Here is a 144,179-nt window from a genome sequence, read left to right as displayed (position 1 = left end):
CCTCGAAGACATTCTGGCAAACCATCCGACTCCTCAGGAGGCAGAAGCAGCTCTCCACCAGCACTGTTTATGGTGCGGGTGGGGAGCTGTTGACCCTGACTGGGGATGTTGTCGGGCGGTGGAAGGAATACTTTGAGGATCTCCTCAATCCCATCATCACGTCTTCCGAAGAGGAAGCAGAGACTGGAGACTCAGAGGAGGACTCGTCCATTACCCAGGCCAAAGTCAACGAGGTGGTTAGAAACCTCCTCGGTGGCAAGGCTCCTGGGATGGACGAAATCCGTCCTGAGTACCTTAAGTCTCTGGATGTTGTGGGACTGTCTTGGCTGACACGCCTCTGCAACATCGCATGGCAATCAGGGACAGTGCCTCTTCATTGGCAGACTGAGGTGGTGGTCCCTCTGTTTAAGAAGGGGGACCGGAGGGTGTGTTCCAACTATAGGGGGATCACACTCCTCAGCCTCCCCGGTAAGGTCTATTCCAGAGTACTGGAGAGGAGAATTCGACCGATGGTTGAACCTCGGATTCAGGAGGAGCAGTGTGGTTTTCGTCCTGGTCGCGGCACATTGGACCAGCTCTACACGCTCCATCGGGTGCTCGAGGGTTCATGGGAGTTCTCCCAACCAGTCCACATGTGTTCTGTGGATCCGGAGCAGGCATTCGACCGTGTCCCTCGGGGCACCCTGTGGGGGGTGCTCCGGGAGTACGGGGTCCGGGGTCCTTTACTAAGGGCTATCCGGTCCCTGTACGACCGCAGCAGGAGCTTGGTTCGCATTGCCGGTAGTAAGTCAAACCTGTTTCCAGTGCATGTTGGCCTCCGCCAGGGCTGCCCTTTGTCACCGATTCTGTTCATTATTTTTATGGACATAATTTCTAGGCGCAGCCAGGGTGTAGAGGGGGTCTTGTTTTGGAACCACAGAATCTTGTCTCTGCTGTTTGCGGACGATGTGGTTCTGTTGGCTTCGTCAAATCAGGACCTTCAGCGTGCACTGGAGTGGTTTGCAGCTGAGTGTGAAGCGTCTGGGATGAAAATCAGCACCTCCAATTCCGAGGCCATGGTTCTCGACTGGAAAAAGGTGCTTTGCCCTCTTCAGGTCGGTGGAGTGTCCTTGCCTCAAGTGGAGGAGTTTAAGTATCTTGGGGTCTGTTGTATGTGCCACTGTAAAAAAAATTCTGTTGTTTTTACGGAATATTTCTGGCAGCAGTGGTTACCAGGGGAATTCTGTAAAAATTACAGTGAATATGTAAATAGTTGTACATAAAATATGTACATTTTAAAGTTTAAACCTGTAAAAAAAATTTAAAACTGTAATTTTTATGGTCCTTGCCTGTTGAATTAGCAAGGCCGTGCTGCCGCAAAACGGTCACCTTATGTTTAAATATCCTCAAAATGTAGTTTACACATCCTCAAAATGTAGTTTAAACAGACACATCACCTTCTTTTGTCAAACCCTTAATTTACAGTATTTTACTGTATTTGTGAAAATTCTTATCTGTAAAGTCTAAAACAACAGTAAAATTCAAATGAACAGGAAAAAAAAAACATTTTAAGTGTCGTGGTAATTTTAACTGTATTGTACAGTTTTGGTATTATGATTTTTCTGTGTTTAAACTGTACAGTCATTTGTAAATTCTATAATGTATATGATTTTAACATATTTGTACTGTTAGATTCACAGTTCAGTTTCATTCCACGTTTTATGTTTTTATTATCAAATCAAATCAGTTTTATTTATATAGCGCCAAATCACAACAACATTTGCCCCAAGGCGCTTTATATTGCAAGGCAAAAGCCATACAATAATCACAGAAAAACCCCAACGGTCAAAACGACCCTCTATGAGCAAGCAGTTGGCGACAGTGGGAAGGAAAAACTCCCTTTTAACAGGAAGAAACCTCCAGCAGAACCAGGCTCAAGGAGGGGCAGTCTTCTGCTGGGACTGGTTGGGGCTGAGGGGAGAGAATCAGGAAAAAGACATGCTGTGGAAGACAGCAGAGATCAATCACTAATGATTAAATGCAGAGTGGTGCATACAGAGCAAAAAGAGAAAGAAACAATCAGTGCATCATGGGAACCCCCCAGCAGTCTAAATCTATACCAGCATAACTAAGGGATGGTTCAGAGTCACCTGATCCAGCCCTAACTATAAGCTTTAGCAAAAAGGAAACTTTTAAGCCTAATCTTAAAAGTAGAGAGGGTGTCTGTCTCCCTGATCCGAATTGGGAGCTGGTTCCACAGGAGAGGAGCCTGAAAGCTGAAGACTCTGCCTCCCATTCTACTCTTAAAAACCCTAGGAACTACAAGTAAGCTTGCAGTCTGAGAGCGAAGCGCTCTATTGGGGTGATATGGTACTAAGAGGTCCCTAAGATAAGATGGGACCTGATTATTCAAAACCTTATAAGTAAGAAGAAGAATTTTAAATTCTATTCTAGAATTAACAGGAAGCCAATGAAGAGAGGCCAATATGGGTGAAATATGCTCTCTCCTTCTAGTCCCCGTCAGTACTCTAGCTGCAGCATTTTGAATTAACTGAAGGCTTTTCAGGGAACTTTTAGGACAACCTGATAATAATGAATTATAATAGTCCAGCCTAGAGGAAATAAATGCATGAATTAGTTTTCAGCATCACTCTGAGACAAGACCTTTCTAATTTTAGAGATATTGTGCAAATGTAAAAAAGCAGTCCTACATATTTGCTTAATATGCGCATTGAAGGACATATCCTGATCAAAAATGACTCCAAGATTTCTCACAGTATTACTAGAGGTCAGGGTAATGCCATCCAGAGTAAGGATCTGGTTAGACACTGTGTTTCTAAGATTTGTGGGGCCAAGTACAATAACTTCAGTTTTATCTGAGTTTAAAAGCAGGAAATTAGAGGTCATCCATGTCTTTATGTCTGTAAGACAATCCTGCAGTTTAACTAATTGGTGTGTGTCCTCTGGCTTCATGGATAGATAAAGCTGGGTATCATCTGTGTAACAATGAAAATTTAAGCAATGCTTTCTAATAATACTGCCTAAGGGAAGCACGTATAAAGTGAATAAAAGTTTGCTGTAACAAATTATTGCTGTCAATTAAACACTACTCCATTGTTTTTCTTTTCACAGGTTTTTTTATGTTGTGATTTTACAGGATTTCCCTGTTAATTTCACAGACAGTGGTCGTTAGCATTAAAAAAGAAAAAAAAAGAAAAGATGGCACCTCACATAGTTGCCTACAGTCTGCTACTGCAGACAACAGGAATTTTTCTACCGGTGATGTGAACTCAGCATTACATTTACTTTGACTTCTGCAGACAGTATGAACCTGATTTTTTTTTTTTTTTAAGTACGCTTCAGTGACCTTGACCTTTTCAACCCCAAATCAATAAGATTCTTGAGGTCAAGCATTTACCAAGTTTGGTGATAATCATGTCAGTACAAGTGAAGTAATCTTTCTTTAAAAATGAGATATTGCCTGACTGACTGACTGACTGACTTACTGACTGACTCATTGACAAAGTGACTCCCAGGACATGGTGACATCAAGCGCACTGACTGCACCTTTGAGGAAAAACTGACATTATTAATGTGCAGCCATGCATGTTCACAAGTGTTACACCTCAATAACGTACACTTTTGGTATCGCTATCTCCCCCCAAGATAGGCAACATTATTTGCCCATGTAACGCGTATATAGTAGGGATGTGGAGATTAATCAATACGAATCATTATCTAGATACAAACGTGCATGATGCAAGTGTATCGATTCATTCAGTTTGCATCGATTGAATTGCCCTCTGAAATCACGATGCATCACGATGGCATCATTTTTTTTTCCGAGGCACATTGTATGCACCATCACTGACGGAAGCCTGAAACCACATTTCTACCGCAACAGATCTATTTCAAAATGGAGAGCCGCGAGAACAGCAGCAAGCAGTTGGAAGACGTTTTTGACACACCTAAAATAGATGCAGGTTGTTTGGAAAGAATCCCGTGGCCACCGCTGCGCCACTCGGTGGCCATACTAAAATACGAAATGGAGCGAAATGGGGTGAAATGGGGACTGCTAATCACGAAGTGGGGGTAAAATGTAACAAAATGGAGCAGAGTGAACCAGACTGACTCCAAATAATTACTTTTATTTAACTGTTTGGCTTTTGTTTTTTTGTGAGATGCGCTCAGTACATGTAGGGGCAGGTGTGCCATCTGGCGTTCAAGAGATGAAACTTCAGTCAATGGGTTAGTCTGCTCCATTTCGTTATGTTTTACCCCCATTTCGTTATCAGTCCCCATTCATCCCATTTTGCTAAAAAAATTAATAAAAATACTTAATTGAATCATACTTGGAGTCAGTCTGCTCCATTTCGCTATGTTTAACCCCCTTTTCGTTATTATCAGTCCCCATTTCGCTCCATTTTGCTTAAAAATAATTAAATAAAAGTAATTAATTGAATCATATTTAATCATATTTGGAGTCATTCTGGGTCAGTCTGCTCCATTTCGTTACATTTTACCCAGGGGCGTAGCACCAAATTCTGGGCCCTAGGTACTAGCCATATTGAAGACCCCCCCCCCCCCCCCACACACACACACACTGTTATGTTCTTTTTATTAACTCAAACACCAAATTTCTAATGCGTAGTCAAACCAGGTCTAAATCATGTATACCTTAGATCATAATTGTTTAATCTTTTTTTTTTTTTTTTTTACTTACATGTGAGTTTTGCCCTTATTTCTTTAAGTGAGTTATTATTAAAAGGTCTTTATCACACAACATCAACGTTTGACCTTGTAACAAAGTTATGTTATATTCTCGTCTCGTCTCGTCAAAAACATACCTGGAGTAGTGCTTTGTTTTATTTTGCACATACATACATCACTGACACACCACAAACAGATTTCCATCAGGTTTAGATGCCTACAGCAACTATCTCAACCACTGACAACATATTACAGCAAGAGTCCACGAAAGTATTTTAAAGGCCTGACGAAAGTGTAATATGTTATATTTAATAAGATATTTTCATGAAAAAAAGACATAATAATAATGATAATGCATAATAATAATAATAATAATGCAATTTACTGCATTTTATTTTTTTCTTGTGTAAAAACACAGATTTGGTTTGACCAAAACAAATTGTCATTAAACTTAATAAAACAGAGATGAAGTGGAGGTTTAAGAGTCACTAGGTGTTCACAGGAAACAGTTATTTCTGTATTTATTTATGTTCATTGTTAGTTGGTTTAAATTTTCTGTTTTGTTTTATCAGATTATTTTTGTCCGTTTCTCTAAAACTGTATTGTGGCATTATTAGTTATTATTACTATTATTGTTGTTGTTTCTATTATTATTATTGATATATAAATACAAATAAATGAATAAAATTACAATTTGTAATACATTTGACACTTTTATGACAACAAACGCTGAGCCATGAATTATTATACAGAAAACAAATGTGCTGACAGCTGCAACAGCTTAATGCTAACTTCAACATTGAAAACGCCATAGACTTGCTAACGCGTTAGCATCGGCCCCGTTTTTAAGTTATAAAATACATCTATGAACTGTTTCAGAAGACCATAACAGGTCAGATTAACATAAAACGGCAAATGTTGCTCACAGACATATGCTCTTTGGGGTTTTAGTGGGGAAACATTAAGATTAAGCGAAATAAAACACTGAATCAACAAAGCACCATATCGAAGCAGTGATTCACGAATCACTGCTTCGATTGGTTCAAGGTTCAAAGCAAAGCCGCGCTGTAGAAACTGTTGATTTATATGGAAGAAACGAAACATTTGCGGTAAAACTAAGTTATCTAACAACTAATTGGTGACTAAATTAGTTATTTTAATAATCGATTAAATCGATTAGTTGTTTCAGCTCTACTAAACACCTCTTTCTGTGAGATCTGTGAGGGGGAGTGTCGCTTGTGCGCCTGGACTAAACCATTGTACATCTGTGCAGGGGTGGGAAGGGCCCTCAGAGATCTTTCAATATTATTGTTAGAGCAGAATTATGTTTTGCAACATTTATACATTTATTCTAATTATATTCTTTTACAACATGAATTGTATGGACATTAATAACATGCAACACAAAAATGTATTTAATGCCAGTTTTTTTGTGGGCCCCCCCATGCTCTGGGCCCTGGGTACATATTACCCTTTACCCCCCCAGTTGGACGCCCCTGATTTTACCCCCATTTCATTATTATTAGGCTCTATTTCGCTCCATTTCATATTTTAGTATAGCCACCACTTGGCAAGACTGATACGAAAGTATCTCATATTACTTTTGCCAAGGCAGTACTCTGTCAATGAGTAACTCACTTTAAGTCACTCATTGAGAGTGACGTTGTTTTACTGCTTACTGTACTGTTTCAGTTCAGACAGTGTGATCAAACAGGTTCCACATATGAGGGAACTGATTCTTGTTGAATCTTGGAAATTTGCTGCTTATAAGGAGTAAAACAAATCCTCTGTCTCTATTAGAAGAAGAAGAAGAAGAAGAAGAAGAAGAATACCATAGTATCATACTGAATTGCAGTGTCTTATTTTCGGTTTAAATTTTTGATATAATTTCTTTGCATCATGTTGAATCGTATCACACCAAATCACATCGTATTGCATTGTCAGGAATTGAATCACCATCAAATACATATCAAATCACATCGAATCGGGAACAGGGGTGAATCGTATCGCATCGTATCGTCGGTATTGTCATGTATCAAAAGATGTATCGTCTTGCTGGTAGTATATCGAGATGCGTATCGAATCGTCATCAGTGATGAGATTCACATCCCTAGTATGTCGTATAAGTGATATGAAAGCATCTGTTCAACAGCATAGGAGTAAACACTCATGGTAAAAAAAAAAAAAACACCATGCTGCTGCAATGCTTCACATCAGGGAACTTTGGTAGCTACTGTCTGCCATGTAACCTGTTCATGCACCACATGTCCTTTCAATTGCATCTACATTCTCAATGCCACAGCACTATGCACTTGGTGTACTATAGGTTCAAGGGATGGACAGGTGTCACTATGATTGGTTGATATTACGTTCAGACTACAACATACCTGTGCCTAATAAACACATGCAAAAGAAATGCCTTCGCAGCATGGCATGGGATAGATTTACTGTGGCCAAGAATGGCCATTTATGTGAAAACACCAATGAAAATGTCTAACTTGAGAGACAACAAGATGTAGGAGTTCTTGTCAGTATACATCCATGCTGATGTTATCTATCATGTTCAACGAGCAGCAAGAATGATTTCCATAGTGTACATTTTGCGTTATGTCCTGCCTCCTGCATGCTCTATCCTTGGGCATCACCCTTCAACTAAAACAAATGGAATATTTTCAGTGTTTTCTCCTGCTGTGTGCTACATGTGTGTAATGACAAATCTACAAAGACCTGATACTCCTAAAGTTGTCTTCCCATGAGAAAAGAGCTTGGTCTTCTTTTTTCTATGCATCTTATACAACCCCAATTCCAATGAAGCTGGGATATTGTGTAAAATGTAAATAAAAACAGAATACAATGATTTGCCAATCCTCTTCAACCTCTATTCAGTTGAATACACCACAAAGTCAAGATATTTAATGTTCAAACTGATAAACTTTATTGTTTTTGTGCTATTATTTGCTCATTTTGAAATGGATGCCTGCAACACGTTTCAAAAAAGCTGGGACAGTGGTATGTTTACCACTGTGTTACATCACCTTTCCTTCTAACAACGCTCAATAAGCGTTTGGGAACTGAGGACAGTAATTGTTGAAGCTTTGTAGATGGAATTCTTTCCCATTCTTGCTTGATGTACGACTTCAGTTGTTCAACAGTCCAGGATCTCCGTTGTCGTATTTTGCGCTTCATAATGCGCCACATATTTTCAATGGGTGACAGGTCTGGACTGCAGGCAGGCCAGTCTAGTACCCGCACATTTTTGCTACAAAGCCACGCTGTTGTAACATGTGCAGAATGTGGCTAGGCATTGTCTTGCTGAAATAAACAGGGACATCCCTGAAAAAGACATTGCTGGGATGGCAGCATGTGTTGCTCCAAAACCTGGATGTACCTTTCAGCATTGATGGTGCCATCACAGATGTGTAGATTGCCCATGCCATGGGCACCAACACACCCCCATACCATCACAGATGCTGGCTTTTTAACTTTGCGCTGGTAACAATCTGGATGGTCTTTTCCCTCTTTTGTCTGGAGGGCATGACGTCCATGATTTCCAAAAACAATTTGAAATGTGGACGCATCAAACCACAGCATACCTTTCCACTTTGCATCTGTCCATTTAAGGTGGCGGTGTTTTTGGATGTTGTTGATGTATCGCTTTCGCTTTGCATGGTAGAGTTTTAACTTGCACTTGTAGATGGAGCGACGAACTGTGTTAACTGACAGTGGTTTTGTGAAGTGTTACTGAGCTCATGCGGTAAGATCCTTTACAATATGATGTCGGTTTTTAAAGCAGTGCCGCCTGAGGGATCAAAGGTCATGGGCATTCAATGTTGGTTTTCAGCCTTGCCACTTACATGTAGAAAGTTCTCCAGATTCTCTGAATCTTCTGATTATATTATGGACTGTAGATGATGGAATCCCTAAATTCCTCGCAATTGAACATTGAGAAACATTGTTCTTAAACTGTTGGACTATTTTTTCATGCAGTTGTTCACAAAGTGGTGATCCTCGCCCCATCTTTGCTTTTATACCCAATCATGACACTCTCTTGTTTCCAATTAGGTGTTCTTTGAGCATTCCCAGTCTTTTGTTGCCCCGTCCCAACTTTTTTGAAACGTGTTGTAGGTATCCATTTCAAAATGAGCAAATATTTGCACAAAAACAACAAAGTCTATCAGTTTGAACAGTTTGTCTTTATGGCGCATTCAATTGAATATAGGTTGAAGTGGATTTGCAAATCATTGTATTCTGTTTTTATTTACATTTTACACAACATCCCAACTTCATTAGAATTGGGGTTGTATGTGTGTCACAGAGCAAACAAGAGTCCAGATGTATGTCACAAAGGTCTAAAATGAACAGTTTCAGGCTTAAATTTTGCTTACTTGGGAATTTCTACATGCACAATCATAAAAGTGTGAGTCTTTCAGGAGACTAAGCCCTGTACAGATGATGACACCCATACGGCTGTTGTTAAAGACCTAGATAACATAGTGTGAAGCAGAGGTGGAAAACTCCCGCTTCAGAAAGTAAAAGTCCAATCACATATTTGTGCCATCTTCCTAATAAACCAGCTGATTGTAATTAGTTCAGCTCTTCAGGCAGGTGGATGAGCTAATTATTGAGATCACCTGTTTTAGGTGCACAGGTTGAAGCCATACATGGTAGAGTTTTCCACCTCTGGTGTGAAGCATAGATGAGCCTATGCAAATCCATCGCAGGTTACTTCCTCAGCCAAGGCTTGTACCCATTTACATTTAGGTGAACTACGACAATGCAGATGAAATCTGTTGTCCAAGGAAATAGATGGCATGAGGCACAGACCAAGAATCAAACGATGCAGGTCTACATATTGGTAGAAGACTTTGATGATGTTTAACAGCAATCGCCAACCATATTTATTTAGCTGTAAAAGGGAGAAAAAGACCATTTTTTCACAATATAACCCCTTTAGAGGACATTTCTGGCAATGGGTCAGATCGGGTCCAGTGCCATGTGTTGCTGCAGCCATCCTTTGGCTTCTCCCTTGTTTTCACTCATGATTGCAACAACAGTTCTGAGGCAGGATCTATTGTTTTATTTGTTGATTTTGCACAAGTTTTAAGCTGGATCCATTTTCAGGCACAATGCCACATTACCTGGACAATGGGTCTTAAACCAGGAACCTTCCACACTGGAACCGAGCGCACTTAATTGCTTGACTGAAATGCCTTGGATTATGAATGGTAACCACCCAGTCATACAACAGGTCCAACCTCACCTCTTAAACGTAGTCACCTATCTGATGCAAACAGGTGACAAGTGGCCATCCCCTTGTCCTTTTCTAGTTGATGTGGTTCCTCAGCACTGAAACACCTGCGTGGTGACCCATGCCCACAGGAATACGCCACATTGCCACACGCTGTAGCTGACATTCTCTCACAATGCAAATGATACTTCTCTTGTGAGTCTTAGGATATTCTTTGTTTTGACACAGTAGTTCCCAGGGATTCTCTGTGGAGCCCTTGTACCAACGGCATCCAGTGTTGGCCTTAGGTCACTGGTTAGCACCCAAGTCTCAAAACCGTACAGTAAGACAGGAAGCACCTGGACCTTAGAAACTTGGACTTTCTCCTGCAAAGGTATTGGCATTCTCAAACACCTGTGCCCACGATCCTAATGACACCATGATCTCTTTGTGGTGTCTGTTTGTATTAGGGATGTACCGATCGACAATTTTTCACTTCGGATCCGATCCCGATACCTGAATTTGGATATCTGCCGATACCAATACTTTTCCGATCCAATTTCAGAGCTCTCTTTGCTTTAATATTATTATTATTATTATCATTATTGCTGATTTTATGAGGATTTTCTTAAAAGGGAGACCTGAAAGTTGAGCTACAATTTGCCAGAAGGTGTATCTAAGATGAAAGCCTAAATTTGATGTTTTGGTGAAAGAATTAAGTACTTTTATTTTTTATAGACTTTTATAGCCTTATTTTTATAGACTTAAAGAGAAAAGACAACACTCTCTCCCTGCCTGTCTCTCCCTCTCTGTCTGTCTCTCACTCGCTTTCTCTCTCTTGCTTTCGTTCTCCCTCTTGTCTCTCTCGCTTTCCCTCTCCCTCCATCCCTCGCTTTTTCCCTCTCGCTGGTTTGGTGCTGTGCAAACTTCGAACTTTTGTGAGACACGAAGCCTTTCAACTGCAAAAAAAAAAAAAAAAAAAGTATCATCATTGACGTTCGCACAGGATTTTGATGGAGACTTTTTCCCTTTCAGCAGACAGAATTTCTGTTTAGTTTTTCCTCCTCGGCTGCACGCTGAGCTGCTTTTCATAGCGTTTTACAGCCTCGGGACAGTGAAGCAGCTAACGTTTTAGCACACATTTACAACAACAATTCAGTTAATTTTTCGGAAAATCCGTGCTCAACGAACAGACAATTTGAAGCCGAGAGCTGGGCAGAAAGTTTCAGCTAACTGCAGCTAGAACACTGCAGAAGAGAGCTCTCTCAAACAGCCCGGCTTCAGAAACCTGCCCTCAATCAGCTTTTCAAATATGGCAATAGCATCCATTGATTCTGCAAGATCACAACATAATTTGCTAATTCAGTCAGTAAATCTTTCCTCACCAACAAAGGCACCCAAGCCACTGTTCTTCTTAACTCTACCAAACACCCAGTCCATTCAAGCATTGAACCAAGTTTGGGCCAGAACATATCTGACAAAAGACAGAATTAACTAGAAAAAGTCAGAGACTCCACTCCGCTGCACACTCACAGTACCTGTGTATAGGCCACTACGATACTTGGAAGCTTCTGGGGGATTCCAGAAAAATTCAGGACACCCCAGGAGGCAACCTGGTCTACCAAATCAAATACATGAAAAATCAGCATAGGTTGCAAAGAAGCACTGATACTGCATTCAGTGAGTACTTTTCAAGCTTGGATGTGGTGGATAGTTGACTTAGCAGACTGCTCCAGTCATGGACTGGCAAGTAACTGGAGCTGAGTTTTGTTTAGAATAAGCCTTGTAACCTATTCTTGAAGTAAATGTAAATTTAATAACATAACACATTAATTATCGAACATGCAGGTTACTTTCTAGTTCTTTATTGGCATATTTATGTGTCCAACTCAGAATTCAACATGGTTCACACATTTCTTTTTAAATTTTTATTTAATTTTTGAAAAGGATGTGCAGCTTTGTCAATATTTGTATTGATACATTACTAGCAGTGTATCCGGGCAGTGCCTGGGTGTGAGATTTCATAGACATTTGTGACTGCTTCTCCTCTGACAGTCCGAGTTTGGACTTGATAGGTCCCTGGATTTGATTGTGTATCAGTTTGAGAATAATTTAATAAAATACTGAATTCACATGTTTACGTAGATGATGGGCCCTACTTTTGCATGGTGCAAATACCCCCTGATTAGATTAAGTAGAACTTTATTAATCTACTGGGAAGAGTCCCTCAGGGAAATTGAGGTTCCAGCAGCATTGTACAGTAGAAGACATGGTAAGAAGCACACAGAGAATCAAAAGTGAAAGTAAAAAATAAAGTTTGCAAAAATAAATATAAAAGCAGACATACTGATCAATACTGGTTTATTGGCTACTACTGTTCCTCTCCTTCCCCTCCTCTGTCTTCCTGTTACTCCTCCTCCCCCCGAGTGAGGAGTTGTACAGTCTGATGGCCTGAGGGACAAAGGAGTTTTTCAGTCTGTTGGTCCTGCACTTGGGAAGGAGCAGTCTGTGGCTGAAGAGGCTCCTCTGGTTGCTGATGACGGTGTGCAGAGGGTGACTGGCATCATCCATAATGTCCAGCAGTTTGTCCAGTGTTTTCTTCTCTGATGGTGATTTAAGGAATTAATGCACATAATCATGGTATCCCATGTCTTCTGGACAGCATAAACACATTATGCATAGGTTTAGGTCATTCTATTGTGGATTTAATACAGCAAGTTATTCTTTATAAGGCTGTGTTATTTATTTCTCCCCAAGTGTAATTTACAGGTGTTTAAAATCAATTTTAAAATGTTTGATTCACTGTGCCCCGAACACTATTTCACGGGGCACAGTGAATCAACTTAGAATATAATGAAAAAAAACATGATTATAAAGATTTCTTCAAAATTATTAAATATATGCTGATGCATATACAAACTATAATCCAGCAAACCGGCTATGTAATGTGTGAGTGTCTTATGTAGTGATATAAGTCCTTTAGAAAACTATTATAAATACAGCTGTCATAATTTCTGTTCAAATGTGAAAATGTGAGAACAGTTGTTTATATACACAAATTATAGAAATAATTCATGGAAAAATAAATGTATACGGTTCAACAAGTAATATTTGTCATCCACTTGACACTGGGGCTTAGTAAATCACTTTCTAGACTGATTCACTGTGCCCCGATTCACTGTGCATGTGACACATATGAGCCATGTTATCAAATAGCTGATAGTGTGGAGAAGACATAACACATGCTCATCAGTTGGACGGGGTAGTCTTCTAACTAATAACAATTTTTTTTAGGCCACCTTTCCTCTGTTGTGAGAAATAAATACAAAGACACTGACATCCACAAAATTTACTTTTAATAGAAAAAACTGACTTGCCACTTAGTTTTATCCTTAATGTATCCAAAAACAAAATGCTAATTTATAAAGGAGGATTTCTTTATGCATAAAAATATGGCATAAGTGCTGCAAATATGTGTGTAGTTTTGCAGATATAGCGACTGATTCACTGTGCCTCTTGATTCACTGTGCGCTGAATTCACCCAATTGCCACCAGGGGGCAATCATATCATGCAAAAGTACACATCTTCTACGTATGTTTATAAATTCAATGTTTTTATTAAATTGTTCCCAACTAATGTGCATAATAAAGGTATTCCGGATGGTTAAACAAATGTTATGATGCCCCATTTGTTGGACTGTGATGGAACGATGTGAAAGTTTTTTACAGACAAAATTCATTTGACTGTCTTCTCTGTTTTGCCACGTTTCTGTGTGGTGGCCCTGAGTTTGTCCGGTAAAACACTTATCAGTCACTGGAGTTTGAGTGGTGTTACAACACCTTATAGCTCCACTTAGACTGTCGGCGCTGAGATTCCTATTCGAAAAATTTATCTGGCTTTTGGTGAAAATTTTACGGGCTTCACAGAGAATAAGGACTGTTATTACAGCTTTAAGGACCCCTTTAAGGACGCTCGGTGTGCTGCGCTCAGAGCTGCGACGACGCGGCACAAGCCACTGGACCATTTCTAAACGGATGGCTCTGTGGATACGAGACCATCGTGTGCCCTTTCTCTGGTTATCACAAGAGCTGGACATCAGCCATTTTCCGGCAGATTTCACTTTTAACAAGAGATTTTGTCATGGAAAGCTGCGCGGAGGCTTCGCACATCACGACCGATTCGCTTTGGAAGCGAGACAAAGGAACACCTCCGTTTTGGCGTGTCAGAGGACAAGTTTGGACATGTCCAGCTCTCCACAGTTTCACTGATACTTACTGGACTGGTAAGCAATGAAAGCCGACATAGACATGTCCAAACTTGTCTTTCTGAGATGTGGTCACATCTCAGAAAGAAATAGCTGATATGTATTTATAAGACCCTTATGAATGCAATAAAGTAAATCTGCAAGCCCAAATTTGTAATTCAGTGGAGAAATCTTTGTTTAAAAATGACAACTTTGCAACTAAAAATTGGCCCTCCACGAAAACTGTTTGTACATCCGGGCCAAATTTTAGCTGTAAATTTGTCATTTTTTAAACGAAGATTTCTCCATTGAATGACAGATCTGGGCTTGTAGATTTACTTTACTACATTCAGAAGGATCTTATGTGTAAATATAAGTCATTTTTTGGTCCAAAGATCTGACTACATTTATTTCATTGCAGGTCTACTTTAAAGAAAATCCTTGTTTGTGTCACTCCACAGTAACATACAGACATTAGTCCACTGTGTATACAACCCCTGGCAAAAAAATATAGAATCACCGGCCTCGGAGGATGTTCATTCAGTTGTTTAATTTTGTAGAAAAAAAGCAGATCACAGACATGACACAAAACTAAAGTCATTTCAAATGGCAACTTTCTGGCTTTAAGAAACACTATAAGAAATCAGGGAAAAAAATTGTGGCAGTCAGTAACGGTTACTTTTTTAGACCAAGCAGAGGGAAAAAAATATGGAATCACTCAATTCTGAGGAAAAAATTATGGAATCAGGAAAAACAAAAGAAGACTCCAACACATCACTAGTATTTTGTTGCACCACTTCTGGCTTTTATAACAGCTTGCAGTCTCTGAGGCATGAACTTAATGAGTGACAAACAGTACTCTTCATCAATCTGGCTCCAACTTTCTCTGATTGCTGTTGCCAGATCACTTTTGCAGGTTGGAGCCTTGTCATGGACCATTTTCTTCAACTTCCACCAAAGATTTTCAATTGGATTAAGATCCGGACTATTTGCAGGTCATGACATTGACCCTATGTGTCTTTTTACAAGGAATGTTTTCACAGTTTTTGCTCTATGGCAAGATGCATTATCATCTTGAAAAATGATTTCATCATCCCCAAACATCCTTTCAATTGATGGGATAAGAAAAGAGTCCAAAATATCAACGTAAACTTGTGCATTTATTGATGATGTAATGACAGCCATCTCCCCAGTGCCTTTACCTGACATGCAGCCCCATATCATCAATGACTGTGGAAATTTACATGTTCTCTTCAGGCAGTCATCTTTAGAAATCTCATTGGAATGGCACCAAACAAAGGTTCCAGCATCATCACCTTGCCCAATGCAGATTTGAGATTCATCACTGAATATGACTTTCATCCAGTCATCCACAGTCCACGATTGCTTTTCCTTAGCTCACTGTAACCTTGTTTTTTTCTAAGTGTTAATGATGGCTTTCGTTTAGCTTTTCTGTATGTAAATCCCATTTCCTTTAGGCAGTTTCTTACAGTTCGGTCACAGACGTTGACTCCAGTTTCCTCCCATTCGTTCCTTATTTGTTTTGTTGTGCATTTTCGATTTTTGAGACATATTGCTTTACGTTTTCTGTCTTGACGCTTTGATGTCTTCCTTGGTCTACCAGTATGTTTGCCTTTAACAACCTTCCCATGTTGTTTGTATTTGGTCCAGAGTTTAGACACAGCTGACTGTGAACAACCAACATCTTTTGCAACATTGCGTGATGATTTACCCTCTTTTAAGAGTTTGATAATCCTCTCCTTTGTTTCAACTGACATCTCTCGTGTTGGAGCCATGATTCATGTCAGTCCACTTGGTGCAACAGCTCTCCAAGGTGTGATCACTCCTTTTTAGATGCAGACTAACGAGCAGATCTGATTTGATGCAGGCGTTAGTTTTGGAGATGAAAATTTACAGGGTCATTCCATAATTTATTCCTCAGAATTGAGTGAGTCCATATTTTTTTCCCTCTGCTTGGTCTAAAAAAGTAACCGTTACTGACTGCCACAATTATTTTTCCTGATTTCTTATAGTGTTTCTTAAAGCCAGAAAGTTGACATTTGAAATGACTTTAGTTTTGTGTCATGTTTGTGATCTGCTTTTTTTCTACAAAATTAACTGAATGAACATCCTCCGAGGCCCGTGATTCCATAATTTTTACCAGGGGTTGTAGATTCTCCCAGCACAGTCTGTTATGGCTGACCAAGGAGTAATTGGACCGAAAATGCAGAGAGCAGTGACAGGTTACATAGGAAGTGACAAGATTTATTTCACAGTGAGCCAAATGAATGTACAAAGGAACAGATAAATGTGCTTGAAGGATGATTCCCAGAAGGAGGTGCTGAGGAACCATGGCACTGAAAGACTAGGACACTCGTGGAATACAGCCAGCTGCAGATTGCAAGGACCCAGAGGACCAAAGAGTTCAAAATGACACAAGGAGCCTAAGACCAAAACATTACCACTCGATGTGATGGAAGATTCTGGTGATGAAGGTCTGCCCTACTCAGTCTTAAGTAGTGACCCAGCAAATGAGCCCCAGTTGTGTCACTTCAGCAGCTGGCTAATATTAGGCACTCCAGGGAGAAAAGGAACACAATGGACCAAACTGCAGCCCAGACCACAACAGTGTCCTCTGGAGAACCCACAGGCGATCCACCAGGCTTGTACAGGTGAGCCCGATGGAAGTCCCAGACAAAAGCAGGGTTCAAAATGAGGGACTGGGAGACCTAGGTACACTCCTCAGTCTCATAACCCTCCCAGTCTGCCAGATTACTGCAGCCCCCATTGCCATTGATGGACATCAAGAAGGCACCGGACAGTAAAGGCTGGATGTCCATCCACCAGCTGGGCGGGAGGCGGGACATAGGCTGGAGCGCACAAAGAGCTTGACGAAACAGGACGTAAATAATACAGATGTAAAATAGGGTGGATGCAGAGTGTTCTAGGCAGGCGTAGCTTCACAGCAACAGGGTTCACAATCCAATCCAAAACAAATGGACCCAAGAAGTGGGGAGCTAGCTTGCTTTGCTCTGCCTTCAGTGGATTATCCTTCAATGACAGCCAACCCTCCTGCCGAGACAATGTTCAGGGGCCAGGGTATGATGTTGGTCTGTGTTGTGTGGGCCGCTGAAGAGGAGGTACTGCTGGCCCACCACCACCAGAGGGTGCCCTGTCTGGAGTGCAGGCTCCAGGCACCAGAGGGCGCTGCCGCCTCACAGGAGCAACCGGGGTGACAGCTGTCACTTATCGCCTACGACAGCTGTCACCAATCATCTGATCAGCAGTGGTATATCAGCAAGACGACATCTCCACCTCTTTGCCGAGATATCGCTCTACCGAGGAGGTAACGTACTCAGCCGACTTTGTTGTCTTCCTGACAGGAATACCTGTTGCTTTGTGTGTTGGATAGCAGATATTTTGTTTCCTTTTTTCCGACGAGAGGTGGAGGTGGTTCTCCACCATACGTGTTGCTGGGTGCAGACGCACCCACATCTAACTGTTTTTGTTCCTCGCCAGCAGTACCAGATCCGACAAGCGGAGGCAGTGGCCACCTGGGAGTTCGGGACTTGGCGGCTCCAGTATTCCCGGGGTTCGGTGGCGGAGGAAATCGTGTGGTTCCGGTTCTGCTTTGGACAGACGTCTCTTATCTTCGAGCCTGCCCACGCGACACATTTTTGTGAATTGACTTCATTGACTATTATTGTAATCTGCTGTGTTTGTTGTGCTTATTCACAACAGTAAAGTGTTGTTATTTGACTTCCTCCATTGTCCGTTCATTTGCGCCCCCTGTTGTGAGTCCGTGTTCCTACACTTTCCCAACAGGTCTGTATAGAATCATGCGTGATCCCTGGAAGTCAGCAACGAGCAGTACTCCACACTGCGGCATCAACAAAAAGGTGCCAGGACTGATGGGACAGCCAATTCCTCCTCCTGGGCTGTGAACAGTAGTTGCTGGTAGCCTAGCAAACACTCAAAGGGGGTAAGGCCAGTTGCTGCACTCACCTGGGAATCGGGAGCATATTCTATTCAGAACAGATGGTCACTCCAGAAGGCCAGATGATTGGCCATGATGCACAACAGAGTGGACTTCTGCCTGTCCATTAGACTGTGGATGGAACTCATTAATAAGCTGACCATGGCCCCCAGAGCATTACAAAAAGCCTTCCAAACCTGAGATGTAAATTGGGGCCCTCGGTCAGACACTATATCCAGTGGAATGCCATGCATACAGAAAACATGGTGGACCAGGAGGTTTGTGTTCTCCAGGGCCCTACAGGGGGACAAAGTGTGCTGCCTTACAGAAACAGTTGGTCACCATCATAATAGTGTTGTGGCCATTAAACACAGGGAGTCCAGTTACAAAGTCTACACAAACATGACCAGGGACGATGAGGCATGGCAAGAGAACAGAGGAAGCCCCTTGAAGGCTGATGCAAGGCTTTCTTCCTGGTGCGAAACGGAGCAGGCCAGGACATATGCCCTGCAGTCTGCAGCCAGTGAAGGCCACCAGAAATGCTTGCGGGCTGTGGCAGTGGTCTGATGAATACATGGTTGACAAGAAAGGCATGACAGAACTGAAGAACTGGGGAAACAACAGACGGGGAACAAATAACCAGCCTGGTGGACCCTCACCTGGGTCAGGACAAGTCTTCTGCGCCTTCTTGATTTGATTGTCATTGTCCCAGGTGAGATGTCACAAAACGACAGAAGGAGGGAGAATGGTATCAGAGCAAGTTTTTTCATTTATCCACAGTGAACGGTCTGTATAAGGAGTTTGGCTTTGTGTTTTTGGACCCAGGCCAGGAGGTGATGGTGAAGTTGAACATTGTTAAGAACAGAGCCCACCTGCTTTGGCATGGATTTAAGCATTTAGTTTTTCTCAATCAAGTAGGCCAGGTTTTTATGGTCAATCAAGATTATGAATGGGACAGAGCTGCCCTCCACCCAGTGCCACCACTTCTCCAGCGCTTCCTTCACAGCAGACAGTTCTCTATTGCCTACATCGTAATTGGCCTCAATGGGAGACAGACGTCAGGAAAAGAACACAAAAGGTTGGTGCCTGTTATTGGCAGCAAACTAGGAGGGGACGGCCCCTATACCACTGTCAGAGGCATTGACCTCCACAATAAACTGGTGACTCGTGTCAGGTTGAAGCAGAATAGGAGCTGAAGTGAATAACTGCTTGAGTCTGACAAATGCTTGATCAGCTGCTGGAGACCAAGAAAAACATGCCTTAGTGGATGTGAGTGCATAGGCTTGTTGGCAGGTGGTGCCACCTCAACTGGGAGTGCCCCTCCAGTGGAGTGAGAACATACCCCTACCGGCGGTGATGGTGGTGAAGAAGGAAGATGAGAGGTGATGGCAGTCTTGTGCTTGTCCCTCTGATCTTTTTCTCGCTGCTGCTCCCTCAGCTGGTCATCCAATCTGATACAAAGCATAATCAGCACATCCAAAGAGCCCCGGTTCATCCCTTGGCACCAACTGATCCTTAAGGTTATCAGCCAGCCTGTTGGTAAATGCACCCTGCAATGCCAGTATCCCAGCCAGCCTCTGCAGCCAGGATACAAAACTCCACAAAGTACTCTGCAACACTACAGGTTCCCTGGCAGATTTGAAACAAATGTTTCAAGGTCACATGTCCTCGCATAGGATGATCAAAAACCTTGCTAAATTTAGTGACTTAAGGCCCTGTCACACCTTGACCATTTAGCCAGCGTATACCGACAGCCCCGTTTCAACCCAGTGGTTCTGGTTGGTACTGCACCATGTGGTGCGTGTCAGAAACAGAGTAATAACACATTATTTTATTTTTTTTATTTTAATTTTTTATCTTGGTGGACCATTTTCATTGTGTACAGAATACTAATGAGTGGACAGGTTGTGGGAAACACTGCTGTGAATGAATGGAGTGCTGTGTCTATTTTAACTTTTAAAGCGCTGGCTGCGTTCTGATCAGCGGAGCTCAAAGCACCGAGCGGCAGCTTTCAGCTCCGCTGATCAGACCTGATCAGGTCATCACAGACCTGAATAATGAAATGCTGTGATGATTTAAACTTTTAAAGCGCCAATCGACTGCGATCAGGTGTGATCTGAATGAAGTGCTGTGTGATGTGTCAGTGATCCCCGACAGCCACGGCGCTTTAAATGTTTAAACAGCGCATTAATCAGGCGTGATCACCCAGATCGATTGATCAGGTCATCTGATAATCACACCACAGTGATGGCGCTATAAAAGTTTAAATCATTACAGCACTTCTGTGTGATCAGTGCACAGCACCGGTTGAGAAACGCACCTGCAGCAGGAAAAACCACTGTGGGACTTGCTTTACAACACTACGTTTCCAGCCACGAATGAAAGGATTTTCCGAGGTCATTTTAAAAAAACAGGAGCTTTATGCGGATTCATGTTTGTCTGTGATGGTGAATTGGACTGAAGTGAACAGGTTAGGATACTCCATGTGTGAATGAAACAGTCGTTCTGCATACGGACCGCAGCTTTCAGCCCATCAGTGGCCAGCATTAATGGACAGATTTAGGCTTATGAGTAAATTCCAAGAAATGTCTGCCAACAATCATATAACTTACCTACAAATTATGTCCCGCATATGTGGGACGTGTGAGTCACACGCTGGCATTCGTTGAAAATTTTCAGAATGCTCAAAATGTTTTGAGGAGGTCAGCTTTAATACAGTTGGCATATGCTGGCTAAGTCGCCACACTGTGACAGGGCCTTAAAGCATCATAATTATTCAACAGGGGGACTGACTCTCCCACAGAGCAGACACTCAGATCAGCCCCTTGCCTCTTAGGAGATTTAAAACGGTTTCTATTTTATCTCTGTCTGTGACCAGTGATGCCGGTACTTAGTATGCGTTAGGATGCGTTACTTAGTAACGCATTACTCTAACCACTTTTTTTAGTAACGAGTTGGTCCGCAGTGTTGCCACAGTTACTTTGAAAAAGTAATCCAATTACTGAGTACTGATTACTCCTTGAAAAAGTAACTTAGTTACTTTACTGATTACTCAATTGTAAAAGTAAGTTAGATTACTAGTTACTTTTTTAGTTACTTTTCCCAGCTGCCGACAACAACCCTCTGCCACCTCAACATGACAATGATACCTGTTTTGCCAAAACTCACTTTATAGTCACCCTTTCTTGACTTCAATGAAAATAAATACTTGTTTTATGAAAAGTAAAATAAAGACCTCTCTCTTGACCTCATATTTAACTGTTGACAGCACTGTAACAGTAAAACTTGCAATTTCGAACCTACATTGTTTATAAATGTAACTATTAAATTCTAACATTTTTCTAACATTTAAATTCTCTCTAAACATTTTACTTGTCGAAATTATTATTATTTTAAGCAATATTAGTAGTTGTAAAAAAACGGCTTAAAAACTGGACCTTTAATCTAGGGGTGTTGTGAGGGGGGCACATCCTTGCCCCACGCCCCCATTCCATCTGGATTCGCCCCTGCTTTGGCGTTTGCGCACAAAGAATGGATAACATTTATTTATGCAGAAAACATGACCAAATTTACAGGTAAGAAAGTTTTATTGCATTTTCACACCATGTGGTCCTCAGAAAGAGAGTTTAGGTGCATTTGAGTGGAAAATAGTGTTAGTTGTTGACACGTCGCGGAGGATCAGCTGTTTTTAACGACCAGATACGGAGCGAACTGAACTGGTAGCCTGTTGAGTGGTGTAGGACATGGTTGGGATGAAGGTAAAAGAGCACTACTACTAAGTTGTTCAGATAACATTGTCTATTGGTTGTATAACCTAGCTACTTGAATGGCAAGGTGTTGGTTATTTTCACGGAGTGTCTGAATCAATTATAGTGCAGTGGATAACTGAAAAAAATGCTTCAAATGGTGATGCAAGCACCAAATTTGGCACACGTACTCCTTAGACACTCTTTTAAAAATGCCGAGTGGCCACATGAACTTTCAACAGGCAGCCATGCAGGGGTCAAAATTAAAAGATGGTCCAATCATATTGAAAGGTATTCCATATTATTTGTCTGATCATAAAGATTCCAAAAAGCTATAGTTTGGACTATCTGTGAATGAATGTTCTGGAGTTATGGGGTAAAAACAGCAAGAATAGTGACAAAGGTCAATTTCAATTTGTACAGGGGTCAAAGGTTAAAGTTGCTCCACGTTTGGTAAAAAGTGATGTGACTTATTAGTTGAGTGAATATGGTTTTAAAAAGGAATAGTTTGCATCATGTATCATGCTTAGTTATCATGTTACAGGGTAGCATGTCACAGAATCCAATGGATGCTGACATTGTTTAACCTTTACTTTGCAAACCAAGCACTCAACACAGTCAAAACTATTCCATTTATTAATCCCATTATCTTAACCAATAATTTGCACCACGTTTTACCAAAATTGGAGCAACATTAACGTTTGACCCCTGTATAAACTGGAATTGGCCTTTCTCAGTGTTTTTGCTGTTTTTACCCCATAGCTCCATAACATTCATTCACAGATAGTCCAAACTATAGCTTTTTGGGAATCTTTATGATCAAACAAATAATATTGAATACCTTTCAATATAATTGGAGCATGACCCCTGTGTAATTCTTCAATTGACCCCTACTTGGCCACCTATTGAAAGATCATGTGGCCACGCTGCATTTTTAAAAGAGTAATGTCTAAGGAGTACAGTATGTGTGCCAAATTTGGTGCTTGCATCACCATTTGAAGCATTTTCTCAGTTAATATTCACTTATCTGCTGCACTAATTAATCATGATTACTGAGAAGATTCCCTTATGCCGAGAGGGCCTCCCAAAGCTGGTCTGCTCTTGTTGAGTCCATGGCTGGCCAGAATCTTCTGTTATGGTTGACCAAGGAACTGACAGATTGGACCCAAAATGCAGAGAGCAATGACAGATTACATAGGAAGCGACAAGATTTATTTGCACAGTGAACCAGATGAATGTACAAGGGAACAGATATGTGTATGAAGGATGATGCCCAGAAGGAGGCGCTGAGGAACCACAGCACTGGAGGACTAGGACACGAGGGGGTGGAATACAGCCAGCTGCCGACTGCAAGGAACCAGAGGACCAAAATAAGGCAGTGAAATGGTGGAGACACAAAAATCTACAAAAGTAGTGATAATGATAATATCCTGCAGGTAGTATCCAGAGGAGAGGAAAAAATTCAGTCTGCAAGACATCCACAAGGTTTTGAGAGGAACAAACAAAAGACCACTTATTATCCCTAATTCAACAAAAATGGTTAAACCAGGAGGTATAGTAATTAACAGAAAACACAAAGAGTTCAAAATGACACAAGGAGATCAACATTTCTCAAGAAAGCATGGAGCATAAGACCAAAACATTACCACTCAATGTGATGGAAGATTCTGGTGACAAAGGTCTGCCCTACTCAGTCTTAAGTAGAGACTCAGCAAACGAGCCCCAGGTGTGTCTCTTCAGCCGTTGGGTGACATCAGGCACTCCAGGCAGGAAACAGGGAAAACTGGAAAGGAACACAGTGGACCGAACTGCAGCCCAGACCACAACACAGGCACAGAATCCAATAACGTCTTCAGAGTTCTCTGGGTGCCTTGGTGGCTTCCCTCACGAGTCTCCTTCTTGCACACTCTCTGAGAACTCGCTACTCTAGAAAGATTTACCATACAGTGCCATGCTATTTGTATTTCTTAATGATTGATATTCATGGACTTGGAAATGTTCTTGAATGTATTTCCTGACTTATCTCAAAGAAAACTGGTTATAAAAGTGATGGATTACGTGAAATTTATTGATTGTTTCTGAAAATAGAGGGTCCACATACAAATAGGTGAAACTGCTAAATGAGTTATTTTATGTTAAACCTTTAGAATTAAAGCCAAAAGCCTGCATGACAAGCATATGTTGGTTGCTTGGTGGTGTAGAGCTACAATTACAAGGGCGCTGTCCAAACAGTTATGGACCTGACTGTCACTTGATTTGTAAAGCACTCTCAAAAACTGCTGTAAGACACTTCACAATAAAGTAAAAGTCAACAAAAGACATGCATTATAGAATAAATAAATGTGGAACTTAAATTTAAAATCATTGAAATTCTTAAAAGGAGAAAGCACTCAGAGTCCCTCATTTTCTAGGACATTTATCCACCTGCTCACCAAATGTCATCAACAGCCTCTCATGACTTTGAGTTTGTAAGTCCCTTGGGCTGCTGCCTTGTTTGCACTTGGGGTCGTCACAGGAAATCCAAGGTGGATCTGCATGTTGAATTGGCACAAATTTTACGCTGGATGTCCTTCCTGACACAACTCCACATAACATGGAGAAATGTGTCAGGGGTGGGGTTTGAACCGGGAACCTTCCGCACTGAAACCAAGCGCACTGACCACTTAAATGTTGCTATTTGCCAAATTCTTCTCTTTTCAGTTCGAGAACATATTCCGGTTCACCTCTAAAATTGAATCATTTGTTTCCTGGAACACTATCTCTTCACCATATTTCATTGAAATGCATTCTTTTTTTTTCTTAGTTATCCTGCTAACAGTAAACCAAACAGACAAAATCAGGAGAAAACATCAACTCGTTGGCAGATGTGATCATAAATAGGTATAAAAAATTCTATGTATTTAGAATCCTTTCTTTTTAATTCTTGAAATTCATCTTGATCACAATGTAGAGTATTATTTTCACAATGAAAAGGAAGAGATGCTTTTGGCTGCTTGGGTTCACCAATGTTGTGGCATTTTCTCAGTGGCCAGGAAGATGGACTCTTGGTCAGTTCCTGGGATGGTGGACTTGGAGATGACTGAAAAAGCCCAGGCTTGATTCATACGGTGTATGGCAGATGCTGTGAGAAGCTTCTGCCACTCAGGATCTTGCCCATTCTCTCTTTGCTGATGTCGTAGACTTGTGGTTGTGCAGTGCAGTACAGAAAATCTGCATTCAGCTTCGAGATGTCTGTGGGTTTGTTTAACATGGGAATGTTGTTTGATGTTGATGAGCACATGACTCTTGACAGTTCCTCATCGTGGTCCGTTGGCTGGGAAATCCCAGACAAACAGGGTTCTAGGACCTGCTGCAACCTTTATCCACCTTTACAGCTGTTGGGTCACAAGCACCCCCTTCACCTGATCTGCCATTGAGGCCTTCTTGTTTTGTCAGAGCACCTTTAGTCATCTTGTGTTCATAGTCCCCACTGTATTTTGCCCCAAAAGGCAATCCCCTACTTAATCCGTGACCCAAGCGTCACAATGCTTACATATGAGGGCTTGGATTTTGACACCTCGGAGTCACCACAGCACATTTGTATTTGGCACAACTTTTACACAAGATGCCCTTCTTGCCCCAACTCTAGTTCATCACAGAGGAACCTGCTCACAGCCTTTCCCATTCTCCCAGCCAAGTACTAATCAGGATTTACTCTGCTTCACTTCTGATTGCTGATGGGATCAGGTGTGCCTAGTGTTACATGGCTGTAAGATGAAAGAGCTGAGTGGTTAACAACGATTTGCTGTTCTAAAACTAAATATGGAATTTGTCCAGGGGTACAAGGCTGTTATGTTCCTTTTACTAAGTAGTGACTTCTGGCCACTCTACCATACAGGCCTGATTGGTGGATTGCTGCAGAGATGGTTGTCCTTCTGGAAGGTTCTCCTCTCTCCACAAAGGAATGCTGGAGCTCTGAGACAGTGACCATCACGTTCCGGGTCACCTCCCCGACTAAGGCCCTTCTCGTTTGACCACTCAGTTTAGACGGGCAGCAAGCTCTAGAAAGAGTCCTGGTGGATCTGAACTTCTTCCATTTATGGATGATGGAGGCCATTGTGCTCATTGGGACCTTCAAAGAAATGTTTCTGTATCCTTCACCAGATTTGTGCCTCAAGATAATCCTGTCTTAGAGGTCTACAGACAATTCCTTTGACTTCATGCTTGGTTTGTACTCTGACATGCACTGTCAACTGTGGGGCTTTATATGTAGACAAGTGTGTGCCTTTCCAAATCATGTCCAATCAACTGAATTTACTCCACGTTGACTCCACTTAACCCGTAGAAACATCTCAAGGATGATCCGTGGAAACAGGATGCACCTGAGCTCAATTTTGAGCTTCGTGGCAAAGGCTGTGAATACTTACGTACATGTTATTCCTTAGTTTTTCATTACCTCCACCAACAAAGTTGGATGTTTTCACCTCTGTTTGTTTGTTTGTTTGTGTCTGTTTGTGAACAGCCTGGAGCCCACAATTTTTCATATATCTTTAAGAATTTTTTTAAATTGAAGATTCATATCATAATAGGCAAGAACCAATTGAATTTTCAAGGTCATAGATCAAAGGTCAAAGTCAGAAAAAGATCTTGGAAAATTATGAAAAACCTTATCTTTACCTTTGAATAAATTTTCAAAAATTCATAACTCTGTCAAAAAAGATAAAATTTCTTTCATAATTCTTATGTAGGATGGTATCCTTTATCGACGTAAAAAGCTTTATCTGATCCAGATTACAGATTTTGTGGCCTTCTAAATTTAATTTTGAAAACCCCATTTAATGAATATTTACATTATATCTTAATCAAACGTGCCACAACCACTCTGATATTTGAAAGTGAGGTGAAGACACTCACTATTGCAGATTGTGGACATTTGAATTTAATATTGAAAAACCCATTTTGTGTACATTTTGCATTATGTCTCAACTAAAAGTGCCTCAGTCACTCTCATTTTTCTGTTATGGATTTACCTACACCACCAAAATTGAGTGGAGGTTCCAATTTTATGCCTGTCAATTATCAGTCGGAAACCAAGTGCCAAAAAGCAATGACAAATTGTGCATAGCAGAGATAACCAATAGTCTGTGAAAATGATCTGAAAATTAATTCAGAAACTGAAAAATTTGAAAAAATAAACAAACAAACAAAAAAACACAGCAACAACCTGACAACACCACAAAGCTTTGATTCAAGTGCATGAATTAAATACTATACTAAATATTTTTTTCCACTAAAAAATGTTCTGGAATTGTAAACTAGTTTTGGAAAAGGTTTGCACTCTACGAGCGTGGTGCTCTAGTTTTTAATAAATTTGGAAAAATATCAAAAATTTGTTTTCACACTGTCATTATGGGGTATTGTGAGGAAAAAAAAGTCATCCATTTTGGAATTAGACTGTAACATAATGTGGTAATGTGGTAGAAGTGAAGAGCTATGAATACCTTCCGGACGCACTGTATCCAAATGTTTGGACACGTGTCTTTGTGACTTTGTGGTGCAATGTGCTGCGGCAAAGTCTCAAATAAAAAGTCAAGTCAGTTACTGATTACTGTGTCGTCATCCATATCAGATGTTTGACAAATTTATGAGCTTGAAAGAATTAACAGATTTAATACGATATATGAACTCCAGTGCTGGCTTTCCTTTTACACTGCATGTGACAACCTGACATGCAAAGGTAACAACACGCTGTGTTCTTTTGGTTTGTGGATATAGCAAATACTCACATTAACACATGTATGAATTGTATTTTCTTAAAAAAATGTACATGTACAAACTCGAAGAAGATAGTTCTAAAAAAATACAGTAGTTTGGACACATGAGGACAATTCAAGAAACTATCTGGGACTGTGATTGGCAGGAGGTGTATGTTTGTGTCGTGTCATGCTGGACAGATGTTAATCCATTTTCATGCTGATTGTGTCTTCTTAAACTGTCAGGAGAGAATTCACTCACACCAAGTACAACTACAAAATTATGCACGATCTGCCAGTGTAAAAAAACACAAGTTGAATATTAAATAACTTAACTTTTAGGTATGTATTCATATTGTGATCACAAAAACATTTTGATTATATTATTTCCATTCACCTGGACACAAAACATGCCAGATTTCTGTTAAATTACATTTTAAACTAATGCAGTAGCAGGGAATCTCACGGGAATTACTAACCACTTGTGACAAACACTTAAATATCTGCGGTTAAAAAACCAAAACAGATCAGTGTCCATTTGACTTTCACAGAGTGTGGCTCTGAGCGTGGATCAGATCTCAGTGGCGATGACGTCATCGTATGTTTGTAACCCTGAATTGTAGGCGCTGTCCACGCCCAGCGTTGTCCGGCTCTCCAGTTCAGCACTCAGCTCCTTCACGATCCGCTGCAGGTCCTGATTCTTTTTGTGCATCTGCAGGTACCTGATCTGAAGCTGCTTCTGGTACTTGATCACTCGATCTTTCTCCTTATTCCATGTCTGTCTCTCCTGCTCAAAGCTGTCAGCCAGCCTCTTCTGAGCGTCTTTCTCATCCCCGAGCTGTCTCTTCAGCTGCTCCACTTCCCTCTGGAGGGTTTCTGCGGACACAGATCCCCCGCGAAGCCCATCTTGGCTGTGCGATGGGGAACCCGCGTCTTGGGTTCGATGTTCTGACAACTGATTTTGGGAATGGGCCTCCAGCTGCAAACTGTGTCTGCCCTTTTGCTCTGCGGCTGAAGCCAGGTCCTGCTTCATTCCCTTAATGTCCTTCTCAAGTTCACCCACTTTCTCTCGCAGCAAGTCAGCCTCATTCTTTTTCCGCTGGAGTTCATTTTGGCACACCTGCAATAAGATATTAAATATATTCAGACTTGAGGGAGCGAACATGACAAGAAGACTATTTCCACTGGTACCTAAGGCCTAAATCTTTTAATGGAACTGTACATCTGAATGTCACATTAAATTGCAACATGCAGAAGTGTGAACATTTTTCTTTTCTCATATTTCAACGCTAATATTTTTTTATTGAACTTTCACTGGCTTAAATATGAAAGTCACCCACATACTGTGGCAGCAAAACCCCAAAAGATTCATGATGTGGACGCCTTGGGAGATGTTACAAAAAACTAACCTCAACCTCTGCTGTGCGAGAGTGGAGCTTCTCCTCATGGTCTTTTTTTTGTTCTTCAAGCATCTCCACCTTTGCTGTGATGTCCTTCAGTGACGTCCTGAGGCTGACAATCTCATTTAGCTTGTGGGTAACATCGGCCTGGCAGTCTCTCAGCTGTTGCTTCAGCAGGGAGATCTCCCCAATCTTCTGACACATCTATATTCAAATGGAGACAGCTGTTAATCAGCTGTAAGCCTAATCAACTGGTCCCACAAAGTCAGTTTTTACACCCGCATGCAGGCGTGGTGCATGTTGAAATGTTTTTGATCTTGTGTGCATTATATTGTAGTTTTCATGAGAGTTGGACCAAACTTGGTGGAACGATTGAGAGTCAACCATGAACACACTGATTTGATTTTGAGAAAGAAAAATTAGCTAAAAGTCAAGGTTACACACAAATGTCAAACATTTGGCCAAATTCATATTGGTGCATCTAAAAAAAATTAGAATATCGTGAAAAAGTTCTGTTTTTTTTTTTGTTTTGTTTTTTGTTAAGTGTTTCAGAAAATGAAAAGTTTTATATATTATAAACTCATTACATCTAAACTACTATGTTTCAAGCATTCTCTATTTTAATTTTGATAATTATGGCCTACAGCTTCAAAATATTTATGAATACGAAATATTTTGATGAAATCAAAAAAACTTAGTTTCCTATTTTTTAAGTTGTAGACCATAATTATAAAAATTAAAATTCAAAATGCTTTAAAAATTTTAGTTCATATCTAAAAGACATTTTGCAGCCAATGTGGGTTACACATGTTGCAATGGCTGTACGCTGTCCAAGGATGCAGTGGTTAAAATTTGGACAGAATTGATCAAGTATTAAGGCCACAGAGAACCATATACAGTGCATCTGGAACGTATTTACAGCGCTTCACTTTTCCCACATTTTGTTATGTTACAGCCTTATTCCAAAATTTTCCCCCAAAATTCTACGCATAACACCCCATAATGACAACATGAAGAAAGTTGTTTTTTTTTGGAAAATTTTGCAAATTTATATATATATATATATATATATATATATATATATATATATATATATATATATATATATATAAAACTAAACGAAGAAATCACATGTACATAAGTATTCTCAGCCTGTGCTTAGTACTTTAATGATCCACATTTGGCAGCAATTACAGCCTCAAGTCTTCTTGAATATGATGTCACAAGCTCACCGCACCTATTTTTGGGCTGTTTTGTCCAGTCCTCTTTGCAGCACCTCTCAAGCTCCATCAGGTTGGATGGGGAGTGTCGGTACACAGACATTTTCAGATCTCTCCAGAGATGTTCAATCGGATTCAGGTCTGGGCTTTGGCTGGATCACTCAAGGACATTCACTGAGTTGTCCTGAAGTCACTCCTTTGATATCTTGGGTGTGTCCTTAGGGTCATTGTCCTGCCGAAAGATGAACTGTTGTCCCAGTCTGAGGTCAAGAGTGCTCTGGAGCAGGTTTTCATCCAGGATGTCTCTGTACATTGCTGCCTTCATCATTCCCTCAATCCTGACTAATTATCCCAGTTCCTGCTATTGAAAAACATCCCCACAGCACAATTCTGCCGCCACCATGCTTCACTGTAGGGATGGTGCCTGGTTTCCTCCAAACATGATGCCTGACATTCACACCAAAGAGTTTAATCTTTGTCTCATCACACCAGAGAATTTTGTTTCTCATGGTCTGAGAGTCCTTCAGGTGACTTTTGGCAAACTTCAGGTGGGCTGCCATGTGCCTTTTACTAAGGAATGGCTTCCGTCTGGTCACTCTACCATACAGCCTTGATTGGTGGATTGCTGCAGAGATGGTTGTCCTTCTGGAAGGTTCTCCTCTCTCCACAGAGGAATGCTGGAGGTCTGACAGAGTGACCATAGGGTTCTTGGTCACCTCCCTGACTAAGGCCCTTCTCCCCTGATTGCCCAGTTTAGATTGGTGGCCAACTCTAATAAGAGTCCTGGTGGATCCGAACTTCTTGCATTTACAGATGATGGCGGCCACTGTGCTCATTGGGACCTTCAAAACAGCAGAAATGCTTCTGTATGCTTCCTCAGATTTGTGCCTCAAGACAATTCCATCTCTAATCAATTAAATTTACCCCAGGTGAACACAGATTAAGCTGAAGAAAAATCTCAAGATGGTCAGTGGAAACATGATGCACCTGAGCTCAATTTTGAGCTTCATGGCAAAGGCTGTGAATATTTACGTACACGTGATTTCTTTCTCTTTTCTAAAAAAAGTTTTACTAAAATTTGCAAAAACAAAAAACTTTTTTTCACATTGTCATTACGGGGTATTGTGTGTAAAGCTTTGAGGAAAAAAAATGAATTCATTTCATCCATTTTGGAATAGGGCTGTAACATAACAAAATGTGGAAAAAGTGAAGTGCTGTAAATACTTTCCGGATGCACTGTATTATGGTCTCACGGAATCACAAATCGCTTGCCAATTTTCAAGATACGGGTGTTGCTCTCTCTTAGTGCCCCTTCTCTGTTTCAGTGAATATCACTGCAGAGATACTGTGAGTGTATGCCTCAACAAATGCAACACTTTTACCACATACAGAGACACTGCTAATGACTGAGTCCACAAAGTCATTGAACACCCGGACCTTGGTTTAGATCCAGCGTATTCACAAATCTCGACACTGTAGTCAGAAATAGCCAGAAAAAAGACAAATAAATTGCATAAAATTACACCATTTATAAATGGATTGCAAAGACCCAATTACATTACATGAAGAAAAAAAAAACACTTTCTGGCAAAGAATAACACTGTTTTTTCATCATTATGATTTCCAGCATTTCAGTAATGGCAGCTTTGCCAGAGAAATAGCATCTGTTCCTTTGTAGGACATTTAAAATGGTTTGTTAAATCATTACATCGCAGTGGTTAAAAAATAAATTATTGTGTCAGGTTTTAATCCAGCCTTTTAAATACACATGTATCTAACAAAGCAATTGCACCTATTTTTTAAAAATATATGATTTATTTGTTGATTGTAACACAGAAACAAACATGCATATGTAACTCCTCACACTAAAACATGAACATATTAAATGAGATGGAAGAGAATGGCGAAGAACATCATTTAGGTGCTGGCAAAAATAACAGTAGGTGGTAGAGTAAAACAAAACAATAATAACAATAACAATAATAAAAATTTTAAATAATTCAAAATGGTCAAAACAGTAATGTGCAATATTTACATTGTTGTTTGAGTGTGCTACAGACGGAGGGTGGAGGACTCTTCCGATACATCAAAGTGGGTTAGAGACGGAGGGTGGAGGACTCTTCCGATACATCAAAGTGGGTTAGAGACGGAGGGTGGAGGACTCTTCCGATACATCAAAGTGGGTTAGAGACGGAGGGTGGAGGACTCTTCCGATACATCAAAGTGGGTTAGAGACGGAGGGTGGAGGACTCTTCCGATACATCAAAGTGGGTTAGAGACAGAGGGTGGAGGACTCTTCCGATACATCAAAGTGAGTTTGAGATGGAGGGTGGAGGACTCTTCCGATACATCAAAGTGGGTTAGAGACAGAGGGTGGAGGACTCTTCCGATACATCAAAGTGAGTTTGAGATGGAGGGTGGAGGACTCTTCCAGTACATCAAAATGAGTTAGAGACGGAGGGTGGAGGACTCTTCCGATACATCAAGGTGGGTTAGAGACGGAGGGTGGAGGACTCTTCCGATACATCAAAGTGGGTTAGAGATGGAGGGTGGAGGACTCTTCCAGTACATCAAAATGAGTTAGAGACGGAGGGTGGAGGACTCTTCCGATACATCAAGGTGGGTTAGAGACGGAGGGTGGAGGACTCTTCCGATACATCAAAGTGGGTTAGAGATGGAGGGTGGAGGACTCTTCCAGTACATCAAAATGAGTTAGAGAGGGAGGGTGGAGGACTCTTCCGATACATCAAGGTGGGTTAGAGACGGAGGGTGGAGGACTCTTCCGATACATCAAAGTGGGTTAGAGATGGAGGGTGGAGGACTCTTCCGATACATCAAAGTGGGTTAGAGACGGAGGGTGGAGGACTCTTCCGATACATCAAGGTGGGTTAGAGACGGAGGGTGGAGGACTCTTCCGATACATCAAAGTGGGTTAGAGATGGAGGGTGGAGGACTCTTCCGATACATCAAAGTGGGTTAGAGACAGAGGGTGGAGGACTCTTCCGATACATCAAAGTGAGTTTGAGATGGAGGGTGGAGGACTCTTCCAGTACATCAAAATGAGTTAGAGACGGAGGGTGGAGGACTCTTCCGATACATCAAGGTGGGTTAGAGACGGAGGGTGGAGGACTCTTCCGATACATCAAAGTGGGTTAGAGATGGAGGGTGGAGGACTCTTCCAGTACATCAAAATGAGTTAGAGACGGAGGGTGGAGGACTCTTCCGATACATCAAGGTGGGTTAGAGACGGAGGGTGGAGGACTCTTCCGATACATCAAAGTGGGTTAGAGATGGAGGGTGGAGGACTCTTCCAGTACATCAAAATGAGTTAGAGAGGGAGGGTGGAGGACTCTTCCGATACATCAAGGTGGGTTAGAGACGGAGGGTGGAGGACTCTTCCGATACATCAAAGTGGGTTAGAGATGGAGGGTGGAGGACTCTTCCGATACATCAAAGTGGGTTAGAGACGGAGGGTGGAGGACTCTTCCGATACATCAAGGTGGGTTAGAGACGGAGGGTGGAGGACTCTTCCGATACATCAAAGTGGGTTAGAGATGGAGGGTGGAGGACTCTTCCGATACATCAAAGTGGGTTAGAGACAGAGGGTGGAGGACTCTTCCGATACATCAAAGTGAGTTTGAGATGGAGGGTGGAGGACTCTTCCAGTACATCAAAATGAGTTAGAGACGGAGGGTGGAGGACTCTTCCAGTATATCAAAGTGGGTTAGAGACGGAGGGTGGAGGACTCTTCCGATACATCAAAGTGAGTTTGAGATGGAGGGTGGAGGACTCTTCCAGTACATCAAAGTGGGTTAGAGACAGAGGGTGGAGGACTCTTCCGATACATCAAAGTGAGTTAGAGACGGAGGGTGGAGGACTCTTCCAGTACATCAAAGTGGGTTAGAGACGGAGGGTGGAGGACTCTTCCAGTACATCAAAGTGGGTTAGAGACGGAGGGTGGAGGACTCTTCCAGTACATCAAAGTGGGTTAGAGACGGAGGGTGGAGGACTCTTCCAGTACATCAAAGTGGGTTAGAGACGGAGGGTGGAGGACTCTTCCAGTACATCAAAGTGGGTTAGAGACGGAGGGTGGAGGACTCGTCCGATACATCAAAGTGAGTTTGAGATGGAGGGTGGAGGACTCGTCCGATACATCAAAGTGAGTTAGAGACGGAGGGTGGAGGACTCTTCCAGTACATCAAAGTGGGTTAGAGACAGAGGGTGGAGGACTCGTCCGATACATCAAAGTGAGTTTGAGATGGAGGGTGGAGGACTCGTCCGATACATCAAAGTGAGTTTGAGATGGAGGGTGGAGGACTCGTCCGATACATCAAAGTGAGTTTGAGATGGAGGGTGGAGGACTCTTCTAATACACCAAAGTAATACACCTTGCTGACAGTGTGAGGGATGCCAAATGATCACCAAAATGATGAAAAACCAATGGGAAGGACACCAAATGGTGCAACTAAGGGTGAAGATTGGATGTCAGTCAAAGACAGATTTCCAAAACAAAGAAAGGGCAGGACATTCATTATAGTTTGAATTGATGCTGGAATAAATGCTTGTTTGCTTTTTGACTAGTGTACTCTGTGAACCACCCGACACAGCAAGACCCCATGTTGAGCACATATGGATGAGTTGTGGACCTGCCCCAAGACTGACTCTCAGATCACAGGTCAAATTTCCATACCAAGCTCCTCAGACCAAGTCTTCAGTGGTAAAACTGAAAGAGGATAGTCTGTCACTGCAGCATTGATGGACATAAGCTCACTCATGAAAATTTAATTTGTTTCCTGAGATTTTTCCAAATTGCACCTAATTTGAAAAACAAAACAAACAAAAACAGCCCAAAACAAATTAATAACTGAAAATACTGATGATCAAGGCTTTTACATCAGTTGGTTTTCCATAAAGCTGAATGTGTGTTCATATGTTCATCACTCTATAAAACACTCATCATTACCATGACAAGCCAAGAATCCCTCTCTTGTGGTGCATTAAGAACATCTGTTTAAAATAACCATTGAGGGAAAAATACACAATCTTCCACATAACATAATTTTCTCTCCAATGGATTACTGTGTATTCTTGATGGTGAGGTGTCATGTGTTCCGATGATCCTGAGAGTGATGCTCCAATAATGTCACCAGTGGCAGTAAGTGCAAGGGTGAGGCTCCAGAGTAACACTGGGTCATCATCATCATCAAGTTCTCAGCAAGTTTTATATGATTACTAACCATGATACTAAACTGTACTACCCCAGATCAGTGTTTTACCCCAATCGTGTTTTTTTTTTTTTTTGCATTTTCAATACAGACCCAATTATTGCTGATTGGGGGTTGTAGATTTGTTGTGATTGGCCAATGCTCAGATCATCATCAAGATTATATTGCATTGACACCAATATTTCAATCCCTAACAAATATAGTGTCTCACCTCCCACTGGGTTTCTTCCAGTGTTGGAGCCAGCTGTGTGGTTTCCTGTTCATATGACATCAGTCTCAACTCAACAAGATCGTTTTCCTGGGTCAGCTTGAAGACATCCCCAACAAGTTTGTCCTTCTCCGCCTGACAAAAATTTCTCAGTTACCCAGTTCATGCAAGTGTGCAAGAATTTACATTAACATGTAGCTGTTAATAGATTATTATATACCAGAAGCACAGGATGTAAAAGGACCAGAACCTTAGGATAATGATGAATGGGATTCACCTGGAGCTGGCTGATCTGAAATTGGAGTGCTTGCTGATTTCTTGCAGCCATTTGAGAAACTTGACTTAGCTTGGTGGAATATTGTTGCGTCAACCTTTTCATCTCCTCAGTGCAATACCTTTGCTTCTCCTCAAAGAGCTGGCAAGTGCCTGCTTCCTTCTTCTCAAAACGGACCTGTTAGAAGGTGTAGGAATCTCAATCAGTTTGACCAACATTTAAGGGGGTCGTATTGTATGAGTGAAGCTGGGGCTACGAAGATGCACAAGTGGAGGTTGCTCTTGCATAACATGTACACCTGTTCTCTCGTATAAAATCCATAGACTGAGCAACTCAAATTTCATGCTCAACCAGTAGCAGGAACCAGAACCAAATCTTGTTTGTAGATCTTTGCTCATACAGATGAATTGCAACTCAGGATACTGTATGGCATCCAGGCAACCTTAAGTGCTGTTGTACAGTATAACAAAAACAGCCTGACAGATCTGAGTGACCTCACATGGCTATTTCTTGCCTTATTCACCAGGTAGTATCAGGTTAGCATGGTGTGCTGCTGAATATGTGGAATTCCTTGGAATAAAGCGCAAACTCACAAATATCACAATTCGTTGTGATATTGGAGCACGGGTTGGCTAATGTTGTTTTCATCTTCCAGTCTGCAAGTTTTCATGCTTTAAAATGATGTGAAATGTGCACCAGAAGGGAGAATTTTATGATCAAGGCCCGAAATCATGGTCCCACCTGGTAAAGTCAAATCAACACAATTTGAATTTGAGCAAACGATTGATCTAAATTACTGAACACACTGGTCTGCGTATTACTACTATTAACTCCTGAACCAAAGTTTCATTTAAATCTAGGCCATGCCCATTTATATTGCATGTTTTCTTCAGCAAATCTCAATAGCTCTGGCCAGTACAAGGAAAAGAAATTTGTGTATTCCAAAAATGCACAGACTTTTTGGCATACCATCTACTCAACTGTCAACAGCACGTCTTTTCAGCTGTACATTGAAAAGCAATGACTGGTTTAATTTCCCACTGCAGTCAAGCTTAAATCACAACAAAATAACAGTAGAGGTCAATCTTTACATTAAACTATGACAAACTCAGACAGATTACAAATGAAGCCCAGGTACATTATTTTATGGTAAAAGGTAGATAAAAACAGATTTGGACCAACATGGCCCCTTTAATCTACTCTGAAAGCATCTTTTTCTGTTGTTGCAGTACCTGCAGCTCCTGGAGTTCAGTCTCTCTTTCCATCAGCCTCTGTTCCAGACGTTCAATGAATGACTCATCTGTCGTAATTGGGGCCCGAATCCCACCTGTTGTTTCAGACAGAAGGATTGAATCATCAGCAGAAAGTAGTGCGCCAGTGTCTCCATTAACCTCCGTTGCCAATTCCTCATTGTTCACACTGGCTCGATGGTTGGAGTCAGGCTTGTTTCCGTTGACCCATAGGGGGAAATTGGGTTGTAGCCACTTGCTGAGGCTGTTTGCTTGAGCTGAGCTGCCATCGCTGTGAGTGACAGGACCTGTGGAAGCACTTAGGCTGCCACTGGTGCTGTGGGTGGGCAAGCTAGACATGGAGTTGCGTCCTGAGTCAGAGAGAGTCCCTGAAAGGGAATAAAAAAATAAAACAACCCAGATCACGTTAGTTCTTCAAATTTGTCACTCAGCTCAGTACAATGCATCCGGAAAGTATTCACAGTGTTTCACTTTTTCCACATTTTGCTATGTTACAGCCTTATTCCAAAATGGATGAAATTAATTTTTTCCCCTCAAAATTTGGCACACAATACCCCATAATGACAATGTGATTTTTTTGTATTTTTGCAAAATATTGTTATTATTATTATTATTATTATTATTATTATTATTATTGTTATACTAAGGAATCACATGTATTCACAGCTTTTCCTATGAAAATCAAAATTGAGCTCAGGTGCATCCTGTTTCCACTGATCAACTTTGAGATGTTTCTACAGCTTAACTGGAGTCCGCCGGGGGTAAATTGAATTGACTGGACATGATTTGGAAAGGCACACACCTGTCTACATATAAGGTCCCACAGTTGACAGTACATGTTAGAGCACAAAACAAGCATGAGGTCAACAAGTCAGTTCTTTGGTGTGAATGGCAGGCGTTATGTCTGGTGGAAATCAGGGGCGATCCCTACACTGAAGCATGTTGGTGGCAGCATCATGCTGTGTGGATGTTTTTCAGTGGCAGGAACTGGGAGACTAGTCAGGATTGAGGGAAAGATGAATGCAGCAATGTACAGAGACATCCTGGATGAAAACCTGCTCCAGAGCGCTCTCGACTTCAGACTGGGGTGACGGTTCATCTGTCATCAGGACAATGACCCTAAGCACACAGCCAAGATATCAAAGGAGTAGCTTCAGGACAACTCTGTGAATTTCCTGAAGTGACCCAGCCAGACACCAGACCTGAATCCAATTGAACATCTCTGGAGAGATCTGAAAATAGCTGTGCACCAACGCTCCCCATCCAACCTGATTGAGCTTGAGAGGTGATGCAAAGAAGAATGGACAAAACTGCCCAAAGATAGGTGCACCAAGCTTGTGGCATCATATTCAAGAAGACCTGAGGCTGTAATTGCTGCCAAAGATGCATCAACAAAGTATTGAGCAAAGGGTGTGAATACTTATGTACACGTGATTTCTTAGTTTTTATTTTTAATACATTTGAAAAAAAATAAAATTCATGTTGTCATTATGGGGTTTTGTGAGTTGAATTTTGAAGGAAAAATTAATTTATTTCATTTTAAAATGCGGCTATAACATAACAAAATGTGCAAAAAGTGAAGCGCTATGAATACTTTCCGGATGCACTGTATATCCATTTAATGAAACCATTGAAACACCTGAAAACATGTCTTGCTTGTGTCTAATGTCTGGGTTCTTGGCTTTCTCCAGAGGACTGAGGATCAGGTCCAGGCTGTTGTGGCCTGTCTCTGCGGTTGACGGACTCCTGGGAATCACAGGCTTGAAAGCAATGGAACGGACCAATGACTTGTCAGCAGCGCTCTAGGAAAGTGAAATGACATTCAGTCAGGGGTGTACTTCCCAAACAGTATTTTTAGCGGCTCCTCTTAGCTGACGGCTCAACTATAAGCAAGTCCCCTTGTACTGTCACAGAAGAGTACAAAGAGCCAAAGTAAAGTTCTTAGAAAATCATGATGACTGGCGTTCACAGAGATAAATATTTCCACGTGTTGGAAGTCAAAATGAAAAGGATAGATCACACCCATCCCCATCCCCGCCACCCCCCTGCATGTCTCCAATCACGTCTTTTCATATTAGAAATAGAACCGGTGAAGCGTGCCGAATTGCTCTACTACAAGCTGGCAGTATTAAAATCCACACAGCAGTAGTTGCAAGTAAAATTCACTCGACTGTCATAAAAGAGAAATCTCATTTAAAAGATGAACTTATACTCCACATGCCCCATCTGCGCTGTCCGAGAGCGTCACAAGCGACGTTTTGACTCCCCTCCTTTGTGTCCTCCTGTCCTCTGAATCCCGCATCTCTCTCTCCCCCATGTGCTGTCTGAGGGAAGATGAATAGCCCTTCTCTGTGATATTAATAATATGAACTACTGCTGAAGTGTATAAGGAGTAAAGCTTGTGAGCTCAGCATTCCTTCTCGCTGACTTCATGACTGGGATATGGGATTCTGTCCTGTTTTTACCTCCTCTTTCTATCCTCAAACTCTCGCTGGCCTTTGAACTTTCTCTCTCCGTCTTTTCTCTCCTGTTCTCCGCTCGGTCTCTCTTTTAAAGCCGCTTCCTCTTTCTCTCTGTTCCCTGAGGAATAAACACCTATTGAAGGAGAATCCGAGTTTGACTTTGTATTCTTGGCACAGAAATGAATTCTCTGTGAAGATCAAGGCATTCGTAGGTTATTAATCTGGGAGGAGGTGATTAATAAGCCTGAAAGGTTTTGACGCAGGTTATGGCTGCTGTCTTTAAACTACCTGCTGTGCACGTTTTATTTTTATAATTCACTGTGAGCTTTTCAAAGTCTGATGCAGGTATCCAGTGCGACTATTATTTTTTTTTTTTTGTGGATAACAACGGGAACTGTTCAGTGAGTGAAGTTTAATTTAAGAATAACAGGACATCAAACAAAAGTTTCCAATATTTGTATCTTTTTATGTGCCAGTGAGGTTTTGCCTTAGTTTCTATGTTGGACAGGACAACACTCCAGGTTACAAATGGAATTTTATTGAAGGTTTTTTTTTTTTTGTAAATTATTACAACCCCAATTCCAGTGAAGTTGGGGCGTTATGTAAAATGTAAATAAAAACAGAATACAATGATTTGCAAATCCTCTTCAACCTATATTCAACTGAATACACCACAAAGACAAGAAATTTAATGTTCAAACTGATAAACTTTATTGTTTTTCTGCAAATATTTGCTCATTTTGAAATGGATACCTGCAACACGTTTCAAAAAATGAATGAACAACACTCAATAAGCGTTTGGGAACTGAGGACACTCATGATTGGGTATAAAAGGAGCATCCCCAACAGAATCAGTCGTTCACAAGCAAAGATGGGGCGAGGATCACCACTTTGTGAACAACTGCATGAAAAAATAGTCCAACAGTTTAAAAACAATGTTTCTCAACATTCAATTGCAAGGAATTTAGGGATTCCATTATCTACAATCGATAATATAATCAGAAGATTCAGAGAATCTGGAGAACTTTCTATACGTAAGCAGCAAGGCCGAAAACCAACATTGAATGCCCATGATCTTTGATCCATCAGGCAGCACTGCATTAAAAACCAACATCATTGTGTAAAGGATCTTACCACGTGGGCTCAGGAACACTTCAGAAAACCACTGTCACACTGAAAAAAGAGAATGTTTGAACCAACTTAAAAAAGTGTTACAATTTGTAAAAACCTGAATGAATTAAGTTATTTGAACTTAGGTTTGTAAGTTAGAGTTGATTTAACTTTCAAATTTAAGTTCAAACAACTTAATTCATTCAGGTTTTTTACAAATTGTAACACTTTTTTAAGTTGGTTCAAACATTCTCTTTTTTCAGTGCAGTTACAGTGAGGAAAATAAGTATTTTAACACCCTGCAATTTTGCAAGTTCTCCCACTTAGAAATCATGGAGGGGTCTGAAATTTTCATCTTAGGTGCATGTCCACTGTGAGAGACACAATCTAAAAAAAAATAAATCTGGAAATCACAATGTACTACATCACTACATATACAAGTGCAAGTTAAAACTCTACCATGCAAAGTGAAAGCCATACATCAACAACATCCAGAAACGCCACCAACTTCTCTTTGAAATGGACAGACGCAAAGTGGAAAAGTGTGCTGTGGTCTGATGAGTCCACATTTCAAATTGTTTTTGGAAATCATGGACGTCATGTCCTCCGGACAAAAGAGGAAAAAGACCATCCAGATTGTTACCAACTCAAAGTTCAAAAGCCAGCATCTGTGATGGTATGGGGGTGTGTTAGTGCCCATGGCATGGGCAACTTACACATCTGTGATGGCACCATCAATGCTGAAAGGTACATCCAGGTTTTGGAGCAACACATGCTGCCATCCAAGCAACGTCTTTTTCAGGGACATCCCTGCTTATTTCAGCAAGACAATGTCAAGCCACATTCTGCACATGTTACAACAGCGTGGCTTCGTAGTAAAAGAGTGCGGGTACTAGACTGACCTGTCTGCAGTCCAGACCTGTCACCCATTGAAAATGTGTGGCACATTATGAAGCGCAAAATACAACAAAGGAGACCCTGGACTGTTGAACAACTGAAGTCGTAAATCAAGCAAGAATGGGAAAGAATTCCACCTACAAAGCTTCAACAATTAGTGTCCTCAGTTCCCAAACGCTTATTGAGTGTTGTTAGAAGGAAAGGTGATGTAACATTAAATATCTTGTCTTTGTGGTGTATTCAGTTGAATATAGGTTGAAGAGGATTTGCAAATCATTGTATTCTGTTTTTATTTACATTTTACACAATGTCCCAACTTCATTGGAATTGGGGTTGATGTTGGATATGTCGCGGACATGAATAAGCAAAGCTCGTCAGCATCTCACCATGTCTTTTAGGTCCTTCAGACTTTATTTTGAGTAAATGCTTCAGCAGAGCATGAGCATGGCAAAAACCTTTCAGCTTCTGACCCCCTGCCTTTTTAAGCATTTTTCTTTATTTGCCTCTCACATGCCTGGAAAAGCTCCTCACCATCTAACCATGTCATTTAGGTCCTTCAGACTTTTTTCAGTAAAATGGTTCTTGGGAGCATGAGCATGATTAAAACCTTTCAGGTTCTGGGGGCTCCACACCCCCAGACCCCCCACCTTTTTAAGCATTTTCCTTTTTTTGCCTTTCAGCTTCTGGAGGGGCTCTGTCCCCCATACTCCCCACCTTTTTAAGCATTTTTCTTTTTTTTGCTTTTCAGCTGACCCCCTCATTACAGTTCTCTTAACCCCCTGCCACGTTAAGCATTTTTTAATGTAGATGTAAATTAATATTCAAAGTTTTCAGCTAGTTGACACTAGGGCTGTACAATATGGTCAAATGATCATATCTCAATATTGTCATATATATTGTCATGTAAATATCACTTAGATACATGCTGTTCATATTCTTGAGCCACTTAGGTGGGTAGGGAGAGTTCCCATGGGATAAAAAAGCTTTTCAACCTGCCATCCCTGGTTCTCAAGGCCAGGTACCGAAGTGGATCTACTCTGTCTCTCTCTTTTTAAGATATTAGGTGTACCTTAGTAAACACTAGTAGAGTTCCACCTTAGATTTGGAATGTATAATAGAAGATTCAAAATTCAAATTCAAATTCAAATTTTGAATTTATAATAGAAGATATACCTTACTGAATTGTCATATCAATATGATATACGATATGACTATGATTTGACACAAAGTGCAGCAACAGTGAAAATTAAACATTCTTAAACAAAACAGTAATAATACCACACTCATTTTGCACTCATCATAAGGTTAGGATATTGTGCCCTCCAAAAGTATTGGAACACTTGGAATTTCACACATTTTAATTTGTTTATGCCATTTTAAATACAAGAAAACAAAAATAAAGAATAAAAATGTCTAAAAATATCTTCCTAAAACTGAAACTGAAAGCAAATCTCTAAAACTTGATAAAACCTGTAACCAGGAAGTGTTTGACATTTGAACATTTCCTGTTTTACTATGGACTTGAATTGTGGCACTTCCTGTTTTGGACGTCCTGTACCATGAGTGAGCTTCGCGCCGCTTCACTCATATTATTGTATATACTATTTTATTTATTTATTTTTTATAGGGGACCATAACTTAGGTTAAATGATTAACACTGCCATGGCAAAAATGTTATGATGTGATGAAAAGTGATTTAATATAGTAGTTTGTGATACCGTTATAAAGTAGAGTATATTTTTGTGACGGTATCACGAAACTGGGGGTGACACAGGCTGGAGTTGGAGTTATGGTCGGCCCAGTCTCATGCTTTTTTTTCATGCTTTTCATGTTTTTTGAATTTTACTATTTCTAACCCTACCCCTTCTGCTAACCCTAACCCCCACAGAGCCCCCCCCCCCCCCCCCCGCCGTGTCCTCCCGCATTTCGTACTCCCATCACAAAACAAACTTGTGCTCCCGTTACAAAAAGCACAGTATCATGAACCATAGATTAATTTGCTTTTTGTGATACCATCACGAAATGGCATGAGATTGGGTTGGTTATGGTTAGGGTTAAAAATAGTAACTGAAAGATGACCACATCATGAAAATGTGATGGTCACTAACTCGATTACTAACTCCATCATGGACACTTGTTGATTTTTGGACTGCCTTCCTGTTCCTGGAACCTGTGTTCTTGCCCACGGTTAACCCAGCTCTCGGTTTCCACCCGGACAATGTTTGTGAAGTGTAGGGGAGGTGATGGTCTCGTGGTTAAGGTGTTGGGTTTGAGTCGAGAAGATCATGGGTTCAAATCCCCGCCTGACTGGAAAATCACTAAGGGCCCTTGGGCAAGGCCTTTAATCCCCTATTGCTCCCGGTGTGTAGTGAGCGCCTTGTATGGCAGCACCCTGAATGTGAATGTGAGGCATAATTGTAAAGCGCTCTGATGCCAATGGAAAAGCGCTATATACAGTAAATGCAGTCCATTTACCATTTGTGAACAGTCTGCTTTTCATGTATTCCTTCAACTTCCTTTTTGTGACAACTGCAAATAAAGACTATTTTCTTTTTAAATCAGTTTGACTCTCTGCTCAGGGCTCTTTGATGTTACAATAAGAAGCTGTGTGTGGAGTAGGTATGTCTGAGTTTGTGATTGTCCTGGATCTAGATTAAGATCCAGGCTTTGAATGACTTCCTGGACTTGGCCATCAGAAGTTTATCTGTATGTGGTGGAATCTGAAGTTCTTGGGAGATTTACCTACCATGCTGGAAATATTCAAGTCTTTGGATCATCAGTCTTTGAGATTGGGACATGCCTGGGAAGATCTGATGGAGTAATGGGGTCAATGTACAGAGGTATTTGGTGATGCTGAAATCTTTGCAGGTGAATGAGGTCCACCTGTTTTGGGTTCTGATGCTTCCTGTCTTACTTTATGGTTGTGAGGTTTGGATGCTAACCAGTTATTTAAGGAGATTACTGGATGTCTTTGGTATTCTGTGTCTTCAGAAGAAATGTCTGTCAAACAAACAGCTATTTGGGGAAACGTAGATGAGAAGTACCACTTGCAGTGTGAGGGAACATTTTCTTCATGTGGTGAGTTTCTCTGGGCATAATCCTCCACACCGGTATGTCAGTGTTGAGGACTGCAGCAAATGGAAAAGGGCAAGGGAATGCCCATGTTTCACCTGGTTGTGGCAAATAGATGGCTACTTTTGCAAGACATGGATTGGCCAGGTTAAAGTCAAAGTCAAAGTGTCTTTATTTGTCTCCCTAAGGAGAAATTTGCCTTGGACAGAGTCTGCTACACAACAACACATCCAGGTGTTTGTCTGGGTGTTTGGTGTCCAGGAATCAAGGTGGTTCTGTAGTGTCATGGATGTGGTGAAGCTCTGTGCCAGTCCATACTCCCAGATGTGACCTGACTTGTTGCTGAAATACAGCAAGGGGTCATTTTGCCAAGGTAAAAATGGATAAAACATGTTTGTTGTAATGCTCATTTGGATCAAACAGAACCTTGAGGTCCCAGAATAATTTAAACCCAAAATCTGCTGTCAAGCATCTGTTTACTGACATCTGAGTCATGGTTAGGTTTTGGTTGCTTTTCTGTTGTTACCATAATAATGCTGCAATCTCTGACAAAATGTTCTTTTGCAACGTGCTGCAAGTTGTATGTCACACATGATTTTCGAGCCATATTAGACAGTACAAGCAGAAACTTTAATAAAGCTTCCATTGAAATACTCAGACGGGAGGAGATGCAAAATGGCAAGCACATTCAGGGGTGTGATTCTTCAGATAAATCCAGAAATACGGCTTTTCCAACCTGACAATGAGGCTCTCGTGAATGATGCAAATCTGTGTTTTTTTTTGGGGGGGGGGGGGTGAAATGCACACGGTCTGCGAGTCATAACCACAAAATTAGGAGCAAAAATCAGAAAAACGAGTGACGCACATCACCCTAGTGGGAGGAGCTTTTTTTCAGGGACTATCCAGAGTGCGGCCGGACGGAGCCAGGCCGCCCACAGACCCGGTCAGTGAGAATCAGCAGTCGGTCGGTGTGATCCGACACACACACACACACACACATGGTGTAAGCAAACACACGCAATCCAATCCAAAATTCCTCTCTTTGGGATATTTACACACACCCAGTTTGAGCAACGGAGCTTCTGCAAAATTAATCTGAGGTGAGTGAGTAATTGAAATTTACTCATGATGTTAGTACACCACCGTTTTTACCCAGAATGACTCCAAATATGAGCAAATAAAGTACTTTTATTTATTTTTTCGTGGTTTGTTTTGGCAATTTGTAAATGTGGAAATGCACTCCTCCTCAAAACATGTCCCTGTGAATAAATCAAAGGCACCATCTTCTTCTTCTTCTATGGTGTTTAACGGCAGCCGGCATCCTTATTGTTGCATTGCTGCCACCTTCAGCATCAGTACATTATAACGGTACTAAATCCTGAGTCCTGTGTCTTTCAAGTACTTAAAAAGGCTGACACTTCCCCCTCCCACTTTACCCTATCTCTAAAATACTTCCGACAGCAACTTCTTTCAGGCCTGTTCTTCTAAATTCTGAGAAAAGGTTTTGCCATTCTCTGGAATACTTATTACAATACACATGCTGCGCTGTCTCCGGCTGTGGACATTCCAAACATAGTCCATCGTAATGCTTTCCTAGGAGGAAGACAGTACTGTTCAAGAAAGTATGACCAATTCTCAGTCAAGCAATAGTCACTTCATCCTTTCTTTTCTACCCATTTCTTCTACAATTATTTACTGAAGCTGTCACTCTACTAGCTATTGAAAATAAATGCCAGCCCTTAGTCGCCTGCTCTCAGCATTTTTGCCATTGTAAGTTAATTTCTCTCCTGACAATACACTTACCCTCTGCTTTGGAAAGATTGATGCTGATGTCTGTCTTTTCATTTGTCACAGCTTTTTTGGTCAACCTATCCACCTTCTCATTTGTTGAGATACCTACAGTTGTGCTCAAAAGTTTACATACCCTGGCAGAATTTCTGCTTTTTTGGCTGTTTTTAAGAGAATATGAATGACAACACAAAACTTTTTTTTTCACTCATGTTTAGTGGTTGGGTGAAGCCATTTATTACCAAACAACTGTGTTTCCTCTTTTTAAATAAAAATGACAAGAGAACTACCCAAATGTCCCTGATCCAAAGTTTACATACCCCTGTTCTTAATACCGTGTATTGCCCCCTTTAACATCACCGACAGCTGGGAGTCTTTTGTGGTGGTTGTGGATGAGGCTCTCTGATGGTAAAGCTGCCACTGAATATGTCTTGGACTTTATTTACATTAATTACAAAGAAATACAAACAATATGGCACTCTATGGTAAATCTGCATGAAGTAGACAGTTCTCAAAAACTGAGTGACTGTGCCAGAAGGAGAAGAGTGAGGAAAACCACCAAGACACCCAGACAACCCAGGAGAAGTTATGGGCTTACGTGGCTGTAATTGGAGAAATTGTGCACAGTGCAAGCTTTGCATTTTGCATCACTACTCTTAGCTTCATAGTGGAGTAGAGCAGAGAAGGATTTTCTTTCACCAAAACAGATCAGATCAAGACTTGCATCTCAGATGTACGTTCTGGCAATTTGTAGCGAAACTTTCAGGTCTTCTTTTTAAGAAAATCCTCCTCTATTCCACTTCATCATGAAGATGGATAACTGGTGATACAAAATGCAAAGCTTGCACTGCATGTGCATAATTCCTCCAATCACAGCCACGTAAACCCATAACTTCTTCTGGGTTGTCTGGGTGTCTTGGTGGCTTTCCTCACTCTTCTCCTTCTTGCACAGTCACTCAGTTTTTGAGAACTGTCAGCTCCATGCAGATTTACCATAGAGTGCCATACTGTTTGTATTTCTTTGTAATTAATGTAAATAAAGTCCGAAACATATTCAGTGGCAGCTTTACCATCAGAGAGCCTCATCCACAACCACCACAAAAGACTCCAAGCTGTCAGTGATGTTAAAGGGGCAATACACAGTATTAACAACAGGGGTATGTAAACTTTGGATCAGGGTCATTTGGGTAGTTCTCTTGTCATTTTGATTTAAAAAGAGGAAACACAGTTGTTTGACAATAAATGGCTTCACCCAACCACTAACCAAGAGTGAATAAAAGTTTTTGTGTTGTCATTCATGTTCTCTTAAAAATGGCCAAAAAAACAAAAATTCTGCCAGGGTATGTAAACTTTTGAGCACAACTGTATATGTGCTGGAACCCACATCATTGTTATCTTAGCGCCTTTCCTTGCCACATCTCTAATCATCAAACGAATGTCATAAACGAGATCTTGCTGACTCCTGGATGAATCTGTCCGAATACTGTTGATAGTTGACACAGAGTCAATTCAATGTGCACTGTTTGCACTGTATTTCATTAAATGTATTTAAGTAATATCTATGTGTGTGTGTGTGTCTGTGTGTGTGTGTCTCGGGGGGGGGGGGGTTACCACATCATGGTAGGTGCACCACATATTTTCCTGCTTTTTTGCCAATCACACCTATGACTTTTTTTTTTTTGGGTGAGGATGATTTAATCATGCCGTTAATTAATGTGTATAAAGATCATGAAAAACTGTACAAATTACTCACTCTTGCATTGACATTCCCTGCCAGGGGCAGCAGTTTGGGTTGTTGTTGTCTATCTAGTTCCTCATTTCTGCTCCCTTGTTCAACTTGGTCATCCATTGGTCCTCCTCTGTGGTACACTGTCCTTGGTTTTTGGCTCACCTTGTGGAGAACAAATGAAAAATTATACCTCATTATTGGACTTTTCCCAATGTACTTATTTTGAAGAATAGCATGTTAACGTGATAGCATGTTTACTCACCTTGATGTAAAAGAAATCTTCACTTCGTCCCGACCGGGAGTGGGAGAGGCCTTTTGCGGGATGAGTGGAGGTCCTTTGAGTAAAGCCACACTTCAGTAATCCATCAAGGCTACAACCACCTGTCTTTCTGTGGTGGTTTGCTTCCTTCTTTAACGTAACTACAGACGCCTTGCAGTGTTTACTGTTGAGATTGTTGCAGCTAATGAGACTGCTGACACTACCCATGGTCCTGCAGGCATAGGTGAGGACCAGGTGGGGCTGAAGTCCACGTGGTGAAGTTACATAGATGTGAAGATAAGTAGGTACTCATCACCCTCCCACAGAACTGTCAACGGCTTCATCTGCACAATAAAAAAACAAAAAACACATAAAATACAGAGGATGCAGTGTGGTGTCGGTGTTAATGGTTAAACCTACTTGTGAACTGAAGGTCATCTCATTATTTCTTTGAAGGCAGTGTGTCGGTTTGTTATACAGTTTAGTTTTATTGGGGCCTCTCCAGCTGAGACAGTGTTGCACTGTTAAAGCAGGTGTGTTCACATTTGTGAAGCAAACAGAATGAGAAAAGTCCATCTTGGCAAACTGCCTGCTTTGGGGTTTGTGGATTTATGGCCCAGCCGTTGAATTTGACAAATAAGCCTTTGGGTGCCCTTCCCCTAAACAAACTGGCAATTAGGCCACTTACTGCGTACTCAACACTTGGCTTCCACTGTCATCTGAATAACACATCATTTTGTTTTTTTCCGCAAAGGACAGACCACAACACAAGATTTTATGTTTTATACTAAATGGCAAGGGCTTCGAACCATTTTTTTTGTCGATTCCTTGTGTACAGATTCTGCATATTAATGTTTTTCTGTTTTGGGTTCTACCAAAATTACTGTTCCAGAACCAGATACAACTAAAAGAAGTACAAGATAGTAACATTCCACGTAAGACTGTTTGGCACGTGTCTTAGAAAACTTTCTGCTGTTATAGAAGAAGAAGTCCTTTGTAAGACATGAGACCCATGGGTGCCAGTGCTTATCTCTACATCTCCCCATGGAGAGGACATACAGTGAGGAAAATAAGTATTTCAACACCCTGCGATTTTGCAAGTTCTCCCACTTAGAAATCATGGAGGGGTCTGAAATTTTCATCTTAGGTGCATGTCCACTGTGAGAGACATAATCTAAAAAAAAAAAAAAAAAAAATCCGGAAATCACAATGTATGATTTTTTTAATAATTTATTTGTATGTTACTGCTGCAAATAAGTATTTGAACACCTGTGAAAATCAATGTTAATATTTGGTACAGTAGAATTTGTTTTCAATTACAGAGGTCAAACGTTTCCTGTAGTTTTTCACCAGGTTTTCACACACTGCAGCAGGGATTTTGGTCCACTCCTCCATACAGATCTTCTCCAAATCTTTCAGGTTTGGAGTTTCTGCTCCTTCCAAAGATTTTCTATTGAGTTCAGGTCTGGAGACTGGCCAAGCCACTCCAGGACCTTGAAATGCTTCTTACGGAGCCCCTCCTTAGTTGCCCTGGCTGTGTGTTTGGGGTCATTGTCATGCTGGAAGACCCAGCCATGATCCATCTTCAATGCTCTTACTGAGGGAAGGAGGTTGTTTGCACCGTATTGTAGGGAGGATGGATGGGGTCACGTATTGCGAGATTTTGGCAGTCGTCCTGTCCCCTTTGCAGAAGAGCACCCCCAGAGTATGATGTTTCCACCCCCATGCTTCATGGTTGGGATGGTTTTCTTGGGGTTGTTCTCATCCTCTAAACATGGTAAGTGGAGCTGATTCCAAAAAGCTCTATTCTGGTCTCATCTGACCACATGACCTTCTCCCATACCTCCTCTGGATCATCCAGATGGTCACTGGTGAACTTCAAATGGGCCTGGACATGTGCTGGCTTGAGCAGGGGGACCTTGCTGCCCTGCAGAATTTTAAACCATGACAGCATCATGTGTTACTAATGTAATCTTTGACTGTGGTCCCAGCTCTCTTCAGGTCATTGACCAGGTCCTCGTGTGTAGTTCTGAGCTTTCTCAGAATCATCCTACCCCACAAAGTGAGATCTTGCATGGAATCCCAGACCGAGGGAGATTGACAGTCATCTTGTGTTTCTTCCACTTTCTAATAAATAATCATAACAGTTGTTGTCTTCTACCAAGCTGCTTGCCCGTTGTCCTGTAGTCCATCCCAGCCTTGTGCAGGTCTACAGTTTTGTCCCTGGTGTCCTTAGACAGCTCTTTGGTCTTGGCTATGGTGGACAGGTTGGAGTGTGATTGATTGAGTGTGTGAACAGGTGTCTTTTATACAGGTAACAAGTTCAAACAGGTGCAATTAATACAGGTAAAGAGTGCAGAATAAGAGGGCTTCTTAAAGAAAAATTAACAGGTCTATGTGAGCCAGAATTCTTGCTGGTTGGCAGGTGTTCAAATACTTATTTGCAGCAGTAACATACAAATAAATTATTAAAAAATCATACATTGTGATTTCCAGATTTTTTTTGTCTCTCACAGTGGACATGCACCTAAGATGAAAATTTCAGACCCCTCCATGATTTCTAAGTGGGAGAACTTGTTGTGAAAGTGTAGTGACACGGACCCACAACAGGGGGCGCAAATGAACGGTCAATAGATGAGACAAAAAGTAACAATTTAATGTTGTGAAGGTGCACAATGAATATACAAACAATCTCAAAATCTGATGACAGTCAATCCACAAAGGTGACGTGTGGGCAGGCTCGAGGATAGAAGAGCCGGAACCACACGATTTCCGCCGCCACCGAACCTGGTGAATACTGGAGCCGCCAAGTCCCGAATTGCCAGATGATCACCGTCCCCGACTGTCGGATCTGGTACTGCTGGCGAAGAACAAAGACAGTCAAGTGTAGGTGTGTGTACACCCCGTAACAACAACGGTGGGAATGCCACCTCCACCTCTAACACACACTCGTGCAGCGTCTGTTTAACCACTTATCTGACGAGACGAAGGACGAAACAGTCGTGACCCACGCCGGTCCTCTGGTTGACAGCTGCAACACAATAGCTCTGGAAATCACTGAATGCTGGCAGAGAATATTACCTCCATAGAAGTACGATATCTCGGCGATGAGGTGGAGATGACGTCTGGGTTTTATGAAGTGAGATGATGAAGAATGAGTGACAGCTGTCCGGAATTAATGAGTGACAGCTGTCACTCCCGGCTGTGTCTGTGGCGTCAGCGCCCTCTCGTGCCTGAAGCCCACACTTCAGGCAGGGCGCCCTCTGGTGGTGGGCCAGCAGTACCTCCTCTTCTGGCGGCCCACACAACAGAACTTGCAAAATCGCAGGGTGTTCAAATACTTATTTTCCTCACTGTAGTTTGATGCAGGTTACTTACACAGCCAAGGCCAGTACCCATTTACAGCTGGGTGGACTGAGACAATGCTGATGACGTATAGTCTCCAAGGACAAAGACATGTAGCATGACCAGAAATCAAACCTGGGTCCACGTATTTGTAGACCATGCGCCTTATCCCACTGAACTAGTTGCCTGGCGTAGCTATTACACTATTTAGCACTGTTGACTCACAGCAAGAAGGTCATGGGTTTCATTCCCACCTGTGGACTTTCTATGTGGGTTTGCATATTCTCCCCGCGTTTGCGTGGGTTTCCTCTGGGTGCTCCGGTTTCCTCCCACTTTTTAAAGACATGCAGGTTAGTTGAATTTGAAATTTTATAATTGTCCAGGGCTCCCTTGCAAAAGAGATCTCAATCTCAATGGGACTAACTTGGTTAAATAAAGGTTAAATAAAAATATAGCCTATATTTATATAAACATAGCCTATATTTAACTATAACAGGCTAGGACTATGCTGGGCACATTGTTTAGTCTAACTGGAGCTCCTGTCAACATTATTTCTCTTTACATCTTAGCCTGTCGATCAAACATTGATGACATTGATGTCTAAAACCAAACTTTCTAAGGTACACAGCACAATATTTGCCTCCTCTGACTGAAAACAGGAAGACCACACTACATTTTATTTTAATCACCTGTTGCTGGTATATTACCCTCCACCATTCAAAGACATGCAATGAGTTATTCAGTTTCTAATAAAAGAATGAAAAAATATTAATTTATTAACTGGTTGCCTTTATTTCAAATCAACTTTTCTCTTGCAGAACAAAAAAAATATAAAGTTTATAGTTTTCATTTATGTTTGTTTAACTGATTCAAGTATCATCTTCAGATTAGGACAAAGGGTTGACAGATTTGTTCTGTTGACATTCTTGATCTCCTACATTTTAAATGCACCCAGACCCCAGATGTTGCTCATTCTGGTCGCTAAGCCACAGGGCAAAAGTGCACTCACTACTTGCTAAACAGTGAAGGTCTCTGTATGGGTGACCAGGCCAGTGTGCTCCCCAAACCAGCTGGTCCTCAAACGTCAATACGCATTTTATAATGACCCCAGCTACAAAGCGTTGGGCATAGCCTGTGATGAACCACATATTAGTATCATGTTGCACTTGCCTAGCGGCTATGTGGCTCATTATTGGGCATATAATGGTGAAGTTGCATATTGCTGTCAGTGTCATTTTGCAGAGGTGTTTGATGGGCATGTCTAGAAGAGGAAAATGCTGAATGAAACACAGATCAAGGCTGTCACTTTGAATCAACTGCAAAACAATGAGAAGAGAAATTAGACATACAGAGTAGATGTTGCATGATGAGGAGAATGAGTGGGGAATGACAGGAAGACAGAGGAGCAGGCAGAAAGAAAAACGAGGCTTCAGGTGAGAAATGGCTGAGTAGTGCAATAATTTTTTTTTCCTATGAGCTTCTACTCATTGCAAATTGAATGAAGTCTGTTAATGATGAAAAACATCACACGCCACATTGGACTCCTTATTGTTTGTGTTTCATTTATAACCTAAAACTTGATATACACAGTAGCAATGTATATCTAGACTACATATTGCCAGCAATATGCAAAATGCAAGACGTGCAATATTAATTTTCTTTCTTTAATTGTTTGGCTCATCCCCATGCACAGGTCCAACACACAATTTAATGAGTTGGATCACAAGGTGGACTCAGACATTGCACCAAGTTTTCTTAAACGTTGCTCATTAAAATTTGAATATGTTGTCACTGACCATCTGGAATGTTTATGCTTAGCCTGGTAGCTGGTCGTATGGAACACATGCACATTTCCGACTTCACAGTATCTCCTTGTTAAGGTGATAATTTCCTCCTTCATTGCACATTTGTGATCTTGCATTGTTTGATCGATTGCAGAACAAAACCTACCACTTGATACATTCATTGCAAATGCCACATTTTTTTCTCCCTGTATTATCAGACTTTAACTGTTCATAATGTAGAAAAAGTCCTTTTGTTCCCTTTTACAAGAGAGATGCGAGAACAGTGGAAGCAGCAAAGAAACACCTTCTAACAAAAAAGTCTCAAAGGGGCGGGACTGAAGGTGTAGGAGGCGCAGGAGGTGAAAATATCACAGGAGTGTGCAGGAGGCCTGAAAAAATAAATAAAATAAAGCACCAGCAGCATTGGTGGATACTGCGTTGCTGTATCATGTCGTTATTCCCACCAGGTGCTGTCGCTGATAGAGAGATCCACAATCCTATATTCAACCCTGTGAGGCTTAAAGAAGTGTTGCTGGTGATTGCCCTTAACCTTTTTTACTGCTGGGCACGAATTTATTCATTTTTAGGACATTGAAATGCGCTATTTTTCTTTTCAGAAATCTGAGTCAAATTATCGCTTAAATGGTAAACAGAGTGCATTTATATAGCGCTTTTCCATCTGCATCAGACGCTCAAAGCGCTTTACAATAATGCCTCACATTCACCCCAATGGGAGGGTGCTGCCATACAAGGCACTCGCTACACACCGGGAGCAACTAGGGGATTAAGGACCTTGTCCAAGGGTGCTTAGTGATTTTCCAGCTAGGCTGGGATTTGAACAGAGGATCATCTGGTCTCAAGCCCAACACTTAACCACTAGACCATCACCTCCCCACAAATAAGCAGAATTTGCAAATATTATAAGTTCTACAGTATTCTGATATATAAAATAAATTTTATCCAGTGGATAAAAATTTCAAAGTAAATTATGCAGTGAAAGGCTTAAGTGCTAATCGCGGCTTTTTTATTTTTATTTTTACAATGTAGTAGCCACCAAGGTGCTTTTTTTCAGGCCCCCTGCACACTCCGGAGATATTTTCACCTCCTGCACCTCCTATGCCTTTCAGTCCACCTGATAAGATTAGGGTTAGAGTAAAGGCCCCCTGACATGAGCATGTCTTTGATTCATGCACTAGCATGCATGTCATTGTGATGATACGTGTGATGATGTGATGAGCTGTGATCCCAGCTGGACACCGTTCTTTGTTCTACCGGCTGCCACGCGCTCTACGTTGGACGCTGTGTATATAAAATTATTTTGTGTTGGATTGTGTTGGTTTTCTCTGCAAATTGGCCATTGAAAATGGCTGTAATCACTTCCTGAATCACAGAGGACTGCTCCAACGTCAGCCGTTTGCGCGCACGCGCACACCTAACAAGCTGCAGAAGGCATTTTGAGCTGTCTAAAAAGGTAATTATTTGTCATGTTTACATTGTCATGGCTTGGTAAAACAGTTGTGTGTTCTTTCCTTCTTGTGTGCTGCTGTTAAAGTATGTTTAACACAGATTTAACTTGTGCGATCCGCTGACGTCACCGCTTGCTCTGTTCACTTCTTCTTTGCTTCACTTGACGAGCTGCACATTGTGTTGGTGATTAGATCGTGCCACGTAGCATGACATTTTTGTGTGAAAGATTTTTTTTTTTGAACATTTCAAAATTCTCTGTGCGCAATAGCACGCACCGGCGGCTCTCTTGCGTCCTGTCTGTACCCATCATAGATAAGTTTACTCTCCAGCAAGACACAGGTCGTGCTAGTGCGTGAGACAAAGGCATGCTCATGTCAGGTGGCCTTAATGGTGGTACTGCTCACAACAGGCTGCTTTGTGATGCAGGGCCAGCTTCCAGACAAGTCTATTATATACCACCTAGTGACAAAAATATGTTATCTCAACACACTTTGCATACAGCGTCTGTATAGATTGCACTCTGTGTTATAACATTTACAAAGACTTAACATTCCCTCAGCAAGCACAAGGGGCTTTCAACAGGAAGAAACTTCAAGCAGACTCTGAATCTGTGGAGGGACCATCTGCCACTATCATATATGTTTTATCACAGTTGTTAATTATCTCCTGGCTCCATCCATTTTCAGTAATCTTCTCTCAAAATGTAACACACAACAACGTTGTCAAAGAAAAAAGTATTACTCGATATTTTGCAAGTTTAAATATCCTTTTTCTGAAAACTGAAAGGAGTCTATCAAGCTAGCAATACCTACTAATTCTGTTGATATATTTTAAGAAACATACTTTACATTTGTTTGCTTCCCCTGTTTTGTAGCTCTTAACTGACATTCATGCAAGCAAAAACACAAAATTCATGGCTAACGTAACTACTATAAATAGACTTAAACATAAAACTGTTTGTGCAGTGCAAGAGAAAGTCGTTCTTTGTGCCACTGAAGAAAACCAGCCTCTGGCACGACAACGGCCTCTCTTTCACCGTTATGTCGAGTCTAAACCCGGCTGACACACAACTCAGGCGATGAAACAATAGATTTTACTTACTGCCAGGTTAAACTAAGCATCCACCTCCAGTAAGGGCCCCTGCAGAGTCATCTCTATCCGATTGCAGAGAAACCAATCCGGCAGAGTGTGGCCTTGAACGAACCAGCAGCAAACGCAAACGTCCCACTATCAGCTCAGAGAGGAGGGTCTGCTAACTCCTCTCTGCTGTCAGCAGTGCTTTTTCCACTCAGCTTTGCATTATAACTGACATGTAAATTCAACTCTGTGTACACCCCCCCACTCACCCTGTTGGGGGGGTTGGCAGTGTACAACATGTGCTCCCATAGAACCGGCGTGTGCCGCTCAAGTGATTAACTCCCAGCCTTCACAAAAGATCTTTTACACCCATGTGCCCCCCCCCCCCCCCATTTCGGCCCACTATCACCCACCTCCTCCCCATTTTTTGCATCGACTAACTGTGTAATAACCATTCATCCTCCTGCCCTCCCTCCTCCCATCAATCCCTCCCTGCATCCCACCATCCACCCGTCCCGCTCGGTGCCCTGCACCCACCCAGAACAAACAACACTTCATCTAAAACAAGAAAAAAAGAAGGCGCTTGCCCCTCTCTCTTTTCCCTCTTTGTCTGTTGAAGTGTATGGACTCTTGTGTGCAGGCTGATGTATTCTCTTCAAACAACCTAGGAACATATTTGAGTGTTAAATAAATGACTAGTCCTCACAATGAGAGAGCTGGAGAGCTTCAGTTTTAGAGTGATTTACCACCGTCATGCCTTTATGCCATTTGATGCGCACGGAGAATCACTCTCGCTTCTTTCCACACCGCTCTCAATCCTGAACAAGTCTCTCCGAGGCAGCAGAACATTCAGCATCCCTTAGACTGCACATTGCTGACAAAATACCCCGTGGATGAAATACAATCACACATCAAGACAGGAAAATATACAGTGTGCCGGGTTCTGAATGAACTAACAACAGCAAAAGAAAAGATATGGTCCCCAAGCTCAGCTACGGACAAAACAAGAGTAAATCTTTCACTCCATTTTGCGCAGAAGTGTACGTTATCTTCTGCAGTGTTACTGAATATTTGCAGCCACACCACCACTGATTTCACTGGTAATAGAAAACAAAGAATTAGCAACGTCAAGTTCACGATACTGAACTAAAACAAATTAAATCAGCAGATCTCAGAGGAAAAGCAGTTTAACATGCGTGTCAGACTTACACTAAAGATGACATCATATTGCATCACATTATCTGAAAAGAACATTTCTGACATGAAGTGTCTACAAATTCTACACTGACTTGTGAAATTATGTAGCAACATCTTCCATCATCTTTTTCAAGGGTTAGCACTGCATTACAGTTGCATATAGATAAGGTTTTAATGTGGGAAAATCCTCAGTGTCGCACAATACACTGTTTGAATTCTGAACGGGCAAACCTAGACGTCGGCCATATTGGAGACATCGCAATGTCAACACAATGTAAAATGTGACTCAAAAACATAAAGGATTTTCATGTTCTGAATGATTATAGTGTCATGTAAATTTATTAATATTCTTTCAGCAGAAGGGCAGCACCACGAAGGCACTAAGGTGCTAGCTTGTGGTTAGCACTGTTGTCATTCAGTAACAAGGTCCTAGCTTCAAATCTGACCTGGTCCTTCCTGTGTAAAGTTTGTATGTTGTCCTCATGTCTGAATGAATGAATTATAAATTAATTTGGTACACACAGACTCAAAAATAGGAAAAAAAAAAAAACATAAAGAAAATGAAGTGGATATTTTGCTGGATACAGCAAACACGCACCTAGCGCTATTTGACCGGATCTCTTCGCTGATTGGCTAGTTCAGACGGCACTATCACAGAAGCTATTTCAACATGGCGGCGTGTTGTGGCGCCCTCGACAATGAGTGTTGGTGCTAATTTTTCATCTTTAAATGCCATTTTGGGTGCCATAAAGTCGTTTGAATTGGAGCAGAAAATCACCTACTGGCGGAGGGATTCTCGGACGTTAAAAGCAGCTCAAAAACATGGCATAGCCGTACCCAAAATTATTTCCACTTGTGGTGAAAATTATGTCCACCGACGCTTTTCGCCATGCGGTGGAAATAATTTCGGGCACCATGGAAATAATTTTTGCAGTCTTGGTGATTTTCTGCGTTGGGCGGGGATTATAAATAAAATCTGCAAATTCAAGACAGAATAAAAACAAAATACAGAAGTCCACATCGGCACGTGTATTTATCCTGTTCTTCTCTGTCAGTGTCATGTCTGCAAAACCTTCGATCAGTCCACCCCTGAAAATAGTAAATGGTAAAATATGCCAATTTTCGAGAATGAAAATCAATATCCAACATTGGGCGACTATCATGAATGTGAAATAAGGAGATCTTAAACTCCGATCGCCTTTAAGTTCCTGCCCGACCGCGGCCATTCCGTTCCGTCGTGAAAAAATTTAGACGGCTGAGTGGATCCTTGTGATTTGATTGGTGCTTTGTATGTCACATGACATGGATTACTTCATCCCATTTGTGTTGCATTGCATTTAGAGTGCGGCTTGGTTCCATTTGGAGTGCAAATTTGTTTCCATACGTTTGGTACCATTGCACTCTCACATGCACACGCACGTACGTGAGTACATGCATGCACGAGTACGTGCGCGCCCACACATGCATTTGTTTGAGCTAACAATAATTTATTGAGCTAACTGACGCTGCTACACACACACACACAAAATCCACTCCGCTGTAAGCCCTCTGGATGCATGAAGACCTGTTCACATGATGCACTGATGTGATTTTTGGCCGTGAGGAACTACACAAAGTCTACACCAAAATGTAAGACCCTTTTCTGTTGTTTATAAATTAATAAAATATCAAATGACAAGGATCTGTTTTAGCCATTATATAAAACAAATAATGAATGTTTTTACATTCTTTCAGTGGAACGAATATTTAATTTGGTGAAAGCTGGAACATACCATTCAACTCAGCTTCACCTCATTGAATGGTATGTTCCAGCTTTCACCTCTTGAAATATTTGTACCATTGAACTCCTAAACATTCATTATTTGTATAATGTTGTATAATTGGCTTGGCGTTAGCTGCATTAGCATGAGCTTAGCACTTCCATTGTGACCAACAAAACATACATATACAACTTAACTACATAGGTGCTAACATTAGCCTGTTCGCAATGCTAATGTGATCCGAACGGGCTAATGTTTGCATGAAAACTTCCCAACATTTGCATGAGTTGACTGTCTCCATTGTTGCAATCTATATTATAATAGCTAAGTGGCCTCTGTGTGTGTATATCTTTTATTGTTTTTAAAGGTCCCTGGTGACCTTGGTGCAAAAGTACAAAATTCAACACCTTATAAACAGCATTACACACTTTTGCCTTTGTTTCTCCAATAGTTCCATCCCACATTCCAGCCTTTTTGTCTGCTGCCTCACTTTAATGTGACCAGTCATTTGATAAAGACACATTTCTTTTCCATTTGATGCAAATATTAGCCTGAGTTGTAATTGTTTTTTTCTTGCACCATCATTAAAAAACTTAATAAGCCCTACAAACCTTGTGGCTTCTGAGTGGACAGTTTGATTTAAGACGTTTGGTGAGGAGGGAGTTGGTGAGCGAATACAGATCCATGCATACATGCCTTTAATCTGATATCTGGTTGGACCTTTCCTTTTTTTAGAGTCGTACACAAAAGAGTGGGTGTACATGTTGTGCGGGGTGTCGTCGTCGCTTACGAGCCCCAGCTGACCTGCCTGACACAAAGCCCTGCCCCACACAAGTCCAGCTGACAATACCTACCCCCTCACCCCACCCGTTACACACAAACACACACACTCATAGAGCATAACCAATCCATTAGCACAAGCAGCGGTGTACTACAAAGGTCCAGGATTTATACTGTACCTGTTTCACAATGACCGTGAAAGTCTCCTCTGTTCTCACCACAGCTTTACGTTACTACGCCAGATGGAATCACTTTAATTCTCACTGTCTGTATGTTAATTTTCAACAGATGCATGTGTAATCTATCTAGTTCATTGTCTGTTTTTGGGTCAGTCTTAGACAACATATTGTTCATTGTTAATATGTGCAGTCTTTAGCACACACAGTATTTAAAGGGGTCATATATACACTGCTACATATCGCCAATATAGGCTTCAAGTGTATTAAAAACAAAGAGTGAATTTTGTAACAACAAATCTTAAAGATGCAATCGATTTCTGTACTTGTTTCGTTAAGGAGGAGACACACCGAGCTATGCTCCTTACATTCGGTATATCTGCACTCGTAGATGTCTGTTAGCGGCTTTTTCATTATTGATGCCTGTGGATGAGAGAGGACACTCTGATTGGCTGTTTAGATTTTTTTGTGAATCAGAGAAACCGAAGTGACAAAATCAAGCAAACAACGACGTTGAGTGTACACATCATATGTGGTCACTGACAGATGTCTCAAAAGCTGCCAGTTACAGCCAAATTAGTTATTGATGAGCGTAAGTGCTGTAGAAATAGTGAGAAAACACTGCTTTGTATATAATTTAGATCCTCATGGCTTCCAGTTTCCGTTTTTTAATGACGTATATGGACTAGTACCACCTATTGGCACTGAGGGTTTATGCATCTGCAGAATGTATTTGCTAGATGGCCAGCTGTTGTAGTCTTTCCAATGTTTATGTATTCAAAATTTTCAGGCGACGGGTAGAGGTGGGCGATACCGGGAATTTTGGTATTGATCCGATACCAAGTAAATACAGGCCCAGTATTGCCGATATTGATACCGATACTTTTTCATATTTAAACTTCATAGATCCAAAGGATCCAAAAGACCTAGGATAGAATTTCACCAAACATTGTTACGTGACAACAAAATACTTTATTATCACAATCAACATTTTTGTTTAAAAAAAAAAAAAATCACTCAACACAACTTAAAACAAAATCTCCTGAGGTAGAGGGCTGACAAACCACAATACAACAAAATTAACACACCACAACAAAATTGGCTGGTGCCGCTGAGCCACGTGATGGCGCAACAGCAAAAGACTAGAGGGGGGAGGGTGCGCTGCTCCGTGTTGTGTGACACAGCGCAGCACTGCTCTTACAGACAGAGAGTAGACTTTGATGAATCTGCCTGCGCAGCAGTCAGTGCGTGCGGGAGAGAAAAAAAGCTTGAGTATCGATCTTTTTACACGAAGATCGTTCAATATCAATACCAGCGTTGGTATCAATATTATCGATATTAGGATCAATCTGCCCACCTCTAGCGACGGGCGCTGGATGGCCACAAACTCAATGTTAATTGCCATCTGTGCTAGTTAACTGACTCTCCTCAGTGTGTCACTACCTTTAAATGGTAAAAAGCTAATATTTCCCACTCCTTCTCCTTCTTCAAAGCCAGAGCATGACCTTGTTCATCCAAGAGACTTTAAATGTCATCTTGCACAACAAAACTCCAATCCTAACCAACGTACTTTGGACCAGTTCTGCTTTTTTTTGTAATTTACTTCTTTACATTGTAATTTATCCAACAACTTTGTGAATTTATAAGACAAATGGCATCATATAATATCAGAAGTTTAATTGTAAAATTTAAAGGCTCATCTGATAATTTCTGTGTGTAATTGACATCATTTCCATTTACTGTATTTACTACCACTGTTTTATGTATTTCTGAAGATTGGAATTTTTGTTTGATTGTTTTCTATATTTTACTGGTGGAATGACTTAGAGGCCCCCAATGCAGAGTCACAATTTTTTTCTACTGTTCCATCAGGTTGTACCAAGGCATTTAGAATCCACAGTTCAATCACAGCAACAGCCTTCAGACTGGCAGATGATAAGATTAGTTGCTTACATAGGAAGAGGTCAGGAACACGGGAGATCAGTCCAACAGGCAACAGTCTCTTTAGGGGGAGCAACAGAACAGTTATCCAAAAGTACAAGCAGAAGGTCAATGCACAGAGATCAATCATACCAGGCTATCATACCCGGAAACAACAAGCAAGGCTCAGGAAAGGTGGAATGGTGGCGTGAGTCAATAACACAGAGGCAAACACAAGAAAATGACCCAAAAGAGCAAGCGTGGCTAGACATTCTGGTGAGGAGGTTACGAGCTGTGAGACGTTAGAAAGGCCAGCAAACAGTTAACCCTGTGAGTGTAGAAACGCATGAAACTGGAAAAAACAGTGACAAGTCACGAATGGCACGAATGTAAATTCATGACTGAGGATCACAAATTTGAATTTAATTTGATGATTCAGGGCAGAGGCGTCACACGCCATCACGGACTGTTATCACACGTTACGATTAATGGCACGAATCCCTGGCGAATCATCACGAATCATTACGCGGAGTCACAAATATTGTCCCACGTTGTTGCATGCCATTGTGAGTCATCATGTTCTGTCACAAATCTGTCATGATTGTTGCGAATTGGGCGAATTTGGTATATATATATATATATATATATATATATATATATATATATATATATATATATATATAGCTACACACACAAACCCCACAGTCATTCTATCATCAGCTGCTGAACAGTTCATATCGCCCCAGATTGCTCCACAACATGAACCCACAAACAAAACAGAAAACAAACGGAAGAAATGTGGTGCAGGGTTTATATCAATCGTGAGCGCGCACGTGAGAGAAACCAGTGATTTGTAGTGACACACAGTGAAGTGTGACGTTCATGACAATTCAAGTCAGGTCTTAACAGCTTTTCGTGTCAATTCAGAGTGACGCGTGACAGTATGTGCTCCAAAAAATACACTACGAATGCTGTCACGGTCTATTATGAATCACCACTGATTACCATGAATCGACACACTCAGTTGCGAACTCCACAAATCGAAGGATGATTCGTGACATTCCTGGAAGACTTTTTTGGCAACCACAAACATATTCCAGAAATATCACAAACCGACACGCGCTGTTAAGAACCCAATTAAGATGCATTAAATGACGTTATGAATGTCACAAATGTGCCACAACTCATTCATTCATCTTCAACTGCTTATCTGCTTAACAGCTCCAGCAGGGGACCCCAGACTTCTCTTTCCCAGGTCAAATTAACCACCTCTGACTAGTGGATGTTGAGGCATTCCCAGGCCAATGTAGAGGTATCATCTCTCCACCTAGTCCTGGGTCTTCCCCGGGGTCTCCTCCCAACCGGAACACCTCCCGAGGGAGGTGCTCAGGGGACATCCTTACCAGATGCCTGAACCACCTCAGCTGGTTCCTTTCAACATGACGGAGCAGCTGCTCTACTCCGAGCTCTCCGCGGATGACCAAGCTTTTCACCCTATGCTGCGTTCACACCGGGTCGCGTGGTGACGGACGCGCCACCATCGCCCAGTGTGTCAGTGTGCTGCGAAAATTCACCCTGGTGCGTCATCAAACAGGAGGAGCTTCCATTCCGCTCACCGGCTCCGGTTGTCAGTCAAGTCAACATGACGGACCTTGATCACACGGAGCGAGTTGTTGTGGAAAGCTGACAAACGTCATGAGACGTTTCCAATTTGGGGTGTATCATTATTTGCTGCAGGAGCTGCGTCTGGATGATGGCCGCTTTCAGCGGTCCTTCCGCCTCTGTGGAACCCAGTTTGAGGACCTCCTGTCCTGTTCACGTGCGCACATGTAAACAATAAAAAAAAAGAAACTCCGCTGCTTACTACGGGGCTGCAGCTTGCTCTTCCCCATAAACCTCTGTCATAATTATGTTTAGAAACCAATCACCATTTGTTTTATTATACATCTGTGTAGTTAATAAGTAAAATAATCTTCATGGACGATTCACTCGCGCGCACGTAAAAGAAAAAAGAAAGAAACTCCGCTCCCCCTCCTGCAGGGCTGCTGCTCACTCCAAAAACTCTGTCATAATTGTCTTTAGAAACCAGTCACCATTTGTTTTATTATACATCTGTGTAGTTAATAAGTAAAATAATCTCCACGGACGATTCGCTCGCGCGCGCACGTAAAATAAAAAGAGAGAGGAACTTCACTCCCCCTGCTGTGGGGCTGCTGCTCGCTCCAAAAACTCTGTCATAATTTTGAAATAAAGGACAAAAGAGACATAAGTCCTGCTCACAGGCTGCTACCAGAGACAGGACATGTTCACATCTTCAGTCAAACTCCAGACATCTCCACATCACTACATATTCAGTCCCTGATTGGTCATCGCGGCACAACAAGACGAAAAAATTCAGTTTTTCAACTTGGGGAGGAGGGCAACGTGACGTGATGCAACACAATATCGCGCCACAAACACGCCAATCGCTCAAAATCGCTTCACTCGCTTCGCTTCATTCGCATCCATCGCATTGCGCTGCGTGACTTGGCGCCAAAACGCGTCGTTCCATAGGGATTACATGGCAACCTGTTGCTGCTGTTGCTTGCGTCGCGCCCGGTGTGAACGCGGCATAAGGGAGACACCAGCCACCCTCCTAAGGAAGCCCATTTCGGCTGCTTGTACCCGCGATGTAATTCTTTCCCAACCCTAATGACCACAGGTGAGAGTAGGAACAAAGCTTGACCAGTAGACCGAGAGCTTCGCCCTTTGGCTCAGCTCCCTTTTCATCACAACAGTAAAGCGCATGCAATACCGCCCCTGCTGCACCGATTCTCTGGCCAATCTCACGCTTCATTGTCCCCTCACTTGTGAACAAAACCCTGAGGCACTTGAACTCCTACAAATGTGCCACAAATGACGGGAAAAAGGAACGATGTGTTACGAATACCAATGTGTAAATGCAGCATAAGATGTGTGAGTAAAAACACTGAAGATAATCTTAACACAAGAGAGAATTGCTCAAGAATAGAGAGAAAATCTGACACACAGGAGAATATTACTATGACAGTGAAGTGACAGCTATCACTACAGACCCACGAAACCATGCATGAGATAATCACAGGAACCCAGAGGGCAGACTCTAACACCACAAACATGACCCATGACAACAGGCAGCTACAGTTTCAGCTCTTGTGCATGCAGCATTAAATATCCATTTATCGTAAAACTGTGAGTAAACCATCATATTTGTCACAGTAACACTGTCATTGTGAGATGCCGGAGGTGAAATCCTACAGTTTTACCTCCATGTTTTGGAGTGTTTATAGCAAAACTGTGAGTAAACCATTATATTTGTCACAGTAACACTGTCATTGTGAGATGCCGGAGATGAAATCCTACAGTTTTACCTCCATGTTTTGTAGTATTTATAGCAATGACAGTATTACTGTGACAAAAATGATGGTTTACTCGCAGTTTTACAATAAATTTGTATCTGTCAGGTGTACATAGTATTATATTTCTTTAACATACGAACAAGAAGTGTAGGTTGTCAACACCACCCAAAATAGTGGCCATTGTCATATTAGCTAGCAATGCTATACATGACAGAATCCTGACTTCCTAAAGTAGAAAACATTCTAAAACAAATTGATTCAGTTTGCAGTAACTGGACTGCATTTCTCCATCTGAAGCAGGTGCTCAAGATGCCTCACATTCACCCACACTGATGTCTATGTGTTGCCATTTAAGGTGCTCAACTGCACAAGAGGAGTGATTTGGGGGATTAAGGACCTTGCCCAAGGACCCTTCATGATTTTCTGGTCTGATGGGGATTTCAGTCGAGGATCCTCTGCTGTCAACCCCGCTGCTTTAATGATGAGATTATCACCAGTTTATATGCCACAAAATAAACAAACCACATGAAATGACAAACTTTAAACAACATACAGTGCAGTATTCACTTTCCCCTCCTTTTGTTATGTTACGGCCTTATTCCAAAATGGAGGAAATGTTATGTGCTGGGGTGTTTGGCTGGCTTGGTTTTTGTTTTCTGTTTCTCCCACCAGGTGGTATGCATTCAGGACTGAGTGGCTGAGTATTAGGACCTCACCCTGAACACCTGAGGCTTGTTTTCACGTGCAGGTCATCAGGGCTCACAGCTGTGGTGTATTCTGTCTTGATCAGAGATTGCTGCACTTAAACCTTGAATGCACAGTGTGTGATTGCCAGAGACTCGACCTTGTGAGCAGACGTGTGAGATCGGCGTCGGGAGAACAATCTCACCATTACGGACGCAGAGACCGCTCCAGGTTTGACGCCACAGTCTGTGAAGGAGGATTGGGTGAGGTCTCACGCTCTTCAGCACACTTCCTGAGGTAATTTGGTTTTGGTGACTTTCATGAAGTAATGACAGTGGATTTGGTGTCCCTCACACCTTGTGTTATTGAGCTGTCAAGTTATGCTAATTGTCTAATCAGCTTCTGCTGCAGTCCACCTGAGGTAAAGTCAGTTGATTGGACATGATTTGGAAAGACACACCTGTCTACATATAAGGTCTGACAGTGCATGTCAGAGCACAAACCAAGCATGAAGTCAAAGGAATTGTCTGTAGACCTCTGAGACAGGATTGTTTCAAGGCACAAATCTGGGGGAGGATACAGAAACATTTCTGCTGCTTTGAAAGTTCCAATGAGCACAGTGGCCTCTATCATCCGTAAATGGAAGAGGTTTGGATCCACCAGGACTCTTCCTAGAGCTGGTCACACGTCTAGACTGAGTGATTGGGGGAGAAGGCCTTAGTTAGGGAGGTGACCAAGAACCTGATAATCATTCTGTCAGAGATCCAGCATTCCTCTTTGGAGATAGAAGAACCTTCCAGGAGGACAACCATCTCTGCAGCAATCCACTATCAGGCCTGTATGGTAGATTGGCCAGACAGAAGCCACTCCTTAGTAAAAGGCACATGGCAGCCCACCTGGAGTTTGCCAAAAGATACCTAAAGTACTCTCAGACCATGAAAAACAAAATTCTCTGGTATGAAGAGATAAAGATTGAACTCTTTGGTGTGAATACCAGGCATTATGTTTGGAGGAAACCAGGCACCATCCTTACAGTGAAGCATGGTGGTGGCAGCATCATGCTGTGGGGATGTTTTTCAGTGGCAGGAACTGGGAGAGTCAGGATTGAGGGAAAGATGAATGCAGCAATGTACAGAGACACCCTGGATGAAAACCAGCACCAGAGCGCTCTTGACTTCAGACTGGGGCGACGGTTCATCTATCAGCAGGACAATGACCCTAAGCACACAACCGAGATATCAAAGGAGTGTCTTCAGGACAACTCTGTGAATGTCCTTGAGTGGCCCAGCCAGAGCCCAGACCTGAATCCGATTGAACATCTCTGGAGAGATCTGAAAATTGCTGTACACCGATGCTCCCCATCCAACCTGATGGAGCTTGAAAGGTGCTGCAAAGTGGAATGGGTAAAACTGCCTAAAGATAGGTGCTGTTATGTGTCGGACGCAGCTCGGAGAACCGACCAGCGTTTGAAGGACCCAGTATGAAATAAGCAGAGCACGGTACAAAGGCTAACTGAATTTAATACATAACAGTGAAATATAATAAAAAGGTGCGGTCTGGCGTGGTGCGCTCCCAGCAGCGCTAACGGTCCGGAGCCAGAAGCTGTTTCGGACCCAAGGACCCCGCCGACACCCCCCAGGTGGCCGCAACAACCGAGTCTGTGAAAGAAGGAACCATTATGTGAGTCCACACTCTACACACAGAACACTTAAAGGTGTACAAACAGCAAACACTTCCTGGCTTGATTGCTGATCAGCTTCCAACCTGCAGGCATGGAACATCCAGTTCACAAAACTCCACCGCAGTGGAAGCTGATACATGACTAACATACAGCTCAATACAATAAGGTGTGAGGGACACCACATTTACTGACTGTATAACTGTTAGTCACAAAATCTAACGTACCTCAGGAAGTGTGCTGACGAGCGTGAGACCTCACCCCCTCCTCTTTCACAGACTGTGCATCAAACCTGGACGTTTCTCAGCATCCGCTGCTGATGAGATGGCTCCCGAGACGACGATCTCACCCGTCTGGTCACAAGGTTGAGTCTCTGGCAAATACACACTGTGCACTCCAGTCTTAAATGCCAACATGCTCCAATCCATCCAGATGCACCTCAGCTGTGAGTCCTGATGAGTCGCAGGTGATCAGGGTGAGGTCCTGACAGCCTCAGCAACACAGCCACTCAGTCCCAAATGCACGCCACCTGGGAGGAAAACAAACAGACAAACAAACCGGCAGCCAGGCCCCCCCCAGCCATATAACAGGTGCACCAAGCTTGTGGTATCATATTCAAGAAGACTTGAGGCTGTAATTGCTGCCAAAGGTGCCACACCCACACAATACCATGCTACTCAACTGCAATTTATGATTCCTGTTGTGCTCCATTATTGCTGAGCTATAAATCACTCAGGGTTGTTGTCAAACTTTTGAACTGTTAAGAACTTGACGAAGCATAAGTTGCAGCAATACAAGATTGGCTCATCTGATTTATACCTCAGTCTGATGCAGATCCTTGGGTTCACGACTGGATCCAGACCCCCTGGATCAGGTGTAGTGGATCCAGGTTGTGTGGAACTATTTTCTTTCGGCCATCTTTGTTTCGGATGGCGCGTAATATGAATTTGTCGTCTGCTCACACCAAAACAAACAAAATGTCAGACTTGTCAACCTCTGAGATACCGCCTGAAAATGCTGATTTCTAATCTTGTTTTACATTTTATTTCGGAGGCATAAAAAACAAAACATGTAATATGACCGGATCTACTTCGTTGGGGACGCCAGACGGATCACCTTTGTCTCCGGCTTTTCGAAAACGAATAATCTTGTTTAACGTATCAGTTTCGTAAAGACACAGTCACGGCTGAGGTATGAAAACAAAACACCCCGAGTCTGGGGAGCAATGCGAGTGGATGCAGTGAGTTGGGGATGGCAGAGGGATCACCTGAGCCCAGGTGTTTTGTCATTTTACCTATTGATAAAGCAAGAAGTGTCAGTGTGATTATGCGGCTTGCATATCTCTCTGTTTGTCACATCGACCTCAACTTTTGGATGTGGCTTGTGCATGGCACGATGATGTGCATCCTTTATTATGAAAATGTAGGGAATTAATTTTCAAAACTTTTATTTTAAAACCTTTATTTTGAATAACATTATAACATTCATACTTCCAAGATGGCGTAGCTCACTGATGTTACTGGTAGCAAAGTTAAACAATATCAGATAGTTTATGTTGCTCCCAGTGTTTCACAATGAAATATTTAATGCTAGCTTCCCAGCAAATACTTTTACTGTGAAAGATATGCTGTCAGTGTCCCTTTGTGACTGAGTTTAAATTGACAACACATTAGCTAAAATCCGTTTTTTGATAACACCAATAAATTTCCACCAGTTGTACAATGTTTCAGTAAGTACATAAGCTGAATTAAATATTATATTTGCTGTGAGTTCAAATTTAAATAAACTGTGTTCAGGAGGTGGAGTACTGAGGATTTGCTGTTTCAAATATTCTATATGTTCTGTTTAATTTTGTCTCAGTCTCTTCCAATAACCTGTTTAGTTGGAATCCTTTAATTTTCATATAATTGATAATAAAACTGAAATACTTTATTCAAATAATAATAATATAATACAACATAAGTACACCTCTTTGTAAATCCCACCTTCAAACACAGCCTCATACGACCATCCATGAGAAATCTACTTAAGATCAAAAAATGAAGTAAAGATCCACACAGCCGGTTAGCTCCCAAACAAATCTTTAATAACACCGAGGGTGACGTTTCGGGCCTAGCCCTTCATCAGAAATCTACTTAAGCTCCCAATTTTCTATAGGAATACAGACTTCATGCGGGCGCGGCGCTAGTAATGTTAAAATCAAGCCATCAACCATTTCATAATACATATATTGATGTAGTCCTATCTGTTACTTTACAATCACTTTTTGATTCATATCAGTTAATTCTTACACCCCTAATATATAACATCAGTTATGTAACTTTAAAGGCGACTAATCAATTTTTCTTAGTCATGAAAGATTGCAGTTTTATCTAGAGGCAGTGTTCCAGTAGTACATAATCTAGCTTTATATTGCTTCAGAAGCATCATATCAAACAGAACTGTAACCAGGAGTTTGTAAGAAACGAATAAACTCTAGAGTGTACCTTTATGCCAGTTCAAATCAACCCTTATTCCCTTCTATCGTCTAAATGCAAATGTAAACCATATTGTGTGATGTAACGTGTTAGATAACTAGAATCGATCGGCGGCTCAAGCAGTGTAACTGATGACTCAGATACGGCGTAAGAGTGCGCTATCTCAGGAACGACACAATGAAAATTAAACTCCCGAAATATAGTGTAGACAAGAAGAAATAGTTCACATATAACCAGAGAGAGCTCGGCTGAATTATTGAAAAGTAATACTCTCTCGCACATCCTTTATGGCCTGTCAAGGACTCATACACAGAGGCATGCACACGCCCTCATCTTGTGTCTTATTCACTGTGACTGGGATGAGTAATGTGGCCTCCAGCAGAACAGCAACTGACAATGATGTGTGGAGAAGAGACAACCATCTATCTTTCACTTTCTGTGCTAACACGTTTGACCACTGACCAAACACTAGTGCATAGACACAATGGCATCCAGTAGCAGCTAATTGGGCGATCCGTTTAGTGCATTGTGAAGGACATGGAGCATGAATAGTAGCTTCAATACTGAAGAGCAGAATAACAGATACTCATTATATTCCCGGAGTAAGGAGATGGAATACCAGACACACACACACACACACACACACACACACACACACACACACACACACACACACACACACACACACACACACACACACACACACACACACACACACACACACAGATTTATATCCCGAGCAGCTGAAATTGTGTTGTGGATTGATTGGTGCTGTCTAAGAAACAGTCATAGTGTCCTCTGAGTTTGAAGAGGTGTTGCATGGTTTGGAGGAATATTTCCAGTTATGTATACAGGTTTCAGTAAATACTGTACAATCATACAATATTGATATGTAACATAACCCATAATAACAATAAGAAAAAGAATGATTGGCACAGTGGATTAGTGGTTAGCACTGTTGCCTCACTGCAACAACATCATGGGATTGCTTCCCACCCAGTCCTTTCTGTGTGGAATTTACATGACCTCCCTGTGTTTGTGTGGGTTCCCTCTTGGTGCTCTGGTCTGGCTTTCTCCCCCTTCTAAAGACTTGCAGATTCTACCATATCTAACGGCATTTCATGATTCAGCATCGCAAAATATACATTAATCTGTTGGTTCATGATATTGTCACGAAAAGTGTCACATTTTCAGAACGGGAGCACAAATTAATTTGAATACATTCAGTGACGGAGGCACAAAATGAAAAGTGATGCGGGGGGGGGGGGGTGTGGTGTGGTGGTTATGGTTCGGGTTAGGGGGAGGGTTAGTAATAGTAAGCTAAAAAGCCCCATCATGAAAATGTGACTCGTGAAGGGAGCACGAAAAAAACTCATGAGACTGGGTTGTGTAGATTAGGTGAATTGCAAGCTTTAAATTGATCATAGGCTTGTCTGTGTATGTGTGGCCCTGCAATAGACTGGCATCCTGTCCACGCTGTACCCCACCTCTTGCCCAGTGACCACTGGGATAAGCTTGGACTTCCCATGACCCTTAATTTGAATAAGTGGGTATAGAAAATGAATGTATATTAATATTCTACAGCTGGTAATGTAATGTTTCTAACTCTATTATTGTTGTGTGGGGAGGTGTTGCCAGGTCTGCCATTTTCCACGGAATTAGGCTGCTTTTAATTCTTGCAAATTATACAGCTGCCTGTGAGCACTTTCAACCTGGGCTGGGTTTTAGGTTGTTTTCTTTTTTTGGCTGTTGGGCTGGTTTTGAGTGGCTATTTGGAGACCTCGCAATCCCATGTGGACCCATGCTCACTCACAGGCAACGGGGGTTAATACCCAGTTCTATCCTTTACAATCGCAGGTTAAGACGCGCGTGAGAACGGCGGTGTTCTGCTGCCACCGATAATGCCCTGTGTACCGCTGGATTTATCCAGGCAAATCCTGCGTTACTCCAGGAACTTTTGCATATAGGCACCGCCCCCAGAGTACAATAGGCTGAAGCAGCTGTCACTGCAGGGGGAGGGAGATCATACTCAGCCTTTTATTCTCCTTCCTTTTCCCCTCCTCAACGTGTTGCTCGTCTCCACCACAGGCCTCCCCTCTGCTTCTGAACCAGACCTCTTGGTAAGTCCTTGCCGCTGCCAATTTTCTTTTAGGAGGAATACTGGAGCTTCTCTGCAAAAATATCTGGAGCTGGCCGCGAGTGAGAGGCCTGCATGCAGCGCGCTAGTGTTTTTATATTGACCGTCGCCTATCGGCCGTTTGGAACGCCGTTAACCGGGAAGTGGCGTTTAGAATGGCGTACTGTCTTTTGTCTGCCTCTGTCGCCGGTTAAAACACCTTTGAGGAGGCCGATGTGGGCTTTATCGCCGTTTTACACGCCGTTGGTTAGGGATACAATGCTGGCCACCAATTACGGCAGTGTAAACTGCGGCACAACAGGAAGGGGCAGGATGAAACGGCGATTAAAAAGTATCAAACGCCGTTGTTCGCCTTGTCTCCGTCGTCACGCGAATTCTCCGGGAGCGCTCCCGGAATTATTTGACATGTTGAATAATTTTTTTGACGATTCCCAGTAAAGCCGGAACTAAGCCACGCCCCCTAGTGCCGGCGTTAACAACGGCGTTTGATCCTTAAGACAGCCAAAAACTCTTCCGGGACGCTTCCGGGAGCTCTTACCGTCTATGTGTAAATGGGGTATTACACTATGAGAGCTTACCACTGGATGTCACTGAAACCACCTTCAACTATCCTAAATGCCCCTTTAACTAAGGCATTAATCTATACATTATTTAATAATTCATAAAGATACTAAATACCATTAATAACTATTGCTAAACACTAAGGTCAACCCTCCCATATTTCAATATCATCATCTCAAATGTACCATTTGAACAGGTAGACCAGTTTCCATATCTCAGAAGCTTCCTTTCCACACAATGCAACTCATTGTGACATTGAAAGCAGGATCCGAGCAGCCCATTGTGTCTTTGACAACAAATATCTGAGACAACAAACCAAGCCCATGGTGTATCAAGCCACAGTTGTTTCAAATTTACTCTGTCAATGCAAAACATTTACCTTGTACCATTGAGACATTCAGAAGACTGAAGAGTTCTATCAACAGAAGCTGCAAATCAAGAAATTCACATGAGGTCACTATGTCACTAATTTTGAAGTCCTTGGAAGAAGCAAAGCCAACAGCATTGAAGCTACTATCATCAAACATCATCTCAGAGGGACTTTTGCAGGACAAAATTAGCCCCAACGGATATCCAAAAAATCCTATCACTTCCTCATACATTTGCTTGATCTGTTATGGTGTGGCAGGCGCTTACCACTGAAAAACACCAACTACAACTCAAAATCCTGGGAACAACTAGCTGGAGACTGAATGCTCTGGTGTCACATTATCATAACTGGAGTAGAACAATTAAAGAATGTCACAAAAATAAAATAAATAAATAAATGATAAGGACAAACAACAACAATGAAAGACCTGCCAAGCCCAACCAAAACCTTCACCAGCCATCAGGTGTGACTTGGGTGGACGCATGTTCCACGCAAGAATCGACCTAATTTGCCACCAGAAGCACCATTATAAATGAAGAACCTCCACAGAAGAAAGGAACCCCAATTCTATTGAAGTTGGGACATTGTGTGAAATGTAAATAAAAACAGAATACATTTATTTGCAAATCCTCTTCAACCTAGGAGGGCTTGCCTCTACTGGTGGTTGGGTCTCACTGCGGTATTGTATCACTTCCTGTTCCGGAGCACAGCAGTGTTTTGCTGTATCTGTTAGCTGTTTAATCTGCGCAGTTAGATTGATCTAGTTAACTAGATAACGATTTGTTTCACAGTGTAATCTTCATGTGCCTTAACTAAAGCACTCCCTCTGCTGAATCACCTCTAAATTATTTACACATTATTCACTTTGTGTGTTTTTAGGAATCCACTAGCTTAGCGCAGCTACTAGCTCTTAGCCGGTTTAGCATGGCGGCTTGTCCTGTCTCTCCCACACTTTTCTGCTCTGGGTGTGAAATGTTTAGTTATTCCTCGGCCTCCTTTAGCAGTAATGGTACTTGTAATAAGTGTAGCTTATTCGTAGCTTTGGAGGCCAGGCTGGGCGAATTGGAGACTCGGCTCCGCACCGTGGAAAATTCTACAGCTAGCCAGGCCCCTGTAGTTGGTGCAGACCAAGGTAGCTTAGCCGCCGTTAGTTTCCCTCTGGCAGATCCCGAGCAGCCGGGAAAGCAGGCCGACTGGGTGACTGTGAGGAGGAAGAGTAGTCCTAAACAGAAGCCCCGTGTACACCGCCAACCCGTTCACATTTCTAACCGTTTTTCCCCACTCGACGACACACCCGCCGAGGATCAAACTCTGGTTATTGGCGACTCTGTTTTGAGAAATGTGAAGTTAGCGACACCAGCAACCATAGTCAATTGTCTTCCGGGGGCCAGAGCAGGTGACATTGAAGGAAATTTGAAACTGCTGGCTAAGGCTAAGCGTAAATTTGGTAAGATTGTAATTCACGTCGGCAGTAATGACATCCGGTTACGCCAATCGGAGGTCACTAAAATTAACATTGAATCGGTGTGTAACTTTGCAAAAACAATGTCGGACTCTGTAGTTTTCTCTGGGCCTCTCCCCAATCGGACTGGGAGTGACATGTTTAGCTGCATGTTCTCCTTGAATTGCTGGCTGTCTGAGTGGTGTCCAAAAAATGGGGTGGGCTTCATAGATAATTGGCAAAGCTTCTGGGGAAAACCTGGTCTTGTTAGGAAAGACGGCATCCATCCCACTTTGGATGGAGCAGCTCTCATTTCTAGAAATCTGGCCAATTTTCTTAAATCCTCCAAACCGTGACTATCCAGGGTTGGAACCAGGAAGCAGAGTTGTAGTCTTACACACCTCTCTGCAGCTTCTCTCACCCTGCCATCCCCTCATTACCCCATCCCCGTAGAGATGGTGACTGCTCCCAGACCACCAATAACCAGCAAAAATCTATTTAAGCATAAAAATTCAAAAAGAAAAAATAATATAGCACCTTCAACTGCACCACAGACAAACAGTTAAATGTGGTCTATTAAACATTAGGTCTCTCTCTTCTAAGTCCCTGTTAGTAAATGATATAATAATTGATCAACATATTGATTTATTCTGCCTTACAGAAACCTGGTTACAGCAGGATGAATATGTTAGTTTAAATGAGTCAACACCCCCGAGTCACACTAACTGCCAGAATGCTCGTAGCACGGGCCGAGGCGGAGGATTAGCAGCAATCTTCCATTCCATCTTATTAATTAATCAAAAACCCAGACAGAGCTTTAATTCATTTGAAAGCTTGACTCTTAGTCTTGTCCATCCAAATTGGAAGTCCCAAAAACCAGTTTTATTTGTTATTATCTATCGTCCACCTGGTCGTGACTGTGAGTTTCTCTGTGAATTTTCAGACCTTTTGTCTGACTTAGTGCTTAGCTCAGATAAGATAATTATAGTGGGCGATTTTAACATCCACACAGATGCTGAGAATGACAGCCTCAACACTGCATTTAATCTATTATTAGACTCAATTGGCTTTGCTCAAAATGTAAATGAGTCCACCCACCACTTTAATCATATCTTAGATCTTGTTCTGACTTATGGTATGGAAATTGAAGACTTAACAGTATTCCCTGAAAACTCCCTTCTGTCTGATCATTTCTTAATAACATTTACATTTACTCTGATGGACTACCCAGCAGTGGGGAATAAGTTTCATTACACTAGAAGTCTTTCAGAAAGCACTGTAACTAGGTTTAAGGATATGATTCCTTCTTTATATTCTCTAATGCCATATACCAACACAGTGCAGAGTAGCTACCTAAACTCTGTAAGTGAGATAGAGTATCTCGTCAGTAGTTTTACATCCTCATTGAAGACAACTTTGGATGCTGTAGCTCCTCTGAAAAAGAGAGCTTTAAATTAGAAGTGCCTGACTCTGTGGTATAACTCACAAACTCGCAGCTTAAAGCAGATAACCCGTAAGTTGGAGAGGAAATGGCGTCTCGCTAATTTAGAAGATCTTCACTTAGCCTGGAAAAAGAGTCTGTTGCTCTATAAAAAAGCCCTCTGTAAAGCTAGGACATCTTACTACTCATCACTAATTGAAGAAAATAAGAACAACCCCAGGTTTCTTTTCAGCACTGTAGCCAGGCTGACAAAGAGTCAGAGCTCTATTGAGCCGAGCATTCCTTTAACTTTAACTAGTAATGACTTCATGACTTTCTTTGCTAATAAAATTTTAACTATTAGAGAAAAAATTACTCATAACCATCCCAAAGACGTATCGTTATCTTTGGCTGCTTTCAGTGATGCCGGTATTTGGTTAGACTCTTTCTTTCCGATTGTTCTGTCTGAGTTATTTTCATTAGTTACTTCAGCCAAACCATCAACATGTCTATTAGACCCCATTCCTACCAGGCTGCTCAAGGAAGCCCTACCATTATTTAATGCTTCGATCTTAAATATGATCAATCTATCTTTATTAGTTGGCTATGTACCACAGGCTTTTAAGGTGGCAGTAATTAAACCATTACTTAAAAAGCCATCACTTGACCCAGCTATCTTAGCTAATTATAGGCCAATCTCCAACCTTCCTTTTCTCTCAAAAATTCTTGAAAGGGTAGTTGTAAAACAGCTAACTGATCATCTGCAGAGGAATGGTCTATTTGAAGAGTTTCAGTCAGGTTTTAGAATTCATCATAGTACAGAAACAGCATTAGTGAAGGTTACAAATGATCTTCTTATGGCCTCAGACAGTGGACTCATCTCTGTGCTTGTTCTGTTAGACCTCAGTGCTGCTTTTGATACTGTTGACCATAAAATTGTATTACAGAGATTAGAGCATGCCATAGGTATTAAAGGCACTGTGCTGCGGTGGTTTGAATCATATTTATCTAATAGATTACAATTTGTTCATGTAAATGGGGAATCTTCTTCACAGACTAAGGTTAATTATGGAGTTCCACAAGGTTCTGTGCTAGGACCAATTTTATTCACTTTATACATGCTTCCCTTAGGCAGTATTATTAGACGGCATTGCTTAAATTTTCATTGTTACGCAGATGATACCCAGCTTTATCTATCCATGAAGCCAGAGGACACACATCAATTAGCTAAACTGCAGGATTGTCTTACAGACATAAAGACATGGATGACCTCTAATTACCTGCTTTTAAGCTAAGATAAAACTGAAGTTATTGTACTTGGCCCCACAAATCTTAGAAACATGGTGTCTAACCAGATCCTTACTCTGGATGGCATTACCCTGACCTCTAGTAATACTGTGAGAAATCTTGGAGTCATTTTTGATCAGGATATGTCATTCAATGTGCATATTAAACAAATATGTAGGACTGCTTTTTTGCATTTACGCAATATCTCTAAAATTAGAAAGGTCTTGTCTCAGAGTGATGCTGAAAAACTAATTCATGCATTTATTTCCTCTAGGCTGGACTATTGTAATTCATTATTATCAGGTTGTCCTAAAAGTTCCCTGAAAAGCCTTCAGTTAATTCAAAATGCTGCAGCTAGAGTACTGATGGGGACTAGAAGGAGAGAGCATATCTCACCCATATTGGCCTCTCTTCATTGGCTTCCTGTTAATTCTAGAATAGAATTTAAAATTCTTCTTCTTACTTATAAGGTTTTGAATAATCAGGTCCCATCTTATCTTAGGGACCTCATAGTACCATATCACCCCAATAGAGCGCTTCGCTCTCAGACTGCAGGCTTACTTGTAGTTCCTAGGGTTTGTAAGAGTAGAATGGGAGACAGAGCCTTCAGCTTTCAGGCTCCTCTCCTGTGGAACCAGCTCCCAATTCAGATCAGGGAGACAGACACCCTCTCTACTTTTAAGATTAGGGTTAAAACTTTCCTTTTTGCTAAAGCTTATAGTTAGAGCTGGATCAGGTGACCCTGAACCATCCCTTAGTTATGCTGCTATAGACTTAGACTGCTGGGGGGTTCCCATGATACACTGAGTGTTTCTTTCTCCTTTTGCTCTGTATGCACCACTCTGCACTCTCATTAGTGATTGATCTCTGCTCCCCTCCACAGCATGTCTTTTTCCTGGTTCTCTCCCTCAGCCCCAACCAGTCCCAGCAGAAGACTGCCCCTCCCTGAGCCTGGTTCTGCTGGAGGTTTCTTCCTGTTAAAAGGGAGTTTTTCCTTCCCACTGTCGCCAAGTGCTTGCTCACAGGGGGTCGTTTTGACTGTTGGGGTTTTTACGTAATTATTGTATGGCCTTGCCTTACAATATAAAGCGCCTTGGGGCAACTGTTTGTTGTGATTTGGCGCTATATAAATAAAATTGATTGAAATTGATTGATTGAACCTATGTTCAATTGAATATACCACAAAGACAAGATATTTAATGTTCAAACTTATACTTTTTTGTTTTTGTGCAAATATCTGTTCATTTTAAAATGGATGTCTGCAACACATTTCAAAAAAGCTGGGATAGGGGCAACAACAGACTGGGAAAGTTGATGAATGCTCAAAGAACACCTGTTTGGAACATACCACAGGTGAACGGGTTAATTGGAAACAGGTGAGTATCATGATTGGGTATAAAAGGACCATCCCCAAAAGGCTCAGCCATTCACAAGTAAAGATGAGGTGAGGATTAGGGATGTCCCGATCCGATCACGTGATCGGATATCGGGCCCGATCACATGGTTTCAGACTTGATCGAAATCGGACGTTGCATCCCGATCAGGAATCCGATATAGATTTTATCCTCATTATTTTGATCAGCGCTATTTCAAGCTCATTATTGCAGATTAATGGGCCTTTCACGCATCAGAAGTGTGAGACGCGTTGCTTTTTAGAGGCGTCAGAAGCGTCGCTTAGCTCGGCTTTTGACGCGACGATTCTGACGGGAGTGCGCATTGCCGCTTGTCGGCAGGCTGACGTGGTCAAGGTTCAACCCAATCTTCAAGGTTCAACCCAATCTTTATAATTTATTTATTTATTTTTTTTTAATGGAACAAAAGAAAAAACATAAGTTCAACCGGACATTCTTGCACAGGTGTGCGGCTGAAACTGATTCCAGAGGAGAAAAGGGAACAAGTGTAGCGCTGTGAATTTGGGAAGAAGAGATGGAATTGTAACCCGGACAGAGGTGGGGGGAGTTATGCGCGCAAAGTTTCTTTTGCAGAACTGCTATTGGTGTGTTTACGCGTTCAGCCTGACGCCTCGATGGAATGACAAGAGGATGATGGACAGTTTCCCACCGAAACTCTTGCTCAGTCATCCTTCCGTGCACAGCAGGACCCGGTGCTGACCAAGTCCTCAGGATGACGATCTGTCATCTGATTAACAAAAAGAAAAAAAACAAATTGTCCTGTGATCATTTGTCTACAAAACGGAGCGAGAGATGGTGTGCGCACGAGCGACGTACGCACTCATAACATTTAGGAACGCATCTTAAAGAGCTTCTGTCTTCATTCACGTTCACTGCGCTGCTCTGAACTTGTTGAACACTGATAAAGCATCAGAGGGGTACACTGAGGACTGTCAGGATGCAAATGTAAGTTGTTTTTTTTTTCTTTTACTTTTCAAGTTGACTTTTGAACTTTCGACACTCTGAGCTGTGACGTAGCTTCGTGCTGTCCAATAGGAACGACGCGTTGGGCCAAAACACGGAAGACTAGTGGCAGAAACCACTGATCTGTACAAATGGTAAATGGATTGCATTTATATAGCGCTTTTCCATCTGCATCAGACACTCAAAGCGCTTTACAATTATGCCTCACACTCACCCCGATGTCAGGGTGCTGCCATACAAGGTGCTCACTACACACCGGGAGCAATAGGGGATTAAAGACCTTGCCCAAGGGCCCTTAGTGATTTTCCAGTCAAGCGGGGATTTGAACCACAGATCAGTGCAGAAACCATGTGTCTGAAGAAAAATCCTTGGAAATGTTTTTTGTTGTTGTTGTTTGTTACCTCAAAATTTCTTTGAGATTAGAGATTAGATAATTTCTTGTTTAACATACGGAACCTTGTACATTTATTTTTAGACAAATAAAATAACATGGAAATTTGTACATTTTTCAAGTCTGGTAGATTATTACTTGATTGTTCAAGCTACCTCAAGGAGAAGCGCACTGTTTAAGTGATAAATAATAAAATAAGGTGATTAAAATGAAATTATTATATATTTAGCATTTGTTCATTGTTCATTCAGTTTTTAAAGTATCGGATCGGGACTCGGTATCGACAGATACTCAAAATCAGATGACTCGGAAGCGGATCGGGGCCAACAAAACCTGATCGGGACATTCCTAGTGAGGATCACCACTTTGTGAACAACTGAGTGAAAACTAGTCCAACAGTTTGAGAACAATGTTTCTCAATGTTCAATTGCAAGGAATTTAGGGATTCCATCTTCCACAGTCCATAATATAATCAGAACTTTCTACATGTAAATGGCAAGGCTGAAAACCAACATTGAATGCCTGTGACCTTCGATCCCTCAGGCAGCAGTGCATTAAAAACCGACATCATTGTGTAAAGGTTCTTGCCGGGTGGGCTCAGGAACACTTGCCATTGTCAGTTAACACAGTTCATCGCTACATCTCCAAGTGCAAGTTAAAACTCCGCCGCCACCTTCTCTAGGCCTCAGCTCATTTAAAATGGACAGACACAAAGTGGAAAAGTGTGCTGTGGTCTGATGAGTCCACATTTCAAATTGTTTTTGGAAATCATGGACATCGTGTCCTCCAGATAAAAGAGGAAAAGACCATGCAGATTGTTACCAACACAAAGTTAAAAAGCCAGCATCTGTGATGGTGTGGGGGTATGTTTGTGCCCATGGCATGGGCATTCTACACATCTGTGATGGCACCATCAATGCTGAAAGATACATCCAGGTTTTGGAGCAACACATGCTGCCATCCAAGCAACGTCTTTTTCAGGGACGTCCCTGCTTATTTCAGCAAGAGAATGCCAAGCCACATTGTGCATGTATTACAACAGCGTGGCTTTGTAGTAAAAGAGTGTGGGTACTAGACTGACCTGCCTGCAGTCCAGACCTGTCGCCCACTGAAAATGTGTGGCACATTATGAAGCGCAAAATATGGCAACGGAGACCCTGGACTGTTGAACAACTGAAGTCGTACATCAAGCAAGAATGGGAAAGAATTCCACCTACAAAGCTTCAACAATTAGTGTCCTCAGTTCCCAAATGCTTATTCATTGTTGTTAGAAGGAAAGGTGATGTAACACACTGGTAAACATACCACTGTCCAGCTTTTCTGAAACGTGTTGCAGACATCCATTTCAAAATGAGCAAATACTGTAAATGTGACATGAGATCAACGTAACAGCTCCTAAATTTTTGAGGTATGAAAGGTGTCACATGGTGAAAAATCACAAGAATTGTACATAAACTCAAGTCCTGTTGTAGCGTGTGCACAGCGTGTCCATTATGAACTTCAATCTTGTTAAGATGAGATCACAGTTCAGTAGTTCAAGCATGTTCAAAACTTCTGCGATGTGACCATATTTCTATTGTCCATATTACATCAAAATAGTGCATTGTGTGGTGTTACAAGGTGTTACTACAACCAAAGAAACACATACAGAGACATGCGCGTGCACACACACACAAACAGCTAGACACACACACACACTGGCACTTGAACAGAGGTAATGAAACACTGACTCCTTCGTAAGTGTTATAGACCTGCCAGATTGAATTTGTGTTATGTGGAGATGTTTCTGCTGTTGAAACTCAGTATGAGAGCAGCCCAAAGCAAGGGGGGGAAAAAAACAAAACAAATTTGCGCCCTGAATGGACTGGTACAGTGTGTTCGGAATGCACAGAGCTCTGGAGCTTAGACAGTAAAAGGCAATATAATAAAGGCTATTACCTGCACATCACATACAAATCATTTCCAATAATGATTCAATTGCATGCCTAAAATAAATGCTTAAATGTTTTCTGCAGCACATGCACCCATTGGAAAAAAATTACCTTAGTGGCTCAAATGCATGTTTCTCTCTGTACAAGCAAAATCTATTCTGTTCTCCATAAATGTAGTTCTGTGTTTATTATTATCCACATAACCATCAAATAATATCATTTATCATGCAGGGTGTTATTTTAAATTTCAATCCCCTATGCATGGAAAACAGTTTGGAACAGCGCATACACTTATCATGCACTCATGAGATAAACAAGTATGCACAGTAATTCTCATATAAATTCAGAGTAGAAGTCCAAACAGAGTATAACCTGACAGTCATATTAGCAAGTGACAGAGGCAAAGTGGCCACTTGCTATTCATTTTCAATTGCAGTGGGGGTTTTGCAGTGGCAAGAGACAATGATCGCTCTGCCACTAGCTAGACAGGGCCAAAATAGACCAGAAGTCTGATTTATGCAAATACAGAGCAACACGACAAAACAACTGCCAATCCAAGTAAAAAGGCACCGTGTCATCAGCTGGCTGCTTGCTTAAACAAAATCAACAAAGTGGAAATTGCAATGGCGGAAATAGTTCCAAAACAGCTTATTTCTATATAAACCTAACATATTTCTCATATATTTTATAAAAGTTAGTGAGAAACAAACACTTCCAAATCTAAGAATGCTGTTTTTGTAACCATAACACACCTCTGAAGTGATTTACAAAACATCTTATGGAGATGTTAGCGTGCACAGCTCAGGAATGCCCATCAAGCTACAAAGCTAACTGCTTGTCATCATCATTTGTAGCTAATGTGATGCTAGGGTAGGTCACACCTGTCCAAAAATGCCTCTTGAAGAGGAAAAAACCCCACATATAAATCACACCGGAATATACGTTGCACCTTTTTACTGTATTATCAGGTCTTTAATTTGGAATTTGTATGCATTATTGCAGTGTATTTTAATTATTAGCATATATTCTTTGAGTATTGGAGTTTAATTTGTTTAGTGCATTTATTCCTGGCAAAGTCCTATATAAATAGTCATAATAATAATAATAATAATATTATGAGCAAAGCATTGCGCAGTGGCGCGAAGCTCACTCATGGTACAGGGCATCCTAAACAGGAAGTGCCAATTTTCAAATCCACAGTAAAACAGGAAATGTTCAAATGTAAAATACTTCCTGGATTGACAGACGAGATCCCATGGAATTTCTGGGAACTCAGTGGCAAGCTCACACTCAAACGGGAAGTGCCGAATTCTCAGTCACAGTGAAACAGGAAATGTTGAACACTTCCTGGCATGGGTGGAGCTAGAGCAGAAGCTGGGGTTTCACTGGACTCCCCTGAAATCTGATTGGAGACAGATGATGGACATGTCACAGCACCACATGTCTGGTTGAAAGACCTGCATTTTCAAATCAGTGAGTCACATTGACTGCTAGGTTCCTCCTGTCCAGTAGTTGGTGCTGTGCCACAAAAAGTTCTAATCCATCTTAGTAGAAGAAGAAACATGTTTGCTTCAGATTTGAACTGAACACGTCGTTTGAACCATGGACTTCTAATCACACCAAACTAATATTGGTGAGTAAACGGCCATATTTTAAGCCAGAAATGAGGTCCAGGTTGTTAAAAGCAGCATTTTTGGTTTAATTCAGATTGCCTTATATACACATGTTTAAGCTAACAGACAGCAGCTGGTTCATGCTCTATTGGCTTATTAGTGCAGCACATAACTGAAACAGTCCTTCAAATGGTGATACAAGCATCAAATTCAACACAAATACAGCTGGAGCAAAATTAATGGAGCAACTTTAACTTTTGACCCCTGTACAAACTGAAGCTGACCTTTGTCACAATTCTTGCTGTTTTTACTTCATAACTCCATAACATTCAGTCACAGATTGTCCAAACTATACCTTTCTGGAATCTTTATGAGGCAAATAATGTGGTGTAGTTTTCTGTATGATTGGAGCATCTTTTAATTTTGACCCCTGTGTAATTCTTCAAATGACCCCTACCTGGCTGCCTATTGAAAATTCAAGTGGCCAATCAGTTTTTTAAAGACTTAATGTGTATGGACTATTTGTGCCAAATTTGATGCTTGTATCACCATTTGCAGGATTCCACTCTAAATATTCTCTTATCTGCTGCACTATATATGAGATGTAAGATGCTGCTTCTCAGTGTTTCTCAATTGCCCTCAAAGGTATTGGAACACTTGGTATTTCACACATTTTAATTTGTTTCTTCCATTTCAAATACTTTTTTTTCCCCTAAAATTATCTTCCTTAACTCAAGCTGAAAGCAAATCTCTACAACTTGATACAAATTAATTAAAAATATAAAATCCAGCTTCTAGATGAAATGGTGTAGAGGAGGATTTTCTTAAAAATAAGACCTGATAGTTCAGCTACAATTTGATAGAAAGTACATTTGAGATGAAAGCGTAGATTTGATGTTTTGGTGAAAGAAAATGTTGTATTTCTTCATAATTGATGTAAATAAAGTCCAAGACTTATCCAGTGACTTGGAAATGTTCATGTTTCCATCCCCTGACTTGTCTAAAGAAAACTAGCAATAACACTGATTATTATTTACAGGTTTTATCAAGTTTTAGAGATTTGCTTTCAGTTTGAGTTTGAGGAAGATAATTTTAGGAATTTTTATTCTTTATTTTTTGTGTATTTCTAGTATTTAAAATGGCATAAACAAATTAAAATGTGTGCAATTGTAAGTGTTCCATTACTTTTGGAGAGCACAGTATCCTAACCTTATGATGAGTGCAAAATGAGTGTGGTATTATTACTGTTTTGTTTAAGAATGTTTAATTTTCACTGTTGCTGCACTTTGTGTAAAATCATAGTCATATCGTATATCATATTGACATGAAAATTCAGTAAGGTATATCTTCTATTATACATTCCAAATCTAAGGTGGAACTCTACTAGTGTTTACTAAGGTACACCTAAATATCTTTAAAGAAGAAGAAGAAAAAAAGAGAGAGAGTAGAGCCACTTAGGTGCCTGGTTTTGAGAACCAGGGATGGTAGGTTGAAAAGCAGGGGAACTCTCCCTACCCACCTAAGTGGCTCAAGAATATGGAGAGCATGTATATAAGTGACATGTACACAACAATATTGAGATATGTTAATTTGGCCATATTGTACAGCAAACTTTGAATATTAATTTACATCTACATTAAAAAAAATGCTTAAAGTGGCAGGGGGTTGAGAGGGCTGCAATTGGGGAGTCAGCTGAAAAGCAAAAAAGAAAAATGCTTAAAAAGGTGGGGAGTATAGGGGGCAGAGCTCCTCCAGAAGTTGAAACGCAAAATAAGGAAAATGCTTAAAATGGCGGATGTTCGGGGGTGGGGGTTGCAGAGCCCCCCAGAAGCTGAAAGGTTTTTGCCATGCTCATGCTCCCCTGAAGCATTTACTCAATATAAAGTCTGAAGGACCTAAATGACATGGTGAGATGCTGACAAGCTTCACTCACTCATTCATGTCCGCGACATATGCATATTAATTATTAAGCCGTTTATGCCCAGATTTTTTTTTTATAAGTGGAAAAAGTTGCATTAGTACCTTTGAGATTTTTTTTAATTGTGAGTAGAAAATGACAATGATACACTTCGGCAACAATTGTTGCCAATGGGGTAAAACAGGTTAATAATGAATCTGTGTTTTTTCAGGATATAAGTTGAAAGACCACCTGAACTAGTAAAAACCCCCAACAAGAAACAAAACGAAAAACACCCTGCAACTTATACTGTGGAACTTATGGTATATGGTTTGTGCACACTGTATCATTTAGAGTGCTGATTAAAACCTGGCCTTGTTATCAGCTTTAGTGTATGAGCACAACATTTGTGTGTGTTGACAAAGCACTGTCACAATGTTAAAGACAGTTAATGAGTGACAGTAAAAATAACAAGGTAAGTATTAGTTGACAATAGGGGACATGAACAGACTCAACAAGCTCATCAGGAAAGCTGGTTCTGTCCTGGGGGTTGAATTAGAGTCTGTGGTGTGAGGTGTCAGAGAGGAGGATGTTGAGGAAACTGCTCAGCATCCGGGACAACACCTCCCACCCTCTGCATGCTAACCTGACATCCTGTCACAGCACCTTCAACCATACACTGAGACCACCGAGGTGCACCACAGAACGCCACAGGATGTCTTTCCTACTTGTGGCAATCAGGCTGTATCTGTATCTGTCGAACAGAGTTATTCAGTTACTCAGAGCAATGTTGTTGAACAACTTGTGCAAATGTCTTAGAAAATATTGTTTACTGTTTACGGTTTCGGTACTCTGACAAAACAATTTCCTTTGAGATACATAAAGTTGATGTTATTCTTATTCTTCCAATATGGAATTGTTATATATAATAAGTACTAGTCAATATTATTCATATGTGTGTGTGAGACAAACTGTGCACTGCTGGTCCTTCTCATTCACCGAACAGAAACAGGTGCACACCTGCACTGTAATGTGTGTGCTGTGTTTTTTGATCATTCATTGGCACGTCATGTTGGTCCATATCGTGCCGCAGTGAGGGGAGTGGGTGCTTGTGTTATTTCATGCAGGCTCCTCTGCTTGTTGCTAACTGAGAATGTGTCATACATGGTGGACAGGCTCTGAGGAAGTGTCCACAGAAACAGTCCCGTCTAAAAGGAGAAACAGCTGAGACGTGCCCCAGTTAGGGAGACAAGCTGTCCATTCCATAATACTTCGTATGCACAAGATGAACCCATGACATGTAACATGTTTTCTGCAGTTTTCAGTGTCAGCACATCAGCGGTGCAACACATTTTCACTATTTTCTCAACATGTGTTACTGTTTTGAACATTCTGACACAAGTACAAAGTGCAGTAGTTCAGCACAGCCTGTGTGAATGTGGCAGTGCATCATGATGGGGTGCACATAATCAATGGAGTCAGGTCAAAGAGCCCACACTTACACAGGCGGTTTTAGCAAAGCGGCTGGGGGGCAACAGGCCCTCCTGGGTTTTAGAATTTAGAATCAGTGAATGAGAGCCACACAGATGCAAATATGGCTGAGCTGTTAAAGAATAAATGAATGATGGAATCATTCCAAATACTTTGCTTTCAAAAGTACCAAGCAGTCACACAGTGGGGAAAAAGAAATGTTCTATCAAATAACGAAGTATCAAATCTCTCAATAATCATTTTCTAATCAAATTGCAGCCTTCTGAATTGTTACTGAATTAAATTTTGAGGTGCCTAGAGATTCCCACTCCGAGATATTATGTACGTAATGAGAGGGGCTGACATGAAATAGTACAAGTATTATGTTTGTTAGCCTTTTGCTCTGTTGTATGCTGTGCATATGCATTGCTTATACACAGGATGGCAGCAAAGAGAATAGAGAGATGACACTCTGATGCACTTTAGCCAATAGCCACTGGCGGCGCTGTGGCAGCGCTGCCTCAATCCTGGACCGCTGATGATAACATCAGCATTCACGACAGTGTAATTTAACATACTTTTTTGCCTTGATGAATCATTATTAGGGTTTATTTTCATTGCGAGCAGAATACTGAAGACACGGTGGATAGCCGTGGTGAACACAGGGACCGTTGTGACTAATAAAATTACAGAAAAGACTTACAGCTCTAAAAATAAGTGGTTTATTTTCTGCTTGTTGGTGGCTGAGAAATGCACGCAGAGCAATTATTGAGGGAGTTCTTTAAAACGCTGCAGTTATTCACATGCAATTCCATGATAAGGAGTTAAAGTACTTACAGATGTCTGATTTTTAACTCAGACAGAAACAACACCAACAGGTCAGATTATAAAACTTCATTTACTCTGTGTGCTGCCAACTGGTCTCTTTCAAATGAGGTAAACTTTGTTTTTGTTCATTAAAATAAAAACTTTAAATGCAGGATCTAACAGCAATTCTTCCTGTTCGCTGGTCAGGATTTGTTGAACTGTAGTTCAGAAAACACACACTGTAATGCATACCTGCCAACAATTGAATTTACCAATGTGGGACACCTACGCGTGGCCGTGAGCACCAAGGGTGCGAAGCGTATGGGGGGAGATACGGGATGCGGGACGGTTGGCAGCACTGGTAATGACCAACGCAAAGCAATGCAAATGCAAAGTAAAGCATAATATTCTGATGTCAGCTTTGATTTCTGAGGAAGAGTCACAATGCTGTCAACTCATCAGATCATCACTTTATGGAGGTGTACAGTTTGGTTTGACTGTGGCGCCTATTCACTGATCTGTAATGTGCTTTGTATTTATGATGTCAACCTATATTATTCCAATACATCAGATTTGACACCATAAGTGAAAGTGGCTGTACGGTTGAAGTGGTGGCTCACTACATGTTATGAATGTGTTCAGACTGCCCATGTATTAATGTACTTATTTTACTTATTCAAAGTATCAAAGAATGACTTCTGCAACAGCTTTGGTGATCTTGACTTCTTTCATCAGCCACATCACCCAGTCTGACGACAGACTGTGTGGGTCTGACGGGTTTCAAACAGTCCAACATGGCGGCAGCAGAACAGAGCCATGGTGGAATCTGTTGCTGTGGGGCATTCTATTGAGTGTTGCCTCTTGGTGCTGTATTCTCTTTGATGGCAGTTTTCAGTACAATACCATAAAAGAGACCATATTAGATCTAAATATTGAGTCATCAGATATGAAACATAAGATAAGAAGTTACCGTTTCTGGGTTTGGGGAGTTGGGGGAGGTAGTGTGTTCTGCTCCTTCATTACATTACTGTTTTGATTTGATAAAGTGCGTTCAAATAGTATCATCGTGTCATAAGTGGCTAACTTTACAGGTGTAGCTCAATGGGATAAGGACTTGGGTTTCTAATATTTAGACCTGGGTTTCATTCCTGGTCACAGTACCTGTCTGAAGTTGAACAAGACGCTTCATCTGCATTGTCCCAGTCCACTCAGCTGTAAATAGGTACCAGCCAAGGGGTAAGATTCAATGGGGTCAGAAGAAGAAAAAAAAGGTGCAGTTCCTTGACTGGCCACTTAAGGTTGGCTCCAAAAGTGAGCAGGATTCAGGTCCATGTTAAAATGTCCAACTTTAGGTCAGGAAAAAATGCTTACAGCCTGGTACAGGAAAATAGTTTTGGTCTCTATAGATATTGTAGTTTCTCCCTCCTGATTCATGGGTTTGTCTCTTCTAGACTGGACTACTGCAATGTTCTATTTTCTGGTTTACTGCAGTCCGGCATTAGGGGTCTCTGATTGGTTCAAAATGCTGCTGCCAGACCTTTTGGCAGGAAGCAGAAAGTTTGACCACATTACACCCGTTTTGGCATCTCTTAACTGGCTTCCTCTCCCTCTGAGATTAGATTTTAAAGTTCTGCTATTAACCTACAAAAATTGTTCATGGACTGGCACCTCCCTACCTAGCTGACCTAAATAACCCTATGTACCGGCCTGGGCTTTGCATTCTCAGGGTGCAGGGCTACTTTGTGTCCCTAGGGCGAATAAAAAGTCCGCAGGTCACTGAGCTTTCTCTTATTGTGCCCCTGTTCTGTGGAATGATCTCCCTGCATCAATAAAACAGGCAGATTCTGTAGAGACTTTCAAGTCCAGACTTAAGATGCACTTATTTTCCCTTTTGTATGGCTAGCATACTGGCATAGTATGTTACTATGCTTTTTAACCCTTTTAAATTCATGTTATTAGTAAACAGAGCAGGTCGCAGCCTCAACTTTATCTAAAGTCTGGGTCTTTTAGTGAAGCTTAGGGCTAGTGGCCGGTGATCACCTTAGTATTTCTTCTGTTTTTCTTGCTGCTTAATGCTGACAAATTATACCTCATTTGTTGTCTTTTTGCCACATGATTCTGTTTTCTTCTCTGTCTGAGGTGTGGCTCCATCCAGAAGTGGGTGTCATCTTCTGCAAGCCTCCCATCCTGTGCACCAGCATGGACTCCAAAAAGTTTCCTGTATATGTGTATTGTCAGTTGTGTTGGTAGCATGGTCCAAGCAGAGGGTCACCCCTTTGAGTCTAGTCTGCTTGAGTTTTTCCTTACTACTGTCACCTGTGTGCTTGCTCTAGGGGTTGGTAAGGTTAGACCTTACTTGTGTGAAGTGCCTTGAGGCAGCTTTGTTGTGATTTGTCACTATATAATTGAAATAAATTGAAATTCTATGATAACTGTACGGGAGGGGGTTTGGTGTTAATTTTTTCCTCTAACTTCTTAGTTTACACATTTTAATCCATAAAGTTATGAAAAATTAGGGGCAGGGACGCTGTGAGTGACAGCTGGTGAGCCAAGAGCCTCTGACTTTTAAATTGCCGGTAGCTCAGAACCCATTCAGTGTAACTGTTGCAGAGGGCTGTGTCTGTTGTTTTGAGCATTTTATGACAAATACCAGGAATAATATGGCTTGTTGTGTGGCAAAAAACATATCATCTAAGCTGACCCTGCTCCAGTATTCATGCTGAGTGAATTTCTCATGTTATTTAATGTTGTATGATAATGGCGTCAGCACTTTTGCTGTCTATTGGTAGCTTGATCCACTGGGTACCATTAATGGACAATTAGTGAGAAAATTAGTGTCTCATAACTTTTAATGGCCACACCAAAGCAAACCATTGTGACAACCACTGCACAGTCTCCCCAAATATAATTTAATAGATAGCTTAGTTTAGCTTAGCTAGTTCGCGCTCAGAGATAGGGGTGTGTTCAAGTGTCTTTCATCAACTGAACAACAACTCAACAACTGAGTCACCCACACTCTACCTCTTTTTTATAGGTTCATTGGGAAATAGAGTCAGCGATGGCCAGATATGGACTTCATATCGACTCTAATGGGTTTCTGCAAAAACATGGGTGACGTCACGCAGGCTTTGTCCATTATATATCGAGTCTACGGTACTGGCTTTAGCTAGGGAAGTACCATGCAGTGGACTGTACAAGGAGAATCATAGTTTCTCATCCATTTTATGGAATCTGGGGGTTAAGCACCAACATCAGGACATCTACTTCTTGTGCATATACAAAAAAGAAAAGAAAACAGCTTGAAGGCAGCACATTGTAGACTTCTATGACATGTCAATACAGTATCTCCAACACTGCATGCCTCCTGGGCTGGTCTGTACTGTACGTGACACACCCACCTGGTCTGTGGTATTAAGATAAATCAACAGTCTGTTAACAGTCTCCTCCAGGTTTAATGCCTGTTTTAAAAAAAAACAGGTGATCTGTTTTAACTTGCTGAAAAGGTGTAAAATAATAGGTAGTACAGCTCACTGAATAGCCAGAGCAGGGCGAGTCCTATTTCTGTGTAGTGCTAGCATTTGCATAACCTTGGCAGCTGGGGTGTAAAGGAAAATGTATTTTTAATGGAGTCTAAATGGGATCCTGTAACACTACAACGCAGAAGCAAATGGATGCTCACAAATTTAAGGAGCCCTAAAATTAAATACCTGCAAATTCCTTCTAAATTTCTCTATTGTGGCACATCTAACCTCAAGATTGATTATTGTCCAACAATGTTTTTTTTTTTTTTGCTGTTTTTCTCTCCTTCCCACTTACTCACTGCTCTGGATTCTTTCCAGTGCAGGTTTGAAATAGTTCTCATAGATAGAGCAGCATCCCGGCCTCCTCCATAATCATAAAATATTTACATTCAAAGCTTTTATCGTGCTCTTAAAACAGCAACGTGAAAACGTATGAAAACAAGTACATATATTTTTTGACATTTTGCATTACATCACCTGCCCATTAATCTTTACAGTTTCCATTTCACGCCAGGTGTTATGAACAACAGTGTTGTTACATGACTGTTATTTATGCTTTGTGGTGTTCAAATGTTTGTCCATCCAGTAATTCACATTTTATTGTGTCAGACAGTTGCTTGTTAAAATGTAATTGTAAAATAACAAAAGCACAGTGTGTCAGATTTTCATTCTTGATAAAAAGTACAGATATTAGATTGTTCATTTCCTTGCCATGTAATGTTATATTATTACACTTCCATATTGATCTGGTTCAGCTGGTTGGAATCCATTCTGCAAAAGTGTTAAGCACCCTTGTCTTTCATCATAAAAATGTTTGTTTGCCAGTAAATTACCTTATAATAAATGCATATATAAATAAAATGTTGAAGAATTTTGCATATTTTATTAACAAAGTATCTTGTTAACAGACTTTTCCAGATGGATAAAAACTTGATTACAGTGTATGTTTACAGCCTGGTGCATGATTCCAGAAAGTCATCAATAACACTTAATAATATATTACAGATCTGTGGACACACAAAAATTTGACAACAGCCCCCCCTCCTCCCGCCCTCACAGTACTTTGCATGTTTTACATAATGGACTTTGTAAATCTTTTAAAATGAAATACCTGAATTAACAAACTGGTCAACCTCTGTACATGTGACTGATGACTATGATGCTGTAAAAAAAAAACAAACAACAACAAAAAAAAACAGTTATCTACAGTTAAAGATGAAGGACCAGAACTATTTTCCTTCATGCACTTCCTCATATGGTGCGCTACCACTGTGTGAAGTTTCATTGAAATCCACCAATCACTTTAAGAGTACTTGTGCTTACAAAATATAATAAAGTCACCCAAAACCATTCAAAAGCCAGCTCAAGTTTAGTCACTCAAAGTATTTATTTGCTTTCAGTGTTCCACTTAGAAAGGCAGCGCGGTGGCCAAGCGGTTAGTGCATTTGTGTCTACAGCAAAAAGTTCCTGGATCAAGATCACCCCTGCAGCATCCGGTGTAAAATGTGTGCCAAATCAACAAACAGATGGATAATAGCGTTGCTGTGGCAACTTCAAAGAAAAAGGAACAAACCAAAAGAACTTACAGTGTTTCCCTTTGAATTTTTTTCAGGCCTGGTGGTACTCACTGAGAAAATCCCTCCCCCCAACAAATCATGAGGCGCTTTGAGTGATAAAATGTGAGATAATCATAAATACTAACATTAAGTGATGTGCTCATTATTTACCTAATCCTACCACAGTCCTGCAAGGCTTAATGGTTGGTTTAAATACTTTTTGCACAAAATACAGTAACTATTTTTCATATTACCTAATCACCAACTGCATGGGTGCAAACAATATACTTGGGTATAAGCAAAACTTCATCCCTGACAGATCTCAGGGTGCATGTGCTCCCACTTTTTTGTTCAAAGTTTATGATTAGACACCGTGATGAACCATGTCCACTCAAAAGGAGGCCTGGCCTGTAATACTACAGGGGAAAACAAACTTTAGTATATAATGATTAAAACTAAATTATCTGATCTTTGCAGCATCTTTGCTTAATACATTTGTTTGCACAGTACTGTAAATGATAACTGATACAGAAAATCAATTACTGTATCACATCATAGTGTCACATTTTGCAAAAAGCATTCCATATTGTATGTGATATATTTAAATAAATAGCAAAATGACGTGCACAGGTTGGTGAAGAATGAGGCCTTTGCTGGTGCTGGGGCCTGTTGACCCTGCAAGCTGAAGACTGTGATAAGCTTGTAATTCTGGAGCATATCCATCCTCCTATTCCCCTAATCTGCTCTGCCTGTATGTGTGTGGATGGTGTAATGTGGGAGTAAGAGAAGCCACATTGAGCTCAGTTTCATGGGTCCATATCATCATGTAAGCAGCTGGAAATCTGTGCTGCAGGCAATACCTGTGTGCAGCACAGAAATAAAACCTCTATGACCTTGCAAGTCCAAATTATTCATTATAGCAACGCCGGACGACTTCTTCCAATTGGCATTCCGAAGTGTTGTAATTACGAAATGACACGGCGGTGCTTGCACACTGTGCACAGCTGTCTGACCGATTCTTGTGCAGCGGCGCGTCTTTTAAGGCTGTTACTGAAAAGTTGGACACGCCACAGTGTCGATCTCGAGCTGCTGGGATGCTGCGCTTCACGGTCGCGGCGCCTTCAACTCAGGAAGTGATGCTGTATTTAAGTTATCTGGGGCAGTTATTTCGAGAGGCGTCTCCTTTAGCAGGTCATGACTGCTCCAGTGGTTTGGAGCACGCTTCAGATGAAGAACGGCGCCTAAGCCATTCTTTCAGCAAAAGCTCAAAATCCAAAACTGGCAGTGAGGTTCCAAATGTGAGACGTGCATTTGTCGCTGTGCTTTTCATTCCCACACCCTCCCTCCTCCGCCTGTGTTTTTCTCTGTACAACAGGTTACAGTACAATGCAGTGCTGAGCATGTCTGAACAGGTATCCCAAACTTGCCCATTCACCTTGTCATCAGCGGGACGCTCCTGAATCCCACAGGTCTTAACACATAGGTGTGACAGGGTGTCCACTGCCAAATGATCACATATCTGCAGAAAGAACCTTTAACAGCCAGCTTGGCGCCCAAGAACATTTATTTCCCCAAAATTCCCACGCGTTGCACATTTATTAAAAGCCTTACGCCACTCCCTGTCATTTCACCGCTTTTAAAACAATTATTTGCTCAGTAATGTAAGGAGAAAGAAGTTTTGTTGAGAGAAAACAGGAACATGAATGCTTTTACTTTGAAATTGGGCTGAAAAGTGGCGAAACACTTGGAGTCCTTCCATGCTGAAGAAGTTCAATTTAATTACGCGAGAGAGCACTCATCATTGACAACTTCACACAAATATCAGATCAGTAATCAAAGCTTGTTTTGGAAAGCGTCCCGCTGAGGAACACGAGCCTTCTGTTTCACATCTAAGCCAAAGTAACCTTCACTGGAGTCTGGCCGGAGGTGACTTACCTCCATTCCACTCTCTTTGCCCTTCACTCACTTGTGCTGCCGCTGTGGATCACCGTGGACAAAGCCACACTCTACAGTCTGCAGTCTGACAGAGATGTCTGCTTTGTTTTTTGGAGTTTTCTGTCAGTCCCACCTGGTTTGATGCAATCAGTCCGTCCCATCTCCTATAATAGCCCACGCTGTCACATTCCTCCACACACTCTCCCTTGTCTCTCTTTCAGTGTATTCTTGTTGCCTCCCTCTTGAACTCCCTCCCACTCTTTGAACATCCAACACTCCCTCCCTCGCTTCTTCTACTCACTGCTTGTCTTTTCCACCACTTACAACACACATTTCTCTTCAGCTTCGCAGTGTTTGTTTCGTTATTTTTCTCCATTTTTCTCTGCCGATCACTCATTCTTTCTATTCATCTTTCTCTCTACCTGTACCTTTCCACTTTTTAACCATCTTTTGTGCTCATTTCTCTTTTCCTGGCATGCCCGGTGGCAATGATATCCATCATAAGTCACTTCGCTGCCTCTGTATGCCCACAGCGCATCACTTCAAACCCATATACAACATAAACAACAGGCACTTCAATTGCCTAATGTCCCGTCAAGTTCTTGCCACCCCAGAATTTTGATTAAAAATATAGTGCCTGTAAATCAGCCCTCCACATTAGCAGTATCCACATTCTGTGTACGCCATCATACTTGTGTCAACATAACATTTGTGGCACATTATGAACATGGTCTCTTATCAATCATTCTTCAGTTATTTTACCATTGGGATGCTTTTGACAAAAAAAAAAAAAAAAGGCCTTTAGTAACATATTTGTAACACACACAAATACGTATTTCAACACCTGCCAATCAGCAGAAATTCTGGCCCTCAAAGACCTGTTAGACCACCTCTAAAAAGTTCACCTCCACTCCACTTATTATTCCAAATTAGAAGCACCTATTTGATGTCATTAGCTGCATAAAGACACCTGTCCACCCCACACAATCAGTAAGACTCCAACTACTAACATGGCTAAGACCAAAGAGCTGTCCAAAGACACCAGAGACAAAACTGTAGACCTCCACAAGGCTGGAAAGGGCTACGGGGCAACTGCCAAGCAGCTCAACTGTTGGAACAATTATTAGAAAATGGAAGAAGCTAAACATGACTGTCAATCTCCCTCGGACTGGGGCTCCATGCAAGATCCCATCTCGTGGCGTATCAGTGATCCTAAGAAAGGTTTGCTTGCCTCTACTGGTGGTTGGCTCTCACTGCGGTATTGTATCACTTCCTGTTACGGAGCACAGCGGTGTTTTTCTGTATCTGTTAGCTGTTTAATCTGCGCAGTTAGATTGATATAGTTACCTAGATAACGATTTGTTTCACAGTGTAATCTTCACGTGCCTTAACTAAAGCACTCCCTCTGCTGAATCACCTCTAAATTATTTACACATTATTCACTTTGTGTGTTTTTAGGAATCCGCTAGCTTAGCGTAGCTACTAGCTCTTAGCCGGTTTAGCATGGCGGCTTCTCCTGTCTCTCCCGCACTTTTCTGCTCTGGGTGTGAAATGTTTAGTTATTCCTTGGCCTCCTTTAGCAGTAACGGTACTTGTAATAAGTGCAGCTTATTCGTAGCTTTGGAGGCCAGGCTGGGCAAATTGGAGACTCGGCTCCGCACCATGGAAAATTCTACAGCTAGCCAGGCCCCTGTAGTCGGTGCGGACCAAGGTAGCTTAGCCGCCGTTAGTTTCCCTCTGGCATATCTCGAGCAGCCGGGAAAGCAGGCCGACTGGGTGACTGTAAGGAGGAAACGTAGCCCTAAACAGAAGCCCCGTGTACACCGCCAACCCGTTCACATTTCTAACCGTTTTTCCCCACTTGACGACACACCCGCCGAGGATCAAACTCTGGTTATTGGCGACTCTGTTTTGAGAAATGTGAAATTAGCGACACCAGCAACCATAGTCAATTGTCTTCCGGGGGCCAGAGCAGGCGACATTGAAGGAAATTTGAAACTGCTGGCTAAGGCTAAGCGTAAATTTGATAAGATTGTAATTCATGTCGGCAGTAATGACACCCGGTTACGCCAATCAGAGGTCACTAAAATTAACATTGAATCGGTGTGTAACTTTGCAAAAACAATGTCGGACTCTGTAGTTTTCTCTGGGCCCCTCCCCAATTGCACCGGGAGTGACATGTTTAGCCGCATGTTCTCCTTGAATTGCTGGCTGTCTGAGTGGTGTCCAAAAAATGAGGTGGGCTTCATAGATAATTGGCAAAGCTTCTGGGGAAAACCTAGTCTTGTTAGGAGAGACGGCATCCATCCCACTTTGGATGGAGCAGCTCTCATTTCTAGAAATCTGGCCAATTTTCTTAAATCCTCCAAACCGTGACTATCCAGGGTTGGGACCAGGAAGCAGAGTTGTAGTCTTACACACCTCTGTGCAGCTTCTCTCCCCCTGCCATCCCCTCATTACCCCATCCCCGTAGAGACGGTGCCTGCTCCCAGACCACCAATAACCAGCAAAAATCTATTTAAGCATAAAAATTCAAAAAGAAAAAATAATATAGCACCTTCAACTGCACCACAGACTAAAACAGTTAAATGCGGTCTATTAAACATTAGGTCTCTCTCTTATAAGTCCCTGTTAGTAAATGATATAATAATTGATCAACATATTGATTTATTTTACCTTACGGAAACCTAGTTACAGCAGGATGAATATGTTAGTTTAAATGAGTCAACACCTCCGAGTCACACTAACTGCCAGAATGCTCGTAGCACGGGCCGAGGCGGAGGATTAGCAGCAATCTTCCATTCCAGCTTATTAATTAATCAAAAACCCAGACAGAGCTTTAATTCATTTGAAAGCTTGACTCTTAGTCTTGTCCATCCAAATTGGAAGTCCCAAAAACCAGTTTTATTTGTTATTATCTATCGTCCACCTGGTCATTACTGTGAGTTTCTCTGTGAATTTTCAGACCTTTTGTCTGACTTAGTGCTTAGCTCAGATAAGATAATTATAGTGGGCGATTTTAACATCCACACAGCTGCTGAGAATGACAGCCTCAACACTGCATTTAATCTATTATTAGACTCAATTGGCTTTGCTCAAAATGTAAATGAGTCCACCCACCACTTTAATCATATCTTAGATCTTGTTCTGACTTATGGTATGGAAATTGAAGACTTAACAGTATTCCCTGAAAACTCCCTTCTGTCTGATCATTTCTTAATAACATTTACATTTACTCTGATGGACTACCCAGCAGTGGGGAATAAGTTTCATTACACTAGAAGTCTTTCAGAAAGCGCTGTAACTAGGTTTAAGGATATGATTCCTTCTTTATGTTCTCTAATGCCATATACCAACACAGTGCAGAGTAGCTACCTAAACTCTGTAAGTGAGATAGAGTATCTCGTCAATAGTTTTACATCCTCATTGAAGACAACTTTGGATGCTGTAGCTCCTCTGAAAAAGAGAGCTTTAAATCAGAAGTGCCTGACTCCGTGGTATAACTCACAAACTTGCAGCTTAAAGCAGATAACCGTAACTTGGAGAGGAAATGGCATCTCACTAATTTAGAAGATCTTCACTTAGCCTGGAAAAAGAGTCTGTTGCTCTATAAAAAAGCCCTCCGTAAAGCTAGGACATCTTACTACTCATCACTAATTAAAGAAAATAAGAACAACCCCAGGTTTCTTTTCAGCACTGTAGCCAGGCTGACAAAGAGTCAGAGCTCTATTGAGCTGAGTATTCCTTTAACTTTAACTAGTAATGACTTCATGACTTTCTTTGCTAATAAAATTTTAACTATTAGAGAAAAAATTACTCATAACCATCCCAAAGACGTATCGTTATCTTTGGCTGCTTTCAGTGATGCCGGTATTTGGTTAGACTCTTTCTCTCCGATTGTTCTGTCTGAGTTATTTTCATTAGTTACTTCATCCAAACCATCAACATGTCTATTAGACCCCATTCCTACCAGGCTGCTCAAGGAAGCCCTACCATTATTTAATGCTTCAATCTTAAATATGATCAATCTATCTTTATTAGTTGGCTATGTACCACAGGCTTTTAAGGTGGCAGTAATTAAACCTTTACTTAAAAAGCCATCACTTGACCCAGCTATCTTAGCTAATTATAGGCCAATCTCCAACCTTCCTTTTCTCTTAAAAATTCTTGAAAGGGTAGTTGTAAAACAGCTAACTGATCATCTGCAGAGGAATGGTCTATTTGAAGAGTTTCAGTCAGGTTTTAGAATTCATCATAGTACAGAAACAGCACTAGTGAAGGTTACAAATGATCTTCTTATGGCCTCAGACAGTGGACTCATCTCTGTGCTTGTTCTGTTAGACCTCAGTGCTGCTTTTGATACTGTTGACCATAAAATTTTATTACAGAGATTAGAACATGCCATAGGTATTAAAGGCACTGCGCTGCGGTGGTTTGAATCATATTTATCTAATAGATTACAATTTGTTCATGTAAATGGGGAATCTTCTTCACAGACTAAGGTTAATTGTGGAGTTCCACAGGGTTCTGTGCTGGGACCAATTTTGTTCACTTTATACATGCTTCCCTTAGGCGGTGTTATTAGACAGCATTGCTTAAATTTTCATTGTTACGCAGATGATACCCAGCTTTATCTATCCATGAAGCCAGAGGACACACACCAATTAGCTAAACTGCAGGATTGTCTTACAGACATAAAGACATGGATGACCTCTAATTTCTTGCTTTTAAACTCAGATAAAACTGAAGTTATTGTACTTGGCCCCGCAAATCTTAGAAACATGGTGTCTAACCAGATCCTTACTCTGGATGGCATTACCCTGACCTCTAGTAATACTGTGAGAAATCTTGGAGTCATTTTTGATCAGGATATGTCATTCAATGCGCATATTAAACAAATATGTAGGACTGCTTTTTTGCATTCACGCAGTATCTCTAAAATTAGAAAGGTCTTGTCTCAGAATGATGCTGAAAAACTAATTCATGCATTTATTTCCTCTAGGCTGGACTAATGTAATTCATTATTATCAGGTTGTCCTAAAAGATCCCTGAAAAGCCTTCAGTTAATTCAAAATGCTGCAGCTAGAGTACTGACGGGGACTAGAAGGAGAGAGCATATCTCACCCATATTGGCCTCTCTTCATTGGCTTCCTGTTAATTCTAGAATAGAATTTAAAATTCTTCTTCTTACTTATAAGGTTTTGAATAATCAGGTCCCATCTTATCTTAGGGACCTCATAGTACCATATCACTCCAATAGAGCACTTCGCTCTCAGACTGCAGGCTTACTTGTAGTTCCTAGGGTTTGTAAGAGTAGAATGGGAGGCAGAGCCTTCAGCTTTCAGGCTCCTCTCCTGTGGAACCAGCTCCCAATTCAGATCAGGGAGACAGACACCCTCTCTACTTTTAAGATTAGGCTTAAAACTTTCCTGGAAGTTGAAGCTTCACTGCGGCGGGACTGATGATACACCCAGTTTTCCATGTCTCCAAAATCAAACCACACCACACCTCGGACCTCTGCCCCCCTGGACCAGCGCCGCCTCCTGCCCGCATCATTGACGGCGAGCCGGCCTGGACTGTGAAGAAGCTGCTGGACGTGTGTCAGAAGGGTCGGGGCTTCCAGTATCTGGTGGACTGGGAGGGTTACGGACCAGAAGAGCGCTCCTGGGTGAAGAGGAGCTTCATCTTCGATCCCGCCCTCCTGGCGGACTTCTACCAGCGACACTCCGACAAGCCGTTGGGGGGCGGGGGGGGGGGGGCCTGTTGTGTGGGCCGCCCGAAGAGGAGGTACTGCTGGCTCACCACCAGAGGGCGCCCTGCCTGTTGTCGGGTTTCAGGCACCAGAGGGAGCAGTTGCCGCAGGAGTCCACCAGGAGCCCAGACCTGACAGCTGTCACTCATCACATCATCACCACCACCCATAAAAGCCTGGGAGAGACATCAGAACTGTGCCGAGTTATCAGTATACCCTCAAAGTAAACTTACTCAGCCGTTCTGTGCCGTACGCACACGTTTTTTGCATCTGAGCTTTTGCAGTCGTTAACCTTTTTGTACACTTGCAGCTTGTAGCTGAGTTTGTGGAAGTTGGAGGAGTTGGCGTCTCCACTCCTCACTTCAGACTTGATTAAGTGATACATAAGGCACTGCACGTACTCTGTGTTCCTGTGTTTGGAGGTGGAGGTTTTCCCCCAGAAAGGAACTGTATTTTTCTGCTGACTTGTTTGCTGTGTGTTCACACACCCACCCCGTAACCCGTCTCTTTTCCTGCCAGCAGTACCGGATCTGACAGCTGGAAGTGGTGGCCACCTGGGGACTCAGGACTTGGCGGCTCCGGTGTGTTGCAGGTCTCCATTGGCAGTGGAACATTGTGGGTCCCGGCTCTTCTCTGGTTAGGCGTCTCCTACCCTCGGGCCTGCCCACGCATCATCTTTGGTTACATTGACATTGACAGTCTAAAAGCATATTTTGAGCTGTTTGTGCACATTTGCAGCAATAAATTGTATTTATTGGATTCTCTATTGGTCGTTCATTTATGCCCCCTGGTGTGGGTCCGTGCATTTCACTTTCACAACATTTTGTCTCTTTCTCTAAGATTGTATATAATAATCATTAGATTATTAATATACACTCAACAAAAATATAAACGCAACACTTTTGGTTTTGCTCCCATTTTGTATGAGATGAACTCAAAGATCTAAAACTTTTTCCACATACACAATATCACCATTTCCCTCAAATATTGTTCACAAACCAGTCTAAATCTGTGATAGTGAGCACTTCTCCTTTGCTGAGATAATCCATCCCACCTCACAGGTGTGCCATATCAAGATGCTGATTAGACACCATGATTAGTGCACAGGTGTGCCTTAGACTGCCCACAATAAAAGGCCACTCTGAAAGGTGCAGTTTTGTTTTATTGGGGGGGGATACCAGTCAGTATCTGGTGTGACCACCATTTGCCTCATGCAGTGCAACACATCTCCTTCGCATAGAGTTCATCAGGTTGTCAATTGTGACCTGTGGAATGTTGGTCCACTCCTCTTCAATGGCTGTGCGAAGTTGCTGGATATTGGCAGGAACTGGTACACGCTGTCGTATACGCCGGTCCAGAGCATCCCAAACATGCTCAATGGGTGACATGTCCGGTGAGTATGCCGGCCATGCAAGAACTGGGACATTTTCAGCTTCCAAGAATTGTGTACAGATCCTTGCAACATGGGGCCGTGCATTATCCTGCTGCAACATGAGGTGATGTTCTTGGATGTATGGCACAACAATGGGCCTCAGGATCTCGTCACAGTATCTCTGTGCATTCAAAATGCCATCAATAAAATGCACGTGTTCTTCATCCATAACAGACGCCTGCCCATACCATAACCCCACCTCCACCATGGGCCACTCGATCCACAACATTGACATCAGAAAACCGCTCACCCACACGACGCCACACACGCTGTCTGCCATCTGCCCCGGACAGTGTGAACCGGGATTCATCCGTGAAGAGAACACCTCTCCAACGTGCCAAACGCCAGCGAATGTGAGCATTTGCCCACTCAAGTCGGTTACGACGACGAACTGGAGTCAGGTCGAGACCCTGATGAGTACGATGAGCATGCAGATGAGCTTCCCTGAGACGGTTTCTGACAGTTTGTGCAGAAATTCTTTGGTTATGCAAACTGATTGTTTCAGCAGCTGTCCGAGTGGCTGGTCTCAGACGATCTTGGAGGTGAACATGCTGGATGTGGAGGTCCTGGGCTGGTGTGGTTACACGTGGTCTGCGGTTGTGAGGCTGGTTGGATGTACTGCCAAATTCTCTGAAACGCCTTTGGAGACAGTTTATGGTAGAGAAATGAACATTCAATACACGAGCAACAGCTCTGGTTGACATTCCTGCTGTCAGCATGCCAATTGCACGCTCCCTCAAATCTTACGACATCTGTGGCATTGTGCTGTGTGATAAAACTGCACCTTTCAGAGTGGCCTTTATTGTGGGCAGTCTAAGGCACACCTGTGCACTAATCATGGTGTCTAATCAGCATCTTGATATGGCACACCTGTGAGGTGGGATGGATTATCTCAGCAAAGGAGAAGTGCTCACTATCACAGATGTAGACTGGTTTGTGAACAATATTTGAGGGAAATGGTGATATTGTGTATGTGGAAAAAGTTTTAGATCTTTGAGTTCATCTCATACAAAATGGGAGCAAAACCAAAAGTGTTGCGTTTATATTTTGTTGAGTATATAAAACAAAAATAAATTTAAGAAATATTACAATTTGAAAACAAATGCACCCGAACATGATGACAGCTGCAACTGCTTAATGCTAACTTTTAACAAAGTTAGAGTTAAGTTAAAAGAAAATGCCATAGACACGCTAATGCGTTAGCATCGGGATCAGGATCACCACTAAAATTTAATCACTTATTCCTCTTGTCATTCCCAACCACTCCACAAAATGTCATCAAAATCCATTTAAAACTTTTTGAGTTATCCTGCTGACAAAGACAAACAAACAAATGCAACCGAAAACATAACCTCCTTGGCGGAGGTAAATATTATAATCTCATCTACTGCTCAGGGGAGACAGTGTAATTGTGCCATGTCTACCATGTGAAGTTAATACGATGTCGTATGTGCATTAAAAAATTGCATAATCTTCATTAACACCCAAATATATGCACTAAACAACCCTAGCATCTAATCAGCTTATCTACTTTCCAAGATGTACATATCTATGGTATGAGTATAAAGTGTTTATTGTTAATGAGATATTGTCTTCATAAGAAATAAAATCACATCGTCTTCATTAAAATGCAAATAAATGCATAACATAACTCTGAAATGTCAAGTGATACCTTCTGTGCAATTGTGAAGTGGGTACCATCATGAATTGCTAATGAGATACTGTGCGTGCAATAAAAGCATTTACATTATTTATAACATGAAATATATGCATTCAGCAACCAGAAAATCGAATATTTTTTCGACTCCGCAGGGTACATGTATCTATGTAATGAGTATCAAGTGTCTACAATGTATTGTTTATGAGTTCATCTTGACAATAAAAAAACAGTTTGATCTTTGTTAAATGTATCCAGCAACTATAATTCACAGGGACTAACTATCATACAAGTGTCAAGTGCCTACCATGAGATATTGTTAATATGAGATATGTTAATGAGATGTTGTTTGCACAGTATAAACATTTTCATTATCCTTCATTCAAATCCAGATATCCAAACAACCATAAAACCTATGTGTACTTAACTTGTCTATTCTCCAGGGTATACATATTCTTTGGTATAAATATCAAGCATCTATGTATGTTTTTTTTTAAACATGTATTTATAATTGTTTTCATCAAAAGACAAAACACTAGCACATCATTTACAAAAGTGCATGCAACCTTCATGAACATCCAATCCTAATATACTAACCATAGGCCATACGAAATAATAATAAAAAAATAAAATAAAATAATAATTAAAATACACACACGACAATCAGTTCAATCCGGTCCAAACGTTTTCAACGATCAAGGTTGCCACAATTTTAGAAACCCTTCAGCCTTCCCTCTGAGTGTAAACTTGATTTTTTCAACAATTTAATCGAGAATAAAATTTCTTCAAGACTAAAGAGAGCATTAGTGTCTTTTACTGCTTTTAAAGCATCAACTGCAGGGATTTGTAGGTCATCAAGGAATTGCTGCATTATTTTTAGAATTGGGAGGAAACTCTGATGTGTAAAGAGTGGCATAAAATGATTTAAAAACAATTTTAGTTGGGTCAGACGTCAAATTACCTGATGTATTATTTATTTATACAATATGGCAGGTGGCAGTGTGAGGCCTGAGTTGGTGGGCTAATAAGCAAACAGCTTTATCACCATATTCATAATAGATGCCACGAGACTAGTAACAACTGCTCAGTTTTCCTCATCGAGATCAAGTCAAACTCAAGCTGCAAATTAAGATGTTGTTTATATACTTCTGGGGAAGGTTTCTGGCCATACTGACGGTAAAATTTTAAAATTTTTGCAGGTTAAGATAACCAACTAAGGAGGTTGAGATGTATGGTGAGGGGACAACGCAATATCAAGAGCCAAAGGTGCATGATCTGAAAATCCCCAAATGAAGAAGACTGCAGATTAAACCAAACATCTCATGCACATTCCAACCACACGAGCCTCATGACTTTATAAAAACTGAACCAAAACAAACGTTAACCTCAGATGATAAAGGTCGCAATATAAAAAACAAAAACAATTCTTCAAAATCAGCAAAATGTATCTTATTAAGGCTATTAATTCCGTGACACATGGGAGTAAGCACTGGAACTTACATACATCTTCAACCGCTTATCTGGGATCGGGTCACAGGCCAACAGCTCCAGCAGGGAACCCCAAACTTCCCTTTCCCAGGCCACATTAACCACCTCTGACTGGGGGATACCAAGGTGTTCACAAGCCAGTGTGGAGATAATCTTGCTACCTAGTCCTGGGTCTTCCCTGGAGTTTCCTTCCAACTGTCAGGCTCCTGCCCATGATGGGTTCATGTCCTAAGTTTTGGGTTCTTCAGGTTCTCAATCTTCTGTGTTTTATTTATATTATGTTAGGTTGCCATGGTCTTGCTTCTATTATGATTGGTTTTGTTTCTTTTAGTTTCTGTGTATCTTTTCTTTGCCACATATTTAGTTTTGCTTTACTGTTTATTATTTGCTTTCACTCTTGGTCCCTTAGGGCCCTGTCCCACTGGCGTTTAGGAAGATTTGCGTATGGATTGCGCACAGAATTGGCTCATTTTCGCTTAACATCTGCAATATGCGTGAAACATGCTTGGATGAGTCGGTCAACACCCGCACACGTCCGCAGTTATCTGCAGAGGCACGTTTTTCTGTTGCCAGGATTTTTGAGATTCACAGAATTTTGGCTGCGGATGACATCCACCTTACATACTCCATACAAACTCAATACATACACAATACATACATATACATACTCAATCTATGCGCTGTATATTCGCCGTCATCTGCTGATATCCGCAACTGACAGTGATTTGCGGCTTGGCAGCGGACTGGGACAGTGTGTAAAACGGATATTTTGCGTGCCCATCATGTCCACATCACGGACTAAAATAAGTTGTAGCGACTGCATACAGATTGGCCACAAATAAAGCTTTTTTATTACGTCTGCTTTGCATCTGATTTGCGGCAGATGCAAATCAGATGGGCTGTGTTCACAGCTGGACGCCGTTCTTTGTTCTACTGGCTGCCACGTGCTCTGCGCTGGATGCTGCGTATATAAAATAATTATTTTGTGGTGGATTAATCATTTTATTCTGCAAATTGGCTGTTGAAAACGTCTCTAATCACCTCCTGAATCAAAGCTGCAGTTGGAGAAAGCATTTTGAGCCGTCTAAAAAGGTAGTTATTTGACTTGTTTACATTGTCAAGGCTTCAACAGTTGTGTGTTTTTTCCTTCTTGTCTGCAGCTGTTACAGTATTTATTCCTGTTTATAACAGATTTAACTTCTTGTTATAATCGTTCAGACGAGCTGCGCTCTGATGTGATCCGCTGACGTGACCACTCACCCTGTTCACTGCTTCTTTACGCCAATCAACTTGTCCAAGTCCAGCAAATGCTCCAGAGGCTGTATTATTGGCGTGAATAGTGTGCTGAATGGAGCGAGTGTGCTTTCATTTATGACCCCAATGCAGATGCCATGCATGTGCAACACGTGGGTGATTGCATTCATAATACACCCGTCATGCTGCCATGATAATCTCAATGCGTCGGATTGTTTCCTCACTACATGCGTTATACAAGTACAACCGGGATTGTTCAATATATTCGCTATACATTATTAATATATCCATAATTCATACTGGGACATTTGCCATTTTTAGACATGTTTTTTTTGCGGACAGATAATGAACGCCCATAAATTGTATACCTAATTTATGCGCAATTAATCCTCTCCCCAGTGGGACAGGGCCCTTAGTTGCTTTAGTCTTAGTTTAATTCTCTTTATCACATTTATTATATTATGCTTTAGTCACAGGTTTTTGTTATTATTTATCTGCAGTGCTACTTATCTGATTATGTTCCATTTGTTATTTATTGCATTTTCTGTTTATCAGTTATCTTGTTTTATTAATTTAATTATTCTGTCGTCACCAAGTTTGTTTATTCTCTGTTTATCAGTAGTTTATTTTGCTCATCTCATTTGTGATTTCAGTTATGCTATAATGTTGGGTTTTGTTTTCAGTTCTAATGTTCATGCTCTGACCTGGTCCTGGTTATAGTTGTATTTTATTCTGTCCATGGTTTCTGTTACTCTTTTTGCGCTGTGCTTTCATCCACTTCTGCTCTTGCACCTGCTCCACTCTGTTTTCCTGCCTTCACTATCTTGCCCCTTGCATATCTTTGTTCACTATTCACGCCCCCTTCCAGAACTTTCACTGACACCTGCATCTTGTTTCACTAATTACACCAGTTATTTAAGCCCTCACAGTCTCACAGCTCATTGCCAGATCGTTACTTTCGTGTCACTTTCCAGCCTTTGTCCCATGCCTAGTTTTGTCTTCCTTATTGGTATTTTGACTTTGCCTGTTTTTGACCCTGAGTTAGTCTTGCCTCTCATAGCCCTAACACTGTGTATTTTGACCTGTGCCTGTTTTTTGACTATGCCTCAGTCTCTCATCTGTTTGCTACCTCTGCCATGCTGCTGGACCACACGTGTACTGACCACCTGCCTGTTGAACCAATTAAATCCCTTTTTGAACTCTGTCAGTCGTGTGAGTTTGCAGTTGTGCCCATACAGTTTGTGCCATGCCTGATACCAGCTGGACGTGCCTGGAACGCCTCCTTAGAGAGGCACCCAGGGGACATCCTTACCAGATGCCTGGTGTCGCTGGCCGAATGGTCCCCGCTAGAAAATTGGTCCGCCCTGCCTTCACTGCCCCTTCACCGTGCATACGTCATTTCGGAGCATCAGCAGTGATTATTGCCTCGTGTCTGCTTAAAAAAAGCCTTGTTTCTGCTTAAAACTGACTTTAGAATGATTTAAGAGGTTTTACATTGTCATCTGATGGTTAATAATAACATTATTCCCTTTGATCTCTTTGGGTGTAGAGAGTCAGACTCAGAGAGTCAGTCTCAGACATACTGCTGTGGTGCTTTGATCACTTCCCCGTCTTTTATGATGAAATAATGCTGAATTTATCTGGAAATAATTGTTTTACAAAAGCTTCAGATATCTGTCGCTGAGACAGATGATGACTGGAGTGAAGTTTTAAGCAAAAACAAGGCGATAATCTGCAAACCACTGCTGATGCCCCAAAATGACGCATACGCAGTGAAGGCAGGGCAGACCGATTTTTTGGGGGGCGGGGGGCATTCGGTCGGAGACACTGGACCAACTGATAGAGCAGTGACTCTACTCTGAGCTCCTCACGTATGACCGAGTTTCTCACCTCATCTCTAAGGGAGACACCAGCCACCCTCTTGAGGAAACCCATTTTAGCTGATCTATTTCTTTTGGTCATGACCCAACCCTCATGACCAAGAGTGGGAACGAAAACTGACCAGTAGAGTAAAGCTTCATCTTTTGGCTCAGCTCCCTTTTCAACTCAACAGTACGGTAGAGTGATGCAATACCGGCTCTGCTGCGCAGATTCTCTGGCCAATCTCACGCAGATTCTCCAGGCGATCTCATGCTCCCAGAAGGACTCCTTCAGTCAGATGGCTTCCCTGACCACCGGTGTCCACCACTGTGTTTGAGGTTGGCACTCCTTTAGGCACCTAAGACATTCAGGCCACAGGGGAAAAAAGTGTTAAGAGTGTCCAGAACATGCAACCTTAGATCAGATGATATGATCACAAAATCCATCATCGACCTTTGGCCTAGGGTGCTCTAGTACCATGTACACTTACGAGCATCTTTGTGTTCGAACATGCTGTTCCTTACGACCAGTCCATGAGTAGCAGAAGCCCAATCACAAAAGAACGCTCAGGTTTAGATCAGGGAGGCCATTCCCCCTAATCACGCCTCTCCAGGTGTCTCTGTTATTGCCCATGTATGCATTGAAGTCCCCCAGCTGAACAATGGGGTCCCCCACTGCAGCCCCATGCAGGACTCCAGTCAATGACTCCAAGAAAGCTGAATACCCCAAACTGCTGTTCGGTGTATATGCAAAAACAACAGTCAGAGCCCCCCCCACCACCACCCAAAGGCACAGGGAGGTGACCCTCTCTTCTACCGGGGTAAGCCCCAGTTTCCCCAATCCCACCTGGCGCCTCACACCCTGGGCAACTCCAGAGAAAAATAATGTCGAACCCCTATCAAGGAGAGTGGTTCTGGAGCCGAGGCCCACCAGATCTAAATGGTCATGCTCCACCTCCCGCAAAGGCCCCACTCCTTCCCCCACAGTGAGGTGATGTTCCACGCCCCCATGGACACTGCACCCGACCCCAGTGTTCCCCCTGCAGGTGATGAGCCCACAGGGTGGAGATGGAAAGTCCACATTGCCTTTTCAGGGTGCGACCGGCTGGGCTCCATGGCAAGCCCAGCCTCCAGGTACTCACTGACAAGCCATCCATCCAGGGCCTGGTTCCAGATGTGGGTCCCAGTGTTTGTCTGGGCTGGGTCACGTTTCCTCTTCCTAATTTTTTCCATGGAGTCATCGTGAACCATTCTTAGTCTGGCCCCTGGCCTGAGACCAATTTGCCATAGGATAACCTACCAGGAGCACGAAGGCTCAAGACAACACAGCTCTCAGGTTCATAGGGGCACACAATCCTCTCCACCATGATAAGGTGATGGTTCCCGGAGAGGACTGGAAATTAAGAATATATATATATATATATATAAAATTAATGCATAAACCATGGCCACACACTGCAGATTGGTCACTGTCCAGTTTGGATGACATACATTCAAAGAAGGCATACAGTTCGCAGAGAGCGCAACTCTGTGGTCTTCCGGCAGCAGGCTAATCTCCACCATCATTACAGGTGCAGCAAGTGGTGAAGTTTCTCTGTCTCGTTCGGACTTACTTTTACGCTTGAACATTTTGCCAGTGATCAGAAAGCGGTAAATACAAATAAATAAATAAATAAATAAAATTGAATAGTGCAGCGAAGTGAGCTGAATACACGCCTGCTCTCTGAACACCATACCGGAGGTCCGTCTATCATGTATTTTTCATGCGTTATTCTCTTCACAAGAAAATAAAATCTTCATTAATAAGCTAATAAATGCATCTAACAAATCTAAACTATAATCACCTCATCTAATTCCCAGAGGGTACCAATGGTACAAGGTCAAATGCATACCTTGTATAATGATCATGGACACATAAACATCCCTACAGAGTGGTGGGACACAGGTTAGTAAGTGTTGTAAATATCTCTGTGAATTTGAAAATGTGCTTCAGTGCAATGATAATGAAAGGAAACCACAATGTTGTGTTTCATTTCTGTGACGATGCTCCTGGGGAAGGTGCACAGTCTGATGTGTGTTTGCACCTGGAAGTTTTGGTTGCTGTGCGATGACTCATCCATGCCATTACCCATTATCCCCCTGCTGATGTAGATTTAACCTGCTTTACTGGTCCATCTGAATCCACGGGCACATTGGCACTCGCGCATGAGAAGTCAGGAGCAGTGCTTTATTTATATATTTATTTTATTTATGAAAGCGATGAGCTGAATAAATGATTAGGATGGTGTACAGGTTGTAACCCCAGCATCCCACCTTGGATACAATTCAAGCGTGTCCTTCTGTTTCTCTGCTTCAGCCCCTTTTTTTTTTTGTTTTTCTGCGTCCATCATTTTCACCGGCCACGTCTGCACACTTTTTCCCCACTTCTTTTCATCTTTTTTTTCCTCTATTGCTCTCTGCTCTGTTTTGTGCTTTCCTCATCTTTCCCCACAAAAACTCGCTGCAAGTTGCTGCATCAGAAAAGACATGTTTAAGCTGCAGTCGTTTTACTGACGTAAAGTTTGAATTTTCTGTCTTTGCTGGAAAGGGAAAATATTTTTTTTTCCCCTGGCTGTACAGGTTTTTTACAGATACATAAGGGTTGCCGCAGACTCCCTTAGGTGTTCTTGGTACGCCAGTTTGCCTTCAAATGATACTCCCCCTCTTTTGCCACAATAACAATATATAATCAGAAGCCAGGAGCACAGTCCAACCTTCAGCTTTCCAATTACAGGGTATCCAAAATGTGTGTGTCTGTGCAAGTCAGTGTTTGTGAATTTTCGATATAACCTGTAATCATGCAGCCAGAGTGTGTATATCAGAATTACCTCATTCTATATACAGCACAGTACCATTTTCACATTTTTAAAGGCGACTCTGTGTTAAACTGTGTTTAGATTAATCCGGTTCACAAACATTCCCATGCATCGCCCCCCATGGCAACAAAACTTTCATTTTTACTGTCACATCTGAATTTTAATGGTGCAACTCCAGGCTGTGATGGCACTGAGGGTAGACAAGGAGGCATTTGTTTGAGGAATCTGTGAACAGGTGACACACCATCTGTTCACGAGTGACCCGCAGCCTCTTTACCGAGGAATCAAAATTCTGTCTTCCTCCAAACATTCGCCTCATTTTACCACAATAACTCCAAGTGACAGCACAGTCCTGATGAATGAATCTGGTGTACTGTCACCTGCACATGCTTCTACATCTGACCTGACCCGACCTTTCAGTAAAGCATGTGAATCAGGTGATAGACTGTTTTGTGGGATTCTGAGAATTCACTGGAGAAAAACCAAGTTACTGGAGAATGTAGCTGCCCAATACACAACCCAGTTAATTCTGGTGTTTTTTCATGAATGTGTTCTGGCTCAGTGCTTGCTTGGGTGCATGCACACCCTTGTAACACATCAGGGCCTCCACAGATGGTGCAGGGCTGCTGATGTTGGTGGGGGGAGCTGGGATGGTACTTTGCTTTGGTCCCACTGAACTGCAAAGTGTGTTTGAAAATTATAGTGGTGTCTGGAATGTGTTTTGGCTCGGGGCTTGCATGGGCTGGGTCTTGAGTAAGGTCTGTGGAGTCCAGCACCATTGTTTGTGAGAAATGGTTCACTGACCTTGGCTTTGCAGACAGTGTTGTGATCTTTACAAAAATCAATAGAAACCTTTTTTGCAGCAATCAAGAAGCTGTGTGAGGAGTCAGAGTATCTGGGTTTGCAGTTATCTTGGAAATAGACTAAGATACAGTCTTTGAGTGTCTTCCTGGTCTCAGCCATCAGAAGTATACTGCCTGTATCAAGCCTTTTGAGAGATTCACTTATCTCGGCAGTGACATTCATGTCTGTGGAAACTCAGCCTATGAGATTAAACATGTCTGGGAAACATTTATAGAGCCTCCTAGTTTTCTCATTCATCTGCAAGACAGCACAAGATGGAGTCTAACCAGTGATCTTAGTTGGTGTCTGGATGTCTTTGGTACTAGGTCCATGTGGAGGATCCTTGGGTACTGCTGGAATAAAATTTGTGTCAAACAAGTGGTTACTGAGAGCGGCTCAGGTGTCCTACTTGCATTGTGAAGGAATGTCAGCTTGAACACTAAGGCCATGTGCATGATCCAACATGCACGTGCCTCAGTGTTGAGGATAACAACTTGAATAGGCCAAGGGGATGCCCACATGTTTCCTGGATGGGATAGATATGAGTCAGGTCTAGAAGTAGTTGGACAGTGACAATTTTTGTAATGTTTCCTCTGTGTACCACTTTAAAAATATGAAAAGAAGGCAATTATATATATATATATATATATATATATATATATATATATATATATATACGAGGGCTGTCAATAAAGTATAGGTCCTTTTTATTTTTTTCAAAAACTATATGGATTTCATTCATATGTTTTTACGTCAGACATGCTTGAACCCTCGTGCGCATGCGTGAGTTTTCCACGCCTGCCGGTGACGTCATTCGCCTGTGAGCACTCCTTGTGGGAGGAGTCGTCCAGCCCCTTGTCGGAATTCCTTTGTCTGAGAAGTTGCTGAGAGACTGGCGCTTTGTTTGATCAAAATTTTTTCTAAACCTGTGAGACACATCGAAGTGGACACGGTTCGAAAAATTAAGCTGGTTTTCAGTGAAAATTTTAACGGCTGATGAGAGATTTTGAGGTGATTCTGTCGCTTTAAGGACTTCCCACGGTGCGAGACGTCGCGCAGCGCTCTCAGGCGCCGTCGTCAGCCTGTTTCAAGCTGAAAACCTCCACATTTCAGGCTCTATTGATCCAGGACGTCGTGAGAGAACAGAGAAGTTTCAGAAGAAGTCGGTTTCAGCATTTTATCCGGATATTCCACTGTTAAAGGAGATTTTTTTAATGAAAGACGTGCGGACAGGTCCGCGGTGCGGCGGCACAGGAAAAACACCTCCGTGTTGATAACCATTTGTAAAATCCAGGCGGCTTTTGATGGCTTTCAGTGGAGTGAGTATATGAGAAATTGTTTAACAGCTGGACATGTTCCAACTTGTCCTTAAGGCTTCCAATGGAGGTGTTTTTCCTGTGGCGGAGCGTCGCAGTGGCTGCGAGCCGACGCTGCAATCCGTCCGCACGTCTTTCATTAAAAAAAATCTCCTTTAACAGTGGAATATCTGGATAAAATGCTGAAACCGACTTCTTCTGAAACTTCTCTGTTCTCTCACGACGTCCTGGATCAATAGAGCCTGAAATGTGGAGGTTTTCAGCTTGAAACAGGCTGACGACGGCGCCTGGGACCGCTGCGCGATGTCTCGCACCGTGGGAAGTCCTTAAAGCGACAGTATCACCTCAAAATCTCTCATCAGCTGTTAAAATTTTCACCGAAAACCAGCTTAATTTTTCGAACCGTGTCCACTTCGATGTGTCTCACAGGTTTAGAAAAAATTTTGATCAAACAAAGCGCCAGTCTCTCAGCAACTTCTCAGACAAAGGAATTCCGACGAGGGGCTGGACGACTCCTCCCACAAGGAGTGCTCACAGGCGAATGACGTCACCGACAGGCATGGAAAAACTCACACATGCGCACGAGGGTTCAAGCATGTCTGACATAAAAACATATGAATGAAATCCATATAGTTTTTGAAAAAAATAAAAAGGACCTATACTTTATTGACAGACCTCGTATATATATATATATGTGTGTGTGTGTGAGTGTGTGTGTGAGAGAGAGAGAAGTCCATTCAAAAACTATTTAACCTTATTTTATGCCACAGAAACAAATGAAGCATGTGTGATATGGCTCCCTCTGATTTTGGCTGTTTCCCAAGATCAAAACAATGCTAAAAGGGGCCGATTTGAATCACACAAAGACATCATGTGGAACGCAACGGCCAAGCTGGACACCTTTCCAGAAGAGGACTTCCAGAAATGCGTTCATCAATGGCAGAAACACTGGAAGAAGTATTTGCAGTCCCAAGGAGACTACTTGGGATGCGATTAGGATTTCAGATCCCAGAGTAACTGTATTTTTTGTGGCCAAAGGTCTGATACTTTTTGAATGCACTTCTCACACTTCATCACATACACACACACACACACACACATCATGGGCATGAATGTCATGGATATTTTGGGCTTTTAATGACATCTTTGAACTGTTCTTTTGCCAGTGTGAAGTGATTTTATACCATACTTCATTAATGACAACAACAACAAAACAAGAATTAGGTGCACAGATTTGAATTTATTTTGGAGCTTCTTTAGGGTCAAAATGATACATTCAGGCTGAAAAATAAATATGCATTCACTTAAATGTTTAAATAGGTGGTGCTGAAGGTTCTACAATATCTTTTAAAGGTGTAGTCACACAATGATGAATTTGAAAAATTTGTCCAGTGGCAAAATATTGCTTAATTCAGTGTTGTCCAAAGTATTCCAGAAAGGGCCGAGAGGGTGCAGGTTTTCAACGACTAACGAACTCATCCCACCTGCTCAAAATGATGTTAATCAGTGAAATCACCTGCTGGAGTCAGTGACTACAAAGAAAACCTGCACCCTCTTGGCCTTTTCTGGAATACTTTGGATACCACTGGCTTAATTCTTTGGTCTCTGGTAGATTAGTGTCTCTGATGGACAGATGACATCACATTTCCACAGATCAATTTTCCCAGTTTCAAGAGCTATGCATGCTGGGGGGAACCAGATTTGAATTGGATTCGCCAAGGGCTTAATGCAAATGTGACTAGAATACAGCGAGCTTGAGGATCATGACATCATACTTCCTTACTATGTTCATGCATTGACAGTGTCCTCTCTACTGTGCCGGTGTTGCAGACCAAACGGTCTCCCCTACAAATCGGTCCCCCGTCTTCTGTCTGTGCATGCGTCATTTCAGAGCATCAGCAGCGATTCACCAATTATCGCCTCGTTTCTGATTAAAAGTGCTTCATTTCTGCTTAAAACTGACTTTAGAATGATTTAAGAAATTTTACTGTCATCTGATGGTTAATAATCACATTATTCCCTTTGATCACTTTGGGTGTAGAGAGTCAGACTCAGACATGCTGCTGTTGCACTCTAATCGCTCCCCTGTCTTTTATTATGAAATAATGATGAATTTATGTGGAAATGATTGTTGTACGGGCAGCACGGTGACTTAGTGGTTAGCACTGTTGCCTCACAGCGAGAAGGTCATGGGTTCAATTCCCGCCTGTGGCCTTTCTGTGTGGAGTTTGCATGTTCTCCCCGTGTTTGTGTGGGTTTCTTCAGGGTGCTCCGGTTTCCTCCCACATCCAAAGAGATGCAGCTTAGGTGGATTAGAATCTTTAAATTGGGTGTGACTGTGTTTGTTTGTGGCCCTCTGACAGACTGGCGTCCTGTCCTGGGTGTACCCCGCCCTCGCACTCTATGACTGCTGGGATAGGCTCCAGCCCCCCACGACCCTTAATTGGACTAAGCGGTTGAAGATGAGTGTGTGTGTGTGTGATTGTTGTACAAAAGCTTCATATGTCTGTCACTGAGATAGATGATGGCTGGAGGGCAGTTTTAAGTAGAAATGAGGTGATAATCAGTGAATTGCTGCTGATGCTCCAAAATGACGCAAGCACAGTGAAGGCAGGGGGACCAATTTTTAGGGGAGGCTGTTCGGTCAGCGACACCGGCATTCAGTGTGGCTGCAACAGCGAGAAGAACAAACAACCTTTGCTTCTAACTCATTGTTAGTGATCATGATAGACTACAACTGGTAGTTACTCTTTGCCATCATAAAAAGGATGTGTTTGACAGCCTTCACTGGACTGAACAATTTTCAGAACAATGGGAAAGGCCATGGTGCTCAGTGAAGAGCTAAGAAGTAGAACTGTAGATTTACACAAGTTGGGAAAGTTTCTTTCGAGCCATTTCTAAACAGCTGCATATTACAAGATCATCACTTAAAACAACTGTATGTAAGTACAGATTAGTCAGATATGTCACCACTTTGCTAATGTCTGGAAAAAGACACAAACTGCCAATGTCAGGTGAGAAGAAATTGGTTATGATGTTCAGGAACAACCCAGGAACTGCCAAGACCCAGACCTGCGTTGAACTGGAAACTGCTGGATCACCATCATCACTGTCCAGAGTGAAGTGAGTATTATATCGCCATGGACTGAGAAGGTGCCCACCAAATAAAAAGTCCATGCTCCAAAGTTGACATGTTCATGCAAAGCTGAAATTTGCAGCTGCCTACATGAACAAGCCAAATGCCTTCTGAAGAAAGGTTTCATGGTCAGACAAGACAGAGATTGAGTTATTTGGCCTCAATGAGAAAAGGTATTTTTGAAGGGTTGTCGTCCCAGACGGGACCGTTTTAGAGCCGACGTCAGTAAGGCTGCGGACAGTGACTGGTCAGACGGCTGAAATGAAGGGCAGAGGAACGTTTGTTTTCACAGTGGGGAGTCTGACAGTGACATTTCCGGCATGGGTGGCTGAGGTGAAAGACCCATGTGTCTTGGGCCTGGACTTTCTCAGAAGCACAGGGTGTGTAGTGGACCTCGGGGCAGGTATGCTCATCTTGCCGGGAGGGCAGACTACCCCACTAATTCCGCACTACAATCAGGTTCTCCCGGCTTCACCCACCTCCTACACTGCTGCACATTCAGAGCTAGCCACTCCTCATCTGGATGAGATCCAGCCCAGCCCGCCCACACCACTCACCCCAGCTGTGTTGTCTGCAGATGTTTTAGCTCCACTGGATGCCCCAGTGGATCGCGGGGAGGCCATCCGGGGTATCTGGCAAGAAAGCTGCGTTGGTCTGGATGAACGGCAGCAGGTAGAACTGTGGCAGGTTCTGTGGGAATTTAGGGACATTTTTGCACTCAGTGACAACGAAGTGGGCCTCACACACCTGGCAGAGCACAACATTGACACTGGGGATGCACGGCCCATCAAAGTGCGACCCCGTCGCTTGCCTATGATTCGACAGGAGGCTGCTGATCGTGAGGTTCAAGCCATGCTGGAGGCAGGCATAATCGAGCCCTCAGACAGCCCATGGTCTTCGGCTGTGGTCATGGTCCCTAAAAAGAATAGCTCAAGGTGGAGGTTTTGCGTGGATTATAGGCCCCTAAACAAGGTGACAAAAAAAGACTGTTACCCCCTTCCCCGAGTGGATGAAACCCTGGATTTGGTGTCCGGCTCCTCATGGTTTTCTTCACTAGACCTGCGAAGTGGGTATTGGCAGGTGCCCATCACCCAGGAATCCAGGCCAAAGACAGCATTCAGCACCACCAGGGGACATTGGCAGTTCAAGGTTCTCAGCTTTGGACTGTGTAACGCGCCCGGGACATTCGAGAGACTTATGGACAATGTTCTGGCCAAGGTTCCGTGACAGGAGTGCTTAGTGTACCTGGACGATGTCCTCGTCCATGGGAGGTCCTTCGAGGCTGCGCTGGACTCCCTGAGGCTGGTGCTGGGAAGGATTGCTGCTGCCGGGTTGAAGCTGCACCCGGAGAAGTGTCACTTTATGCAGCGGGAGGTGGAGTTCCTTGGCCACAAAGTGAGCGGTGAAGGCATCAGCACGCTCCAGGCGAAAATTCAGGCTATCTGGGACTGGCCAGTCCCAGATAACCAGAAGCAGCTCAAGAGTTTTCTCGGGCTGGCCTCTTACTATCGGAGGTTCGTGAAGGGTTTTTCCTGCATTGGAGCCCCTCTTTTCCGCCTCCTCCAGAACAACCAGCCTTTCATGTGGACACCAAACTGCCAAGAGGCATTTTCTACCCTTAAGCAAGCTCTCACAAATGCCCCTGTTCTCATCACACCGGATCCCACTTTGCCATTCTTACTGGATACGGATGCCAGTGATGTGGGAATGGGAGCAGTATTGGCGCAGGTGGGTCCTGAAGGGGAGCGGGTGGTGGCATATTTCAGCCGCATTTTCAATAATAGTGAGAGACGCTATTGTGTGACCAGACGTGAGCTTCTTGCTATTGTTTTGGCTGCCCGGCACTTCAAGTATTATTTATGTGGCGTGCCCTTCACAATCAGGACTGATCATGCAGCCCTTCAGTGGCTGGTGTCTTTCAGGGAGCCGGAAGGCCAGGTTGCAAGGTGGCTGGAGGAGTTGCAGTCTTTTCACTTCAGTGTCGTCCATCGACCAGGGGCCCAGCACGCTAATGCTGATGCCCTGTCCCGGCGTCCATGTGCAGTGGACGGTTGCAGCTACTGTGACCGCAGAGATGCCAGGGAAATGGAACTCAGGGGGGTGGGGTTGGCTGCTGAACAAACATGCTGCTCTCTAGAGGTTGTTGGGGCTGCGGATTGGGCCTCTCAGCAGGAAAATGACAAAGAGTTGAAATGTGTACGGCAGTGGGTCCAAAGCGGGGTCAGACCATCCTGGGAGGGGATGATGGGCCTGTCGGGGACTGTTAAGGGCCTGTGGAGTAAGTTTAGCATGTTACGCATGCTAGATGGGGTACTCCAGCGTGCATGGAAGGAGCCTGCCACAGGGGAAGAGAGATGGCAGGTAGTGGTCCCCAGGACCCTTAGACCGATAGTGCTGAAGGCGTGCCATGGGGGTACAGGCTCAGGACACTTCGGGAGTACTAAGACCCTCCGTCGGCTGCGCCAGGGGTTCTACTGGGGTCAGCATCGAGGACTTCTGTCGGCGCTGCAATGATTGTGCAGCCTATAAAGGACCCCTTGACCAGTCCCGGGCCCCTCTACAGCAGCAAGCAGTTGGGGAGCCCATGGAGAGGGTAGCAGTGGACATCATGGGCCCCTTTCCACTGTCTGACAGAGGAAATAAGTATGTGCTCTGTGCGATGGACTACTTTACAAAATGGCCAGAAGCTTATGCTCTGCCGGATCAAGAAGCAGAAACAGTCGCAGACGCCCTGTTGGAGGGCATGTTCAGCCGGTTTGGAACACCTGACATAATCCACAGTGACTAGGGCCGGAACTTCGAGTCCAAGGTTTTCGCAGCTTTGTGTGACCGGTTGAATGTGCAGAAAACACACACCACACCATTACATCCACAGAGTGACGGGTTAGTGGAGCGTTTTAACCGCACAATGCAGCAGCAGCTAGCAATCCTTACTGCCACCCACCAGCGCGACTGGGACAGACACATTCCCCTGGTTTTGATGGCCTACCGCTCTGCTGTCCAGAGCTCTACAAACTGTACCCCTGCCATGCTGATGCTGGCTAGGGAAATCCGGACACCAGCTGAACTGGCTTTTGGGCGGCCACCAGACACAACACGGGACCCACCAGGGCCGGAGTATGCAAGAAAGCTGCAAGATCGTCTCGAGATTGCCCACACGTTTGCCAGGGACCAACTGGAGAAGGCTGGCATGAGACAAAAGAGAAATTACGATTTGAGGAGCAAGGGCAGACGTTTTACGGCCAGTGAACTAGTTTGGGTCTATTCGCCCAAACGTAAGAAGGGGCGTTGTCCAAAACTGGACAGTCACTGGGTTGGCCCATGCAGGGTGCTAGAGCGTGTCAGGGAGGTGGTTTATAGGGTTCAGGTGCCCCCAAAGGGCAGGAAAGTAGCCCTCCACTGGGATAGATTGGCACCCTATAGGGGAGGAGCTCTCCCTTCATTTGAACAAAGTTCTGCCCCACTCTGTAGCCCAGAACGCTCAGCAGGACCAGATTCCCCAGTCCCATTTCCAGTGACATCCACTATGTCTCTGCTGCCATCTGGGGATGAGCGTGGGCCAGCTCCATGCAGGCCACAAAGACAGAGACGGAGACCTCCACGGTTTGGGGATTATTTGTTGACCCCTCGAGGGCGAGGGGCTTCATAAAGGGGGGGGGGGCAGTGTAATGATCATAGTTAATGTTCACATTGTCACGCAAGGGTTAACTGTTCTCGAGTGGGGAGGGGGAAAGTGGGTGTGGTGAGGAGAGAGAAGAGAGAGACGAAAAAGAAAAGAAAAAGGAGTCGAGCGTGAGTTGTGGCTGCAACAGCAACTCTGTTGTCTTTGGCGTGTTAAAAATAAAGGCTCTGAAAGAGACCCATGGTCCTTGGTTCACTCTCTGCAGCGAGGGATATTACAGTATCATTCCTCGTCTTGGGCGGTCATTCAAAGCGCCTTTGAAGTGCAGCGAAATAAATAGGGAAAATTAATAAATATTTGGCAAATCAACATTGCCAGGAGTAATGGCTTTGGGGCGCCGGAATTTTAGCCCTTGCTACAAAAATGCGGGAACGTTAGATTACAGTCAGTGATACACGTGACGCTGCAGCTGTCAGTCAGTCAGGAAGAGATGATGGTGATGACGACGTTTGGGTTATATTTATTTATTTTTATTTTGTCTCCGTGTGTTTTGCTGGAGTAAGTTGAAGAACTCTTCGGAGGTTTAAAACGGGACAAAACAATGACACCAAAGTTTGGTGGGGATCCTTTTGGAGGCGCATGGAGTTGCGCACATCAGATCTTTCTCGTGGTTTAATGACAGTTGCACATCCCGGTTGGAGGAGAGACGTTTGTCTGACTTGTTATAAACTTCATTCACACTGTCAGCGCGCACACGTCACGGAGGCTGCTGATCTGCGCGGGTGGAAAGGAGCGCATCCACCTCTTCAGCTCAGGTGAAATGACGAGCTGCTCGGATTTATTCCCGAATGTTACTCCTGGTGTGGAAACGAGGGTGAAAACTTAAGATAAAATGAATGAGTGATGTTTTTTTGTTTGTTTTAGGGGGTCAAAGCTGTGATCTTTTTTGGGACAGCAGACCAGTTATAATGGTAATAGGGGAGGCGGGGGCTGTTTGTAACAGTGTTCAAAGCTGCAGCCATGCTGGTATTTTGATTTCACTTTACACATTATGAGGATCAGTCCACAGAAGTGAAATATTCTTTGGAGTATTCCACACTCTAAAACAAATTATTTGCTCAGTTTAAAAACAAAACAAAACCCTAAAATAGCAATTTGCATGTTTTTTAAAAAGATTCTAACTCAGCCACTGAGTACACACAAGACACTTACGAGGTCTGTCAATAAAGTATAGGTCCTTTTTATTTTTTTCAAAAACTATATGGATTTCATTCATATGTTTTTACGTCAGACATGCTTGAACCCTCGTGCGCATGCGTGAGTTTTTCCACGCCTGTCGGTGACGTCATTTGCCTGTGAGCACTCCTTGTGGGAGGAGTCGTCCAGCCCATCGTCGGAATTCCTTTGTCTGAGAAGTTGCTGAGAGACTGGCGCGTTGTTTGATCAAAGTTTTTTCTAAACCTGTGAGACACATCGAAGTGGACACGGTTCGAAAAATTAAGCTGGTTTTCAGTGAAAATTTTAACGGCTGATGAGAGATTTTGAGGTGATACTGTCGCTTTAAGGACTTCCCACGGTGCGAGACGTCGCGCAGCAGATCTCAGGCGCCGTCGTCAGCCTGTTTCAAGCTGAAAACCTCCACATTTCAGGCTCTATTGATCCAGGACGTCGTGAGAGAACAGAGAAGTTTCAGAAGAAGTCGGTTTCAGCATTTTATCCGGATATTCCACTGTTAAAGGAGATTTTTTAATGAAAGACGTGCAGGCGGATTGCAGCGTCAGCTCGCAGCCGCTGCGACGCTCCGGCACAGGAAAAACACCTCTGTTGGAAGCCTTAAGGACAAGTTGGAACATGTCCTGCCTGTTAAACAATTTCTCATATACTCACTCCACTGAAAGCCATCAAAAGCCGCCTGGATTTTACAAATGGTTATCAACACGGAGGTGTTTTTCCTGTGCTGCCGCACCGACCCGCATGGGGGTGGAAGCATCATGCTTTGGGGGTGTTTTTCTGCACATGGGGCAGGACGACTGCACTGTATTAAGGAGAGTATGACCGGGGCCGTGTATTGCGAGATTTTGGGGAACAACCTCCTTCCCTCAGTTAGAGCATTGAAGATGGGTCGTGGATGGTTCTTCCAACATGACAATGACCTGAAGCACACAGCCAGGATAACCAAGGAGTGGCTCTGTAAGAAGCATATCAAGGTTCTGGAGTGGCCTAGCCAGTCTCCAGACCTAAACCCAATAGAAAATCTTTGGAGGGAGCTCAAACTCTGTGTTTCTCAGCGACAGCCCAGTAACCTGACTGATCTAGAGAAGATCTGTGTGGAGGAATGGGCCAAAATCCCTGCTGCAGTGTGTGCAAACCGGGTGAGAAACTACAGGAAACATTTGACCTCTGTAATTGCAAACAAAGGCTACTGTACCAAATATTAACGTTGATTTTCACAGGTGTTCAAATACTTATTTTCAGCAGTAACATACAAATAAATTATTTTAAAATCATACATTGTCATTTCTGGATGTTTTTTTTAGATTATGTCTCTCACATTGGACATGCACCTAATATGAAAATTTCAGACCCCTCCATGATTTCTAAGTGGGAGAACTTGCAAAATCGCAGGGTATTCAAATACTCATTTTCCTCACTGTATATTAGTGTCAAAGAGCATCATCATTGTGGCAGCATCATGTGATGGGTGCAATATTACAGAGTTTTCACTTTGATGATATGCCAATTGTCACCAACAGTGTTGCCACAGTTACTTTAAAAAAGTAATCCAATTACTGATTACTCCTTGAAAAAGTAACTTAGTTACTTTACTGATTACTCAATTGTAAAAGTAACCAAGTTAGATTACTAGTTAGTTTTTTAGTTACTTTCCCCAGCTGTCGACAACAACCCTCTGCCACCTCAACATGACAATGATACTTGTTTTGCCAAAACTCACTTTATAGTCACCCTTTCTTGGCTTCAATGAAAATAAATGCTTGTTTTATAAAAAGTAAGATAAAGACCTCTTTCTTGACCTCCTATTTAACTGTTGACAGCACTGTAACAGTAAAACTTGCAATTTCTAACCTACATTGTTTATAAATGTAAATGTTAAATTTTTTCTAACATTTAAATTCTCTCTAAACATTTTACTTGTGACATTCCACGTCCCAACAGCCAGGGTCTGTGAGCATGGACCGGGCCACCCAATCCTCGACCGCCACCCAATCCTCGACCGCCACCCAATCCTCTCTGCACCCGACCCCCATGGCCCCCTCTGCAGGTGGTGAACCCACAAGAGGGCGGGCCCACATCACTCTTTTGGGCTGAGCCCGGCCGGGCCCCATGGGCTAAGGCCCGACCACCAGGCGCTTGTGCGCAAGCCCCAGGCCTGGCTCCAGGGTGGGGCCCCGGCTCCACCATACCGGGCAACATCTCGGTCCTTGATTTTTTACTGGTCATGGAGGTTCTGAACTGCCCTTAGTCTGACCCGTCACCGAGATCGCGAGTACAAGCGGCCGAGATGAGTTTCCTCCGCAAGGTGGCTGGGCACTCCCTTAGAGATAGGGTGAGGAGCTCGGTCACTTGGGAGGAGCTCGGAGTCGAGCCACTGTGCCTCCATGTCGAAAGGAGTCAGTTGAGGTGGCTGGGGCATCTTTTCCGGATGCCCCCTGGACGCCTTGCTGGAGAGGTGTTCCGGGCACGTCCCACTGGGAGGAGGCCCCGGGGAAGACCCAGGACACGGTGGAGGGACTACATCTCTCGGCTGGCTTGGGAACGCCTTGGGGTTCCCCCGGAGGAGCTGGGGGAGGTGTGTGTGGATCGGGAGGTCTGGGCAGCTTTGCTTGAGCTGCTGTCCCCGCGACCCGACTCTGGATAAAGCGGAAGAAAATGGATGGATGGATGCATTTTACTTGTCAAAATAATAATAATAATAATAATAACAATAATAATAATAATAATAATAAGTAGTATTAGTAGTTGTAGTAAAAAAAAAGGCTTCAAAACTTGACCTTTAATCTAGGGGTGTTGTGGGGGGGGCACATCCCTGCCCCACGCCCCCATTCCACCTGGATTCGCCCCTGCTTTGGCATTTGAGCACAAAGAATGGATAACATTTATTTATGCAGAAAACATGACCAAATTTACAGGTAAGAAAGTTTTATTGCGTTTTCACATCATGTGGTCCTCAGAGAGTTTAGGTGCATTTGAGTGGAAAATAGTGTTAGTTGTTGACGTATCACGGAGGATCATCTGTTTTTAACGAGCAGATACAGAGAGGCTCAGCTCAGAATTCTAAATAAAGGAGAGAAAAAAAAAGCATAAAAATGTCTTTGTAAAACTCAGTGTAGGTGTGCTGTTGTCAGAAAACCGTGGATGAAAAGCTCACAACTCGCTTAAAGTGGGCAGTTCAGTCAAACCCTGACCTCCTGCCCACGGACCAAGTTTAATGCTGCTATCGACCCACAGTGCAAAAATAATAGCAACGCACAGTGATTGGAGAAGTAACTTTAATCTGATTACTGATTGGAAAGATTAACACGTTAGATTACTCGTTACTAAAAAAAGTGGTCAGATTAGAATAACGTTACTGGCATCAATGGTCACCAATATGGCCATTCAGCACAAAGTTGCTACAACCCCAATTCCAATTAAGTTGGGATGTTGTGTGAAATGTAAATAAAAACAGAATACAATGATTTGCAAATCCTCTTCAACCTGACACAGTTTGAACTTCACTATCACAGCAGCTGGGTGGTACACCAGCTGTCAGTCATTCACTCACAGTTGATGTCACTTTTGAAGGTGACGCTGAACTGAGACAACTTGGATCTCATTTTCACTGAAGCACAGCAGGTGTGACAAATGCTGTCACCACCATCATCTGCAGACTTTGACACTTTGGATGTTGGAATGATGGAAGGTGACATAGCTCCTCGTGAGGAGAATGTGAAGAGCTTGCTTGCATTCTTTTCTCTGTTTCTGACCTGCCCTGTTGTACAGAGGTTTCTGTGGCAGATGCAGAGAAAGTAGACGTGGTGCCACTTTATACAGTTTGTATCAGAGGAAAGTCACAGTCTTATGTCACACTCAGTGTCATCTTCATATATGTTAGTGGCGTGTGCAGAGTAAGGTGGTACATGAGTTCACCTACCAACCTATTTAGAATTATACCTTAAATTTATACCTGCCTGTTTGGGTTTATGGAGAAGACACTTAATTTGCATCATCCCAGGCCACCCTGCTACAAATGGGAACTGGGTATTTGTTCTTATTTCAAGAAAAACATGAACATTGACAACATCAACATGTGTGTTTGTTGAACAAATCTTCAACCAACTGTTTTATGTGGAATTTTAAATATCTAATGCTACATGCTCCTGCTATTAAAAAAAAATCCAATCAACCAAAGGAACAATCAACCAAACAAAAACACCCCTGCACTTAAACTATGCAGTTTTTACAGTTAAAAAAAAATACAGAATGCAATACTAAATTACCCTCAGCTGTATGTGCATGTAATCAGTGAAAGAGTGTGTAGAAAATGTGACATTTTGACCACTTAAAATAGGTTGAAGTTAACCATCTTTGAACTTATCCAAGGTTTGTGTCCCAAGAATGTCCCCTGTGAATTTGAAGACCCTGGCAGTAATAGGACTGGACTTATGCTGAGCACAAAGATGGACAGACAAATGTTAGGATGGACACAAAAGCTTTCACAATACCATATTTTGGCCTCAGGTAACCATAACTGTATGTGCAGTATGTAGTATGAAACCAGCATATTTTTAGCCTTGTTTTGGACCAGGTCATTGTAAATGGAAACTTTTTCAAGAAAGAAAACAATAACGGTATTAACAGGTTAACATTACTTTAAAATAGCATTTATGTTCCGGAACATTAAAAAAAAAAAAAAAAAAAGTTTCTGGTTTTCATTTTTGTTCCATGAACCAGTGTCGCAGACTTAACGGTCCAAAAAAAAAAAAAAAAACCCGCCTTCCTTTTGCATCTGTGCATGCGTCATTTCAGACCACAGCAGCACATCTGAGACAGAGTGTCTTCACCCAAAGCAATCAAATGGATTAATGGGATTATTAACCATCAGATAATAAAAGTAAAACTACTTAAATCATTCTAAAGTCAGTTGTAAGCAGAAATGAGGCTATTTTAAGCAGAAACTCAGCGAAATTCCGTGACGCTCTGAAATGACCGACGCGCAAGAACACATCAGGTAGCAGCTTGTTTAGCCGCGGCACTTTGATCACTTCCACTGTCTTTTATGATGAAATAATGCTGAATTTATGTCGAAATGATTGTTGTACAAAAGCTTCATATATCTGTCACTGAGACAGATGATGACTGGAGTTAAGTTTGAAGCACAAATGAGGTGTTAATCTGTGAACCGCGTCATCAGAGGGGGAGCGATTTTTATGGGGACCGTTTGGTTTGCAACACCGGCATTCAGTGTGGCTGCAACATTATTTACATTATTGCTGGAGAACTAAAAGACATTGTTGTTCTATGTTCAGCTGTTTTACAATTAGCTAGTACTTTCACACCTTCTTTCATATTGTACAGGCTCAGGAGAGTCTTGAAGAGATGGAATGTAGGATGTCCTCCCACTAGCACTCAGACCCAATTTACTGGCTTGGGGCAGGACAGGGGTCACTCACTTGGACTTGTATAGTACACAGTACAGCAACCCCACCCCTGCAAGAATGCATCCAATGTCATTCATACCAGTCTTGCTTCAAAGAAACGCCACTTCTCCCATAATTTTTGAGTGCACATGCACTACACAACTCAAGGTGAGTGCCCCCCCCCCCATCGCCAGAGTTACTGAATTTGTTTTTCCCAAATGCAGCACCAATAATCACCACAAATTGTACACATTGCATGTGTGCATAAAAGTGCCCTTCACCTGCAGCAGAATCCAATCAATAAATTATGAGTTCACATGCAAAATGTATGAAAGCCACATGAAATACAGTAAAAATAAAAGAAATGCACACACCCAGTAGTGAGCAAGAGAGCCATCAGTGCATACTGCAAGAAAATATAACTGTGCATAGAGTCAGATGTGCAGACACTTCGCACAGGAGTGTTAATTATAAATACTACACCACAGGGTCACTTATATATATGAAATACATGCTCTCATATAAAAATGTACAGTGGAAGAACAACCTGCTTTATTATAAGACATAACCCATAAAGTAAGTAAATTACTTTGAATTTAACGGTTAATAATAATAAAAAAATGATGTGCAGAAAATGTCTGAAAATGGATTGTTCTCTGTTCCGGCATCTCCCCTCTGTGGTGATGGAGAGGATAATAGAAAATACAATGCCTTGTTGTCAGCTTCCTTAAATCCAGTACTGTAGACAATAGCATCAAAAGTCTTTATGGCTTGATTCTAATTATGTGTTGGGGAAAAAAGCATTAGAGCGTAAAGGCCCCAAGTCCAGTTCTGGCATTCGGCAGGCCCACATCAGAGCCTTTATGGGTAAGTTCACAGTCACCATAACAGCAGTGCCTGGTAGCAGGTGGATACCCTAGGGCCTGGAAAACCTCATTTCCTGGGGAAGAATGAGCTTCCGACTATGGGACATGGAGTTAAAGCAGGGGTAGGTAGCTGACAAGGTTGAAATTGCAGCTGTATAGGAAGAGAGACAAACTCCACCTCCCCCCAAAACAATATAGAGGAGGAGTTCAGGGTGGCTGCACTAGAGAGCTACTGCTTTATTGGGACTCCAAAGAAAGAGCAGTTGGCATCACGGTGTGGACTAGTCAAAACTGGAGAGCTCAAGAATTACTGGAAATTGCTGAATCTCAGATGAGACAAGGCTCTGTTAGGCGTGGTGGCAACAGGACAGGTGGACCTGGCAACCATCTCACAACCCCAGTGTAACCAGGCTTATAGCAAAGACAAATGCCAGTTACATGATGTAGTCCTAGAGGAGGCAGGTGTTGAGGAAGAATGAACAAGCAGGATGGTGAGCATGTGGCAGCAAAGTGCACGGGCAAGGTGTTGTGGTGTGATGGAGAACAGAATTTCCTGGTGTCATATCTGGCAGGGAGAACCCCAGTGGATCGAGTTCACAGTCCAAGCTCTGTGCAGTGTACTGCCTATTCCAGCAGACCTCCACATCTGGGGAAAGAGTGATTCTACATATGTCCATGGCCAGAAGAATGCTGTTTTTGCCAAGGTTGGAGAGTAAACTTGGGCTTAGCAGAGACCACCAGACAACATGCTCAGCGCTCTGCGGGTTGACATGAGGAGGCAGCTCACGGTCCCAGACACTGCACAAAACACCTTAAGGCAAATGTTGGTGTTATCATCTGCCTCATAAAAGCAGGTGATTCTTTTGGAGCTGGCAGCCCTCTGGGAGGGTTGAATGGAAAAGGTAAATGAGAGGAAATGGTCCAATTTCAGGAGCTGGTGGAGCTGTCTCAGGCGAGAGGATGGAAGGCTCATTAAAGTGGCATGGACAGGCTTTGCTGGCTGTTCACTGTGCAAGGTGTGCATACTACTTGCTATCAAAGGAGAGCCATCATTTCCACCATAGAGGTCCTCAAGATGACTGTGGATTAGGAGGTGCAAAACTTTGGTAAGTGCTGCTGGGACAGAAGCGAGAGTCTAATCAATTCTAGCTGTGCTGACTGAATGAGGGTGTATGATGTTTGAAGACCCAAAACACCCGATGAAAACATCACTAATGATATGTCCAAGTGCATCCCAGGATGTGTCTTCAAACTAGGCTCATGTCAGCCAGTTAGATTGTCCATCCATCCATCCATTTTCTATACCTGATGACTCCAATTAAGGGTCACGAAGAGAGGGGAAGGGGGGACTGGAGCCCATCCCAGCAGTCAAAGGGTGTGAGGTAGGGTACACCCCAGACAGGACACCAGTCTAGTTAGTGATTTTAGTCAATAAAGTTTTGTTGGATATTTTTAGTACATACGATGATTACCTCCACACTGAGAGCACAGCAGTGACAGTTTAGCCGCAGCTATCTGATGGGTTGCCAAATACATGTCTGACTGTGGAATAACTGTAAGAAAAAACCCAAAATTGGTTTTGAACTAAATGTTTGTTGTCAAAAATTTTTGTGCTTCACATGTTTTCCAGGAAATCTTCCTAACCTCAACCTTATACCATCAGTTCCATCCTTAGGTTTGGGAGCATGCACATGTGCCGTGCTTCACCACATCTATCACACTATGGACACGCCTTGGATCGCAACCACTCAGGTAGACAACTAATCCAATGACACCTCTCGAAAGTAACCATCTATCGCTCACGGCCAGATGAAATGTGGGTATCCCCTTGACCTTTTTCAACACTGAGCCGCCTGTATGCTTGATCTTGCCCAGAGAAATGTGCCACATGCCCAGAATGTCATCTGAAATTCTCTCACAATGCAAGTGATATTTGTCACCTGAATTGGGCTAAGAAACCACTCATATGATGCAAAGTCATTCCAGCAGTACCCAACAATCCTCTGATGAAAGCTAGGGCACTGCTTCTAACATGACATGGAATAATTCTTCTTTATTTCTCGTCTTGTACTATCCGTACAATTGCTCTGGGCCCCCCAGGAAGGGTCTAACGTCATAGTTTGGAAACCACATGTTGAGTTCGTATTCACATTGTGTGCAGGATTTCTTGTCTGATGTGGGATTTTGTCATGCTCAAACATACAGTATAATAGATGCTTGTATCTCATCCTTGTATGTCAGTGTCAACATGTCTTTTGCTGATGGTGAATTGATGTATCTGAGCATGTGCTGATCTTTTTGTATCCTCACTCTGTCATCTACACTTTTGGCAAAATGTCTGCTGATTGCATTAAAGGATGTTTGTGATTTAAAAAAAGAATGAGCCAGTGTGATTACTTGTGTGAGTTTTATTTCGTGTTTTGAGAAACTGAATGCTTACAACAAAAGGGCCAACAGGGTTAAGCCCTCCCTATCTTTTACAATAACAAAAATATATTAAAAATCTTATTCTTTTATATATATATGTTTTTAATATTGTTAAATGGCTTAGATCCAAGTGTTTGGTTGTTGGAGTTTGGGTGAAAATGCTGCCACTAGAATTCTAACTAGGAGAAGAAATTACCTCATATTACTCCAATTTTAGCCTCCCTTCATTGGCTTGCTGTTTGTGCAAGGTCAGATTTTAAGTTTTTGCTATGCACACACACACACACACACACACACACACACACACACACACACACACACACACACACACACACACACACACACACACACACACACACACACACACACACACACACACACACACACACACACAATATCTTCCATGGACTAGTGCCTCCTTATCTGGCTGACCTAAATAAACCTTATGTACCAGACCGTGCTGTGCGTTCTCAGGAGGTAGGGTTACTGTGTGTTCCAAAGGTTAAAAAGAAGTCAGCAGGCCATACACCATTCTCTTACCATGCACCTGTTCTGTGGAACAAACTACCTGCTACAATAAAACAGTCTGATTCTCTAGAGTCATTCAAAGCCAGATTAAATACCCATCTGTTCTCCCTGTCTTATGACTAAGATAAGATTTTAACAATTTTTCCCCTCCCTCTTAATTTTATAACTGTCAGGCAGCAAGGGTGGCATGACACAAACAGGTGGTGGTCACAAATGCAGACTCATAGATACAGGTGTTGGAGTATTCAAAAGGCTTTAACCAAGAAACACAGGTAATGGTACGGTACACAGGTAGGCACTTAGCAAGGCAGAGGTACAGATGATCAGCAGACAGAGGCGAGGTCATACAACAATCAGAGACAAGATCAAGGTCCAACAAACAAGGTGGGGTCAAACACGGCAGGTATTCAAACAAATAATAAGGCTGTGGTACAATGCTGGAACAAAGACATAAAGTTCAACAGAGGGGTCAAAATAAATAGAACACTGCCATCTACTGGCGTCCAGATGCTCATACTGCCATGAATACTGCTGGCCAGTAGATGGCAGTAGAGACCGTGAAAACTTGCAATAACAAATATTCCAGATAATCCGTGTCTGCTACATTTAACCTGCGTGGAATTTAATAAAAAACTGAATTTCAGACATCTTATATATATATATATATATATATATATATATAATTCTGGAACAAAGATGACAGACAGTGTTTGACATAAGCAGGACTCTAAAGAGCAAACAGGAAACAAATTGCAGCTCACAGTGATTCCAATTGAAAATAATGGAGAAACAACATTGCATTTTTACATAAAACAAAACACAATAACAACATCTATAAACCCAGAGAATATATTCACAAGAGTTTTAGGGACACAGGGTTTAATGCTGTTGTCCGTGTAGAGCCTGATCACAGCATCTCAAATGCATTTCTTCTGTCGTGATTGTACTGAGATTACCCATAATTCACCTGGACACAACGTTGATTTAAAGAACTTGTTTGAAATTAGTTTGGCTAAAATTGTAACCATAAGTTAAAACTGTACGCTTCTGGATGACTTGGGTGATACTGCCAGCACATCAGTATGGGGTCAAAAGAAATGATTTTTTTTTAACTCTCATTTCTGTGACTGGTTCTCCTTTGCATGCAGAGGATAAAGCGGTTTCTCCTAGAACCAGCTCTCCTCTGTTTGCAGAGGATAGAACTGTACATCTACTAGTCTGCTGATAGTTTTCAAAGTTATATGAAAACCTAATCTGATAATGAAAACATTAGCTTTGATAATTAGTGATTAGCGGAACTGTGCCCACCACTGCGTGTTCCCCAGCTAGGATGTCCAGGAGCAGAGATCTCAACAGCAGCTGCTGTTGGCAGCCAGCCACACACATAACACACATGCACACCAAATGGGTGTTGATTTTTGCAACGCCACACTCATGGGGGCACTAGGGCACTGAGACAAATTTCCCATCCAGCTCGAAAGTGGTCGTCTGCTCGCTATTTTTGTGCTAACAGTGTGAATGGCCACACATTTTCTAAGTGACTGTTGTGTGTTGGGGGGTGGCTGGATGTTTTTGTGTTCTTTTCTTTTCTTTGCTCTCCAGGTGGCATGCAAACTGGTTTTTGTCTGTGGAGAAGGTGCTGGCAGAAGAATCCTTCACCTTCATCAACATTATTGGCTGCACTTGTGAAGGATGTTCATGTGCAGGCCTAATGACTCGCTGCACCTGTGGATGATGCTCACGTGCAGACTTAAAGACTTTCGGCTGAAGCAGATAATGAGATGTCGTTCTGCATTTAAGCCTTGAATGATTCAAGCAGAACTGCCGGGAACTCGACCTTGTGACGTTCGTTTGTGAGACGCTGAGGACCACGCCTGGGTTTGACACATCGTGCCTGTGAAGGAGGACGGGTGAGGGACACATGCGTCAGCACACATCAGAGGTGATTGATTGTCTGAATAATTGTTAACAGTAATTTGGTATTTTGTTACGCAGTATATGTGAATATTGATGAGAGTTGTGCAGCTTGCTTCTCACGGCCGTGGCGTGCGGACAGATGATCCTCCACCTGTTGTGAGAAGCTGCTCATTTACATAAAGCTTAAATTCAGACCTGAATGTGTTGCTGATAGTGTGTGCCTTTGAAGGATATTAGTTGTAGCTGCTGACTTACCTCACCTTTTCTATCCTTCACAGAGTCGATTTGTCGTGTCCACCTGGGGGGTGTTTGGCGGTGAACGTGAGTTCAGCAGCGCCGGGCTTTGATCCTTTTGGGCGCTGGAGAGCGTGCCGTCCTTCACTCCGCCAGACAAACGCGCCTTATGTTTGTACACTGAGTATTGCACAAAAGGGGGAAAATAAACTGTTTTGTTTTTGGAACCGCGTTCTGGTTATTTAGCGCTGGGTTCAGTCAGACGCAGGTCCGCTCCTCAACCCGCGTCGGCACATAACAGTAGTTCCCGGCCATTCTAAAATGGACCCAGCGGCAGAAGCAGTTCCATTTGCCGAAAGAGTTCAAGAACACTTGGAGAAAATATGGGAGCGATTACAGCATCTCGCAAACCAAATTAAACAAACAGACGCCCGCGTTACGGAGCTTGCAGCGCAAGCCGTTCCGCTTCCTGCTGCTCCAGCTGCGGCACCATCGATACCGGTGCAGATAACTCCGTCACCCAGAGATTCGGCTTCCGAACTGATTATTTGTCATCCGGAGCCTTATGCGGGAAACGTTGAAGCCTGTGCTCCGTTTTTGATGCAGTGTTCTCTGGTTTTTGCTCAACGACGTGGACGCGAGAGAGGGCGGACATCAGAGCGGGTTTTTTCGTCTCGGGGCTTTCTCCGACACAGATCTGGGCTGCCTCTTCTTCGCCCCACTGAGACTCCTCCGACGGGACCTCTGGCTCCTCTTGCGGATGAGCCCATGCAGCTCGGACGAGCTGAAGCTGCCATATTGCCCCGTCACATAAGCATCAAGAAAAATAGTGGTGACGTATCTCCAGGTGTTCTGGGACAGGCAAAATAAGGGACACAAAAAAAAAAAAAAAAAAAAAATTATTTGGGCTGTAAGGGGTTATAAATTGTTTGGGGATTTAGAGGCGGTTCTGGTGGAGTGAACGACAGGCGGTTCGGAGCTCGGCTGGACTCAGTCATTCGTTGGTTTTTATTATTTGTATTTAGGTATTTTCTGTTTGGGATGGGGTCATTTTGTTTTGTTTTTTTTTCTTTCCCTGCTTCCCTAACCCCAACCTCACTTGCCCTAAGACCGTTCGTCTTGTGGGTTGTGGGGTGGTGCAGGTTGGTCACGCTGAGCGATCTCAGAAGACCTCTGAACCTGGGGGGGGGGGGGGGGGGGTTGTCAGGGGCATTTTTTTGGTTTGGTTAGGGCCCGGTTCCACTCCAGCCTCGGTGGGCCTTTGTACCGTTCGTGATTGGTGTTGCCGGGGTGTGGTGCAGCGGGAACATACCTCAGCCGGAGGGGTGGGCCGATCTGTTGCCGTTCGCCATTTCGGTAGTTCCACCCCTCCCGATAGGCTGGGGGTATGGTCGGGTTGGGGCACCGGACGTATTTCCGGTTTTCCACTGCGCCTTGGGGTTGGGGCCGGGTTGGTTTTTCCTGTTCCCTTCCCCGGCCAGCTTAGTAATTCTGTGCTGTTCACCAAAATTGAGCCGATGGAGGGCTCTGGGAGTGATCTGGGGTCTTTCGGGGTGCTGGGGGAGGTAACAGGGTTTATCGGTTGTTTTATTTGCCCCCGGGGTAGTTTAATAAAGTCCACCGGGGGTTGGATTTTTGTGTTTCTTATGTTTCCTTCCAGGTTCCACCTCCAGGGTTGATGGGACGGTCCTCTGGGGGGGAATTGGCTTGTGGGGCCGACTAGCCAAGTGTGGCCGGGTCTGGGGTTCCTGGGTTGTGGGGAGGGTGCCTCCTGGGGTTTGATGGTACGGTCCTCTGGGGGGCGTGGTTGCTCCATGTGTACCTGGGGACCTCTGTGGGATTCTGGCTTTGGCTGTTTCTCCTGGAACTGGTGGGTTTTGTTTTTTTTTGTATGTTAGGTTGTACTAGGGACTCTTTTGGGGTTTTGTTGATGCCAGCCGGCCTTCCAGCTGCGGTGCCCTGTCCTGCTGTCTGCGGTGGACCTCGGGAGCGTTGTGCTATCTGCTTCCTGACGAGGACCCCGGAGGGAGGTGCTGTTCTCGGACCTGGTCTGTTCGGTCGCCGGGAGGCTTCCCGTTAAAGGGGGGGGTACTGTTGTGTGTTGGGGGGTGGCTGGATGTTTTTGTGTTCTTTTCTTTTCTTTGCTCTCCAGGTGGCATGCAAACTGGTTTTTGTCTGTGGAGAAGGTGCTGGCAGAAGAATCCTTCACCCTCATCAACATTATTGGCTGCACTTGTGAAGGATGTTCATGTGCAGGCCAAATGACTCGCTGCACCTGTGGATGATGCTCACGTGCAGACTTAAAGACTTTCAGCTGAAGCAGATAATGAGATGGCGTTCTGCATTTAAGCCTTGAATGATTCAAGCAGAATTACCGGGAACTCGACCTTGTGACGTTCGTTTGTGAGACGCTGAGGACCGCGCCTGAGTTTGACACATCGTGCCTGTGAAGGAGGACGGGTGAGGGACACATGCTGTCAGCACACATCAGAGGTGATTGATTGTCTGAATAATTGTTAACAGTAATTTGGTATTTTGTTACACAGTATATGTGAATATTGATGAGAGTTGTGCAGCTCGCTTCTCACGGCCGTGGCGTGCGGACAGATGATCCTCCACCTGTTGTGAGAAGCTGCTCATTTACATAAAGCTTAAATTCAGACCTGAATGTGTTGCTGATAGTGTGTGCCTTTGAAGGATATTAGTTGTAGCTGCTGACTTACCTCACCTTTTCTATCCTTCACAGAGTCGGTTTGTCGTGTCCACCTGGGGGGTGTTTGGCGGTGAACGTGAGTTCAGAAGTGCCGGGCTTCGATCCTTTTGGGCGCTGGAGAGCGCGCCGTCCTTCACTCCGCCAGACAAACGCGCCTTATGTTTGTACACTGAGTATTGCACAAAAGGGGGAAAATAAACTGTTTTGTTTTTGGAACTGCTTTCTGGTTATTTAGCACTGGGTTCAGTCAGACGCAGGTCCGCTCCTCAACCCGCGTCGGCACATAACAGTGTCAAGCGAGCGGTGTTGAATGTTCATGTGTGTCACTAGGAATTTGGCCACAAGAGGGATCGAATGGGCTCTCACAGAGCACTCTGTCTTTCAGCCTTTGGTGTGCGCGAATAATTGTAGCGACAGGTGTACGAGGCGTTGGAGGCAGCTCTGAATTTTCACGAATGGCATGCAATTCCTCCTTCGTGCGTCAGTCGGCTTCAATTGTGTTATGTGTGAAGGAGCCCTAAGAAAGATCTTCACCACTTGTGACATTTTCTGGACTTCAGTGGCAGTTGATCATCCCTCTGAGTCTGGTCTGCTTGAGGTTTCTTCCTCAAAAAACACCTGAGGGAGTTTTTCCTTACAACTGTTGCCTATGTGCTTGGGCAGGTGGGTTGGTAACTTTAGAATTTACCCTTGTGAAGCACCTTGTTGTGATTTGGCAATATATCAATAAACTGAATTGAATTAAACTTTGTTGCCACCAAGGGCAGCAAGCGCAGCAAGTAGTCATAAGAAAAACAAAGGATTTAGCAAATCGGCTTATTTTTTGTCAGCACACATTTTTGTCATCTTCACAGAGTAGTGAGGAACAGGTGTCATGGTATGCCCTCTTGATCTGCTGAGCATTTGGGCAAAAGTCATTCAGTCTAAAAGGTCTAAATTTTGGTGAACAACAGCAGACCTATAGAGTTTCCTGAGAGTTTTCAGGGAAAAGTGAGTGTGACAATGGCTGCAGCAGACATGATCTTGAACAAGGTGGATTATTCATTTTTACTAGCTATTCTGCATATGACAGTTGACATGAATGAGAGTAATTAACCAGTTTGTGTCATAGAAAAATTATGTTGTGAGGTTCTCTTCAACTAAAGTAAGACTGACATCTCCATCCCTTCCTCCATTCAATCCAAACGTGTGTTAAGCTTTCCTGTTGCGTAGGTCAGGGGTTCTTAAACGCTACATATTTAAAAAGATGTTTTCAATGCTACACAAAAAATTCCACTTATTTTCCTGAAAATATGCAAATGGGTCAAACTGAAACATTTTTTATTTTTTTGTGGGTTCAAAGAGAATGCTACTGATAATACACACACACACACACACACACACACACACACACACACACACACACACACACACACACACACACACACACACACACACACACACACTGGACAAACTGTGAGTTATCTCCCCCCACAAAGTTCTCTGTTACTACATCCAAATGTTGCTGTTGGGTAACAGATGGTAAACTGGATGTTCCAATATTTACAATGAGAGAATGACCAAATATAACATCACTTCTAAGTGTGAAACTTGTGGCCACACACCTTGATGGTACATGTGATTATAACTTCCATATTTTCCCAGTTGTCACAGTGACAGGTAAAAACAGAATATTTATTTTGCCAGTATATTATTGCTGTGTGCTACAGTGCTGGTTGTAAAATAACCTTTAATGCAGTGGGCTATATTCATTTCTTTTCTGCATACTACAAGGAAAATTATTTGTCCCAACCTCTGCTCATAAGTCAGTCAGTTTCTAGCTTTTTCATTAGAGAAATAAGGATCTCACAAAAAGTAATTCAGTAAGGTCGATGGCCAAATTAGGCTTTTATGTTAATTTTAAGGAAAAATGTTCAATTTGCGCAAATAAAAAATTTGGAGTTACTGAGTAACTGAAGGTTATAAAAAGTAATAATTTTCACCATCTGTTATGCCTAGTTATCATGTTATTGGGGAACATATGTCATACTATGCCAAAGAAGCCAATGGAAGTTGACCTTGTTTAACTATTCCTTTGGAGACCAAGTACAATGCATCCAGAAGCAATTCACGGCGCTTCACTTTTTCCACATCTTGTTATGTTACAGCCTCATTCAAAAATGGATAAATTAATTTTTTCCCCTTAAAATTCTACACACAATACCCCATAATGACAATGTGAAAGTTTTTTTTTGCAAATTTATTAACAACAACAACAACAACAAAACAAGAAATCACGTGTACATAAGTATTCACAGCCTTTGCCATGAAGCTCAAAATTGAGCTCAGGTGCATCCTGTTTCCACTGATCATCCTTGAGATGTTTCTACAGTTTAACTGGAGTCCACATGGGGTAAATTCAGTTGACTGCACATGATTTGGAGACACACACCTGTCTACATATAAGGCCACACAGTGGACAGTGCACGTCAGCATGGTGGATTAGTAGCTGGCACTGTTGCCTCACAGCAAGAAGGTCATGGTTTTGATTCCCACCTGTGGTCTTTCTATGTGGAGTCTGCATGTTCTCCCCATGTTTGAGTGGGTTTTCTCCCACATTTAAAGACATGTGGGTTAGGTGAATTGGAAACTTTATAATTGTCCAGGTTTCCCTTGCAAAAGAGGTCTAAATCTCAATGGAACTAACCTGGTTAAATTAAAATAAATGTCAGAGTGCAAACCAAGCATGAACTCAAAAGGAATTGTCTGTTGAGCTCCAAGACAGGATTGTCTCGAGACACAAATCTGGGGAAGGGTACAGAAACATTTCTGCTGGTTTGAAGGTCTCAATATGCACAGTAGCCTCAATCATCCATAAATGGAAGAAGTTCAGATCTACCAGGACTCTTCCTAGAGCTGGTCACATGTCTAGACTGAGTGATTGGGGGAGAAGGGCTTTAGCCAGGGAGGTGAGCAAGAACCTGATGGTCACCTCCAGGAATGCGGGTGCCACAGAGGAATGCAGGAGCTCCACAGAGGAATGCGGGAGCTCTGTGATTTCTTAGTTTTTTAAAAGTTTTAATTAATTTGAAAAACAAAACCTTTTCTCGAATTTTGAGGGGAAAATGCATTTTCTGTTACAATTTTGACAAAGTCAGTCAAACTCAATTTTGCAGGATGGAAAAACACAAGGTGTAAGGTACAAAAACAAAATGATTTATTTTGTTCTCCCAAATCCCACCAAAAGTCCAAAACAGTCTTAAATGTTAATGTTGCCTAATTTCCCCAAAAAGTCCACAGAGAAAAATGAAACCAAGAGCAAAATGAAAACCAGATCCAAAAACCAAAACAGTCACATCACAAGATACAGCATTCTCAAGGGGGAGTCCATACTATAAAGCAAAAACAAGAGCAAGTCTGGGAGTAGCATACACGGGTGGCAAATGCAATGAGCCGGCACGACAGTCAAACAAGACAGTGCTTAAGTAATACAGGTGAAATTGGTTACAGGTGGGTGACAAACGAGGACGAACTACAGACTCACGTGGGAGGAGCAAAGTGTGGGGAAATGACATAACTGAACAGACAAACCCAGTGTAAGAATAATTATGGCAATAAAAAGGAATAACAGGAGAGAAGGAAAATAAACTACAATAAGTGAAAAGGAGGAGAAATCACAAAATCACATAGAACCCAGGAGTGATAAAGTGCAAAGGTGAATGAACTAACATAATAAAATAAGGAGGTGATCAGAACACACAGAATACAAGAACCAATAACGACCAAAAGCAAAGCAGAACAGCAATGAACAACCCAAACACGTGAAGGAGTGCAACAGACAAACACAACAAGACTGACAGGTGAGGACACACGGGGGACCCAGACATGAACAAACACACCTCTACAAAGAATATGACTACTCGTAAATGAACACCTACACAAAGTAATGATACAAAAAGAATGGAACAACAGAATGCAGTAATACCAAAGTATTCACCAACAACTGAAAACCTAAAGATACGATAAAACCATAAACCATGGCCAAACGGGCCACTGGGTGAAACCACAACATTACTCCATTTTGGAATTAGGCTGGAACTTAACAAAAAGTGAAGTGCTGTGAATACTTTCCGGATGCACCATTTACTCGCTCTATTAGCTCAGTAATTTGCATCACTTTGTACCAAAATTGGAGCTACTTTAACTTTTGACGCCTGCATAACCCGAAACTGACCTTTGTCACCCTTTTTTTGCTGTTTTTACCCTATAACACCATAACATTCAGTCACAGATAATCCAAACTATAAGTAAGGTGTACTCCAGGTTGAAATACAGGATGAACACAAAAACACTCCTTGGTTTGAAACATTTATAATATCAAAAGTCACATGAATAATTTTACAATTTTAGTATCAACAGTTGCAGAAACTCATCAAGTTTTTTTTTCTTTTTCAAAATTGTAAAATTATTCATATGACTTTTGATATTATAAACATTTGAAACCAAGGAGGGTTTTTGTGTTCACCCTGTATATTCCTACTAGACTGGATTGCGGGAATTCCCCTTTGACTTGATCTGGTAGCACATTTGTCTTGAGAGTGTGAGGTCTGGTGTACGTACTCCACTGGGAGACACAAAGATATATGTTACGGTTGGCAGAATGTGGCAGGTGACCAGGTAGTCACATGCAAATGATCTTCATGCTTAATGCCCCTATGATTAAAAAAAATGGTGGGAAGATATGTAGCAATGTCAGATCCAGGTCAAAATATGTTCTTATTAGCTTCTCTAGCAGGGGATGTCTGGTTTTCGAACCCTACTGGAAGCCACAAAGATATATGTCACTGGGTTACATAACCATTTTTGCAATCGTCATGTTCAAACAAATTTTGTGGTTTACTTTTCAATATGATAGGAGCATTTTTATAAGTAGACCCCTGTGTAATCCTTCATTGACCCCTACCTGCCTGTAACTGCTGCCCTGGGTTGGCCAGCATACATTTTTGTGTAGGCCAAGGTGTCCTGAGGCTGGATTGGAAGAGTTTAATCCCCTTAAATGGTACAGATTAGGTCAAAATTGGGTTTGGGTTCATGGACTACTGGCACTGCCTGGGTATCGAACCTGTAATGGTTTTGCTTCATGCTACAGTATCTGGGAATAAGTGTTGTGTGGGCCGCTGAAGAGGAGGTACTGCTGGCCCACCACCACCAGAGGGCGCCGCCGCCCCACAGGAGCAGCCTCGGTAACAGCTGTCACCCATCACCTGAGACAGCTGACGGCAATTATCACTGGGGTATATCAGCAGGACGGCATCTCCACCTCATCGCCGAGATATCGTTCTACCTGGAAGGTAATAATCTCAGCTGACTGCTTGACAGTAACCTTTGTGATTTTTGTGAGTGATTGCAGACTTTTTTCTCCAACGAGAGGTGGAGGTAGCTTCCCTGCCGTACAGGTTGCTGGGTGCAAACGCGCCACGTTAATTGTGTTCTTGTTCCTCGCCAGCAGTACCAGGTCCGACACGCGGAGGCAGTGGCCACCTGGGAGTTCGGAACTTGGCGGCTCCAGTATTCCCGGGGTCCTGTGGCGGAGGAAACCGTGTGGTTCCGGTTCTACTTTGGAGAGGCGTCTCCTATCTTCGAGCCTGCCCACACGACACCTTTGTGAATTGACCTTTGTCCATTGTTGTAATTTGTTGTGTTTGTTGTGCACGTTCGCAACAGTAAAGTGTTGTTATTTGACCTATTCCATTGTCCGTTCATTTGCGCCCCCTGTTGTGGGTCCGTGTTCCTACACTTTCCCAACAATAAGCACTGGCATCAATGGGCCTCAGGTAGTGATGGCTAAATGAGGCCTCATAAAGCATTTAGAGTTTTATCTGAGTCCACTCGATGGCATTTCTATTCAAAAAAGGGTTTGAAGGAAAACAAAAGTGCATTGTGATTTGAAGTCTTTTTTGAAAAGACACTGCCATCTGCTGGGCTTGGAGAAAACACAAAATGCTTCATGAGGCCTCACATGACCATCACTAGCCTCAGGACCTGTATTGAATTTTCTTTTTGTTTTTTTTTCGGCTGCCCCAGTTGTTTGGGGTCAACACGGCAGATTTGATAGAGATCTGTGTTGGGATTTAGCACAAGTTTTATGCCGAATGGCGCTCCTGACACAACTCCAATTATATATGGAGAAAAACTTGGCTGGGAGTGTGGTCTCCCAGCCAAGTAATAATCAGGTCCTATACTCTGCTTAACATCTGATCTGATGGGATGAGTGGTTGAACGTAGTGGCCGTGGCTGCACTGTATAGGGCTTATTTACTTGAAAAGGTAAAGGTGTCTGCATGTGTTGGTGTGGACACACAATTTTAAATGAGCTCCTGGTCTTGGGCTTCTCCAGTTATTGAGATCTGATTATTGGGTGATTTTTTCTTTTTTGTTTGATAAAATGATTTCACTTACTTTTTTTTAAACAAAGTGTGTACAACCAGCAGTTCCTGAAGCACACATGCAGACAACTAATCATTTCCAGCTGAATGAGTCACATTAGTTTAGATAAAGTAGTTACACGGGTAATGCAATAATTTTATAACTTTATGTATTTTAACCTTCCACCTGCACTTTATAACATTAATGCACGTATAATCTTGAAAGAATAAATTTTATGGGGAAATATTTCCAACAGAAATTAAAGTGCCATTTCCCCAAATACAATCCAAGTCCTTTGTGGGAGGACTTTATAATGGCAATGACAGTAAAAAATGAAAGCAAACCTCTTCACCACAGGAACCTGCTACCCTTTTGGGTCATAAACAGGTAGCAGTGACATTGACGCTCCGGTTTAATTACCGTGAACTACTCCCCAGTGCTGCTTCTATCTCTATAATAGCATTTCTACTGCTGTCTAAAATGGTTTGTGGGTACTATACAAGGCCCTTCATCATTTAAACTGTCTATTTGGAGAACACTCACCCCTCCAGATTTCAAATCACTCAGCCCCTGTGAAAAAATAATAAGTATGCATTTGTGCTGTTCCACTAACAAGCTTCATGGCCTTCGGTAATCCTCATAGCTTCTGTCTTTTCTCTTTCTGAAGTGCTTTTGTTTTTTTTTCATCTTCTGTCAAGGCTGACAGCTCCACTGGGCATCAGGATGTTCACCTGGGGAAAAGCAAAAGGGCAGATAGAGATAATATTGACAGAAGTTGTACTCAGACATAGATAAATGGTCATCCCCAAAAAGACAGGAGTGGAGGGAACATGTCAGGAACAAAGAAAAATAAAGATATGGAATTGGTAAGAAAAGAAGAGAAAGAGGGCAAAGCAGAGGTCTAAGTGCACTGAAGTAGGGCATGACTTAAGGCTTTATTGATTCTGCTGGCTTTGTCTGTTGTCGCCTCAAAGGACACAGTTGGCCTATGATGAATGGCTGCTCTGTCCTTTGCTGCTGTAAAGAGGGACACGAGTCCAGTTAGAGAGTCAGGCGCGACTATGACCTGTTACACTGCTAGAACAGCAAGGCCAGGTCATATCAGAAATCTGATATGAATCAGAACAAAAGACTGTTGCTTGTTGACTTCTATTAACATGTTTTCCCAGTGAATTTGATAAATCTGAAAAGTTCTGCTAATTAACTCGACTGATTGCTGTCTTGTGTGTGTGTAACCTGAGCTTTGCCTCTGCAGTGTATGCAATTACGCTTGTACCGTTTGCTTAAATGGGTGAATGTATACTATAGATTGTCGACACATATTTTACCCACATAATCAAGTGAAACGGCTGGGCCGAGAAGCTTGGTGACATTCTAGCATCTTTTGGGACTTGCAGTCCTTATTATGTTGCCAGTAACTAATCATCATACACAACACACACAAGTCTACAAAGGTAAATTATTAAATAAAATCAACAACTGGGCAGCAGTTTATCAGAACCTGGTAAACACATAGAATCAGAATACATTACTTGCTTAGAAACAAATCCAACCTGTTAGTAAGACCTAATATACTGAAGCAAGCAGGTAGAAGAAAATAAGTCCCTAAGTCCCATTCATAGGGACTGAGTGTGAAGTGGATTGAAGCCTATGACTCCCCCCCACCGCTACCCTTCGGCAGTTCATTACAAGTTACTTTCCTGGACAAGGCTGGTGCCAATTTATAACAGACTGGATCAGGACAAGAGTGATGAAATGTCTTGTCCAAGTATTCACACAGATAACTAGAAGCATAGGCCTGTAATTGTACCATCTATAGATTGACAGTCCAAGTCGTATGACATGGAGCCACCTGTTTCGCTAATACATAATAAACCTAGTTAATATGATAACCAATATCTTTTTGTATATTGTTTACTTCCATCCCTTCAAAGCGTATCACAATCAGAAAGTCTGGATGTTAAATGCGCATATGAAAGTTTACAAAAAGTATTTTCAGACAATATAAATAATTTACCTTTTAAGGCAAATCTGCTAATCATTGAGTGAACTGACAGAAAAGCTAAGTTATTAAGTGAAATGACAAGCTGTGATATTCCACACACACACAATATATATATATATATATATATATATACGAGGTCTGTTAGAAAAGTATCGGACCTTTTAATTTTTTTCAAAGACCTGATGGATTTGAATCACGTGTGCTTGCATGAGCAAACCTTGAACCTTCGTGTGCATGCGTGAACTTTTTCACGCCTGTCGATTGCATCATTTTCTAGTAAACAGCCTTTGT

At 42.3% G+C, this 144,179-nt stretch overlaps 1 protein-coding gene across 2 annotated transcripts; it reads right to left on the bottom strand.

Moving 5' to 3' along the window:
* Nucleotides 1–27,518: 27,518 nt before the first annotated feature.
* On the bottom strand, nt 27,519–95,179 carry lzts1 (leucine zipper, putative tumor suppressor 1). Of its 2 annotated transcripts, none has more exons than XM_034170020.1 (9): nt 94,943–95,179; nt 48,512–48,852; nt 48,274–48,411; nt 38,831–38,993; nt 37,174–37,559; nt 35,945–36,118; nt 35,671–35,802; nt 29,024–29,218; nt 27,519–28,734 (listed from the first exon to the last, which is right to left on the bottom strand). In XM_034170020.1, exons 2-9 carry the CDS (start codon nt 48,734–48,736, stop codon nt 28,186–28,188), a joined length of 1,962 nt encoding a protein of 653 aa, XP_034025911.1. In that variant the 5' UTR covers nt 48,737–48,852; nt 94,943–95,179; the 3' UTR covers nt 27,519–28,185. The 2 variants fall into 2 exon arrangements, with proteins under 2 accessions (XP_034025911.1, XP_034025912.1); XM_034170021.1 differs by lacking the exon at nt 94,943–95,179 and adding an exon at nt 56,206–56,430.
* Between the last annotated feature and the right edge of the window lie 49,000 nt (nt 95,180–144,179).

This window comes from Thalassophryne amazonica, chromosome 5 (assembly GCF_902500255.1).
Source record: "Thalassophryne amazonica chromosome 5, fThaAma1.1, whole genome shotgun sequence".
NCBI classification, from domain to species: Eukaryota; Metazoa; Chordata; class Actinopteri; order Batrachoidiformes; family Batrachoididae; genus Thalassophryne; species Thalassophryne amazonica.
The sequence above is the reverse complement of the archived record's forward strand: the minus strand, read 5'-3'. Positions and strand labels throughout refer to the sequence as shown.

What these genes read in the sequence shown, in the direction of transcription:
- lzts1 (XM_034170020.1), bottom strand. Translation starts at nt 48,736, where the DNA reads ATGGGTAGTGTCAGCAGTCTCATTAGCTGCAACAATCTCAACAGTAAA. An exon ending in TTCAGATCAGCCAGCTCCAG is followed by an intron (nt 35,803 to 35,944) that starts GTGAATCCCATT and finishes AATTTTTGTCAG; the next exon opens with GCGGAGAAGGACAAACTTGT. An exon ending in CTCGCACAGCAGAGGTTGAG is followed by an intron (nt 28,735 to 29,023) that starts GTTAGTTTTTTG and finishes ATCTTATTGCAG; the next exon opens with GTGTGCCAAAATGAACTCCA.